This window comes from Plectropomus leopardus, chromosome 21 (assembly GCF_008729295.1).
Source record: "Plectropomus leopardus isolate mb chromosome 21, YSFRI_Pleo_2.0, whole genome shotgun sequence".
Taxonomy (NCBI): domain Eukaryota; kingdom Metazoa; phylum Chordata; class Actinopteri; order Perciformes; family Serranidae; genus Plectropomus; species Plectropomus leopardus.
The window spans coordinates 8,161,240-8,305,418 of NC_056483.1; the positions used below are offsets into that span (position 1 = coordinate 8,161,240).

At 39.8% G+C, this 144,179-nt stretch overlaps 5 protein-coding genes across 6 annotated transcripts; 3 read left to right on the forward strand and 2 right to left on the reverse strand.

Annotated features, from left to right (window-relative positions):
• Positions 1 to 916: 916 nt before the first annotated feature.
• mnx1 (motor neuron and pancreas homeobox 1) lies at positions 917 to 3,658 on the forward strand. The gene is made up of 3 exons (XM_042510697.1): positions 917 to 1,913; positions 2,759 to 2,919; positions 3,374 to 3,658. Exons 1-3 carry the CDS (start codon positions 1,433 to 1,435, stop codon positions 3,656 to 3,658), a joined length of 927 nt encoding a protein of 308 aa, XP_042366631.1. The 5' UTR covers positions 917 to 1,432.
• A 2,896-nt stretch (positions 3,659 to 6,554) lies between these two features.
• Positions 6,555 to 18,556, reverse strand: nom1 (nucleolar protein with MIF4G domain 1). Its single transcript, XM_042510667.1, has 11 exons — positions 17,406 to 18,556; positions 17,196 to 17,308; positions 15,332 to 15,527; positions 14,351 to 14,674; positions 14,100 to 14,210; positions 13,315 to 13,485; positions 11,926 to 12,047; positions 11,644 to 11,776; positions 8,835 to 8,966; positions 8,603 to 8,712; positions 6,555 to 7,267 (listed from the first exon to the last, which is right to left on the reverse strand). The coding sequence occupies exons 1-11, from the start codon at positions 18,333 to 18,335 to the stop codon at positions 7,090 to 7,092; spliced, it is 2,520 nt and encodes an 839-aa protein (XP_042366601.1). The 5' UTR covers positions 18,336 to 18,556; the 3' UTR covers positions 6,555 to 7,089.
• Positions 18,557 to 18,626: 70 nt separating this feature from the next.
• lmbr1 (limb development membrane protein 1) lies at positions 18,627 to 60,561 on the forward strand. Its single transcript, XM_042510218.1, has 17 exons — positions 18,627 to 18,856; positions 23,493 to 23,565; positions 25,514 to 25,553; positions 26,688 to 26,827; positions 27,587 to 27,690; positions 35,074 to 35,200; positions 35,617 to 35,685; positions 35,822 to 35,886; positions 36,143 to 36,215; positions 40,606 to 40,695; positions 41,762 to 41,838; positions 42,329 to 42,406; positions 48,822 to 48,895; positions 49,157 to 49,247; positions 49,849 to 49,915; positions 57,035 to 57,196; positions 57,735 to 60,561. The coding sequence occupies exons 1-17, from the start codon at positions 18,794 to 18,796 to the stop codon at positions 57,818 to 57,820; spliced, it is 1,479 nt and encodes a 492-aa protein (XP_042366152.1). The 5' UTR covers positions 18,627 to 18,793; the 3' UTR covers positions 57,821 to 60,561.
• Positions 25,219 to 72,192, reverse strand: rnf32 (ring finger protein 32). 2 transcript variants are annotated; one of them, XR_006106990.1, is made up of 9 exons: positions 72,149 to 72,192; positions 71,343 to 71,568; positions 69,290 to 69,432; positions 67,761 to 67,918; positions 66,850 to 66,958; positions 62,825 to 62,992; positions 61,768 to 62,002; positions 46,517 to 46,565; positions 25,219 to 25,276 (listed from the first exon to the last, which is right to left on the reverse strand). XR_006106990.1 is itself a non-coding variant. In XM_042510219.1 (8 exons), the coding sequence occupies exons 1-7, from the start codon at positions 72,161 to 72,163 to the stop codon at positions 61,772 to 61,774; spliced, it is 1,050 nt and encodes a 349-aa protein (XP_042366153.1). In that variant the 5' UTR covers positions 72,164 to 72,192; the 3' UTR covers positions 46,485 to 46,565; positions 61,768 to 61,771. The 2 variants fall into 2 exon arrangements, 1 of the variants encoding a protein (XP_042366153.1); XM_042510219.1 differs by lacking the exon at positions 25,219 to 25,276 and having other exon boundaries at positions 46,485 to 46,565.
• Positions 72,193 to 132,531: 60,339 nt separating this feature from the next.
• On the forward strand, positions 132,532 to 140,554 carry shha (sonic hedgehog signaling molecule a). The gene is made up of 3 exons (XM_042510603.1): positions 132,532 to 133,053; positions 136,959 to 137,220; positions 139,341 to 140,554. The coding sequence occupies exons 1-3, from the start codon at positions 132,754 to 132,756 to the stop codon at positions 140,021 to 140,023; spliced, it is 1,245 nt and encodes a 414-aa protein (XP_042366537.1). The 5' UTR covers positions 132,532 to 132,753; the 3' UTR covers positions 140,024 to 140,554.
• The last annotated feature ends 3,625 nt before the right edge of the window (positions 140,555 to 144,179 follow it).

The window sequence follows — 144,179 nt, forward strand, 5'->3', positions numbered from 1 at the left end:
TTACACATCACCTCACATGTTAGGACTGAAATTCAGTTTTACATTAGTGGATAATTCTCTTAACATGGTTAAATCTGTAATATCACTTTTTTGTTGTTATTTAAAACCTGATTTTATTTTTAATATTAAGGTTTAAGTCGAAAAAAAAATATTGCTGAACCACCTCCTATCCTCAAGTGAACCATGATATCCACCCTTTTGTTAATTCCATAAAAAATATGGACTTTCATTACAGCTAATGGAAATTTTCTGAACCTACTGCATTTTTTTTCATATCACACTGTAAAATCTGGCATGGTGATTTTAATTTTTTAAAAAATGGATACCGACTGTATTGGAAAAACTGATTAAAAATAAACAGTGTTGATTTATCGTATCTAACTGTTCAGTTTACTAAACATTTAGTTATATATACTTGATTTTTTGACGTCGTTGCAACTGAATATGACAAATTTAATTAAATCAACATTTCTTAGCTTTAGCAACATCAGTAACCCAAGTTTAATGTGCCATATATATGTATTCTGCTGGCTGCAAACCAGTCAATCACATTTGTATATTCTTAAACATGTTAACAAAACAGAATTTGTAAATTTCCTAATGTCATCAACAAAATCTTCTCATCATAACGACGTTAAGTTAGACTAACTTGGTTTACTGAAGCTGCTAAAACTGAGAAAGAACGAAGTCATTTCAATTGTCATTTTTAAGTTGCAACAACTTCACAAAATAAAGTAAATGCAGCTCAATATTGAGTAAACGTAAATAATGAGTTAACATAAACTAAAAATTATGTTTACTTTTATGTAAGATCAACTTGTCAGATTTTACAGCGCAAGAAAAAATAAAATTGCAATTTGTAATTTTATCAATTAAATGTTTTAAAATGATGGACATTCTGGAGTGCTTGTGGCTGACAATATTTAATAAAATGTTACTACACCTGCTCCTGTGACCTTGGTCAAATTGTAAACCAATCCCCCAAAAATGTGCATCACACTCCTGTAACCATAAACCGAGTCCTTATTTGGTCACTTTGGAAATTTTAACTCCACAAACCCAGTACTAGTGAATTATATAAATGTAGGCCAAAAATAACATCCAGTTATATTATTAAAAAAAAGTTGAGGTTTATGTCAAACGTCTGCGTCATTTTCCTGTAATAGCAATATTATATAAAAGCAGTAAGGCAGCCAACAGCGTGCTCCACTGTGATTAGAGCAGAGAGGCGTTGTTGGGTCGGTTGTGACGCTTGGGACGGCCCCCTGCACGCGGCTGCACCAATCGCATCCATCTGACAGGGATTAAGTGTCACACGGAGCTGCTCTCTCACACTCCGGACCACAACATAACTTTTGAGAGGTGGGAAAACGCCACAAACGACTTCTCTTCCGTTTAGCAGAAGCGACAAGGACGCGCACTGGGGGCCCCGATGGAGAAATCCAAAAACTTTCGCATTGACGCGCTTTTAGCAGTCGATACGCCCAAAGTGCAGACTTCCCCGCTCGCGCTTGTGACTTCTCTGTCCTCCTCCTCCTCAATCCCGTCTGCAGCCGCGGAGCTGACCACCAGCGCAGAGTCTTTACGCACCGAGACGCCGTCCCCGCCGAGGATTTCCAACTGCGGGTTGATTCCTAAACCGGGTTTCCTCAACAGTCCGCACAGTATGGTTGGATTACATCCGCAGAGCACCGCAGGGATCCCCGCACAGGCTCTCTACGGCCATCCCATGTACACCTACTCCGCAGCTGCCCTCACAGGCCAACACCCTGCCCTGTCCTACTCCTACCCACACGGCTCCCATCACCATCACAGTGATCCCATCAAACTGACAGCCAGCACCTTCCAGCTGGACCACTGGCTGCGCGTCTCCACGGCCGGGATGATGCTGCCCAAAATGTCTGATTTTAATTGTAAGTAACTGAATATTCAGCATTTTTTCTGCCCTTAAATGAATCATAAAATAATAACAAATACATCTTAAGTCATATATAGTGCCCCAGACTGATGTAAAACTTAACAATGGTACCCAAAAAGTCTGATTTATTATAATTTTGCGAATAAATGTGATTAATATCTTAAAAAAAAAAATTCTGGCCTAAATGACGCTGCTGCTAGGCAGCTCCTCTGCTGTGCCAACTACAGAAAGGCGTGAAATTCCAATTTTGCCTAAAATAAAAGCCAGTTTTAATATTTATGGCGCAGTTTTCCTCACATATTCTGATCGTCTGAATGAGCAGGCTGTCATAGAGTGATGGTTTTTCTGAGAGGAACTAAAATGGACAGATAATGGACAGTGGGAAAGTGGCAGAGCAGTGTGAAACCCACAGTCGACATGCTATTTGCTCACCAGATACTGCCTTTTTGTTTCTGCTCGTTTTGACAGATTTGTTCAAAATGGAGAGGCAAACAGCTTCTCTGTGGAGATATTCATGAGTGGACGACCTTGTTGCTTAAGCAGGGAGTGCAGAGATGTAGAAAATGTGATTTTATTGCATCATAACAAAGGAGTGTTGTCAATTTTGCACCAATTTTGATGTTTGCATTTGCGTTTTTATTTATTTATTTATTTATTTTGCTTTTTGTTTTCTTTATTGTCAGTCATAAGCAGGCTGTTGGTTTTCGGCATTTATCCCTATATATATATATATATATATATATATATATATATATATATATATATATATATATATTAATAAAAAACAAAAAAATCTGTTGTGGTGTATGGGATTGATGTTTTTGTTTTTTTGTTTTGCAGCTCAGGCTCAGTCCAACTTGCTTGGCAAGTGCAGAAGACCAAGAACTGCATTCACAAGTCAGCAGCTGCTGGAGTTGGAGCATCAATTCAAACTGAATAAGTACCTGTCACGACCGAAGCGCTTTGAAGTGGCCACGTCCCTCATGCTGACAGAAACTCAGGTAATATTTCTTATGGTGATGACTGGTTTTCAATATTTTAGTTTCCACAGTTTGACAGATTCGAAATGGCTTTTAAAGCATTTTGGCATGGTTTCACTTTTTAGAAAAAATTGAGAAATTATGACGAAAGCTCAGTCTTGTTTCAGATGCTTCCTGGCTTTTTAGATTATTTCTTCAGTGGCTTTAACTATATAAAAAAAAAAAAAAAAAAAAAAAAAAGGTGCATGGTTAATTGTTTTCTCATTTTTATTTCATTTTTTTATTTGATTAAGGTTATTTAAAAAATCTTAAGTAAATTAAATTACTTTTAGGTATGTTTTCAGTGTAGTTTCTTTGCAACAGCGCAAAGGTGGACTGGTGAGCTTTACGCATCTCTTACGCATAGTTACGCACAAGCAGCTTCCTCCTTTATATGCATTAAACCAATTAAACGAAATTATTTTTCGTTCCCCAGGTCAAAATCTGGTTCCAGAACAGACGCATGAAGTGGAAGAGAAGTAAGAAGGCCAAAGAGCAGGCCGCCCAGGAGGCCGAGAAGAAAGGCACCAAGGGCGGCCAGGAGAAATCTGACGGACTCGAACAGTCGGACTATAACAGCAAGACAGACTCAAAAAATGGCAGAATAAGAGACTTCAGGGACAGTGACGACGACGAGGGCGATAATTTCCTGTACAACTCGTCAGACTGCTCCTCAGACGACGAGAGGAATCACACCAGTGACATAAGTCCGCAACCTTGAAGGTGAAGGAGGGCGAAGGTGGCGATCTCCATTTATAAAGACTGTTGGGGGGGGGGTCGCTATAAAAATGCAGTTGCATGTAATCCAACCTCTAATCACCTCCATGGAATTAATGAGCATTTTTATTGTCACGAAAGGGAAAAAAACAGGTCAAGATTAGGTGATCTTGGCGTCATAATCAAGCAATAAAGCCGGAAATTTAAGTTTTATAATATGAGCATCACTCAGTACTCAGGCTGTAAACTGTGACATGTTGCATGGTTTATATGCAAAACGCTGCAAACTGGCCCACGACTGCTGGGACGGTTAGTTAAACTACATTTCAATAATATCCTATAGAACCAAACTGCAGCAAATAGTCCGCTGTCATTTGTCTTATTTTGACCGTATTTTGTTCTTTGTGATGTTCCGTAGTGTGCCATATCACGCTGAAAAAATGTTATGTTTATTTTTCTATACTGTATTTATAAAATGGTCATCCCAGTGCATGCTAAATTATTGTTTAGCGTCTATCTTGGTGCAAACAATGTGTAATAAAATGTTTTTATATAAAAAGTTGGTATTTTGGCGCAAGGATCTTTTTTTGGAAATGCAGTCCCTTGATTTACGGTTTACTCGCAGCGTCTGAGCGCGGATGCGGACAGAGGCTCGTGTTTTTCTCCTTGCTCTGACAGGTCGGGTCATGGGAATTACTGTTAATAGCGCTGTCGGATCCGTGCAAACGTGCAGTGAGAGCAAACAGCGAGTAGGCAGTCAGACGGAGGAAACATTTCACACCACACTAGCAATGGGCTCGCATTAATAAACCTTTTGAACGGCCGGTTAAGGGACAACTTGGCCGCTCAGGAACTACTTTTAGGGCTGAAATCATTTAAAACTTAATAAGTCTTAAGAATAATTTTAAAAACATTTTATCTGTTGAGGTTTTAAATTGATAAATGCCGATTAACTGTTCACTATTTAACTATTACTATAACTATTAACTATTTTGCATCCATATGGGTTTACAGTGTTGGGAAGGTTTTTTGATGTATTTGATTACAGATAGATAGTTGTTACAGTGTCATGAATAATTTAACTAATATCAATATTTTTATTATCAATATTTTTTTAAGTATGCCCAAAGAAGGCATTCCTGCATGGTGAAAAGATGCAAAGCAACAGCATAATTATAAAAGTACATAAAAATGTTTTTACCAAAAAGCAGGGGCATATTTAGAATTTAAGGGGGTTTAGTCCGGATGTCAGTGTTCAGGGGCATACCACAGGGTTTTTATTTTTAATAAACAAGCTCTATTTTGATTATTCGTAAATGCACTCTGGCACCTTTTTTGTCTTGCAAAGCTGTTTTTTTTTGCTTTTCATTTTAATTAATAATCATGATAAGAAAAATATCAGCAGCTGTTAATGAATAGAAAAGTGGAGTCAAATGCATTTATGTCAACAGTGGTAGAATGTAACTAAGTACATTAATTCAAGTAAAAGAATGAATTAAATGTTGAATTATTAGCTTAAGGGCTTTGTTCAACAAAGAAAAAAAAAAACAAAAAACAAAAGCCAATATTTAGATCCAGGGACATTTATAAAACGTTCTGGGCTGCAGCATCATACACCCAAATGCCACTGCCGAAAAAAACATTTTGATGTGACTCCATCAGAATTTTGATTAATAACAATAATCTAATTACACATTTTTCTCACTTACCATAACTGCTTTATTACATTTATTTTGTAAATTAATTACATTTAACTATACTCTTAGCCCAACACTGCACTTAACTCTTTTGTGAAGTTTTTGACTTAATTTAAAAGTTAAAGCATCGTGAGAAAGTTTTTCATTTTAAACAATAAATAATGCAACAATGAGGGAGCATAAACATAAAACATACTGCATGTAAATTAAGCTTCAGGCTCACGAAAAATAAGAGTGAAACATCAGCCTAATTTCCCTACCTACACAATGCATTTATTTATTTAGGGTGTGCTATTAACTAATGTGTTCATAATGGGATATGACCGTCTTTCAGCCTAGCCTCATTTTAATATATTTCAATTACCAATATGACTGCGCTGTAGGACCGCTTTAATACGTTCAAGCTATGCAGCGTCTAAACAGTCCACAATATGGCTCCACACTTTTCCATTGTTCCCGCAGTCATCAGCGTTAAACTGTAGAAGGGGTTGACTGATTATGTGCCATTTGTAACAGGATTACTGAGCGATCTGACGGTTATCTTTGGTTGTTTGCTTTAGCTTTAGCAGACTAAATCAAAGTTCAGCTGAGGGTCAAGCCCAAACAGAGTGCACCAGGTAAAGCTGATGGCAGTCTCTGGCTCACAGCTGCAGACAATGGCCTGTGTATGGCCTGCACAGTGAGCCTATTGATCCCACTATCTCCAGCTTCTAACTGAGAAATTCTCAAGTTTTTCTCAGTAGTCTCCATCATTTCGCAATAAAAACACAGTGATTAAAGCCCAAAGTGTTTTTGTCACACTGCATCTTAAATGCAACATGTGGCTAAAACTTTCTTTACAACAGCGGGGGACATTTTCTTCTGGTTGACCTTGGTGGCCCATACCTGACCCGAGGCCGCGCTCCAGCCTCAGATTGATACGGCCGCACCAATGGAGCTAATTAATAGGAGCAAGTATCAAATGTAACAGAATGACTCTGCTATGCTAACCACGCGGGCGGATACTGGTGTCAGCGAGCAAACAGAATAGGCTAGACTCGAGGCCCCGGGGTCATTTCATCATGGGTGTGTAAACACCGAATGAACGACACCGGCGTCCCTCTCTGTTCCCGCTGCTCTTGTTTGTGTCACACTCACAGAAGGCCAAGTGGAAATATCAACGGAAAAGGATAACAACATACAAATATTCACTAATCAGTTGCGTTTAAGGCTGAGAAAGACTTTATTAGAACACGCTTTATTTTGTGAAAGAGTGTAAATAGACTCAGCAAAGCCCAGAAGAATGGTCCCAGGTGTCTGAAGTCAACAATATTAACTCTTGCTGTACACTGCCTCCGTGAGGGCGGTCTCAGAAAAAAAAAATAAGGCACAGAGGAGGAAGAAATGAGAGCTTAAAGAAGAGAAAATGTCTTTTTTTCTATGTGGGGTCAAAGCTTTAGCCCCACCTTCTGTGATATATTGAGGCAATTATAAATTATTTTTAAGAACTTGTTACAATCCAAACACAGTGTATTTGGGAAGTGAAATCTATCAAGCTGAACCATGACGCACTGTATTAAAATATCAGAAAATCAGTAATATAAAAAAAAAAATCATGGTAAAAACTCTGTACAAAGTCTCCCCAAAATATTAATTTAATATAAAACGATATTTATTCTGTGGGGGTTTCTCAAGCGTTCTTCTGTTCTGTTGTACGTTTGTTGGGTTTCTGGTGTGTGTGCTTGTGTGTGTCTGTGCTTTACAGTTTGAGCTTGGCCTCTTTGGCCTCCATGGCTCTGGTGGCGACCTGGGCGCGCTCTGACAGCATCGCTGCTTGCTCAGCTGGTCCCTGTGACTGGGCATTCTTCAGCAGGAAGTGGCTGATGAAAAGCTTCAAGCCCTCCCGCAGCATTCCTAGCTTGGGAATTCCTGAAATCCTGGCGGACGGGAAACAATGAGGGACATTGATTTCAGACGTTCACACGGTGAGAAGCAGAGAGAGAAGTGATTTTAACAAGCAGGTAAACACTGCTGAAGGTAAAATAGACTTTTTATCTTGGATGGCAATTTTAGTCCATTCGCCATTTTGGTCCAGACTGAATTATCTCAACAACTATTGGAACGACTGCCATTAAATTTTGTGCAGATTTGTCAAATATGGTGTCTGGATTGACATCACCTTCCTTGCGCTGCGTTCTGACGCATTCTGAGTATTTTAAATGTTCGAACTTTGAGCAAATGAGTTTGCTTTCATTTAAAAACATGGCGAAAAAAGGAAATGAGCAACTTAGGAAGATCGAAAAACAGCAAGAAATTAGCTATTTGAAAATTACTTTTAAAAAAGCAAGGGAAAAACATCCAGAAACTGTATAATCATCATAATTTTATATTTTACGGTATTTCACAGAATTATTCTTATTTTTACGTATTTTTCAGGTCATTTCCTTGTTTGTTTGTTTGTTGTTCTTTCTATTTTTTTTTCTTTTCAGGTAATTTTCTTGTACTTTTCAAAATAATCTGAGGTCAGTTCTTCTTAAATTTGGTATTTCATTACCTGCACACTATTCCCACTGAAGTACACTCAAAGTTTCTCTTGGATGCATGCAGCTTATTGTCTGACACCTGGTCGCTACCTTTAATAAAGTCCTGCACGCTGTGCCCAGAAACATCCCAATCACAGCAAAATAAACACAAATACTAAAATACAGGCAGAGGGTAAAGTCTCTGCAGATAAATCCACCACCACACACTTCCAGTGGGTCATAAGTGACGACTGAAAAGGACGACTTTTGTATGTATGCATACTTTTTAATTTTTTTGTTTTTAAGGAAAATCCTGAATACCTTTAACATCACTTTCTATGGATTGTAATAATTTTATCAAAAATTAAATATTTTAGCCGTCTGCCTCATAGTCTGCAGGCACTCTCAAGCGCTGCAATGCCTTTTGGGGCAGCTGAGTATGTCCAGGAAGCTCACATCGAATTTTTTAGAAATTCTTGCTAATCTCGTAAATATATATATATATATATATATATATATATATATATAGTATATATATGGACATTTCTAGCATACACAAAATCTCCAAACTATGCAGTGGGACTGTACTACACACTCAATTTCACGTCTTACTTTATGAATAGTATTTTAACATGCGAGTTTTAAAAACAGCTTTAGAGTTTCGTTTTTTAGTGTGTATTATTTTGCATTAATGTTCATGTTAAAATCTCCAAACCTGTAAGAGCTAAGTGCATGCACAATGAAGCTCACCTTCCAAACACGCTGGCTAGGTCCTCTGCCTCCATGTCTTTTAATAGTTTGGTGAGCACCTGACGCAAGAAGCGCACAGTGGCCTTATCTAGCTCCCCAAACTCTATTACCTGCACAGAAAAACACAAAAGTGACCATGATGAATATGTTTAGATTTATTTTATTTTATAAAAATCAAATAAACAAATGCATTATAATGAAAGCTTCTAATTGTACACGATATATCACTTACCTTGAGTATGGAGAGTGAGAGGCACTTCTTCTGAAGGAAGTGGGTAACCAGCTGGACCAGGTTGTTGAAGGTGCTGCTGGGAAGGTTGGCCAGCTCCCTGAACTTGTCCCATAGGCTGAACTGGAAAGTCATCTTAGAAAATACAGGACATTGTGACAGTCTGATTTTCTATGTCTTGTCTCATGAAAGAATAAGTGCTGTCCTTTGAGATAATGAGGATTAATTTCTTAAGATTTCAGAAATAATTTACCGTCTGAAATCAAACAAACTCTGTTACAAGGTCGACACCCTTCAGAGTGGAAGCAAACTATATCTAGTGCCACATGAGATCCTAACACTTCCTAGACTCTTTTGACATATGACGAGAGTCAGAGGACAATGCGCTCCATTTCTCAGGATATCGTCATTGCCGATATTTATATGTATCTGTTTATTATTATTTATATTCTTCTACTTTTATAATATAATGAATGAATGAATGAATGAATAAATGCCTTTATTGTCCTTGCATGTCCACATACATTACTCTCATAAAAAAAAAAAAAACAAACAAAAAAAACGGTGGGTGTGTGTGTGTGTGGAGTGGGTTCTGACTGATTATACCTTTTAACCATTGTGTATAGACACAACGGATTTGCTTTGAAACACTGTGAGCCTTGTGTTTTGAAAATAATAAAAATATGTTAAAGAAAGACTGAGTCATTGCATAACTGCACCGAATGATTCCAAAACCAGTAATGGAAACGCTAAACAACAGACAGCAGCCTCTCTGCTCAGGTAAACCTCTCATCCACATCCAGCTTACATGTGAAACGCAAACATTCCCACCAGCTCTGGATGGAGCTCTTTGATGAGGACAATGGTCATCAGTCTCTGATATGGACACGCGGTCTACCTGGCAGCAAAGTAGGAAGTGCGGTCTCACCCCCATTGTTTGTCGTCACAGTTTGAGTTAAATAATATCAGGAGGTGAGAGGTGTGAAAGGCTCCCACACTCCAGAGGTGAAATACAGGTCACACGCGGGTCACACACAGTTTAAGAGACTGGGTGTTCACACACACATCCACTGCAACACATTACTGCAACTCTTCATATTTGCTCACGATGAAATGTGCAGTAATTTGATTGGAGTACAGCAAAATTTCAACCTAATCTTTCGAGTTGACATGATCCATTTTAAAATGAGGACGAGGCACAGATTGTATTGCCTTGAATGTTATCATTTAATGAATGTGCAACATTGAAATAAGCACATTTATTTCCTGTAATCTGATTATGATAATTACAGTGGAAATTACTAATATAGATAAAAAAGCTTTCACCATTATATTCCTATACAAAGTATGCTTAAAGTAGAGCTGTGACCGACTCGAAATTATTTCAGTCACATTGGATTTGGCAGTTTAATACGAATATTGGACGACTCGGTTTTTTTTTCCATATAAAGTTTAAAAGTTTGAACGGGGCTCAGTGGGATGTTCAGTGTGACAGCAGCATTTGTGTAATATAGTTAATTGCGAGGCAATTGCGTTAAGGATGGATCGTATTAACTTTAACACCTTTGCCCCTTACGGTACAGTCTCTCTCTCTCTCCCTCTGTGCCATGCCTGCATTTCTGCAGCTGCTTGTACCAACGAATTGCATGAAAGTGAAGAGCACTCACTCCCCAGCAAAATCTGGGGACCAAAATGTCCCTAAAAGTACTCTTCACAGCACGTTGAATTGCCAAAAAAAAAAAAAAATGCACCTGTGCATGCGGCATCACGGTCTACACTCTGTTTGTTTGCTCTCTTTTTACAGGAATTCTTTTATTCCTCAAGCCGTCAGCCGGTGAAACACACAGCTTAATTATTTTTAGCTGGTCATTTGCACTCCTGCACTTTTGGATCAATTTGATTTCACTGTTTTGGATTGACTGTTATTATTTAACTTCATTGTTTATTTATTCTGTTTTAATATAATCAAATGAGTTTTAGTATAATAAGATTTTGGTTTTAGTGTGTTCACCATTGTTTTTTTTTGTTTTTTTTAATTTGTCTTGTCTTTTTGTCTGTAGTACTGAACCAAGTGAATTTCCCTGTGTGGGATAATTAAGCTGATCTGCGTTTGATTCTATAGCTAATGCTGCACATTAAAATGATGATGATGGGGAATACAAAGTTTGTTTTTCTTCCAAAGCTGAGGACAAATTGCAAAAAATGAAAGCAACAAAATGTAGCTACGAAACTTTTTTTTTCAGTCTACCTTATAGTCTACATAAACCACGAGAATGAGTCATAGCTGCTTGTGAAGTGAGTAAAGTATTGCCGTTCGGGAAATTCCAGTGGAATTCAAGTGAACTGATAATGCCACGTAATGCCCCAAAAATAAAACTGCTGAACTGCATTTGGAAACAATAAACTGTCCCTTTCATTACTTCATATTTGTGTAAAAACAAAATTATCAATTATCTGCATGCGAAATAAAGAAAAAAAATCTGTTAAAATCATCCACACATGGATTAAGTAAAATACGGTTACTTGCAGACTTTACAGAAGCCCGTAGACAACAATTAAAAACGGACAGAAACTTGAATGTGTGCTGTTTTGGCATGAAAAAATGGCTCAACTGCAGGAGACACACATGCAGGCAGCAGCCCATTTACTGATATATGGTTAAAAAAAATCAAAAGAACTTTATTTTTTGCACAAAAAATAGATAATTCAAGCACTTTCAATGACCCTATCTGTAAGGCTATGCATGTGTGACAGCAGATTTAGTTTTTATTCTCAGTCGTCAGCAAGTGTGGGCTTTTATCAGCTAGAGTACCTGGAAACGGCGATCGTTGGAGCAGAATTTCTCTCCCAGCACGGCGTAATAAGCGTTGAAGCTTTTCTCCTGCAGACAGCAGTCCATCAGGACATGAACAATCTCCCTCTCCTGCTTGTCCTTCAGGCCCATCCTTCACACAGAGCAAATAACAAACATCACTCTTACAGCTGGGCTACCATGAAATAAAACGGCATTTAAAATAAGAATGTCTTCTTTCTTTCTGTCTTTGGTCAATCAGCTTAAAATAAGGATGCACGGTTGAGGTGAGTGACAACAGACCTGAGCAGTTTCTCAAAGGCATCCAGGTAATCTTCGCTGGTCATAATCACACAGAAGATGTTTCTTCTGACCTCAGTGTTCATCCTCTGTTTCCTTGCCAGCTCTAACACTTTAGCACTAAACTGAAACAAGTAAAACAATAACAGCAGTTAAGTGAGAGATTTTTAATTATACAGACTAGAGCTGGGTAGGACTGCACAACTAATCAAAATATTAGTGAAAGTGCTATATGGCCAAGTGAAAAGTCCAAATTGCAGGAACTGCAATTTTTTTGATAAAGATAAAATGTGTCACAGCATACCATTATAAATAAAGCACTGTGGTGCAACAGAGATGCACCAGCTACAAATCATATCACAGATGTAAGGAAACTTATTTGGAACAGATCCCAGCAAAAATCCCATCATCATCATTATTTTGTTTTTTTATAAGTGAAAATGAAATGCAAAAAGTACCATTCCCTCTGAAATCAACTCATACCACAGCTGAAATATCTAATATTTTTTACTCCGTGCAGCCCTACAGCTGGTTCATTTTAATGTTTTTGATGCTTGTGCAGTTAAAAAACTTGGGTTTTTGTACCAGTCCTAAAACAATACTGAATTACTTTAAAAATTATATAAAGGTTTTCCTTCAAGACAAGACAAGCTTCTCAAATATTGTCTCCACAAAGGAAACAACTGAAGAACTAAAATAAAGTTTAAATAAAACACTTTCAATTTGGCGAATTTTAATGTATGTGCACAAGGAATAAGTAAACAAGATTACAAATCTAGACTGTTTTTAATACTGTTTACATCTGGGGCACTTTTTAAAAATATTGTGGTTTGATACCAGAGTGGGAAATAAAATTAAAAGATTGCGAACATCTTCCAGTCACCGACAGATAAATGTTTAAATTCATCAGCCACTCAATAGTAAATCAAAATTTTATGTCTGAAATCTACAAGCCACTTTTATATTTTACCTGCATCTTGCCTGTGGCTGGTAATTTCCAACCCTGTTTGATACCCAGAGCTAATACTGACCAATTTGTATGTACCAATAAATAAATAAAATATGAAAAAATGTCTGTCTTGTAAAGCATTAAAATATACGGATACTGTACATAATGCAGGTGATGAAGATGACAGATGATTCATGTTAGGTGGCAAAATAATTACTTTTAAGCTTTTCGATTTAAAAGTGTTCATAAATTAAAGAAATCAAATAAAATGCTGCAGATACTATAAATATTACAACACAGACTAAATAAGACATGATCAGTTTCATGTCTCCTTGTAACGACACGGCCTAAACTTTTTACATCAAAACACGCCCAGCACCCATGTGGATCTGTACTGTTTTTCCTACTGTACACATGTGTCCTCTGTGGTTTTAGTACTCTACCTGTCCTTCAGCAGTACTCTCTTTAGAGGATGTGTTCCCTTGTTCGCTGATCATGGGCGCTCCGCTCCACGAGGAGCCGACGATCCACCAGCGGCCCACTTGCTCTGCTGCCAGCAGATTGTCCAGAGAGACCCTCAGTTTCATGTCACTGCCTCCTGCACTCCGCTGGATCTGAGAGCCACATGTACACAGAATTAACCATAACGCTACTTAGCAGGTAAACACCAGACGCAAGATTTAAGAGAAGGACACTGAAGTAGTAAACCTGAAGTGGACAACTATTACAACAGCCACACTGACGGTCATGCTGAAAGATTTTGGGTTTGTTAAGGTGGTGCTCTGGTGCCACCTGGTGGTACAAGTGGTAGCTACTATGACAGTAACTGTAACTCTTTGAAAACTGAGCAAACTGGCTTGATCTCTTTCAAAAACATGAGAAGGTAAGCAACTTCAGAAGAAACAACCCCAAAATTATCAAAAAATGGTATAAGGTACAATGAAGCAAAACAAAATAAAAAAAACAAACAACCAAAAATAAATGAGAAAATCCTGTCCTGTCCTGTAAAGGAGAATTTAAAAACAATCATTCTGTATTTTTAAATATATGATTTATAATCATATAAGAAAGTTTCTTGGATATTTTTTCCCCAAGCTTAAAAAAATCTACTAATTTCCTGCAACTTGCAGATTTGCTTTAAGATTTTTTTTTTTTTTTTTTTTTTACAAGTTAAGAATGTATATTAATTTTCACAAATGATGGGAAATAAGGATCTGATTTCACCCACCAGAGTCCTCTGTAACTTCCTCAGTCTCTCAACAGGCTCAGGATCGTAGCCCGGGATCTTCCTCATGTCATTGTTCTTCAAAGCCAGCATGGTTTCCAGCATAAAACGCACCTGCGAACATAATGTAACATGTATGTGTTGGATAAGTTTCAAAAATGTGATGAAGGCCAAATACACAGTGTATGCCAGCCATCACCAGAAGATTTATCGTAATTAGGAATGTCCAAAAAAGATAACTCTGATAGTCCTACCCTGGTCTGATCCTGGAACTTTGACCCTGCTTCGCCAGCCTTGCGTTGGCCTTCAGAGATGAGCTCCTTGAGAGCCAGAGCGTCGTCTTTCCTCAGCGCGAAGCCGACATTCCTCAGGACTAACAAAACTAGTTCAATGTCCTTCTCTGTAAAGGCTCCAACCAAAAGTTTTAGGATGTCGAAGATGAGGCCAGAGTGAACCACCTGGAAGTTGTAGAGGTGACCGACAATGGCGACCAGGTTGTCGCACTCCTTGTTCTCAGTCGAGTTCTTATAAACCTCATCAAACTTCCGCACGGCCGTCTCCAGGAAATGGGCTCCCACCTGGAAAATGATCAAAAGGGAATATAATAAAAAAGTGAGCATTGTACATCTGCCTTTTTCTTTTGTTAATGCATACTGTATACTGTTGATGCTCAATGAAAATGTGTAAAATGTAAAAATGTGAAGGAAAAAAAGGGAATATAGTATCTGTGGACGATCACATACAGTATTATCAACAAGGGTTTAATATAACAACATCAAATGGGTTTTTTTCCTTCAATGATCTCTCAAACTGTCGAAAGTCGGCTAATTTTACAAATGATCCTGTTTATGGTCATTTACAGGATGAAAAGTCAATATGGCAAATAGATAACAATCCTATTACACCGTAACAAAGGAAGCCTGGGTGTTAGATATCACTTTCACATTCATTCAAAGAGCATTAGCTTACAGTGGAGGTGTACGAACGCAGCTTATCTCTTTGGGGGAAAAGCCTATAATGAATAATTGAAGATCTGATGCCACTTCTCAGGTCAGTGGTTTCCTGTTCTCACACGCATGCAGGCTGGCAAAACCAAAATCTACTTGACTCCTGCTGTCACTCTTATCAGTGGATGAGACAGTGAACTGAGGATCTAAAAGAAAAAACCTCCAGGAAGTAAAAACCAGTTTAATTAAGTTCCATATTAAGGTGAGAATTAAAGGCGGTGTGTTTACCTCCAACCCGACAGAGTGATGGAGGACGCTGACAAGCAGGACGTGCTCCATCAGTAGTCTGTCGGGCATCAGGGCCGAGGTGACGCAGGCTGCGAGCAGCACCTCCGTTAGGGTGTCGTTCATGTCCTTCCTGCTGTGGCTCATGTACAGCTCCTCCAGCTGACCACTGATGGACGCCATGTTGGGCTCACTCAGCCTGAAGGAGTTAGAAAATGAACATTTATTGACAATAACACCAACCAGTCAGAATCCATAAAGTGTATATGTTTCATCTGTTAAAAAAAAGCTTTAATATTTGAAAGTTAACCCAGTATTTCTAAAACATGGGAAGAAGCCAATGAGACATAGCCTCAAAAAATACCAAGAAATTAGTAAAAAGTTACAATTACCTGAAAATAAGAAAAAAAGTAAAGTAAAAAAACAAAAACAAAATGACCTTAGGAAAGTGCTAAAAAATTCTACATATTTTTTTCTTTTTTTCTGATACATATTTTTTTTTAATATAATGAAGAGATAATAAATATAATTTTCTCTGGACATTTTAATTTTTTGCAGCCTGTGGGGTGTTTCTTACCAAGTAACCAGCTGTTTAATATTTTCCAGTGCTTTTGAAAGAAATCCTGTTCTTTCAGGTTTCAGAAGTTTAAATGCTGGCAAAAGGCAAAGAAAACTGATGTCGATCCAGGTGGTAAAGGGTTAAGAGCTCCTTTGATTGTGTGGCAGGATTTCAGTGTGTTAGCAGCAGTGATGCTTGTCATTACATGAACATTAGTTTGTGTCTTGCGGTCAAAAAATCTCCTCTTCAAAAATTTTGTTTGCCTCTGCACAGCAGCAATTTCACATGGTCAATGTACTCGATAAGTAAATAAAGAGAAATTGAATTGCACACAGTTTTGATAATGATTTTGATCATTATCAGTTAATGGTTTATCATGCAAAAATGCCAAACATTCACTGGCTCCAGCTTCACATATGTGAGGAGGATCTGTTTCTTTTTTTTCTTATGTCATTGTAAAATTAAAACCAGCAATTTTAGGAGGTCAACTTGGTCAAATTGTGATTTTTGATGATTTGACATATTACAGACTAATCAGTTCATTGGAAGAAAAACAATAACTTGATGAAAATAATCTACTGCTCCAGCTACAATATGTCTACATAAATCCTGATTAAAGATCTACAAACATACCACATTTTTCAGTGTAAATCAAGAGTGAATACTGTAAAGCAGAACCCAGCTGAGTATCTAAGGGCAACTTTGTCACACTCTTGGGAACTTGTGCTGGTTGTTGCTACGATGAATGAAGACTTCCAGGTTTTATAAGAAGGGACTGATGGGGCACCCTAAAACCTATTGGCTGAAATACTCATACATATAGACAGACAGATGACAAATTTAAAACAAAATCTGAATACATGAGATACATTAGCAGAGAGTTTCTTACACTTTATAGAAAGGAAAGGGAAAGGATTTTGATATTGATTTGATATGCATTGTCTCTGGCGTACAATGCAAAATTGTGCGTATCCAATAGTAAATATCCTCATAAAATCAAGTTTGTGCCACAGACTTGCTTTTATAAAATATCATAGGTTTGTTGTATGATTGTGTTCAACTTTAGCTGAAATAAGTGGCAAATATGGGTCAAATAGAGAAATCTATAAACTGGCTAAGTGACCTGGTAACATCATTTACACATCAATATCTTTTTAATGTTTGACAACATTAGGTAACATCAGCCATCACCAGTCAATCTTGAGTTTATTACATTGAGCAATGGTGCGTTTTTTTTCTTATGAACAACTTCTGGTTTTAGGAGAGGGAGAATGTGCTACAATGTCTGTGCTGCGGTGAGACAGTTACCTGTTCAATAGGCCTTTCACATTCCTTTTCAGTTTTTCAAGCTCAGCTTTGCGTTTATCATCTCCAGCGCTTCTCAGGTGAGGTGGTACATATTTACCTGCTGCAGAGATGACCTGGACATTGGATGATAAAATTTACATTTAAATCAGTTCTACAGCATACAATATGTCAAAGTTATGACAGTAATAAACGAAATATTTCTGAACTCACAGTTTCTGACTTTGAGCCTGATGTCTTTGTGTCAGGAGCTTTTTCTTCTGTTTCCCTTTGATTTTCATCGTCTGAGTCTGCTTCATCACTCTCATCCAGTTCAGCCTCCATCTCCTCCTCATCGACCATTTCTTCTTCATCATCATCATCATCATCATCCTCCTCCTCCTCCTCTTCCATCTCATTTTCGCTGTCAGATGGACACATATCGTCATCACTGCCTTCATTTGCCATCTCATCTCCAGGTTCTTCCTCATCTGACGGCGGAGACTCGTTCTCATCGAGCTTTTCAAAGTTCTCCTTGGCCATGTCCATGTCATCATCATCATCATACATCCCTGCAGCTGATGAGCCAGAGTCGAGCATACCAAGGATGTAATCAAGTCCATCAGCCACAAAGGACTGAGGCAGACTTTTCTTGTTTTTCCTCTTGTTTAATCCCAGATATCGCTCTAATTTCTTTATTTCTCTGTCCTCGTCTTCATTTGCCTCCAGAAGTGCCTTTTTTCTTGATTCCTGAAGCTTATTGATTTTCTTGCCTTTTTTAGGAGATGTTTTGGAGCTGTCTAATTTCTGTGTGGGAGCACTACTTGACTCTGCATTTGACACTTCTTTCTTTGCCTTCTTCTTTTTCTTCGTCTTCTGCTGCTGAGGTTGTTTATCAGCTGGTATTTCCGAGTTTTCACCATCATCGGGGGGTACACTGAGAGTCTTCTTACCCTCATAGTGACTTTTCATTTTGGCTTTTTTCAGTTTTCTCTTTTCTTTACGCAGCTCCTTTCTGCTTTTCTTTTTCACAAATCTCAAACCGTGGTCATCCTCGCCTTCCTCTGCGCCACTTTTGCTTTTAATAAACTCGTCCACCGCCACCATGTACTTCTGTAACACTGCGTTTCCTTTCTTCTTTTTGCTTTTCCATTTTCCCTTCATTTCTACGAGTCAATCTCAAAATACTGACGTTAGCTTCAGCCGGCTAATTGCAACTGCTAGCTTTAGCCGCTAAGATTAGCTTAGAGGCTAACAACGCCAGTAAACAAAAACACGTTTAGCAGAGGGTGAAACTTTCGCTTATTTCAAACACATAAATACCTTTTTGGACTGCACATGTGTCTCCGTGAGGACAATTTTGTTTACTGACCCACAAACACGTGACAATTTCCTTCCAGGGCACGAGTAATGAGCAACTGTCGCCCGCTGATGACGGGCTTTATTTTGGGGCGTTATTTTTTTCAGCAGCGGTTTTTCGCTCGATGTAAACTGTCTCCTCATCAGTCAGGACTGTTTTGCACAGAAGGAAGGAGGACGCCGGAGTTGTTTGGTGCCAGTTGTGCGAGCTAGCATGTAGTGATCTGTAGCCTCTCTCTTTTTCTGTATTTGCAATATGAAGAATGGAAGAAGACGATGTTACTATCAGAGAGCAGAATTTCCACAGCCAAGTCCGAGAGTACATCGTAAGTAACGGCTAGCCGAGGCTAGCAGGCTAACAACGTCCTCTGCTGCACACAAACGCTAACGGCAGCTAACGTTAGCTTCACCTGTCATTTTGACACGGCGGAATATATCATGATCGATGACAATTGATTATTTTACGATGGACCCAAAATGTCTTATTTTATGTTAACTTTGGTGCGATCTTGTTGAAATTAGAAACATAGAGTGATCGCGCTTATTAAAGTTAGCTTGTGTTAGCTGCCATAAACGAGTTGTTACAGTGGTGTAACTTAGCTGGATTTATATTGGGACAGACTTGCAATAAATTTTTTTTTTTTTACAAGTAGATCTATATCTGGGACACGGGTGAAGTGTCCCACCTCAATAATTCAGTGGTCTTTATCAGTGAGGACTGTGTTCAGGTTTAGATAGATATTTTACAAATCCTTCACAGGAAATAACATTGGTTACGGCGGTTTATTCACAGCTAACCACACACAACCACTCATAACATAAAAGCATATCTGTAATTATCCTCAGGAAAAAGAAAAATATCTTATAAATAAATACTTGATCCAAAAAAACCTCCTCGATTCTAAAAAAATAAAATATCCCATAATGATAAATACTATGTTGTGTATAAGATTTCAGTATATAAAAGTGTGGTCATTTAAAAACAGTGGTTATTTTAGGGCATTAAAAAGTCTAATGGCAGCAGGCAGGTTTGTGTTTACATTGTTTAAGTAAGAACAGTGTAATTTTCCTGTAATCTTCCTTTGCCATGAACTACTTTGTTTTTACAGTGTCTCGATATCTAGCCATAATTTAGGAGAAAAAAAACAATAATATAAGAAAGAAAGTTCAAGAGGGGTCACTGTCTCATGTGGGTTTTCTTTCTCGATTATTCCTGACAGACACTTTTGAAATATAGAAACTATCAAATGTCTCACCAACAGGCATCTTAACATCTCAGCTTTAGTTTGCACATTTTGTCCTAAGAACCTCTCTACACCTGAGTCTCAGTATCCTATATCAATGTTCTTAATGTAAGATGCGTTAATGGCACTGTAATGTCTATGGTGAGCCAGCGTATGGATTGATTTCTACTGGTTGTAGCGTGTGCTTCTTCTGCGGCTGAGGTTACTCTGGGTTAAGTTTCAAGTTGGTAAACATGACTCAGTGACAAGATGGTATGTTCTTACAAGAGCTGAAGTGTGGGAAACTGTTTTTTTCTGTAACGGGATCTTACTGTAAAGAATTATTGAAGAATGCACCGTGTTACTGTGAGAAATCAGGTTATCACAGGATAAAGTGTAACAGAAGAGTAAAACATGCCAAAGGTTGTAGTGAGGCGCTGATCACTAGAAGTAGACTCTAAAGTAGAAGAAAAAGAGTTCCTGGAATCAATTTCACTGTTTTATTCAGATGACATTTGGACCCTCAGGCCTCATTCAAGATCAACAATAATGATTGTTACTTTCAGCACAGGATAATGTGTCACTAGTTTACATGTGGTTTGGCCGGTAATTACATTTTCCATCAGCACCTCCAAACAATGATGTGCCATCATCATCAGGCTTCCACATGCTTTTGTAAACAGAGGCGGACTGTGCTGAACAAACAGTGTGGATAAATAATGTGTACTTCTTACAGACTTTCCAACATCACATTACTCTTCCATCCCACAGTCTTTTCCATTCAAATGCATGCAATTAATAAACCTTCCATAAATGCAGTTTATGGCCTGCTAATTAGGATGTCTGTAATGCATTAAAACTGCATAAATTTGTGTTTCTTTTTTTTGTGTGACTTTTAAAACCACAGCTTCAAAAATACAGACACCCCCCCAATATTTACAATTATAATGCCTGTATAATGGTATAGTACAATTTGAAGGATGACTGTAATTCTTTTCTTTCCTCTACTTTCATTTCTTTTTTCCTTATTGTTTTTGTTAAAAGAAAAAATAATATTACTTTCATATCCACATATGCTCACTTACTTACACATTTACATGTGTACACTTTAAGTTTTTACATACTCGTGTGTATCTGTCCAGAGCAGAGGAAGTTGAAACAGTAGAGGGGTCATACAAAGTCTGCTCATAGTGGGGTTATAAAATCCATTTATTCCAGATTTGATAGAATTTATTAGAGAAGATTAGCTTTTCCATTTTATATATTTACAAAATTATTTCATACTGGTCTTCCAAAATAAATGTGTTTCATGTTGAAGCATCAAGTCTGCAAAAATTTGCTTTTTTGTCCACTGGCTGAATTGCTAGTGAATGTTTAAATTTTACAGGCAGTTTAATAGATTATTATTGTTTTGTTTTTTTTGTTATGAGTGAACCAAATCTACCAGTTACTTGCATATTTCACCAGCATTTTTCGAGTGGGTGGTGCTAAGTTCTAAAGTAAATTCAGATAGCTGCTAAAAGAGTCTAATAATGCTCATAATGACATTACTACAGTGCATGAAAATACCGATCGGCTCATCTACATGCAGGAATTGCAAGGCTCCCTCAGAAGAATCTAATTACTGTCCCTCAGCTCCTGCTTGAGTTCATATTAGGGTGTGAAATACTGCTCTGAAATTGGCTGTGGATGTTTGCAAACTGCGTTGAGAAGCTTGATTTGAGTTGTGTTTTTGGAGGGGAAACTATGTGATAACTTCGCTTGTGGCTCGGACTGGTCTGCCACTTGTTATCTCTCTCCAAACTGTTGTATTGAGTCTGTGCATGTATATCAGCTCCATGCACCTGATTCTTGAGCCACTGTCACTACATTGCTTTGTAGCTTAAATATATCAGCTGTCTTTCATTTGCAAAGGGACTGTTGGGTGCTAAGAAAGACAGTTTTTGCTCTAGCTGTCATATATAACACCATATGCATCCCAGATTGACTGAGGATGTTTGTCATTTCTCTTTATGTCAGTTTGTCTGTCTGAAATGTGCACGGTCTGTCCGGTGGTGGGCTGAGTCATCTCATAATCCCAGCTCGGCTGTGACGAGTCGCTCAGTGTTGACAGGGTGCAAAGTGCTGAAGTGGGAGCTTCTAACATTAGTTGTGTCCCGGTCACTGTCACTGGAGAAGGGGGGAATGTGGAATGAGATCCTCCTGTAAGACCATCCAGCTTGTTTTGAGGCCGTGGTTACCTAATAAATCCCATGCACTGCTGATTTCTGGATTGTTCTGCATGTAGCATCGGCCTAATTAGTATTGTCAGATATTGGAAAATGATGATGTAGTGCTCGCTTTTGTTTTTTAATCAAATAAATGGGTCATGTTGAGCTATATACTGCTTAGTAGTGAATTATTGTGTAACAATGGGACAGGTATTTGTTTTTCCTTATTTTCAGACTTCAAGTGGCTTAAACCAAATGCTCAGTTATTTTTGGATAGCAAATATGCACATTTACATAGTGATCAAGTATTATTAGAACATGAGAGGAAATTGACAGATTTGGGTGAGCAAGTGTATGCACTCTGTTCTAAACTGTGCGCTGCCTGGCGTTGACATTCAAACACTCCACAAATAATCCACTATTACAGTTAAAGCTGTTAGAGCTGAAAGGATTAGTTGATTATTATAACTATTTTGCTCATCAGGCAATCGATCAGGGAAATGTTTTGAGTAACAGTGGGGGAAAATATCACAGATTTCTCCTTCATAACTGATAAAATTTTCTTTTTTTTTCTGTGGGCCCTGGAAACTTGTGATGGGCATTTCTAGCTAAAAGCACCTTGTTAGGATGTTTGTAATGTAGCAGAAAATGCATTACATACAACTTTAACGCAGAAATGTAACGGATTACCTTTTTTATCACCATGTTGGTCATGGGTAAATACTGAGGTGTCGATTTTCTCACATGATCCAGGTCTACATCTGTGTTTCTGATCAGGTTATTACGTCAAATCATCACAGGTTTGCACAGAGGAGTATTTTATAACTCAGTGTGGACACCTGAGTATTTCAATGTTACATTTTTTGATATTATGGCGATTCTTAAAAACACTATTGATCTTTAATAAATAATTTATTTGCAAGTATTTGTGGCAATGTTTCATGTTGTGTTGTGTCTCCAGAGTAACATCATATTGCTAGTGTAAACATAAAAAAACATGAGCCCAGGGCCCTAAATTAACCAAGCCAGCCTGGAAGATTTTTTTTCGTTTGGTGAGTGAACCTCAGCAGGCTATCTGCCACAATAGTGGTTAAATGTTTGTACTAAAATAGTCATGTAATTTATCAAAATAATTTTTACTCCAAATTTTGCTCTGGGCTCTTTTTATCAAACATAAAACCTTCTTATTGCAACAAAATTTACTTAAATAACACTGAACAGGCCTATGGCTAGGCAGTGTCATAAGTGCACAGCTATCTCCTAAAATAAGATTTAAAAAATTGTTATATATCGCCTTGCTTACAGTATGACAATATATTAAACTGTAAAATAACATTTGTATTGTGATGCGTATCATATTGCTTTGCCAGCTGCATATACATACCCTCATGGGACATATAGTAACAGGAAGTGGAAAACCTAACATTTAATTCTGCTGTGTTTACTGTTATTAACAGCTTGCTATTAACTGTGAGAGCTGCTTCATCTACAGTCAGTCACTGACTACGATTCTTATGTTGTCGTTTCAGATTTGCTTCCTCCTGTTTGCAGTCCTCTACATTGTGTCCTACTGCATAATAACCAGATACAAGAGGAAGAGTGGTAAGTGTTTCTGTAAAACATGGACTCACTCCCTGGGAACAGAAATCAACACGATTTTATCGTCTTAAAGCATCTGTAACACTTAAACAGCAGAAATGTGTCCATGGAGGACCCGTTTTCTCAGCAAAGACCACAGAAGTTAAGTCTGTCAGTCTGTTAAAGCTGTGTTTGCTCACACACAGAGCCATTCATTGTCTTATGACTGAAAGGAAGTCATGGCCAAGAGGGCTTTAGGTGTGTGCGTGAGACACCACACCCATGCCTGTAGAGTAATCTGCCACAGTCAGCTCCGCGTCTGTGTGAACTGTATCCGCCCTAAATATCTCTAAGGGCTGTGGCAAAATGAATACAAATTGTGACATTATAACAAATGTGACAGGACAGGTTGTGTCAGTAATACTGAAAGATATTCAAACAATGAAGACTCAAAGGATGTTCACAGGAGGATGTTTTGTTCATCTGTAACATCTCTGACACAGCGTTTCAGCTACGGCAGGCAGAACTGACTAAAAATAAAGATCTGACCCAGTTATAAAGGAGAAAACAGCCATGAAAACAAGAAGGCCCAGGCAGACATTATGAACTGTATCCCATTTTCACAGGACAAATTTAGTATGTCCAGGTCACCTAGGCTTCCCTTGTCTCATTCTGAAAGTAGACCACTTTGCACCAGAAATCCCTTCTGGAGTTTTGTACAGTAGAAATCTAGGCTGCTTTCTTCTTCACACCCTAGCCCAATCTTTTCACTTACAGTACAAAAGACCTGTGAAATATACAGCAATATTACATGCACTACTTAGCACTGTTTATTTGAGCATACTATCTAATGTCTTAATATATTCTAAAGATCATGAGAACATGCTGTACATTTCTCACATCCTGATTATTTGTTACTGTCGTGTATTTTGTTTGTTTTAAAAAATGAATGAGGTGGACTGACATAGCTGCGGAAGTTTAGTTAGTAGTATTAGTTATCAAGGAATAGGAACAAACTAGCAATAATACCATTATATCTCATTGCTTAACACAAAAGGCACTTTTTTGCACTGCATAAAATCACGTAAAGTCATTCATAACTCACAAGGCTCACAAACCAAACCGATCTCCTACAAACAAACCAGCCTCATGTGTTGAACTGAGGCTGGATTTAACCTCACTGGACGGCTTTAGATTCCGGACGAGCCCTGAATTTGTCACAAACTGACTCAGGGAATGTGACAAGCAGGAGTCCACACAGCAGGTTTACTCAGAACAAACATAATTTTTAAAACGCAGGTTAACACAAGACCAACAAAAGAGTTTGTAGATCAGTAATGAAAGGTAGGGCTAGACAATCTATCGATATTAAATCGATATAGTGATATGAGACCAGACATCATCTTAGACGTTGGATATCATAATATAATAAGTGTTGTGTTTTGAAGGCTTAATAGACTATTTTAGCTTAGTCATATAATCATTATATCCACATTACTGATGATTATTTATAAAAAAAAATCTTATTGTGTAAATACTTTGTAGAAGCACCAATAGTCAGACCTACAATATCATAATAGTATCGATATCAAGGTATTTGTTTAAAAAAATATTGTGATATTTGAGTTTTGCTTTGTCGCCCAGCCCTACCTGGAGGGCCCGGGGAAACTAGATCAGGCCGGAGATCCTCCCATGTCAGTCAACAGCCTGCGGTGAAGGCACCAAAACCTTGTTTCTGAAACGATTACAGAGGCATAGAGAGAAACAGTCAGCGTTAAGGTTCCCTTATGAAGAAAGACGTCTAAAATATTAATAATTTGCACCAACACTAGAATAATGCAGGTTGGTAAATCTGCTCCAATGGATACACATAAATAAAAAAGTAGCCAATGTTGTGTTCTTCTATGCACTTTATGAAGTATGAAATGTGCAAAACCTCTTTGTGACTGAAGTGGTTTGGTTTTCTTTGTAGATGACCATGAGGATGAAGATGCTGTCGTCAATAGAATATCGTGAGTAAAACTAATTTCATTTTATTCTTCTTCTCTGAATAATTTATTTAGGAACTGTGCCAATCACTGTTGATTGAAGTCATTCAAAAATTCCCTGGTTCCCATTTCTAAATTGGGATGAGATTCTGCTTTTCCGCATTTTATATCACAGTGAGGTGAATATTATGGAGATTTTAAGTGTTTTTGGACTGTCCCCTTTGGGCTTTTGGAATATGTGACTGGCAATTTTAACCATTTTCTCTCATTTCATAGACTAAAACATTAATTGATTCATTCGACAAAACAATCAGCACATTAATCAATGATAAATATTAATCATTAATTGCAGCCGTATTACTAATAACCACATACATTGAAAAACAATGAATTCACACACTACCAATAACACTCTGAATGTCTTTCAGATTGTGTCATTAGCCTGAACCGTGGTGGCAAGTATCACATGTCAGTGCGTTTCGAGTTGCAGGACACATCACACTGAAGGGTGCCTGTTGTAGCCACATGCGTCCTCTGTGTTTGGGTCCATCAAAACAAAATGGTACCTAAGAGTCCGGCAAAATAATGGAAAGCATTTCAGTTAATGAGTTCCTTTAGTGATGTGGGGAAGTGGGGACTTTGTGCTGCCCTGCTGAGGACAGCTGAGCAGATGGTCACTCCCCTGGGTTCAATCTGGAGACCTACAGACTCTGCATCTCTACAAAATGCAGGCTGCAGGAACACAGTCAGTGTGTGTCTTTTGTCCTAGGACAAAATATCCAGATATTGGATATCCAGATATTGAGCCCACTGGCAGTTTCATTTTCAGTCTATACATTCAATCATCTTTCTGCTCCTCAGTTTGATCCACCGCTGTTAAAGCGGCTGCTGTTGCTAAATAAGTTCATTCCTCTCTTGCTTTTGCTTGTATGTTCTTGTTGTTCTCTAAACCAAGTGACTCTTTTATAATATAACAACCAAAACAAATCGTGCAGTAAGCAAGTCATTTCCCATAACATCTAATCTGAATTTAAAAGAAAAAAAAAAAAGATAGCCATTTTGTGATTCTGCATGTTAGTTTTTATCTTAGCTAGCTCTAACGTGTTGTGTGTGTCTGTGTGTGTGTGTGTGTGTGTGTGTGTGTGATTCCATTTGCAGATTATACTTGTGCACCTTCACTCTGGCAGTGTCGGGTGGTGCCGTCTTCCTACTGCCTTTCTCAATCATTAGTAACGAGATCCTCCTCTCGTTCCCCAAAAACTATTACATTCAGTGGCTCAATGGCTCCCTCATTCACGGTCAGTAGATCTCACAGTTCATGTGTATTTTTTATTGAATTAACCCATTTTCTCTTCTTTCTGTGTTCCTTGAAAAAATCTGCTCTTCGAAGAAAGCTAATATCTCTCTAATATGTTTGGAATAACACTGACATAACACTTATTTGAATTATAATTAACTTTATTTTCATTTCATTTCATGTTTATCTGAGAGTGACAATTGCAGTGTGCTTTTAGAATTGCATGACAGTTATTGAACTGTTAATTTGCCCGTTCCTTAAAATAACAATCACAAACACATGCCTACATTAATGTCAGAATCAACAGATGTGTTGGATTAACATTTTATGCAAACTGCTCGTACCCACATGAATTTTGAATGTATTTATCTGTTTCTTCCTGTTTCCCTCTTGTTTCTGCTGTTTTACCACATATCAGATCAATTTACATTTCTATGTCACGGTCAGTCATGCAGATGCTTCACAGTCTTTGTTAACCACTAACTTTTTTTCGATGAGGCTGACGGGTGCTTCAACAGCCACCAGGGGGCATTAGAGTCCAGGACTTAGAAATGACACAAAGACACTTGCCAGACAAAACCTGTGTTTGCACTTTGCCTCACAATTACTTCATAATAATATTCAAGGGAAAGCTCCCAACATTTTTGGGAAATCTGTCTGAAAAATGTAAACATCAAAAATAGGACTGACTATTGATTTAGAGCATATAGATTTTGCATACACGTGTATGTGTACACTTTTTTATGTCTGATTTCTGCAGGCCTGTGGAACCTGGTGTCACTGTTCTCCAACCTTTGCCTCTTTGTCCTGATGCCCTTTGCCTATTTCTTTTTGGAGTCTGAGGGATTTGCGGGATCGAAAAAGGTACATCACCTTAAATGTTTATTTCATTTTTGTTTAATTTGTTTGTGTATTATGCAAGTTGCCAACTGTTATAAAAAAAAGCATTAAAAACACAAAATGACTTTTACACATTGACTGTTAAACTTAAAAATCTTGAAAATAATGATCAAAAGTAAGAATTATTTTTCATCCAGTTGTGTATTAATCATGAAACTAAAGCTGGAAAAAAATCTGAGCTTTAAATTAGAAAATGTGGAGCCCTGTTTGTTTTCTGTCTTCATTGTTTTGATGGATTTGCTTTGATATGCATACAAGAGGCGCTCTCTCTCCTAACAGCCAAAGCAGCAGCAGGTGCCTTGTCCTTGCCCTCTCCCTGACTCACGCCACTGACTGTAACTGCCACCGCAGAAAGTTCATTAACCATGAAAGTCTGAATCTGGACTTCGCCCAGCGCCACATCCTGACAAACCCTTCCAATAAGGCCATAGGCTGCAAACGCTTCAACACTGCTACATCGGCCCCACTGATTTAAAGCCTGATTCCTTGTCACCCCCTCCCCAGCCCCCTAAAATAAAACTTCAAAAGGACAGGCTAATAATCGAGTTGTAAGGCTCAGTGAACTTCCTCGTTTAATTGATTACCCCCAAAAAAAGAGGCTGGGGGCTCGTGTTCCAAACATCCATAAAGTCGCAGCAACATGACAGCACAATAGAGCCTCGCAAAATGGAGGGGGAAAGATTTACTTTTAATACACCTCTATCCTGTGTCACAGTTTGAAACCTCTCTGGTTTATGTCCCTCCTGGCAAAGGCACATAAAAATTAGTCTGTACTGTAGTGTATTGCCAGTTCTTTTCTTCCTCGGCACACTAATTTGTTTCGATTGGATTTGTCGAGCAGAGGGCAGGCCCTGATGTGTAGGAAGCAGGACGAGGGCCTCTTTCTCCTTTTTGTTCTTTTTCATTTCAGCAAGACTGTTTCTTGCTACTGATCTTCCATAAATTTGCTTAGAGGAAGCACTGTTCAATGTTGAGCTGCACTTTCAGGTATATATTGTGTGTGTGTTACGGAAGGGGTGGAGGTGACACTCCTGTTACACCTTTAAAAAAAAACGAAGCTGCCTGCAGAGTCAATCATGTGGCCGACAGCAAGAGGAATGTAAAACACAGATCCGAGTTTTTATAATGTGATATTATCCCTTTTCCCAATAACAGCATTAGAGCACAATGTCATAAGGTTTTATGTGGCATTTTAACCTCCTGGGCTAATGTTATGGCACTGCGAGGTCCCTTTTGACTGCGGAAATGAAGTGCATGATGAATTTCACCGCTAACGCTGTAAGTCAGCCTTTTCATGTGGCTGTGTTTACTTTTGACGATGTACTAAAAGACGCCACCAGAATAAAGATGGAAATGTGGATGTTTTTTCTTTTTATTTTAACTGTTCAGCTCTTTAGGGACTCTGTCACCTGAGTGATTAATAGTTTAACAAATTGTCCAAATTGTGGATGAATCGGAGCGACTTAGGGTCTTGATGTCAGATGTTATGATCTGGCTTTATTTGCTGCTGTAAAATGTCTCGGACTTTACTGCTGCGCTCTCAAATCTTTGCAGAAAAACTGCATCACTGAGGCCACGAAAGGTCGTTGTGTAGTTCAAGTTTTTTGGTTCTGATGATGTTTAAGAAAATTCTGCAGTATGGTGCATTTGTGCATTTGCATTTTGGATGTAAAGTAGTATTATAAATGAAGTACTGTGAAGTATCTGGCTGTTTTGAGTGCATTGGGAAAGATAAAAATGTCCTATTTTAAGGCTTTATAAAGCATTTGTGTCACTTTTAGTCGTCTCCACACCACCAGTAGATGGCATTGTAATGATGAGAGCCATCCCTGCCGTCCTTATTGAGATGATCAGCATGTTCTGACAGACTGAGGACATCAGCACCCGCCTTTGTTCAGACTTCTATTTATATCAAGGGGACTTAAGTTGGCTTAATAATTCTGCATGACGAGTATGATATCTGGAAGCTATATTTACTCAAAAACATTTAGATCAAGGTGAAATAAAAAGTTACAACTGACAACTTCATGCTTATTTCTACTGTAGTCTAATCTTATTTTCTTATGTTTCTTATCTGAGGCTAAAATATATATATATGTATATGTGCATATTCAATGCCACATTCTGAGTTACTAACATTGTAAATAAAGTGTGATGAAAAGTTGTTTTTTCTAGCACCAAGAAACGTCTAAATTGTGGCTTTGCAATGAATAGTCTTTTGGTCTTACCCACAGTATTGAAATGTGTTTGATCCTAAAACGAGTTGGAACGAGTCTGACCCCCCGACTGACCCAGCAAAGGGCCAACAGGTTTCATCTGGTAGTTAAAGAAACTCCTCATCAATCTCATCCTAAGCCCTAACCCGCCAATGATGAGAAGTGTGTTTATTGTGGAGGGAAAGGAGGGGAGGGAGGTGGAGGGGGGGTGGAGGAGAGAAAACGTCTCGCCGAGCAAACCCCGCGTGGTGTTACTAAGATACTCCTCTTTGTTGGATCTCCACAATGGGGCCTGGATATTTATTTCAAATCTCCTGCACATGCAGACATTTTTCCCAGGCCTTCTTTCGGGCAGGGCCAGCCGGAGAATATAAAGTGGTGTTTACATACCTTCCTTTAAGGTCACAATGTCTCCCTAAAGCTGCCTGTTACAATGTTCGTTACCATGGCAACATATTAGTTCGAGCTGGGAATTTAAAAAAGAACAAGCGAGTTGCTCAGGATTTTTTTTTATTCTCCCTCTCTTCCTCTCGTGACTCAGTTTTTCGAACCTAAGTGATAAATTCTGAAGCTTAATGGATTCTGGTCCAGACTTTTAGCTGTTTTTCCTGAATTTGAAGATATCATACTTGTTGCCTTAAGTTTAAGTAGGGCAGAGTATTATGTCAACTGGTCACTAGGTCCTAACTTTATGCTGGTAGAAAAAGCCAGGATACAGTCATTTATTCTTTGAAGACGTATCAGTCTGACACCTTTCTGTAATCAGAACAAGCTGCCGTCACTGTAGGATGTCAAATAAAACCGGGCAAACATCAGAAAGTACTGAGGCTGCTTCCTTCATTTAAACACTTCTGTTTTCTGACTCATCTTGTGAATCAGCCATCCAGCAGAGCAACACAATCCACATCCCAAAACCATGTTAACTTTGACATGTTTTTTTCTGTTTTGCACCCCCCCTCCCCCCGGTTTGAACGATACGATGTGATGCCGATCATTTTCCATGCTCCTGTGTCATTGCTGCTTTTATTAAGAAGTCTTATTAAGAGGCTTTAGAAGTTGATTGTGCAGCTTTACAGGGGAGTGTCCCTTCCTCTGCTTTCTGTCTCTGACACGGTCACTGCGCTGCGGCCGACTGGCTGAAGGATACACTAATAAGGTCCCTGGGCATCTGGCATGTCTTTAGCAAAGAGGGCAGTCCTTTTTCTGGGGAGTGAAAAAAAAAAAGGACCCTGCCCCCTCTTTCACTTGTATTCCACGCTTGGCCCTTGTTCCACACGCCCCTGACAGTGAGCAGAAAGATGGTCTGCAGGATGATCTCTGCCACCGCCTGCTGACCTGCTAAGGATTGATGGCGGCAACTAGGAAGCTCCTGCACCACCTAACTCTTCCTTTTGTCTGATTTCTTTCTCTCATCCCCCCCAACACCCAACACAGTCCTTCCAAAGTATCATCTCTCTCTCACACTTGTCCACCGCTGCACAGTCAACTTCCAGAGGTGAACTGGATTCGTCGGTCGAAGCACTACATCAAAGACGGTGGCAGATTGTGCTTTAGTTTTCCTGCAGCACAAGCTAGGCGAAAAAAGCTTGTGAACTGTTTCCAGGCCCTCTGCAGCTTTGTGTAATTGGGTGGATTTGGAGGTTGATTTACTTGGCTGGTTGTGTGTGTGTGTGTGTGTGTGTGTGTGTGTGTGTGTGTCTGTGTGTGTCTCTGTGCGTATGTGAAATCATGCATGTTTGTTTGCATATGAAGCGGTTCCTTTTCTCTCTGGCCACTACACGCATTTCTTGGAAGTCTCTCCAGTCTTGTTTCAAGCATAGCTGCAGTTAACCAGCCCCTCACTCGATGTCGGTGTGAGGATCAGGGGATGCTGAATATTTCAGAGCTGCTATATTTAGAGGTAGTTACACATTTAGAATGGCAAGAATAGAAACTTTCAGCGGGCGCTCTGAATGCCAAGGCACAGGTCTTTTTCCTCTCTTCCCTCACCAGTTGACAGTTTTATCTTTGATCAGCGATGATAGCTTAGTTGCATTTTCCTATTTTTATACTGCAGATTTTCAAAGCACACTTTCTTATCTATGTGATGAGGAACATCTTAATTTCCTCCTTGCTTGAATAGGTAAGGATAGACAATGTCATGCTATAGGATGGATCAATGAAACCAATCTGGGTTCACAGCTCAGCATCCTCTTTCTCCTGCACAGTCAGATCACGTCTGCCACAGTGGATTGTTCTTCCAGCGAGGCAGGATGATAGTAAGGGAGGTGACAAGCATTGCCTTTGCCCTAAATGATCTGAATGGGTAATGATTTGAGTCTTATAAATGATTGAGAGACCTATCTAATGGGAATACACCTTCAGCATGGCATGGCCAGCTTGTTAAGGTGGACTGGTGCGCTTGAGCGGGTGCACGTCCCGCCTACAGCTTCTGCCTGTCCTGATGCATCCTTAAGAGAGCGCGTGTGGGACGTGGCTGAAGTCCCTGAAAGCATTCCTCTCTCACCTCTCCTACCTCCGGGGAATGAGATGCGCTCAGACGTTGACTCCTCTCCTCCACCAGTCTCCCCCTGTTGTTCTCTCCCTTTATTTCTCTCTCTATTGCTCTCCTTCTCTTGCTCTCCCCCTCTTTCTTTTTTTTTTTAAATTCGGTGGTGTTGAGTGTTTTTCTAACTGCCCAGTTGCCTGATTGCAGCATCCATCTAGTGAACAAGTGACTATGTGCAAAAGAGCATGAGGCAGTCAGCAGAATTTAATGTCTATGTCAGATTTGTGGCTACATTTTTAGTGTATTGATCTGCATTAAGATGTTAATTTTATGTGCACGGCATTACTGAAAATATGCATTTATTATTCTGTTAAGATATGTTATCACAGTGATGCATCTTTTAATGCTATATATTTATTACTAACATATTGTTACATTTATTTAATGCTTACTAAAGATTCCCTTAGGCCCATTTACCCCCTCTAACGTTACCTGTCGAGTGGCTGCAGTGTCCACCTCGGCCACACTGTGGCACTCAAGACCCTGCCCACTTTCCTCCCTGTTGTGCTAGAAAATTCTGCACTCACTCACTGAGGCTTTTCCACAATCTCACGTTAGAGGAGGCGACAGGCAAGTGATTGCTCAGTAATAGCTAACGGATGTTACGGGGGATTTTCAGCACTGACAATGCAAACAGTCTGAGAAAAAGCTTAAATCCCGATATTACCATCCAACGTATGGACCGAGAGGGTCAGTGGTAATGTGTAGACATCTAATTTACCACGTGTCTGAACTCTCATTTGCTATTTGTGAGAAAGGTGCTTGTGAAAGAGGTGAGAACCTAAAAGTACAGGTCACCTCAAAATCAAAAATACATATTTTACCTTTTACCTTTTAGTGCTATTTATTAGTCTAGACATTTTTGATGTGAGTCGCCGAGTGTTGGAGATCAGCTGTAGAGATGTCTGCCTTCTCTCCAATGTAATAGAACTTGATGGCACTCAGCTTGTGGTGCTCACAGTGCCAAAAATATACATTTGAAAAACTCAACAGCGATGTCTCTTTCCAGAAATCATGACTCAGTTACTCAAGATAATCTATGGACCTTGTTGTGAGCAGTTTAATATAGGAACTGTTTTCTTCCCGCCAAACTACACCCACCAACAGTATCACTGCACAGAAGGAAGCATGCATCTACTCATGGATGAGAGGCTGCACGAGATGTAAAGTTTAATGGCGTCCGTCTCGGCTGAACTGTGACGTTATCTAGGTGAGCTAGCAGTAAATGCACACTTCTTCTGAATATGATACAGTTGGCTGTTGTAGTTTGGTAGAGAGAAAATAGCTTCTACATGAAACTGCGTACAACAAGGTCTGAAGATTATCTTGAGTAACCGGGTCATGATTTCTGGAAAGAGAAACTGCCGTTGAGTTTTTCAAATGTAGTTTTTTGTTGCTTGGAGCACCACAAGCCAAGTGCTATCTAGTTTCATTATGTTCTAGAGAAGGCAGACATCTCTACTGCCGATATCTCCAACGCTCGGCAACTCGTACTAAGACTATCTAGATTGAAAACTAGCATTACAGGTAAGAGGAAAAATATATGTATTTCTGATTTTGAGTGTACTGTCATTTTAAGAGTGAGTTAGAAGGGACTATATTTATTGGTTACATAGGAGAGAAGCCGGCTGTTGAACAGTGACTTAAATTGTAATGCAAATGCTGAATGACAGGTGACAATCATGAACTGCACTGGGAGAATTTAAAAAAACTACGCTTGTCTGATTTAATCTACTGAATTGAAACCATTTCCATTCTGTAAAGTGACTTGATTTAACAGGGGAAACTTTCAAAGAGAGACCCCCTATCTGGACTTGTTGGCAAATGCTGAACAGCAACCACACAGCCATTATGTTAGCTGGCAACAAATTGCTCATATGTCCCCAATTTAAGCCGCGCTCCAAAAGCAGTGCGCCCTTGTTATCCCGTGTCTGGTAGCCTACCTGACATGTGTATGAGAACGCCTATCTGTCTTACAGTGCTAGACAGCTCGGCTCTCCAGCAGGGGGGGAAATGGAAACTGTGTGAACAGGTAGAGGAGGACTTTATTAACCACTCAGCAGTTTGTGACCCGGAAAACCCAAATTACCCCAAAACCCTCTCGTCTGCGCGGCCCGGGACACGACCGTGGTGCTAAGGGAGCTCCTAATCGGCCCCAGATGGGAGGCCTGCTCTTGATCGCAGACAGTAGCTGACCCAGCCAGGCTTCATGCTCCTTACTGCACCCCCTGCCCCCTTACTCTTTTTAATTTCACCTCTGCCACCACCAGCCCCTGTTAGAGCCACTTTATAGACCACAATATGTGTGTATAAAAGAGCTGTTTTACACAGGAATCTGTGGGAGCGTTTATGCCATGTTTGTGTGCTGTGAGTGGAAATGATGGCGTTTAATATGAGCGAGGGAGGATGAAGAGGTCTCGTAAAATGAATCTTGTTCTGAAAAAATTGATATGACATGTACCACCTTCTAGCTCAGTGCAATAAACAACGTGATGATTTAAAATCCCTGTGTTACTGATTCCAGCTGTATTAGCCATGTCTAATTAGATTTCTTTTTTTTTCTCTCTGCACTTTTTCTGTCAGGGCATTAAGGCGCGAATTCTAGAGACCTTTGTGATGCTCTTCCTGCTGGCTCTGCTCATCCTGGGCATCGTGTGGGTCGCATCAGCGCTCATTGACAATGATGCAGCCAGTATGGAGTCGCTCTACGGTATGTTTTTTAAAGGATTAGGTGTCATTTGTGCATGTAAATCTCATGGTGTATTTAAAAAGAATTAACCTATTAAAGGTCTGGCGTGTAAGATTTAGAGATATATATTTAGGATGGCTTAGCATGAGTATCTGCAGATGGATAGAATCTGATGAGAATTCAAATATGTTATAAAAGTAGCAAGAAGTCACACAGTGGAAGTGAATAATGTATATAGAAATAAAAAATGTTGATGCATTGTAATGCATTGGTAATCCTTTTTTAATCACATTGTAGCCTTCTTAATCTTCCCTGAAAGTAAGGTATTATATTTTACCTTCAAAAATACAAATGTAAATGTGTGGTTTTACTGTGATTAATGTGCTGGAACTATTTCCTTTTACATTTTAATAAATTACTGTACTTTTTCTCTGTAGATCTTTGGGAATTTTACCTGCCATACCTCTACTCCTGCATATCACTGATGGGAGGACTGCTTTTACTCAGTAAGACATTTAATTTCTTCTTATACACACACAAAAAAAACCTAAATATTGTTGATGCTGTGTGCAACTACTGTCATTTAACAATGTGAAACTATTTCTCCTTAAACAATCACACTGTTTTGTGTCTCATGTGTAGTGTGCACTCCTGTGGGATTATCCAGGATGTTCACCATCATGGGCCAGTTACTAGTGAAGCCGACAGTAAGTGATCAACACTTGTGTTTAAATGTGAAGCTAGAAGTTTTCTGTGAAGGACTACAGAGTTGAACTTGAACGCTCAGACTTGAAGCCACTTTGCTGATCCGCTCTGAAAGATGTCTCAGTCGGCCATTTACATGTGCGACAGAGGACTACAAATACATCACCAACTCATCCTCCCATCTGCCATCTCTCCAGTCCCACTTTGGGCCTAATTATAACCCATTTCATCTCTTCCTCCTCTGCTCCCTCCCTTCAGATCCTGGAGGACCTGGATGAGCAGATTTACTGCATCCATTTGCAGGAGGAAGCCCTTCAGAGGAGATTAAACGGTATGTCTGAGGGAGACGTGTTGGCACATTATAGGGGAGAGGAGGGGTTGACTGCCCTATTGGGTGTGATGGAGCGCGCCACACTGGAATCAATTAGCATTGAAAATTCAGCCACACGCAGACCGACATTCACACACACCGGCAAAAAAATCCACACACACTCGACACTGGCCTTTCCCCTTCGCTGTCCTACTCTCATAACTTTCTGCTAAAGGGCAAAGCCGCCACATGGCAAGGACCATATTTTATGTTTAGGAAGTTTTTAAGGATCCATTTAAGACACTCCAGTGTCACTGTCACTGCTGCTGAAATGATTGCCTCATTTAATGTCAGGCCCAGAATGGTAACCTAGGTAATGGGATGGAAATGAAATCTTTTACAAGAACTTTTGGCTTGGTCCTGTGGACATTAAAGCGACTTTTCGGTGACTGAAAGGACACCAGGAGCTGTGTGCTGCTCTCTGGATTCGGGCACAAAGGGAAAGTTTAAAGAGTTAAAGGATGGGGAAGATTATTTTTTTGGCCTGCATTTCCTTTTCATGTTCGCAAATTCCTTGTTTGACGTCGAATAGTCTCAAAAAGCAGGAAGTATTTGGGCCAAGTTCCAAAACCGACTTTAATACTAACTCAAGCGCGCAACCAAGTGTACAGATGCGAGTAAATGAAGAGGATGAGCGTCCTTTCAAACCAGGGAGGTAAGGGAGATCGCTCCCTGATAACGCATGTTTTCGAATGCCACACCGCTCCAGCTCCATAGACTGCCACCAATGCGTATGGTTCCTTAGGACTCATTCCTCGCGGCCTCTCTTTGAACTAACTGGTAGAATAATTGTAATCTGTTTCTTATCATCTCCAGCACTGTTTGATCTTTACATGTCTCTGTGCGGTATAAAAAATAACTGTGGTCAACATCTTAATGCGCGCACTGATGCCAAACTGAAACTCACTTATGCCCGGTTTAAAAGGTTGGAATTGGATGCACAGGAGGACGTTGACGTGCATATTTTGACGCACACACTGTATGTACACGCACACACTCAACGCTGACGCTCACAGAGGTGAAACTGAAGGCTTAAGAGTGGTGTCCCTTTGATCTGCAGAGAGCGCTGAGCAGACGGCAGTTCAGGAACAGTTCACAGGACACACTCGAGAGGCGAGCAATGTTGTCTTCTTGCTTCACCTGTGTCCACTCTGCATCCAGCTCCTCTAACAGATTATCCTCTGACCCACTTTGTGTTTGTAGATGCGGACTGTTGAGCCACATCAGTGTTTATTTACACATCTGGCCTTTATTGTCCTTTTTCAACACGTAATCACTCATTTGTGATGACGCTGATTTTTAATCTTGAAGATCAGGTTATGGCGTGAATTGGCAGACTGAACATTTGATTTACGAGAAATCACTTTTATAGTTTACTAACATAATGTTTTACCTGTTCTTTACTGCTTTAAAATGTATTGGAGCTTAAAGGTCCAGTGTGTAGGCTTAAAGGGGATCTATCGGCAGAAAATGATTACACTTTTCATATTTATGTTTTGTTGGTGTTTAATCACCTGAAGACCTGTGTTTACGTTAGTGTCTTTAGTTGCAGGTTTTGACTGTAAGAGCTGATCAGAACTGATGCAACAAATATTTGTTTTTGGGTGCACGTTTTGTTGTTTGCTTTCCCTGTTTTAAATGTTAAAATAAGTTGCCACTGATGGTAACCAAAGGCCATGAATTGGTTGCAGATTTCTCAAAATGGTTGCCAATGGTAACCTTGTAACCGTTACTACGAAGCCCTGCCTAGTCTTCATGCTGGAAGAACTTTGTTGTGCTTCAAAGAATTCAAGTTGTAGATGTAAAGGGAGCTCCAACCCAAACAATTACTGTGTTTCTGATTTCAGTGGATTATCAGCTTATCAGATATTGTAAAAGTGCATTTATTAACCAAAGTGCACAAATTTACTGCAGCACAGGCAGTGTGGCAAACACACTTGTCCACGCTGCCCTCTCAAGACCCTGATCTGCTGATAGCAGAGCAACAGAGCGCCTGTCCAGATGCTATGCGGCACAATGACCTTGCCTGTGCCTCTGTTGTCTCAGCATGGTGTTTAGCATATGTGTGGATGACGTAATTTTTCGACTGTGGTGAAGGTTGGAGAGGATATGTTGAATTACTCTGGGCCTTCCTGGCTGCCAGAAGCCTCACTCAGCATCTCTGCCTCGCTGTAACTCAGTCTTTTACTTGATGCTGCCAGCAGAAGGAGAAGAAGGATATATTTAACCCCGGTTTAGAGTGATGTCATCGAAGATACTGCAGCTGAAATTCTCACCAGTTTCCTCTACAGCCCTAAACAAGCGAGAATATTGTTCTTTGTCTTTACTTAGATCTGCTGTTTTTCATGTCTATTAAGAACCTACTGTTCATTTGATCAATGATTTATCTGTCCTGGGTGACGGGTACAGCCATGTTTGGATATGTTATGCACTAAGGTGATAGATTAGTTCACTTGTGGCTGAGCAGATTTGGCTTCCCCGAGGCAGCGTTCATTTCGTCTCTGGAGAAAAAAAAGCTGTTGAACTGCCTGTGACATTTCCTGTTGTGTTGTGACTGCATTTGCTCGGAGGGTTCAAACTTTCCCTGCTTAGATCCTGGGACAGGTATCTGCGAGGGCACAGACAAGACTGTTAACTCTCTCTCTCCCTGTCTATCTCGCCTCTTTTGCCTACTTAAACCCAACCAGACAGGGCGTGTCATAATAACAGAGGGAAGAAAAAGGTTTGATCAAAGTGATTGGTCCTTCACTCCTGTAACAAAGATGAAAGATGGTATTTTTATTGCACGCTAGTAACGGTGTAACACTGAACTAATTGGTCTTGATCTGCCAATCACCCCAGGGGATGCAAATGGATACTCTTCCACTTTAGCTCCTAAGGGCCTCTATGCAAGAGCGTCAAGCTGGAAGGAAAACAGAGTAAAATAGATAAATTAGCCTTAAATGAGCCGGCCTTGCGGTTTTCCTGGAGAATCCCTTGCTGTCTTCTCTAGCCCACTCAACCAGTTGTGGCATGTGCTAGACAGCTCCTGACACAAGAGATTATTTTCACTTGTTTGAGATCACATTGTTATGTTCTGAGCAGGATTACTTGTTTTGATGGGATTTCTTAATAAAGATAAGCCAAATGCCATGTGCTGAGGTACGACGAACACAGTGAGAGGTTAACAACAACCTTGTCTTCTATTTTTTTCTGATTTGTTGTATTTGGTGTAGGAGAAATGCTGTCTTGCAGGTACAGTATTAATATACATCTCACGTAAAAAAAAAAAGTGGTGCTTTAGTTTGTTATCAGCTAAAACAACATTAGAAGTAAAATAATTAGCAGACTGACAAAAAAAACACTGTTTTTCAAAGTGGCAGGAACAATATTTTGACATTTTGCCTGACAGTGGTGTTGCACTGATACAGTGATAAAATTGATCTTTTAAATTATGCAAATAATTAACATTGCAAATACATATTAAACTCCTGGTAGCCTACTTGAAGAATAAAATCAAAAATGCTTTTTCTGTCTACTTGATATATATTGTTGCAATAAAAATGATTTAAGTGAGATAACCAGCCTGAAAACTCAATCTTATTAGATAAAGCATGACATATGAGTTTTCCTTTGGGGTTAATATTTGCAGTTTAAAAACAGTAATAAATTGCAATATATCGCAATATATGTTATTGCAATACTCAGCATATTGCAAACCTTTAAAATTGAAACAATACTGTATCGTGACTTAAGTATTGTGATACTATCGTATCATTTGTTTTGGATTTTTGATCGAGCGAAAAGCCAAAAATTCTCAGATGTAACAATTTCTTTTCTGTGTTTTCTTAAATTTATATAAAATGGCTTTTCTTTGACGTTTGGGGGCTGTGGGGTTTGCTCCAGTCAGTAGGCAGTGCTTTATTTAAGCTTGACTGTTTCCAACATGGCAGCTGGGTCACTTTCTCATTTTACATCTAAACAGTACAAATGAAATAAAAAAATATGTTTCTGTGGTTTGAGATAGGCAATGCAGGAACAAATCTTGATTCATATTAATCAGTGCTGCTGAGTTTGACATAATTGACAACAGCATTAAAGACTGCTGCTCTGATTGGGTGTTTTTACTCAATTTTTAACAGATTATCTCTCACATGTACTACTGTGTGAATATGGTGACAGTTTCAGCAAATATTAGAAAAATTATTTTTATTGAAGTTACCAGCTAAAGCTTTAATAATTAATCATTAATCATTAATCAAATCTGCAGATCAAAATGATCTGCAGATTTATAAAATGTTAACTGTAAGAGTAGCAAACATCTGATCATATAGAAAAATTCTTTAATTTTCAACGGTTTCTGTTTCCACAGGATCGTCCTCGGTGACTTATACTCGAGGAAGCTTTACTCACCAGCTCAACAAAGAACTTGACAATATTCGAAATCAGAGAAATAAATTGGGTAAGTATTTGTATTACTTGACAGGGCTGATATATTTTGTCTTAAGACCTTGAATTGCCATGGAAATATATGCCAAGAAGTTAGCTTTTTACATATTGCTGACAGGCAGCCGCTTTCTCCCCGTCTGCCTTAATTTCTTAATTTGGACTTGGACCAGAACTGCCTGATAATTTTCCATCCATTTTAGGATATTATAAATGAGGCCCGAGTCTTTTGGGGAGCAGGGTGGGGGGAGGAGAGCACAAAGGCACTTAGGATATTGGACAAGATGCAAACTTTATATTGTAGCAAGCCTTTTAGTGATGTCATTAATTTAGAAGGATGGTGCATATAAAGTGCACTTGGCAAACTTCTCGGGCAGGCAGGGTGGGTGCACTTTGAGAATAAGGAGGACTAACAAGGTTGGAAATAGAGAAAGAAAGTCAATATGGCAAGGACTCGAGGGCAGTCGGATACACATTGTAGGGTACTGTGGATGTCCATAATAGAAGATATAGTGCATGTGGTCTGCAGGCTGTCAGCAGTGTCTACAAACATGACTGATGAGCTGTTGAAATAAGAGGAAGATGGAAGATATAAACCTGAAATGTTTCATCTGGCTCGGAAAAATGAGGCACAGTAGTTGCCCATTGCACACACACAATCTGACCAAAATATAAATCACTGAATTAATTTTGTCGCATTTTCTTTTTATCCAGGATTTATTATTGTTTCCACTAATTAAGGCAATAATGAGTGTGGCTAATTAAAGAGGAAGAGCATCATTTTTGAAGGGTTGTGCAATGTATATTACCTGCGGGGGGGGGGGGGGGGGGGGGTTGCGATGAGAAGCGAGATTGTGTTTGCTGCACACACTCACGATATGTTTTACCAAACCGAGCTTTACAAACGCAGTAAATAAAGCCAGAGGGCTTGAGGTTTCAGTATTTGTCTTTGATGAACGTATTAATTAACCAGTGGTGGAAAGTGGTTTGTATCTCTGAATCTTGTAATTAAAGAGTTGGTTATACATTTATTTCTTAAGACTAATTACCTCACATTTTGGCTCTCTCTCATTTCCCCTCAGAGAGAAGAAAGAAAGCATCAGGTTGGGAGAAGAACTTGTTGTATCCCATAGTGATGCTGATCCTGCTCGCAGGAACGGTGAGTGCTGGGACTGACCTATCATTAAGCTCAAACTGTTTGCTCATGGCTTATACAGCCTGGCTGGTGGCCACTGAGACTAACACTCTGTACCTCAAAGCCCATCTTGTAACAGCTCTGAGTCTGGGTGTGGAAACTACTTTTGTGTAATAGCTGTTTGAGACAATGCTGAATAGCCACCTGCAACAACTGTGATTTTCTATAGATTATAGTGTGGGAATACTGTTTATGCCACCTTATACTGTTAGATGAGACAGAAAGACCATGTGAGAGACCTGGCACGTGCATCAAACAACCTCTACATTGTTCAGGTTTGAAAAGCCTAATATTGGAGCAGTTTACAATCACAATATGATTATTATGCATTACGGATCAGCGAGGCGCTCACAATTCAACTATATTATAGTGCCGGATACTTTGGGGGATTTGATGAATGTTTTTAAATATACACCATGTGTAAACAAATCTTTGTCTTCCGCTCTGTCTGCAGACAATCTCAGTTCTTATGGTGGCATTGAATATCCTCTACCTACTAGTGGATGAGACTGCCATGCCCAAGGGATCCACGGTAAGCCTACTGTCTAACCTCAATGCATCTTTACCCCCACCGACACCACAACCACACACACAGTAGCGTTATCAAAGATATCAATGCATCAGTACAGATCATTTTTGAGTAACTGAGACGGTTTCAGTATTAATTTTCTTTGGTATCTATACTATAGATAGAACTTTCTTGCCTTCTGTTCTCTCCGGAAGCGTTGACACAAACAAGCCCTTTTCACACAGACATTATGCTACAGAGCCAATACAAAGTCCCTTCTTAATGCCATCTCCGCATTTTTACACAGAACCAAGCAACGGTGGCATTATACCGCTCTAGTGTGTATTTTAAGACGGCATGCCAACACCACAAAAGCAAAAGAGGCGTGGAGTTTAACACAACAGCATCGGCCTCTAGTGTGACACATATATATGTATATATGTAATATACATTGGCAGCCCTTTCTAAACCATAACAATGGAATAACACTGCAATACCAATCTTTAAACGTCCCTGTTATATGGTGTCTGAGCTCAGCCCTGAACTTCAGTATTTTCCCAATATGCAGAGATTTTTGGTTTCTGTACTTTTTTTGTGTTAGCTGCTAAAAGCTACATGCTGCTTTTGTAAATCTCCCATCGTGGTAGCACACATAAAATAGCAAAAAAATGCCACATCCATCCTGTCCATGGTCTTGTCCCCTCGGCTGTCCCTTTTACACAGACCTGATCCGGTGCAGTTATTACCTCTGCTGGTGGCTTAACGGCTAGACAACTCTGTACCCCCATTCTGCAATAGTACCTTTTGCACAGAATGGTGAAGCGACATAACGGCGCAATAATCCTGTCTTGAATATGCAGAGTAAAAGGGGCTACACACACACACACACACACACACACACACACACACACACACACACACACACACACACACACACACACCACTGCAGGGTCCTCATAGCCCTGACACTGTCGTGCTCACAGTGCTTAGTCACTTATCTCAATCGATCTGGTTGCATTTAGGATTTTGTGGCACATTTGTCATTGCTTGCACTTTTATTGCATTTTGAATGAACACATGCACTACTATTTATGTTGGTTTTAATGACTGTTAATTTTTACACAGACATTGAGCTGTTCTCTGCTGCTAGCCAAAAAAAGAAAAGTTATTGTTGTCATGTTATAGTTATGTCATATTTATCTCTTTAAAAAAATTATAACGTATGCCCTCAGTGTCATTTTCCCCTGTGATACTGTGACAGTGGTATTGAATATCAATATTTCTCTAGGTACTGAATCAAAGTCAGAAATTCCAGTATCGTGACAACACTATCTCAAACACACACACCAACACACGCCCAGAATGTAAACTGCAGAATAGCTTGCCTATCAGACCTGCCATGTTCCTGGCGGAGACATAAATCAAATTCCGGATATGCTCAGATGCGTGTTGGAAGAAAAGGCTCGACCAGATGTTAATCAGGCTTGAACCTTGTGCCTCTGGTTTTGTTTTGGAAGCTCATTGAAAGTCATTTCACAGCAGTGTGCAGATTCAATGAGCTCGCTACCTGTCTCGAGTCCACAGCGGGTGAATAAGCTGCTTTTCCTCCCTCCTGCAAAGGCAGACAGGACCAGGTGAAGGGCTCTTACTGTGAGGCACACTAACTGAGTGTGGAATGGCTCTTAGAGATTCTCATCTCCGCCTAACATGCAATGTGTTTTAAGCACTCCTTATCTCATCTCATCTGCAGTGACAGAGCTGCGTGCGTGCGTGTGCTTGTACGTGTATGCGTTTGTGGTTGCATTCTTGTCTGAGAGGGGGCAACAAAATGTATCCTATTTCTCCCTCATTTCATTTTGCGTCTCGCGGGCAACTGACAGAGCTGCCCTCGACATTCCAATTATTTTATTGAGCAGAGATGTTTTCTTTGGCATGACGCGTTGCAGAAAATCCCCCAAATTACACTTGTCATGCAGCTTGAAGCTGTCCTCCCTGACAGTGTGGCCCCACTAAATGGTTTATGCGTTTGTTGAGCTGGATGGATGCCACACCTCTGATCTCACAGCACTACGAGGGGTGGGGGCGAAGTCTCGTCCTCCAAAACAATCGATACTGATATGATATCCATCTATCCTCCCCGTTAACCCTGCAGCTCTCGAACTCGCTGCCCTTCTAGCACAGATATGTCCTCGCAGTTACCCGCACTATGTCAGAAGGGAGATAAGAAAAGAGGAGAGAAAGTGATCTAACGAGAAAGTACAGAGGAAGGCTGGTGTGAGGTCTGGAGGAGGTACTGGCGGAGCAAAGAGACTGTGGGAAAGTCAAATGAGGCCCCGATGCGCTGATTGTTGTGGGGGAAGAGCACAATGGAAGTGCCCTGTCAATGTTTGTCTTCTCTTCCTACTAAGCATAGCCTTAGTCCTTAGCATACTGAGCAGCACCCCAACTGCCTTTACAGAGCAGAGCATGAAGGTGGAGGAGGATGATGAGGAGCTAGGAGAGAGGTAGAAAAAGAGCAAAGAGGTGAAGCAGGTGGATGGAGATCAGGAGCAGGGATGCTGTAGAAGCAACAGGGGGAAGGAGGAGGGGAACTGGAGCTGCCTCTGTCAAAGGACACTGTGTTTTACAGCTCGATGAACAAGCACTGAGAGAGACCAATAAAACAGTTACTGCAGGCCTTCGTCTTTGGTAGCCACAACACTTGACATTGTATTTTGTGAAATGGACAATTAGCTGCAACTGGACTGCAGTTTTCACCTCACTAAAGTTGCCCTTTTTAAAACGCATACAAACTTTCCCTGACAAGCTTACCCCAGCCATGACCCATCAACTTTTGTGATTGAAATGCACATTTAGACATGATAAACTATGTTAACGGATCTTAAAATCTGTCGCCATGATGCTGTTAAGCTAGCACCCACCACAACTCGTATGGAAATGTTTAATTCCATCATATGTCTCAATACTGTCAACATCACACCTTTCACTTATTATTTAAAAATAATGATAGGAAACTAATTCCTGAAATAAGGAACAATTTGACATGATGGTCTCACAGTGAGAGTGACTGTACCTCTGGGACTACTGTTGTAGCTCTCTTTGGCAATAAATGTCTGTAGCTCTACCGTTAAAAAATGGATAAATTATGTTGACATTTTTATGGCGAGGTGAAGTGTAATTAAATATGTGAAACTACTATGGCCAGAGGAAAAGATAGCAGCCACAATATGGACGGTGTCAGAGCAAACAGTATGTGCAAATGTGACTTTGGAATCTCTCCCTTTCTGATTCAGACATTAAGAAGGAAATATATACATGGATCGATTTATATGAGAAAAATCTTGGTCTGAAATTCTACCTACTTTTTAACCAAGTGATTGGTTGATGGGGGAAACAAATATCTGCATGTTATCTCTAGATTAACCATATCGGCCACAGTGCATGAAGTGCACTTCATCTAGTTTCTTAAATGTATTATAAATAAACATAAAAAAAATATTTGCAGCATATTCAATTATTTGTAAATGAATTTTTTATACTTAATAACCACAGACTCAAAACTGAGCAGCATGCACCTGTCCATGTTTATTTAATTTCCAAAAATAGAACTATACCAACTGGAAATCCCAGCACATTAACTATGAATATACAAAATTATATTAAGATAACAGTTTTATATAATTTTATAATAATAATACTATTAATAAACTGGACCCTCCGCTATTGTTCCACCCTGCACTGTTTTATTTCCAAACATTGAGCTATGCGTATGGCTGTGATCTCAAAAAATCAAAAGGGATAGGGGGGCGAGCTCAGATATCTGGAGGAAGCCCAGAGTAGAACTGCTGCTCCTTTGCGTTTAAAGGGGTCAGTTGAGGTGGTCCCCGAAATTAATAGATAAAAGAGCACTTTTTGCCTCATGAAAGTAACCCCAGCAATCGACAAGAGCATAATGACCAGGAGGTCTCGGCCCTATTAACGCGCCTTAAACAAAGCTACTGATCCGTTTGGTTCAATAAAATTTGGAATGTCTGGAAGGCGTATCAGTGCATTATTTTATCCTCTTCCTGTGTGCGAGGAGCCAGCAGTGAGTGATGGCGAGATGCTTGTGTTTTGTGTGTGTTCATGCAGTACCTTCTGTGGCAAATAGTGGCAGTCTCTTGGTCAAAGCCATGGCCCCCAACTGAAAAAACAAAGGAAAGAAAGGGTTAAAGATGATCACATGGAGACTTCAATTTAAAACAGATGGATTTCGCTGAACGGTGGCTCCCAATCTCATGTCTGAGCCCTGTCAGACCTGTGTGCTTGAAGTTAACGGCACCTCAGTATATTATATTAACTGTATTTTTATGACCACTTCTTCCTCCTGCACGTTAGATGTGTGTGATAAGCAGGGGAATTACTTAGTGTGCAAATGGATAAGGGTTAGGAAGGGTTTGGGAGTGAGAAAGGTTATGACTATGTGAAAGGAAGAGGATAAATATTGGGATATCTTTACCTTCATTTGCTATATTTAAAGTAAGAGGGCACTCGGAAAGCAAAAGTTTTCCACCAAGGCCAAATCCTGCCAGCACTCAAACGACAGTTACGGCTGATAAAAACCTGTTAGCAATGCACCGCTAGTTCAGCTCAGCCACATCCTTGATCACTTGTGACGTCCAGGGTGAGAGCTGTGTGCATATTTTGTGAGTGTTGTTTACAAAAGTGAAAAATGTTTTGTGTGTCCGCACCATGATTCGGTTCGCTCCACAATTTAACAGGTTTTTTCCCTGGCTTGTGCTACTTTTTCACCAAGTTTCATGAAAATTGGGCCAGGAGGTTTTCCGTAATTCAACACACAAATGGCACAAAAACACAATCTCCTCAGCAAAGGTAATAAATTAAGTTTAAAAAATTGCTACTGTTACTTTGGAGACACACCTGAGGTCAAATGGTCAGGTTTACGAGGCATAGTTGTGTGTATTAATGCAACACTGACAACCTCACCAGTGTACAGGTATTACGAGGTGTTAATCTCACAAGTAACAAATGCAGTGTGTCTGCTGAAGCAGCCGTAGCAGCCAGGCAGCCAGGCAGCACAGACGAACCTACCAGCCCCCCCCACACACACACACACACCACCACCACCTCCGACGAGCCCTCCCTCCCTTTGACACACACAAACACACACTCCATCACCCTTCCTGCTACTGGAATGAAAAGAAGTAAGAGTTGAAAGGAGACGTACTGTGAAAGCTAGCTGTCCTAAGCGCGCGCATATTGTGAGTGCACACACACACAATCTTAATGCATGCCCACCCTCCCTCCATTAATAAATTACATCAGATGCTGTCTGCTAATTCCCCGTGTAAGAGAGAAAGAGCACTGCACCATGGCTCTGCAGTAAGCTCCCAGGGATGACAGTTGCATAAAAAGGCATGAAACAACCTGCCAGGCTTTCCTTTTTTCTTCGGGCTCTTTTACAAAACAAATCAAGATAAGGAAATTAAAGGTGGGTAAGAAAGCAATGAAATACAATTAAAAAAATAAATAAATAAACTGAAACAGTTCTAAATATATGCTTTGCAGTTAAAATATGTATTGCAAGACTGGTAAATACTGCACTGTACATTCATGTCATGCATTGATATGACCAGCTGCTGTATTTGAAATTGCATTGCTGTACAGATAAACTGTACATTAAATATACAGAATAAAAGGAGTTCTGTAGACTTTATCACGATTGGGAATTTACTGTACAGTAATTACTATAACTGCATCTAAAAGATCTGAAATGCAGCATACAGTTTTAGGCAACAGTAAATAAGTATTTTTTTGAATGAATAACTTGAAAGCGAGCAGTCTGTGGTCACGTTTTACTTGCTGAGATAATGTATAGTACTGTAGGTGCTCCAAACAACACACTGATCCTATACAGGATCAACTCTAGTACAAAGTTCGACAAAAGCAAATATTTATGATTTGACAACACAGATGCCTGGTATGTGCAGCGTATGTAGATGTATGTCTTTTTCCTGCTCTAGTTTCAAAGGGCCTCGAGGCTTTAAGGGTTGGAGGGGTGTGTGTGGGGGGTACGCCAAGTGTTTGCTCAAGTATTTGTTTTGTTGTTTTTATGTTTTTGGCGTGCTTTCAGCCTGTACACTCTTCTTACCGTAAGCAATGTGCCGTTTTTGTTTGAACACCTGTTCACATATTGTATGATCGACAGTGATTTGAAAAGAGCCTCTTTCATCTTGTTCCATTCATTACTTAGCCAATTTGATTCTGTCTTTCTCAAGTGGGGAAATTCTTCATGCACCGCGTACTTACTTTGCAGGATTGCTGTAATTGCATGTGTGTGCAACTGCCTGCAGTTTCCTTTTTTTATGTAAGTGTTTATGTAAGATTGGTGTGTGAAGACATTAAATAACCCAGTTTTCTCTGTGTTTTTATCCTCAAGGACCGAGGCATTGGGAACACCTCTCTGTCCACATTTGGTGTGGCTCAGGCGGCGCTGGAGATCATCCTCATGTTGTATCCTTTCAGTGACCCCCCCTCCTTTGTCTGTGGCCAAAGTAGCATGCTCCATGGCCAAGAGCAACATTGTCAAGCCAGCTTTGTTTACCTAGGACATAGTTCAGCCGGACATCTTCCGGAAGACATGTTGTGCTGTTTCGTCACCTTTTATTGTAGCTGAAAAGGTGCAGACTCTGGATACTTAAAAAGACGACTCAATGAAGCTGCTTTGCTACCAGCAGAGAAGAGTTTTCGGTCCTTGATTGATTTGCTCAACAGCTACTTGATGGTGTCCTCTGTCGTTGGCTTCTACAGCCTGCGAGTGTTTCAGGGACTCACCCCCAGGAGCGATGACACAACCATGACAACGGTAAAGATGGGATGGAAGGACGGGGTGTGGGGTGAAGTGGGGGCAAGGGTGCTGAGATTGCTCCTAAGGTGCTGATGTGTTTGGGACCCCCTGTGTTTCATCTATTTCCTCTTTTCTTCCCGCCTTCCTACTGCTCACTAATGTTTTCCTCAGGGCCCCCTCAATGGCTTTAGTTGATCTGTCCAATATTTGTTTGTGGGTTGCGCAAACACTGGCAAAGTGCAAGCCCTCTTTCTTGTAAATCAGAGGGAGAGTGGGTTTTTTGGGGGGCGGGGGGGTGGAGGATGCGTGCTCTGTTTGGCCCATAGTGGCACCTATTCACTTGGTAATGAGTTTGGGAGTGGTGAGGCTTGTTAACTAGCCATGACGCTCCAGTGAAAGGGCTTGAAAGGACAACAGAGAGAACCTGGTAATGAGCAACTTCAGAGGTACTAATTGTACAATATGTGGAACCAATTTAACATCAAGTGGTGTGTGCATATGTGTGGGCATGTCATGGCTCAAAACTTGTTGGTGCAATTGTTGCTTTTTCCTCACACGTCTCATAATTGAACATTATGTTCTTGAGAGGTCTGAAGTTTGATTTTCTGTTGGTTTGTAGATCATAGGTTGCTGTGTGTCCATTCTGGTCCTGAGTTCAGCACTGCCAGTGATGTCCAGAACTCTAGGTGAGTACAGGTGTGTGTGTGTGTGTGTGTGTGTGTGTGTGTGTGTTTGCCTGCCTTTATTAGGGAGTGTGTGGGTATGCTAATGCTACAATTAACGCAAGAACTGTGTGTACAGACTAAATGTTTAAAGTGACATCTTGCTACTTTTGCAGAGAGCCAGGCTAGTGGTTTTTCTCTGTTTAAAGTCTTAATGCTAAAGTTTTGTTGCCACTGACTGTAGCTTCAGCCCCTTTTACAGTCTGTTCAAGGTGGGAATGTTGCGCCATTATTCCACCTCGCTGCTCTGTGTAAAGGTTAAAATCACAGAATGGGGGCGACAGAGTTGTCTCGCGTTTAAGGGCTTATTTATGCTCAGCGTTAGATACATATACGGACACGGATGGAACCTTCTGTCCACACTCTGCTTTAATTTTGCCACATTAATGCAAATTTCTTGAAACTCACGGATATGAATGAAATGAAACAGCACCACCGGAGGCCGTTGTAGGAGTGTTGCAAAGTTCAAGCGAGATACAACCTTAGGAGACAACGAAGACACCCTAAAAATGATGGTGGAACTAATCAGTAATATAAAAATTATCTGTCCACATGTTACGATGTATTTAATGGTATCGTAGACCACCTCCGTCTACAACGCTGCCTCCCAGTCTATAGATAAAAGGTGCATTATTACGACCTCACCTAGCTTGCTGTTGTGTGAAACTTTTGACTCTGCCCTCTAGTGCCATCTATTGGCTGTATCTATACCAATAAAGAGGAAGCATGGAAGTATAAGGGCAGTAATGTGTCAATGTTTGGAACCAAAACATCTATTTTTGCATTGCTACCTCCATTGTTATGTGTGCGCCGCACCACTGGAGGATTTAAAAATGCAAGCAGAAGTTAGCAGCTAACTCATAGAAGAAGAACAGCAAATGAAAATGTCTGCAAATTGGGGGGACAGTGAGGTCCAGGAGCTGCTTATCCTCAAAGCAGAGGACAAGATAAACCGCCACTTAACCGGCTACTGTAAATGAATGCCATTGACTTGTTTTGTCATTGTTATTGTTAAGAGTGTGCTGTTATGTTACATGCTTTAGTATTGTGATATCTGAGACACAAGAGTGGTATCACTCATCTAACTCTTGGCAAAAACAATAATCATACAGTTGATTCCCAAAATATCAAACTAAGAGAAATGTAGGTTGAACTAAATTTTCAGGGATGTCATAACATGTCCACAAACAACTGAAAAAAAAGAGTAAATGTCTCTCCCCCACCTCAGTTTTCAAATGTTGCCACCAAAAGCAGACCATTGAGGTTAGCGAGTTGAATTCTCCTACAGTTTCCCATAGTGACATTAGAAAGCAGCGTAGGGTGAAGGGGTAAAAATGACAGGAGTAGCACCATCACAATGGCACTAATAAACATGCAGAGTGCAGAGCACAGCTGTTCAAATAGCACTACTCTGTGTGTGTATTTGAATGTGTGTGAGAGAGACCAACAGAGTGGGAAAATGGGACGGAGCGAGCATACAGTGACTCATTGGGAGCTTTACAAAATATCAACAGGTTCTGCTTTGTGACGCTGAATAGATTAAAAGGAATAAATGCATGAGACAGAGTTGAAGAGAAAAGGCCTCCCAGCTAAAGAAAAGACATGTGGAGAGTTGAGTGTGACGAAGTGAGATGTTAAGAGACAAGAAAGGGTTTTGTGTGTTGATGTGAGGGGTTTTTTTTGTGCGTGTCAGTGTGGGAAACACGCACTGTATAAGAGAAAAGGGAACTGTACCACAAAACAAAAAGTATGCTTAAGTCTGTCTGCTGTTTTTAAGAATGTAGTGACAAATAGTGTCCAAATTCACCAGTTTCTACACAGGTAATGGTTGTTTGAACCTACAAATGGATCAGCTTTTTAAGTTGAGGGATGAACTTTTATTAAATAGTTTACGTGTGTTGAGCACCATGGAGCTTGATTTAAATTTGTGGGACAAACTAATGGTTATTTAACAGAAACTTGTATTATTTTAGTCTCTATGTATTACATAGTGCACTATATAGGGAATAACCAAACAAGATTTCGGACACTATGTTGGAATTTTTTTTCCCCCCGGAAATACATGACCGCATTGCATTGTGGTAGACAGGAGTTGAATGTAGTGTACATGGTATGTAGACTCAGATTTGCTGTGCATTGTGGGCATTTTATAGTGCACTATATAGTAGATGAAATTAACAGCAGAGAATTCAGAAAGCACTACAAAATGGCGAACACATTATATAGTGCACTATATTCGTGATATTCGTGTAGCCAGGATTCTCAGCTGATCACCATAGCGGACTATGTGAAACTTCCATCATCTTCAGTGCAACACTCGCTTAATCCCTACATCAGCAACCAAACAGAGTAACGTCAGCATTTTGTCAGTTTCACAGCAAGTGTAGTGTACGCGGTGCACGGCATAGTTTTGCAGGTTGCCATATTTTATGTATGGGTCGAGTGGATATAAAAAATGTGGCTGCTGTAGATGTCGCCTTGGCTGTTTAAAAAGGTCAAGTCTCGGTAGGCTGTCTCGTGTCACACAACTGACAATTCTCTCAAACCAGCTGGTGGTCTGGAGTTTTTTAACTCTAACACCTTTTAGTATCAGCTCAGCTCGCCTGTAACCTCGACCAAGGTGGTACCAAAAAAGCACCAGGTACTATGCACGACTTTGACTAATGGAAAACCAAAAAAGAGCAAGGAGTAGAACTGTGCCATTCGTGAATATGTTTTTTCTGATATCACTCTCACTCTGATGGTCTGGTACTCGTTGCTGTCGTTGGTTGGGTTGATTAGGTTTAGGTAAGAGAAGTAGGATTAGTTTTTGTAAGAAGTGTATGGTGGGTCATGCCTTGTCATCCTAGGAGAAGCAAATTTGCAGGCTGTGCCATGCAGTGGAAATGCAGTAATAGTGCCGTTTTCAGCAGCAGCAGGCAGCTGTTAAACCTACTGTACACTACCTGCGCAGTAAAACAAAAGAGAATTAGCTGGTTGTGTGTTGATACTTTAATGATATCTACCCAGAGTTTATGGATGGTCACCACAGTCAGAATCAAATATACGTCTATTCCAGTGAAAATATTTGTCGTTAAGGCAGCAGTTATATGAAGGGGGGATCTGATATGCCACAAAGGTCTTTTGCATCTTCTTTTGCTATTGCTAAAATTGCTTGTTGCACCTTTTTTTAAAGCAAATGGTCATGGACAATTACCTTGTATGTCACAATTTCTAGTTCTGTTAAAAGCCAGACGCAGGTGTGACACAAATGCCTGTAGTCTCACATATAAAGTGTTGCCCACATACAAAGAAAATAGTCTCGCCCTGATGAATCCGTCATATGCTTCTTGAATGCGTGACCTGCTGCATGCTAATGTTTCCGATGCTGCTACTGTACCCCTGACATTTCAAATGCCAAGCATCTTTTTACCCCCAATTAGATTTTCTCAAATTACCAAACCGAGATCAAAACCTTTGGCATTAGAAATGGATGTAGAGAGACCACGGTGGCAAGCTGTATCGACTGGGGTCTCCATCATCTCTCTCCCTGTCTCTTCACAGGCAATTTTGTTAAAGGTCCTTGATGCTTGCAAACTGCTTACTGCGGCTGTAAATACATCTCTCCAGACACTGAATCGATTGCCCAATCTAATTGAAGACAGAGGCTGTGAAGATGTTACAGGAGAAGTAGAATGCATAAAGACTCGTACCTCTCCGGTGCGCCACGTCTGAATCTAATTTCTGCATACAGATGACTGAGATAGAAAATTGTTGTGATGCATAAATTTAACACGGTTGCTGTAATTTCGTTGGTCAGTGTCGCATGTTAAATTTACATAAAAAAGACAGATACCATTAGTAACATTAAATATGATTGTACACATCTGGTTATTGAAAGCTTGATTATATCCGTATGTGACATTATTATTGAATCGTACAGCTGGCCTGTCCTCGTGGTAAAGGACAAGAACACCCTGGGCCAGATGCATAAACGATGTGTACGCACATAAAACCATGCATACGCCTTTTCCCGCACAGATTGGTATTTACAAAGGAGGAATGTGCAGTGAGAGTTGTGCGCACCTTAAGCATTCTTTGGATGAGCGTACACACAGTTTTAGCTGAGGTAACTGCAGGTAATGATAACAAAGACGTTAAATATAAGTTGAGAGATGGAAAACTATGTTTTAAGGTTGTTTGCAGCCTTCACTGATTTTATTATTTGTGCTGTATAGTGTTCGATAAATTTTCATGTCAGTGATTGTATGATTTTGTCATGTGAAGCATTTTGTAAAGTTAGTTTCCACAGGAGCGCTATGAATGAATCACTGATCATCCTTCTAACATTTAATAATAATGACGATCGAGGTTTCAACGCTACAATGACTTGCAGAAATGTGATGAATTAGTGGTACGGACACTACAAATATCCGCAGCTGTGCGTAATGACACCTGCTCTGGCACCACTGGAGAACCTCGCCAATGCAACACAGTTTGTGAAATTGCACTTTCTTTACTGTATTTCTCACGGACAGGTGTAATGAACGGTGTAGGGGCACATGTGTAAATGTACAAAGGGATGTTTAAGGACATTTCTATTTTTATTTATGGTCAACTGTGAGTGTGGGTTTTTTAAAAAAATCGGGCATACACACAGCTTTATGATCTGTTGAAAAGAATGCATTATCTGCTTCTGTGCCTTCACACAGTTTTGGTCGTGAATCTACACAGCGTTAAATGTATCTGGCCCCCAGACTGCCTGACCAAAATGGACAAGCAGGAAAACAATAGGGAGCTGATGGCTTTGCAGGCAGCATGCGATCAGCTGTGACAGATGGTTTGAAACTGGTTCTAGCAGTGCGGAGCTAAAAGGACATACAGGAGAAAACACTCCTTTATCTCTGTCTGAGGGTCCTGTGAGAGAGATGAAGTCCACCTGCGTACCACCTTTGCTGCTATACTTAGTCACCCATCCTTTCATATTCCACAAGGAACAGTCCTTACAATACTGCGCACCAAGACACAGCCAAGTGATGAAAATAATAATGGATTCAAATCTGTGTTTATCAAATAACATCCATAAATGTTGTAGTGTTTTGGCATATTTATCTACTGAGGCTGAAAAGTAAAAAGATACCTGAAAATATTTGGAGCCGGTTTCGATTAAGAGTAATCTCTATTCTTGGCTTGAAATGCTTAAGAAATTGTGCAACTGTTAAGCTCTGCAGAAACTTACAAGATTGTGCTTGTTTATTGTTTGAAGTAGATACGTATGTCGCTCATGCAGTGGCTGAGTCAGGCAGATGTGTGTGTACAGGTGACTGTGATTCTATGGGAGACTTGGGTGTGGTTTTCTTTGATTGTACCACCTTGTTTTGGCCAAATGAGATGACAAAAGCTTTGTGTATAGAAAAAATAGGCATAATGCATTTGGGCTGACGTATCAATAATGCATCATTACATTTAAGTGGAATTATATCTTGTGAATTCATTTGACAAAAGAATCAATTGACCGGTATAATTTTTATTTATTCATTTACTCTCAGGGAATTGATTAACACCACTGTGAATATGCAAGTGTTAGCCAAAACACTTATTTTCAACTGTTGTCCGGTGGCCTGATGTTAAATCGGTCAACAAATAAAACACACAAATTAAAAAAATGGGACTGGAGAGAGCGCAGTATAAACAGCTAAAGAGGATGAAATGCTCAATTACATCAGTGGTCACGCTTTTTAATATTTTTATCCTTTTTCATGCTGAGATTAGACCTGCCATACATGAAACAGTTTTTTGTATGTAAGCCCTTCTGTCAGATTGGGTCTTTTTACGTGTTGAAAGAGCTGCACCACTGAAGAGAGACACTTTTCACAGTGTCTTAACTGCAGACAGAACAGACATTCCTAAATTGTCCTATTTGCTGCAGCCCCGTGCTTTTTTCCTGGGAAGAATTTTGCTTATGAACACAATCTTGTCAAGAATGAACTTCCTTTGCCTTTCCCAGTTTTGTTTATTTTCTGGAAATTTCAACAGTTTGGACTTGAAGATTAAATAATTTTGCTTCTTGGTTTTTTAGGTCTTTGAATGAGATCTTAATTGTGTTTGTCATAACTCCAAACAAGACATTATGTTTTTCCCAAAAGGTCTTTTTACAGAGATCATGCTATAGCTCTCCATTGTTTTGCATTTGGAATTTACATCTGCAAGAGAACTACAGAAAAATGTCGAAAAGCTGTTGTGTGATGGGATGCTCTATCAACAGTGTAAATAACTCAGATCAAAGTTTTTATAAGCTGCTGAACCAAAAAACTGAACTTTTAAGAGGACAAAAGCAGGTACAGAAGTTAAGGATCAGCAGAGAGAATGGGGGAAACTGTGGGATCCTGACACTTACTTTACTGTCAGCAGCAAGTATTTTTGCTAAACTTTAGAGGTTAAAGCTAACTATTGCATTTCCTCTCTGTTAGATATAAGGTGCTAAAATAATCCTTTGACATGTTGATATTTAATGATTTACTGACTACAGGCATTTTGGTTGCATTTTAGCCCTCGTTGGCATATTGTGCCCCCCCCCCACGGGCGTGGTTTTCAGAGTACAACACATTCCTCTGTGTATCTAAAGGGCTACTATAAAGTCCCTTCTTTACTCCGCCTTTGTATCTTTACACAGGATCAAACAACGGTAGCATCATGTTGCTCCTGTGTAAGTTTTAGACAGCATGCCAGCATCACCAAAGCAAAAGTTGTGTGATGGGCATGATGTGTAACACAACAGCTTTCGCCACCGGTGTGACATATTCCTGTCATGCAGTGCTTTCTAAACAATAACAATGGCAATAATTATTTACTCATCTGCTTGGAGGGTAAGGAGCTCTAGGACCTGATTGTTTTCCCAATTTGCGGACATTTTCTACTCTTCTTTGAGGTAGCTGCTAGCTTGTTTGTAACAACAAGTTGTCAAAATGCAAGACAACTCTTTCCCTTTGCGATTCTACCTTTTATACAGAACAGTGAGGTGGCGTAACAAAATATACCTGCCTTCAGCAGGTGGAGTGCTGCCTAGTGCCTGCATAGTTTGACTTGTTTCTCTGTGCTTCACAGGTATCACCAGGTTCGATCTCTTGGGAGACTTTGGGCGATTTAATTGGCTGGGAAACTTTTACATTGTCCTTTCATACAACCTGCTGTTTGCGGTCGTGACAACTCTCTGTCTTGTGAGAAAATTCACCTCAGCAGTACGGGAGGAGCTTTTAAAGGCCTTAGGTAAGTTTATCTTTTTATTTTTCATGTGTCCTGGGGGTTTATAACAGCACCTTTTTAACAATAATAATTCTGAACCATGTATTATTTAATTGTCTTACAAGAAATACGCCCGCCTTTGAAGTGCTGGGTGCTCTGTCGAATATAAAGCAGTCTATTTCATAATGACACTTTGACTACTCAATTTCATCACAATTTTGTATGCACAAAGATTTGGTCTAACAACTGACAGCACCAACCTACTCTGTGGCTTTGGGGCGAGATAGTGTTTATTTCTCTCAGACAGCACAACCTGGAGTGACAAAATGGAAGAAATTGCGGCGAGATCCAATGTGCTGCGGGACTGACATGTGACAGAGGATGGGGCAAGTCTCAAAGGCTTGTGGTGACAGGCCCTGGATGTTTGATACACAGGGTGGGATAGGGTTAGAAAATGTCAGACAGAGGCACTGAAGGGAAAAAAAGCACATCAATACCTCTGTCTAAGTGAAAGTCTGAGGCTTTTTAATGAGATTTCGCTCCCTTATCTCCCCCTGCCCAGGTCTGGATAAATTGCAACTGTCAAACAGCCCCGTGGACCCTGAATCTGGGAAGCTCTCGGCCAACGGGCATCAGAAAACTCTGTGAAAGGGACGATAGATCAACACACACACACACATACACACACACACACACACCTTAGCACAGCCAAAGGGAGATTTCGACAGTACTGCCTGACTGCTGAAAGGTGAAAGGGATTGGAAGGAACTTAATAAACCCGGGCAGTGTCTGACGGATGCCGCAAATGGAGGCTGAGAGCAATTTAGCTTCGTGACATTCCATCCTCTGCGTCTCGGATGGAAGCTGGGACAGAGCCAGGGATGAGACTGAGGAGTGAAATAGACTGGCATCACTGCAGTGACCTTGATGTTGACCTCAACCGCGACTGTGACTTTAAACCACCCATCTCTTGCCCAGGGGCACCCCCCCCCCCCTCCTCAGCATCGCTACCCTGTTTCCTTCTACAGTGTCCTCGCCACTGCACTAGACAAAATCAAGCAGGTGAAACAATGTCTTTTTTTTAAGTCTTACATCTAAATAAAAGGCAAAGGGTTCTTTTCATCACTCTGCTCCTCCTCTGTACTCAGTATAGTAAATAGACCCCCGCAGTTCAGTTATTTTTTAATGTCAATGTGTCCACGGTAATCGGTGTCAGTGATAAATGGAGCATTTGCAGTTTGTGGTCTCTAATCGTTGGTCTTTGATTGATATGTGAACTGATACAGGCATGATAAGGTGTCATTTTTTATTTGTTTAAGCTCAAAATGTGAAAACAACAAAATGTGCTTTGTGAAGCATGAAAGATTCTCTATCACAGCCAGTACACAAACCTGCACAACATCAATACAATTCACATTATATGCATCGGCACTGTCATCACTGACAGATTTTAGCACTTGCGCAGTCATTTGTCTTTTTTTAAATTTGGCTTTACTCAAGTGCGCTTTAACTTTATTGATGATGTCATTAGTTTGTATGAAGTAGGGTAAGAACTTTTTTTTAGGTGCTCTAGATTAGACTTGAGCTATTCTACAAATGGGAATCTACATGAGAATTGTATCCACTTCAGTTCCAAGGAGCAGAATGCTTTAGTGGGTTTGGAGCTGATCCTGGTCTTATTTCCTAAAAAATTTTATTATGCACACGGTAAGAAAATGCATCACATTTTTGCTCATCCCAAAAATAATAAAAATAATTTTAAATTCACAGGGCACAGAAAAAATTGTTTTGTTTTTGTAAATGTTGTATTTACATGTACATATTCTATTGTGTTTCATACTTCTTTTGCATTATTTGGATGTAAATATTGGGCTCTCACTGAGCCCACTGAGGGTCTGACTCACTAAGCAATCTGTATTTTGTTGTACATTTTTTTTAAATAAACACCTAAATGCAAACCTGTGATGGTCTTCACATACAGAATGCATGAGTGAAAAATGTGCAGCCGGTAGAAAGACTTGGTGACTCAGGCCCCATTTACATGTAGTTGTATTGCTGCATAATCTTCTGAACTGTGATGTTCTTTGTCTCCAGAACCACCTTAAATGCCTTATACGACGAACGTCTCGCAGGCTTGATGTTAAGGTTGTTTCTTGTTCCGTGTTGTTTATGTACATGTACATACGTATGTGTACATGTACATTGTTTGTCTCTAGACAGTTCCACTGTGATCCCCTGTACGCCACTGAGTTTCTAGTCTAAAGCCAGCTGGATATAAACGTACACATCGCTTTTTTGCCATGAATGTTGTCACAGTAGCTCTTATCAAGTGAGAAGCTCCGTTTTGAGACTCGTTCATTACCAATAAAACTTTAGCACTTGTTACGATAGGGTTGGGTTGCTGTTTTTAGATGTCATGAGTGTTCATGGTGACTTAAGTGACATGATGACAAAAGAAAAGGAAGCAAAGTAATTTTAATTTATATATGCATCAGAAACTTTTGTTTCGTAGGACAGGGAATGTTTTACATCAAAGCTGTCTGCCATTGGTTGTTGCTATTTTACAAAGACTTGATTTTAAGGTAACTCTCAATCACCAAACTCATGCTGAAGCCATCTTCTTAAATTAAACGTTTTGTAAAAGGTGATCTCTTAACCATCCAAAGCAACACCATGTTTGTGATGTTGAAAAATGTTTCAGGTATGCAGTTTTACTCAAGTTCTTGACTGGCAGAAACATTTGGTGAATTTTTTTTTGGCACGTTGCGTGCCATTTAATTTGTTTAGTGCATGTCTACAGCTATTTTACTGACTTTAGGACCATGCTGATCATTTTGAAAAATCAACATGGCCCAAAGTGATCTGGCAACGCAAGAAAGAAGATACTGTAAACTGGCAAAAAATGGTTTTAACTGTAGGATAAATTAGTGATGTAAAAGGAAATGTACAACTTGATGTGGATTAACTACATCCAGTAAAATGGCTTGAAGTTATGCATACATTCACTCAGCAGCAGACTGGTAACACTGGGCTCTGCGTCACTTAGCAGGGAAGTGTCACTCCTCTAATCAGACATCACAATCACTCCTCGCACTAACTCTAAGGTAAGAACTTAGACGGTCATTTTCATTCAAGCAAGCTTTTCTGGTTGCCTTTACAGTGCATCTCTGTGTTGTGTGGGGGTTTCAAACGTTGAGAGTTGGCCTGTACTGTAAGTGACGCAGCTTTTTTTTCTGTACTGTCTGTATGTCAGTTGGTCTCTGCATGTAATTTTTGGTACATGTTTTGTGAATGTATTTTTTTACGATTTCTCAGTTTGCTAAATGTACATTTCGTTATTTTTTGATGTTTGTGTGTTTGCAAATAAAAGTAGAAAAATGCTTTGTGAACATCTTTTCATTAATCATTGTGATAGTGACACCCTGGACATCAATACTAACAGCATAGTTTGGCATTTTAGGAAATCGATTTTTGCCAAGAGTTAGATGAGAGGATTGAAACCACTTGTTTATTTAAGGTTTAAAGGAATACTTCACACATTTGTTGATTAACATCCAGTATTACGCTGAATTTGTGAAGAAAAATTTGTTTTTCTGGTAAGGCTCCACAGTGAATGATGAATCCAAAAATTCATTCATAAATCGATGTTAAGGTGGCTTGTGTTTAACAAGAGCTAAACTCTATCAAAACATAAAGTTCCAAACTCTTACAAAAATCATGCAGTATTAGTCTCATGCTCAGTATTTCCCGAATGCATGCATGTTTGCTAAAACCTTTTGATTCAAAACACTACCACATTTTTCTGTCCACAATGAAAAATCGACATATCACCACAATTTGGTTAACTGCCAGTAATGTCTGCTGTCTTGCATTTGACATACAGCTTCAAATCTGCTCGCTCACTGGAGCAGAAGTTACAGTGTCCGTCTTTGCTGTCCGTTTGTGGCATGGCAGCTTTCACTGATGATGAGTTACTTGTGAAGTCTAAACAATCAGAAAGTGCTGTTGGTGCGACACTGAGTGAAGCTACAGAGTCATGGCTGCAGACAGAGGGGAAGCATCAGAGCAAAGCAGCATATTTTTAATGAATTTGTCACACTTGCTCAATAAAAAAGGAAGACAAATATAGTGATGATGATGATGACCTCTAACTACGGTAGCGTCACGTGATGGTCATAATGCAGTGGTGCAGTTTTCATTACAGCCCGAGGTCCTCTATCATTTTAATTCATCAAGAATTTCCTGTTTTTTTATTCTTTGTTCACCATTGAGGCACACAAAAAAAGTTTTCAACACAGGGGTTAGTAATTGATAAAAAAAATTCTCATCTTGTGGGTGAAGTATTCCTTTAACCAGCACAAACCATAATGTAAAAAGAACTATTTTGCTTCACAGAGATCACATGCTGTAACTATTTCTCACCAACCAAATGTAGGGCACAGAACCTGCAACCTCACAGTGATAAGACTGCAAAAGGTACCTCTATTGGCTGCTGTTTGCCAAGAAATAGTTACAGCAATCAACTCCTCCCAAAACCGAAAATTTCAAATTACAATATCACATCATCTAAAATGCCATCTTGCATAAACTAGTACCTGTTTAGATGAGTTTTTTGTGGTAGACAGATCTGCACAGGGGACAAGAGGGTCTGCTCTCCGTAGAAAAGGCCTCAAAGGACTCCAGACAGCGCTGATGGAAGACGTGGGAACAGGACAGTAGCACAGTGCGTCTGCGTTGTTGATGACCGGATGTACCCGCTGCTGTCAGGAGGCTCGGGCTGCACAACGCAGTCAGGCAGATGGGGCAGTCCCAGACGTCTCTCTGGATAACCTGTTGAGTTGTAAACACAAAGTAAGGTCTCTGTCTACTTATATAATGTAATTTTTGCACAAGTAACAGTAACTTTATCCCTGCCACTCTGTCATTATAAACTCTGAATCAAATCTGCTGTCAGCCATCTGACAGGTTTGATCACACACAAGGTGATAACATTTTTATCAGTGATCCTTATAAAAACAAAGCAACACACGCACAGCTTCAGTGATTAACTGTGGACAGCTTCCTGTATTTAAGGATTGCCATGCCCGACCGTTAAACGTTTCACAACGAGCTGTACTCGGCTTTATAGAGTTTGCACCCGTGGAAAAGGTGCAAGGCATGTGTTGAAAGCACATTCACTGTTTGATACTCCATGTCAAGGCTGAGCCACTCCTGCCTTGTGCTCAACCTTTTCACACCAGATAAAGAAAAAAAAAAAAAGACATCTTCTTTGCACACACCCCGCCCCCTCTATGGAAAATGGTACTGGCTGCAATGAAAGCCAACAATGGAGCCTTATGGAACAGAAAATCTTAATGTCTTTTCAATTCCTCCACAGCAGTCAGGGCGATGAAAAGCCTGCCGTGCATTATCAGACAGACTTGAGTTTTTTGTAAATACGGAGGATTATTCGTCTACCCACTGCCATTCATTTGATAAAGTGAATGATCACCTCTGGAGAGGTGTACTTTCTATACAGCAGCTGTGATGCTGTCGTCCCCATGCAAGCGTTAACATGTCAAGGGAAAGGCAAGGCTGGGAGAAGAAGACTGGGATTAGACGTTTTTACGGGGCCTTGTTTAATGACAGAAGTGGCTCCTAGTTGTTTCTGACCTGGCTCTGTATTCGGTCCCAGTCGCTCTCCTGAGGCTCGGAGACGTGCTTTCTCTCCAGCTGCTGGAACACTCGTCTGCTTGATGACAGGGAGCGGTTGATATCACTCAGAAAAGCCTCCGTGTCGGTGTGACAGTATCGGACAAAGCTGTCATTCAACTCCTGCAACTAATTAGAAAAACCATTTTAGTGGCACAAAGGAGGCATGTTTCATTCAGATACACAATAGAGTCGTGTTTTCGGCGAAGGCTAATTGTTTGTGTGTATTGTAATGGCTGAGGCATGCTGACAGGGTGCAGTTGTTAAACAGCCAGATCAATACAGTCACGTCTCCCACTAACATGGAGAATTAATGGAAACCAGTAAAAAAAGGAATACAGTGCTGAAAAACGTGGAAACACACAAATCTCTGACACCTTGTCTGTCCTCTACACTCACATAAACATGTTCTCTCCTCTGTCTTGGACACATTGTTTGGGCAGATATTACTAATATTATTACTACCTAATATTTACTACTCTCTCTTCCATGATAATTGCTTAATGTCTGAATTACTGCCATATTTCTGGAGCTGTTTATCCAGCAGACAGGGTTCTGGATTTGGGGAGCAGTGTCTCTTACCTAGACGTAACCTAAATCTAATAGTGGTATTTTTATACAGGGTCATAGCTACCACTAATTTTATTTTTTCTGGTAATTTGGGCATTTTGACAATCTTGTGAGAGTTGGACTTGGAACCGTATTAGGTGTTTTATATAAGTATCTCTATTTATTGAAGCACCTGGCACCTCTTGCATACTCATATTGACCATTTCAAAAGACTTCTTTCTATTGTCTGTCCTCCCAGAACTCATCTGTTTTCTGCCATTTACAGCAGCTGTTGCTAGGCAACAATTAATGCCTGCATATGCATTTTATATCAAGAACATATTCAATAGTCAATGAACAGGCTATTTATATAAATAAGTTCCAACAGCAGTGTGCAACTGACCAATTAATGTAAATGTCTGCATGTAACGTAAGCATCCGCATCTTCAAACCATCTCCATGACAACTGAGCAAACTGCATCCACTGACAGTTGGTTCACTGGTTCAATGAATGTATGTGATTAAAGTTACATAAAACTATACATTTTAGTAGGGCTGCAACTGACTGATTAATATTGCCTGGGTCCAGACCTTTTAATCCACCCACACAACTGAGTTCAAGCTGAGTGAACATGGAAACGAAGTGTAACATGTTGACAATTCTGTCTAAATATCAGGCAACGATTAATCTGCTTTTTTTCAATTAATTACTTAATAAACTGTTTGGTCAAAAATGTTAAAAGATAGCGATGAACACCCATGGCAAACTTTGTCAAATTGATTATTTTGTCTGAACAACCGACCAAAACCTGAAGTTCATTCATTCATTCTTTAGATAGCAGAATTGGAAAGCCTCTGATACTGTCCAAAATGCTGGATCAGGTATCAGCAAGCTCGTAGTCTAAGCACAAATCCAATACTACATAATTATTAATAAACTTAAAAGTAGTGCACATTTGGATAAAACCGCAATTTCAACAGAAATCAGTTCTTTCTCTTTAAAATAGAAGCCTACACAGCAAGTTGCGCTGTGCAGCCACTGGTAACTACTGGTGACAAAAATACTTGATTTCTGGTAAATACGTTAACGTTAATCTAGGCTGGAAAGTCCCACCACTGAAAAGGAAACGTACAGTATGCAAGGTTGTAGATTCAGCGTTAGTAATATACAGCTCCTGATTTTTAAAATTTATATCTTTATTTAAACTTCATCAGATTGGTACTCCGTATTGGTCAATGCGCAAATTCAGGTACTGGAATTGGTATTGGAAATGGAAAAAATGGTATTGGAACATCTAAAAGCTTCACAGTTGAAAAGTTGGAACTTGGTATTGTTTGGCATTTTTGCATGAAAGATTACTTTATGAAATTAAGTGCTGATCATTTTTTGTCAATCAACTAACAGATGCAGCTCTAAACTACCTCTGGGAAAAGTAATGTAATTACTGCAACATGTTATCTGAGTAGCATTAGCCTCAGCACCAGCTTGCACACTGCACTTGTTTTCTTTGTCTATGACACACCTACACACACACACACACACACACACACACACACACACACACACACACACACACTCACATACAAAAAAACAAACCCCATACTTTAGCCTGTCATAGTGACATCAGAATTGCTTTACAGCGAGGCTTTTATCACTAATTAAACAACTGTTGACCGTTCGGATGGAGGGTTTTATGAGGCTGGCTGACTTTTCCACAGCCAGTGCAAACAGCACAGCCTCTGGTGAACTTTGCCTTGCTCTACAGGAGATGCGAACAGGAGCGGACACAGAGGGGGAAGAGGAGGCGGAGCGCAGATGCGTTATCTCACGGCAATCCATCTAGATATCGGTAGTGTCCCTCTTAATGTGTTGACTCAGGGTCGGACCTCCAAAGTGAGTAAAAATTGAAAGCTGGGCATCAGGATCAGCTGATAAGATTTCTGAAATTGACCTAATATGTGAGTTTTTTTTTTTGCTCCAGGGAACACCTGTGGCTTCATCATACAAAGATGCTTTATGGCCTCCTGCTATCACAAGAAAAAACTGAGAGAATAGGTTTCTCCGTCTCACACAGGTCCCAGCCCAGCACTAACACGCCTGTTTGAATTACAGTCAGCTAAGCAAATAAGTCTTCCCCTTGAAAATCAAGTCAATCAGACCTGTCAGCGCTGTGTTGCAGAGCTCACGGCTCTTGAAGATCATCCCCAGTGTGACAAAAGATATGAGACAACCTCATGACCACCCACAACCACTGAATCACACAACTTGAATGTAAAGCGGTTGACAGCGTCTATGACTCCATGTGGACCCGGACATGGCCTAATGTGTTGGAACAGAGTTAATTGGCGCGGTAAATGCTGTGTCTTTGTTTACGTGACACGTTAAGGCATGGTTTACAGGCGGGATGACAGAGACTGACAAGGGGATGGGTAGGACACTCCGACCCTTGCAACTTATGAGTGTGGCCCTCACACATTTGTCACTTGTGCTTAATCAGCCTCTTTGAAGTACAGGAGCACTCTGCATGATTACAACACTCCACATGGAAATAAACAGGGCCTGCTCCTAAAGACACTGGACATACAGTGCATGCCTGGGAGCCGTACCTATTTTAAAACAGGGTTATTAGATAAATTTGTATGAGAAATTACTCTGTATTTCTGAAGAAGTGATGTTTGGTTAAAATAAACAGTGACCGGTCTCGTCTTTGGTCATCCGAGGCCTCAGTTGGGGGAGGTTCACTAGGTGGCAATGTTCCCTTTTCCTGAGAGCCACCGTGAAGGCAACATAGCCTCAGCGTCAAATGACCCCATCCACTTGCTGCCACCTTTAAATAATCCCTCCATCAAGTCCAATCGTTGCATGATTTATAGCTTTGAAATGGGACTGGAGAACAAAGCCTGGCATGACAACCTGCGTCAGATATCCAAACACACTGGTCAACCTCACCTCTTCACCTTTTTCCATCCAACCCAGTAACAGGGCTACACACACACAAATACGCCAGACATATATAGATAGATGAAGGAAAACCAGAACCCCAAACATGCACAGGAGACATCAGGCTTTTGTGTTGACCCTGGAATGTCCAGACTGTTTGACTAAAACACAGAACTCTCTCCACATTAGTGGACAAACAGTGTATGATTCACAAAGCATCAAAGGAGCTTGAGAGGGTGAGAGCAGGTGAAGGTGTGTGTATGTGTGTGCGTGTTAGCAGTGGGGTCAGTGAGTCCCTGAAACCCATGTCTCAACCCTCAAGATCTGATGTTCGTCGCAGGCTTTGTTTGACCAACTAAACGGTTTAAAAATGTCAGAGTGGAACGTAGGAAAAAAACTGAGACTTGAGGAGACAGATGCAAGGTAATGTGACCTTATGTATCTCATGATCAATCTATAATGTCATGATTACTGCAGATTTGATATCCAAACTCACCTTTGCTTCGAAGAATTTCCGTCGCAGTTGTTTGTCTTTTGGGCAGATGGATTTTCTCAATTTTCTGTATCTTTTTCGAGCAGCATAGCCCCGCCAGCATGCTTGAATTCTACAAACACACATAAACATACAAAATGCATTCAAAAAGTGACTCAAAACCATTTGTCAAATGTTAGAAAAATGTGGTAAAGTATAAAGCTTTGCAGAGAGAGCACAGTATTTACTGATTGCTTTGTTTATCTTAAGTCATCAGCTTCTTGTCAGGGCCAATACATTTATTGAAAAATGAAATTACAAATTTTCTCATGTGTAAAGCCTCAATTTAGCTGCAACTGCATGTAGCCATAGATTAGCCATATCCAGTACATATAGACAAGGTTGTGTACAAACATTGTGGAGTTTGTAAAACAAAAAAAAATTTATGTGCAACTATAATATGAACAATTTGATCATGCCTCCATTATTTAAACTGAAACTTTGTTTTTTTTTTTTTGTTTTTGTTGTTTTAAACTGAACCCTATTTTCTCATGTTTTTTTGTCAAAGTGACGAGTGGAGACAACATTTGAGATGAGAGGGACCGCTGCAGCCGCAACAGTGAAACAGACTGTATCTAAGTGTGTGGAACCAAGTCTTGCTCGATGAGGAGTCTCATTCTCATATCTTGTGGACTTTTTAACATTTTAACATAACACTTGCTATGAAAATATTTTTTTTTTACAGAAGCTGAACTAATTCAAGTAATGAGTAAATTTAATGCATAAAACTTCCTTTCGTACATATTTTGGTGATGTTTTTTCTCTAGCGCTAGATGACAGTTGTTGCTTTGCAAAAGTCACTTAATGAGATTGTGTGATGAATTCTTATTTTGCCTTAATGGATTTTTTTTTCCAAATTAATTTTGAGCACGTACCTGGTGGCACACTGGTGTCTGAAGAGGCGAGCTGCATCGTGGATCACCCGTGTCTCATACTGCTCCTTTCTGCACATCGGGCAGCACTTCCTCCCAGAAAATCTTTCAAAGGCGTGCAAACATGCTCTGTGGAAAACGTGTGAACAAGACAGCAACACCTAAAAAGAAACAGTGACATAAACTACTTAGTATATGTGAAACTAAAATTGTATCATACATGCGATGAAACAAGAGGAAGCATCTAAAACAATCTTACAGTTTACAGATTTTATAGGTTGAGTGCCTATATGGGTTAAAATGTCTCCAGAGGCTGCTGCTGAACATGTATTGGTTTTCAGTTTTTTCTTAAAGTGCTTAGAAAAAGCTCTCATACTGTATACAGTCTGTGCACATGCTGTGTGTTTATGTGAGCCTTAAGCCATGCTAAATCTGTGTGTACTCATGCACGTATGTGAATGTGTGTATCTGCCTTTAAGTGTTATTTGCTGAGAGGATAGAGGGAGTCAGCAGGACCCCCAGTGGGCCGGCTGGGACCTGGACTATAGTCTCCTCTACCTGTGAGAGCGACTCTTTTATCGCCTGAAAGGAGACAGCCGCAGCTATGGGGCTTGGCACACAAACCAGTTTACTCAGATCTCTGGAGGGCAGGGGGGGGCATATTGATTTCCCATTGTTTTTGGCCTGACCAACACACTCCATCACCAGTGAAAGGGCCCCCTGCAGTGTACAATTTCCAGGAGCTCGACAAGCCATTAGACCACTGAGAAATTTCACTTCTCACAATGCTTTAAGGCTACATGCGGCAGTTTGTGGGCAGACACACAATAAAGAAACAGACCTGAAAGCAGAGGAACATGTCCTTTGTAAAATCCTGTCCTTTTAGGGAAAATGTCTTAATGGTATTAAAATAATGAGCGAATATTTCAGTCCACACAACAGAACAACTGCTGCTGTAAGCATTTTTAATTGTCATATTAATGCGTGAGTGCAACACAAGACTGTGGCACACAAACGCATTGTTACAATATGAAGGCTTGCAGGAAAATGCCAAATCAACAAAGATTCCCTCCTGTCACTTTCCCTTGTTAGCAGGCTCTAATTAACTTTTTTTTTCTTCCCTGAGTCAAACTAATATTTACACGTGCATCTATGGCAACTGTGCTTTGTGAGGCCGCCTATTCTAGTCCCGCATTCTTGAGGAGATTGGCATCTTAAAAGGGGATCGGAAAGGTGTAAAAGACTGAATGACCCTCACAGTAACACACTGATTGCTACATCATCACGTCACAGTTGAGTTCCAAGGCAGTATGGGTAAATTTGTACAGTTGTCTACACAGATTAGAACATACAGGAACTGCAGGGGGAGGTGGTGGTTGGGGGCGGCTTTGTGTGTGTGCCCATGTGTGTATACGGAAACACAGGTTTCCCTGAGGACAGACAGAACATTGGAAACATGTTAAAAAAAAAAAAAAAAAAAAAAGAAAGAAAGAAAGAAAGAAGTAACAGTAGCTACTGTGTTGGGGGAATACCTGAGGCTGAAGGCAAAACTCCTCCCTGCATACTGCACAGGGCTGAGCTGAGTCCCCCTGCTGAACAGACCTCGTCTTGACCTGAGTCCATTCGTCCTCTGTCAGTCTCCCTGCAGGCGAGGCCACCAAACCCAACTTCTGAGCTAAAAGAAACAAGAAATATACTGGTTATATACTAATAGAGTAATAGAATAAGCAACTAATACCCCTTTCCCATCAAAATTTGCGTGTGCACAAAGGTTTTTTAAACACGGGTAAAGGCACTTAAAAATAGGCAATAGACTGTTTTTGCATTGCCCAGAGAGCAGAGCTCTTTACAGTGTGATGCAGCGGACCAGCATGTGTGTGGGTTTTTTTGGTGTGCCCATTTGACGTCACAGACAGGCTGGAGAACAGGTAAACAGTGAAAGCTTAACGGTGGTTACTTTCCTTTATATATCTCTTACTTATTCAGTCTCTTTCAAGCTCAGTGCAGACTAATTTGGATCGATGTTTGTTTCCTGTACTCAGAATATGAACTCTGATATACCTGAATAGGTATAAAAATTCCTTCATCCCTCTATCAGTGGATGTTCTAAACTCAGATAATGAGGGTGTAAAATGAGGGGCAGTGTTTTAATGCACTTTATGTTGCATTTTTCTGTGCTTTGCACTTGATGTCTGTTTTTGCACTATGTGCGTATGTCAAGACAAAGTTATCCTGAATCTTGAAAACTCCACCTAAATAAGGTGACAGCTTGCTGGAGGGAGATCTCAAGGAAGCTGAAAGTTTCTGGTAAATGACCATTGCTAATACTAACTTGCTGTTGGCTACATGCTTTGTCATTTCCAGTCAATATCACAACAGAAAACATGTGTTCTGTTTAAAAAGAACAAACACAGGAAGCCAGAGAGTACTCGCCAATCTTTCAAGTGTTCGACATCTCCAGTTGAGCGCACAGCTGATACCTGGTTTGTGTACATGATGTAACAAAGTTTGAACTTTGAAATGATCAGATGATCAGGATACTTTATTCATCCCAAGGGAAATTCTGTTCGTAACAGTGCTCCGCTCAACAACAACAAACAGGTAAGAAAAACAAGACAATGCACATAGTGCACATAATGACAGAATAAAACTATATACGTAGTGCAAAGAGCAGTGCGCAAGAAATAAATAAGACTGTACAATAAGTGTCAGGTTATTATGAAATAACCTGACACTGTGCAGTGAGTGTGGAAGGATGACAGTGAATTTACAGAGATGAGTTGTACAGTTTTATTGCCACTGGGAGAAAGGACCTTCTGTGACGCTCAGTTTTTGAGGTGGGTGGTCTGAGTCTGTTGGTCCGTGTGCTCCTGAATTGTGAAATCTGGCTCGACATCAATTTTTTTTTGTGCTCCGTTCAGACACCTTTCACAACCATTTTGACATATTGAAACCAGAGCAAACTGGTTTGATTTTTTTTGATAACATGGGGGAAAAAAGCCATGAACAACTTGGCAAGAAATGTCCACAAATTTGGAGAATTTAGTGAAATGTGACAAAAAAATTATCTAAAAATAGTTTTAAAAAAAGAGTGGAGGATTACTGAAAACTATATTTTTACTTATAGTAATTTCAGAGTTAATATTATGTTAAAGTATATAGCAAAATATATAAAATAAATACACACACACCCCATGTATTTGAAAGAAATCAAACCAATTTGAATACACTGTAGACACGTTGTTAGGATGCAGTGTTAAATTCATATGAGGCCTGCATTTCTTGTAAACAGTTTTTTTTTAAGTGAGTGCAGTGAAGATACACAGCCAGGAGCTTTTTGCCTTTTTTCATGAAATCATCAAACCCTGACAAATGAGCTCAGCATGACAATTTTGATGTATTCCAAAAGTAATCCAGAGTATTTAGAAAACTTAACTAGTTTGAGTAACCTGATGGAATATGTTACAAATTATATTTTAGGGCATGTATTCAGTAATCTGTAGTGGAATAGGTTTTAAAGTAACCCTCCCAACACTGTTCATGAGCCACATAAATAAAAGTTCTCAATATGTGTGTTTTTTTTACCTAATGTTAAAGGAGGTGGAGCAGGATCAAGCACATATTCTTTGTCTTCTTGCTGATTTTGTGTCTCCAATCCCCTCTTCTCCACTCTTTTTCTGGGTGATTTTCTTTTGCATTTCAGCAAAGGGTCAGAGAATTTGACATCTGGATGAAGCAGGCTGCGTGTGATGTGGTCTTGAAAGGCAACGGAGGTGATCACCAACTTGTTGCTGGCTTTCGATGTCAAACCCTGTAAAATATGATATAAAAGTTCATCAGTGCATTTGCATAAATTGCTGCAAATAAGCAAATGTAAACTTTTCTTAGACCAGGATAAGCAATAAATACAAATAAATGCATTCATACTGTCTAGACACAATAATAGCAAAATGCAGGGATAAATCACTGCACGGCCAAATGGAAAATGCTATAATTGCCCAAGATAATTCAATATTGCAGCAAGAAGTGTGTCAAAGAAATTAGTTTTTAAAAACGACACAAAAAGCTGGCTTCTGGTTTAACTTAAGTATAGTAAATCTAACCTTATTTTATCCATAAATTAGAGGGTATGCTGCTTGTTGTCCGTGTAAACTGAACCGTGTGGAGCTCAGTTCACACAGGTGTTTGCTATCTAATTAAGATAGCAGTTGCAACACGGACAACGGGGCAACTAAAGTTCATCTTTCTAACGAAGCTGCCGTCAGTCAAACATTGTCTAAAGACTGAATGTTCAAGAAGAAGAAACCTTGGCGATATATCCGCCATCATTTTTCATTTTCATGCGTCAACAAATGTACAAACTGGGGTAAAAAAAAAGCTAAAATCCAAACCTTCCGCATTGCCATCCCATCAGCAAACTGTTGAAGTGGTTGCCAGGAAACCAATCAAGGCCCGCCTCCTCTCCGCGCGGAGAATCATCGCTGGCTCTGATTGGCTGAGCAAGAGACCTTTGGGTTCGCTGATTGGTTCATGTTTTCAGTTGAAAAATACCATAATTTTAATTGTGTGTCCTCTTTATATAATTCTTATAGACCAGGGCAACACTTTGAATCTCTCAAGTGCCCATTAAAGTCTCTGTGTTTTAAATCACGTTTTTAATGCTTGTGAATTAATTTTCACAATGCCAACAAATACATTTACTAAAGTGCTGTTCTTTAGTATATTTTTCTTTCATTTCTTTCATTACTAAATAACATTTAACGAAATTACACTGGAATGGGGTTACAAGCAGTGGTGGAATAAGTACTGATATCTTTTATTTCCCTTAAGTAAAAGTATTGGTAGGCCTACTACAGTGAGGAAACATTCTGTTACTAGTGAAAGTCCAATGATTTCTTGCCCATTTTTGGGTTGTTTCCTCCATGTTTTTAAAAGAAATCAAGCCAATTTACGCAGCTTTCACAGGGCTAAACTACCCAACAGTATAAAGACAGATTTGTAAACATTTATCCATTAGTAGTAATAATTAAACGACATTCTGCTGCATAACGAATACTTTTTGTTTCAATATGTGAGTACATTTTCCTAAAAATATGTAATTTCAATTGTTTTACTATTTCAGTATAGAATTTGAACATGTCTTCCATCACTGATAGTTTTACATTTCCAACGTTTTCTATCCCCTTCTATCACCATGCAAGGACAATTTTGCTCTTTGAAAACACAATGCTGTGTCTCAATCTCACTAATGATTATTTTATTGTCAGGGAGTTGTCAGTGAATAGTTGGAACCTGACCAAAGGAGGTTAGTCTATGTGTCTATGTGACTCACCAAGCTGTCGTCAGAGCAGGCGCTGAACAAAGCTAAGCTGCTCATACCTGTGCTGTGAGCTCAGGGATCCCTCCCAGGTCACCCTTACATGGAAAACCATACACACAAACACACAGTCCAAACCGTCTCTTTTTGTGAGGCTGATGAAAAGTTTGCTTTATTTCTCACACACGGCGCGGGGGTGTGGGACTTTTAAAATGCTTTGCAGCCTTGATTGACTTTGATGTGTTCAGTCAGAATTGGTGAAAACAGATGGCCGAGGAGAGGGCTAACGGTGAGGCCTGTCAATCCAGGGAGTCCTCTAAGAAAACAAAGTGAAGACCTGGCTCTGGGAGAGGAGGAAACCCCTGAGCTTCTCAAGAGGCTGCTGCATTCTTGAGATTAGGGCAAGAAAAACGCAGACCACTGCTGTTAATGCCCCAGACAAAGGCGTGGAACAATTTATTAGTTAAGAATTCAAGCTCAGAGCTCAATCAAAGGCCTGTCGTCCACAATGCCAGACTTTGGGCTTTGGTTTGTTGTTTTAAGTAAATAATCATGCTTAAAAGATATGGCAAAGATGGGGCTCAAGTCCCCCATAAAGCCTGCATTCTTCCAACTGTCATCAGAATGGATTTCTGTGTGCGCTTTTATTTTCAACAAGTACATTGTTTGTCTTTTTCTTTATGAATACCATTTTAAAGAGCTTTTTATTTAACTTTCTTCCCCCCGGACCTCTTTACCTGATCTGTGGTATTTTTGAAAAGACAACTCAGCTTGACGTGCAAAGAGCTGATGACTTAAGCGAAAGGTTGAAAAAAAAGAAGGAAAAAAAACTGTGCGTAGAAACTGCTTTGCAAATTTGCACCGACAACAGGTTGAAAAGGAACAGTGAGTTCTTCAGCGCTCACGCATATACTGCGCTGCTGATACAGAGCTGCCATGACTTTAAACTAACAAACGGAAGAAAATTGAGTCTTCTTTGACACCTGTAGAAAATATGACGTGAGACAAACATGACAACAATCAATACTTTAGTAAATAGAAGAGATGAGACTACATCATTGTTTGTAAGTCACAAATAAGTCCTAAGTCAAAATTCAAGTCTTAAGTCCTAAACTAGTCACAGTTGACTCTTTGCCAAATGAAATGTCAACAGAGTAAGTTATATTAAATTTACAAAAATCCCGGATGCTTTTACAATTTTTAGGTCTACCTTTTTAAATTTAGGTGACAAAAGCACATAGTTATGTTTAGAAAAAACACATGATGTAACATCACAGGACATACGTCATGTTGCATCTCTATCCATCTATCTACAAGAAATCTTTTGCCTCATGTGCTGCCAAGATGATAAATGAGGAGACTCATACCTGCTGTACAGGGTGGTGCTCCTGAGACATACCTGAGATGGTATGATCATTCTTCATGAATATTCATTTATTGTAAATTAGATCTGCTCAAATGGGTGCTGTCCTTTTTATTTCATATTTTTATGTTCTTTGAGCATGCCTTTTACGTATTTTATGGTGAAACTGAAAGAAAATTTCCACATTTGTGGACAATAAAGTTTTCATAAATTCATAATACAGAATGCTGCGCACACTAGGTTGTTATTAAAAGCAAACTGACGTTTGGTTTCACACGGGAACCAAACAGCACTCTCTCTGGTGAAAGTCTAGTTTGTTTGACCCATCCATCTCAAATCCACCCATCCTATGCCGGCAGCATCAGAAAAAGCTCATCAAAGCGATGTTAAAAGTGCCTTTATGCATCCAGTGACAAAGCATTTGTTTTGACGAGTTGGGAGTGAGAACAGTCTGAACAAAATGGATCATCTGGGGATTTAAGTGTTGACCTGCTGGGAATGAATAGCGTTAATGTTAGTTGATTCAAGAAATGGAGGGAAATTAATCTATTTGTGGCACACTTTTTAAATAACAGTCCTATCTTTGGGCTTGGGAGAAGATATCGAGTATTTTCAAGTCAAAAAGCTCAAATCCATGTGAAGTCGTGCATTTTGTCAACGCAAGTCTAAAGTCATCAAATTTGTGACTCAAGTTCAAGTCATGTGTCTCGAATCCACACCTCAATATAAATAAATAAAGCATCAACACGTGAGTGAATGCACAACACTCTCATGATACTGCGTCGGTTCAAACTCATAAAACAGGTCTGCATCCATACATCATGCACTGTGATATATTGCATTGTTGTCAAATGAGTAATTGCTGTGAGATATAGATGAGAGAGGGCAGCCCATAATGGTTAATTAACAATTATGTCAGCCAGTGAGATGACCAGGAGACCAATCACTTTGATAGGAGACAGTGGAGGGGGACAGAAATCAAATTATTTTATGACTTGACCCATAATGCTTCCTTAACATGACTTTAATCACTCCATGGTGGATAGGAGTCCCCCATGGCTATCTGATAGTGAACCAGCACGGAGAGGAGGGCGGCGAGGCTTTACTATTTGCCGTTATCTCCTGCGTCATTGCTGAGTAAGTAAGCTATAAAAGAACACAGCCATCATTACAGCCGTTTGGTTGCTTTTCAGAGAGATGGAGCTCCTAATGATTAGACATGTCCTTTGTAAATGAAATACAAATCACCCCAGGCTTTTGGTTTTACTTCATTTACTAAGTGCTACATTACCTCATACTTTGGACCTAACAATGGATTTCCTATAAATCTCCGGGTAGTTGAAATGATGAAGGGGCTCACATATCACGAAATGTGCCAGTGCTTATTAGCACTTGAGAAGTTATTGATCGGGCATTTTGATTAATATCCGCTGAGGGGCTACGGTGGCATTCAGAGGCCCGTGGAGGCCCGCTGTGAAACTGGCTGGGACTTCTCCCTCTCACTTACCTTCAGTTTGTGCTGACTGCCAGCCTGAGCTCTGGCGAGATGACAGCCACTGCAGCATCCCGATGCCAGGAATTTAAGGAGCTCACCCTCTGTTTCCCAATTCTTCACCATTATTCAAACATAAACATATTGAAAGCTGGGGAATGGCTATAGAGGGTTTACTTATTGGATGGGTCAGCACCAGGGTAGGAAAATTGTTAGATAATTAGCAATGTTGTGCAGTACGGCCCAAAAACACACTCAAATCTAATGAAATGCATTTTTCAGTTGAGATACTAATTCAGATAAAGGCCAGACACTAATTGCACAGGAGCAGTAAGTATTTGCTAAGTCGCACACCCCTTATTACTGTTGATTCACCAACTTTACATTTTTTACAGTATGTAGTTTGTAATGATAAAAATGTCAAATTTACTGCTTGAAATTTCTAGTAACTTTTTTCAACAGTGGGTCCTTGATTTCAATCAGTGGGAGACAAAAGCTGGCCTCTCATTTCTAGCCAGCGACTGTCGATTTGGTTCGCTGAAAGATTTTATCAGCAGCACCCAATGGGTATATAAAGAGAACTGGATACAACATCAGAGGCTGGGCCCATTTATTTCTGTAAAGGTTGCTCAGTAGCGCATGAAGCCAAAAGGTTTGACTTCTCAGGTCTAAAATTACTTGGATGTTCTACCATGTTGGACCCATACAGCAAGCACACTAGAGACTTTGCGGGCTAAGCGGCTATTTTCTGTCTTAACCCTCCGCTAACTTGAATGGGAATAAAATCATTTTATCATGCGGCTATTCTAGACTTCTGAAATGTTATCGCAACAAATGGATCTAATTCTGATAATGAAACGAGTCATTTTGTGGGGTTATGATGGTAAAAAAAAAATGTATCCACTTATTTACAGACTTACCACTATGTAAAATTGGCTTCAAAGCCCGGCAGTACCTAGGTGGCTAACATTAGCATCATGACGTGGTTGCAAGAGATTATCACCATGGATGTATAAAAGGTTTTCAGTGGTGCACAAAGCCAAAAAAGTTTGACTTCCAGATATAACATAACCTAGATCTTCCACATCATGGGGCCCCTAGAGTAAGAACACTAGCATTTCCTTTAATTCCATCACCAAATTTCTTTCTCTCACCCGAACAGCAGTCCATAATAACTCTTGTTTGGACTGTTGATGGACTTTAAAACTTTTACAACATAATAATTAAAATAAGGACGATTTAAGTGTTCGCACTGTGAGGTGTATGTTCCCTTAAAAAAACACAACCATCCTGATTTACAAAGGAAAAAGTATTTTTGGGCTCAGTGGCATCACATGACAGACCAAAAAACTGTCCCAGGTGGCACCAGACATTGGACTTGTGTATCGTACAGATGTTAATTTTGGTTGGTATGAAAATGGCATTTCGCAGAAGTTGGATTTTGCTTTCCATACCTTACAACTAAATGTCATTTTGCTATATCGCGATTATTTTTTCATTAGATATATGGATGATGGTGGCATTGGATGTTAACCTGAAAATAAATTTTGGTCACCTGACATCACAGCCTAAGCTAAACCAAATATCAGTGTGTACAACCCATAGTGGCCATGTGGGGCAATTCCATGTTAAAGCCAGCGTGGAAGCGTCTTTAACCTGCACTCATTCCAGTGGCCAGTGGGGGGCAACCCACTGGTTGCAAAAAGAGGTCAATTAGATTACATCTCATTTGATTTTATTGCCTCAGCATTTTCCATATGAGTTGCTAGTCTTCTTTAACGTAGAATAATGTTCATAATGTAGATGACGGTCTAACTTACAGTAAAATAGATGATAAAACAGGGCATGGCTACCTTGTGATTGACAAGACATTGCCACGGTGGTGTCCTCAGTCACATCCAACCCTCCCTCCTCCACAGCTCCACCCTCTTGTTAAAACTCCTGGCTTCAAAAAACCTATAGATGGTGATGGGCAAAATACAAAATGCATCAAAACAGTAGTCCATGAACCAATGATCAGCATCATGTTGGCTTCTTTATACAGTCTGTGACTGGCTGAAAATTATAAAAGATGTAGCAGGACTTATAGATAAATTTTCATTTGAAAAATAGCAAATAAATCTAGCTTGTACCTAAAATATAATAAGTAAATCTACCCCTGGCTAACTTGTTTTAGAACCCTGTAAAAGAAGTCCTAAATTTGCACTACTTTGTATTTCAGTGTAGATGTAGTTATTCTAAGTATGAAAAAGACAATGTTGTGCATTATTTTATTGTAACATAAACTTGTTTATGCAAAGGTTAGGAACCACTGCATAAATTAATCACAGAGTAAGAGAATTTAGGTTTGGGTTACTTTTGGCTGAACATGCAGCAAGGATTTTTACTGTAATGTCACTGCAGCGGGGACCAATAACTTCTGGCATGGTTGTGCGGCCATCTTTCTCCATAATGGACAATAATTGAGCAGAATCCATCACTATAGCCAGAAATAGACCACCATAATGGCCATAAATTGTGCCCTGTGAAGGCATGAGCACTGAAAATCCAGCCGCCCCCGCTGCGTCTGAGAGGCACTGCAACTTCTACACATTCCCTTTCATCCTTACATTTTGACTCCATGCTGATTACATACAATGCACATCCAGTCGAGGCAAATCATACCTTTTAAGCACAGAGCGCAGGCAACTGACCTTTGAGGGGTGTTACAGGCACACTCTATGGCAGCAATTCTGCTAAGTAAAAAGTGTTTGATTGACATCAAATTTGTCTGATGTCATTTCCATATCCATCAGTATTTTGTGAACACTTCTTGAATATATATTTCTAAGATCAACACATTAACAAGTATAATCCTTGTGCTGGAAACACAGAGCAGTGTGGCTGTAGAGAATTACACACACATTCATCAACCTGCCCAAAGAGGAGCTACTGTAAACGTAATTAACTTATTTCTTTTTTTTCTTCTTTTTTTTAAAGGAGCACCTGAATTAAGCAGGAGACTTCCTACCAAACTCCATAAATCAGCACCAGCTGCTATTTCATTTGACTGAACGGGTGCAAAGAGCATGAAGTTTGCCTGTGCTGTGGGGAATGTGTTTGTGGTGAGTCTCGTAAATGCCAAGTTCTTTGGGCAATAAGAATAAATATCACAACCACTCTCTAGAATTACCACATAATTGGGGACTTTCCGCGTCTGCACAGGACCCCGCTGTCTCCTCCTCCTAACCTACATGTACTACAACGGATGAGTCCATATTTAAGTGATGAGGGGTGGGAACACGGTGGGAAGAGCCATATTTAGCCCATCAACACACACAATTTGATTGCTTCAAGACAACAACAATAAAGAAAAAATGTGACACAAACAAACTTGTCAACCAGAAACTTTAAACGGTCCAGACTGTTTCATATTTACATGTTTTGGTTTTTGTTTTTTACATATTAAATACTATTGACATGAAATATGCACATCTAAAACACATCTAAACATACAGAGCTTACTGTATGTATGGCTGCTGTGGCAAACGGGATGAGTTCCTCTGCCAAAGCTCATACTCTTTATCATACACACTGTATAGTGATGGTATGTAGCATGAACCTGGAAGACACATCACAATGCTGGAACCTGATTGGTTAAAGCGAAGCAGAAGGTGGGAGGTGTTAGTGTGAATGAAGTAATTCGGGACCAAAGCCAGAAAAGGATGAAACTTATGAGAATGCAATTTTTTTTTAAATGAAGGGACAACCCTGGTATAGAAAAACACCTACTGAAAACGTGACTTTATGCCGAGTATGTAGACACAGTTCTCATTTTGGTCATAAAGGGGCATGATCCCAATATTCCCACAGTACCCCCGACAGGATTCCATAAACCCTCTCCAAGTCCACAAAACGCATGTAGACTGGATAGGCACAACCCTTCCAGCAGCCTCACAGGAGTGAAGAGCTGGTCCACTGTTCCACGATCAGGACGAAACCCACATTGTTCCTCCTGAATCTGAGGTTCGACAATTGGTTGAAGCCTCCTTTCCAGCACTGTGGAGTAACCTTAATACACCCTTTGGTACCTTTTTTTAAAAAATGGGAACCACCACCCTTATCTGCCACTCCCATAGACTGTATATAAAAATGGACAACACGACCCCCGCTGTGCCTAAGTGAGGTTAAAATATCTGAGATACAGGCGTTGCCATCTTGTGATGTCACTGAGAGCAGGATTCTGCACAACAGCGATATCTGCGTATGGGAAGTTCCCGCCAAAACACCTGTTCCACTAATCGCAAGCAGCCCCATTAAATGCGAGCACATGGATTGGCTGTCGCAGCTGTCAGTCAAGGTGGAAAATCCCAAATCCCCTTTTTTTTTTAGAATTTATTAACTCACTAACATGGAGGGGCGGGCTCTATGACCTATACTGCAGTCAGACACCAGGGGGCGATCAAGGTTGAAAAGTTAAACTTTGGGGGAACTGTCATGTTGTCCATCTTTATTTACAGTGTATGGCCACTGCACAGGCACCTTCATGTAACACTGAAAAGGCGTGTCAGCCAATGCATTAGCAACAAGTGTACTTATTTTAAGCTGAAACACTATGGGTTTTTTTCTAGACTTAACCACCTATTTTTGTTGCCTAAACCCTAACAAAGTAAACCAAAAACAAACTATGTTTTTACCTATGTTTCAGGATTATTTTTGAAAACAGACTGTATGCATTTAATAAGCAGAAAAGTGTACATTTCCTGTGAAAATTAAAGTTTATTTTGAAATGACACATTGCATGTAATGAGCAGAAATTGACATGCCATCCCCGAGTGTCCAAAACTGATTCAGAGGGGTATCTACAGCATTACACTTGATAGGGCCACTGACCAAACATCTGGCCAAACATCATTGGAAAAGAGATTTTAAATCTCAACAAGTCTTCCACCTGGTTAAATAAAAGATATATATAGTATATATTAGATAGATATATAGATATATATTGATGAGTTGGGAATGAAAATGTGTTGGGGGTGCTGATCATGCTATGTTAACAAAAACAGTTCAAGTCCAGCCTTGGACCTTTGTTTAATGTCTTTCCCCATCCTTCTCTTCCCTTCTTTTCTGTTAACTCTATGCTTTCTAATGGCTAATAAAGACATACGAACACAGAAAAAAAACTAACAAAAAGCAATGAGAAAAAAAAGATCAGTCATACATCTCATGTGTCATTTCCACTTCAGCATTCAGTATTAAGCTGTCAAATATCAGCTTTAAAACAACCCAAACAATTTGATCGTCAAAAGCAAAGCCGATCATTAAAAAAAACATCAAATCTCCGCCGCCTAAGTGACACATGTTGCTTCACTGTGCAGAGGGCAAGTCATTCACCATCGCTCGCATACTTCAAAGCGTGTTGAGATTCTGCCAAACAAGCGCAGTCTCTTGGTTTCTTGTTGTAATTTTAGTGCGCGATGAAAGGTAAAGTAGCAACACTTATTTACTTGTTACTCAATGTGCCAAAGGTGCAGCCGCAGATGTTTTTGTTTCCATTATCTGTCTTATCGAATCAATTCCTCCGATCATCTCATGAGTGTTTATTTATGGATCTCAACTTTGATGGAGACTATCAAATAATTTTAAACTAATGACATAAGCCCCATACTTTAAATAACCGACCATCTATTTCATTTTAGTCAAGATTTCCCTCCTGTAATGAGAAGCTGCACTAAATGTGAGAGTTTTTCCTGCGGCACAGAATGAATTTGTAATTTGTAAGCTTAAATTTGCTGATGTGATGTTTGATTGTCACCATGTAATTGTATTTCCCATGGTGCATTCAGGTGAGTACAGACGACTTTGAGAGACAGCTTGTAAACGGGTGGGGGATGGGAAAGTTGGATATTGGAAAAACTAAGATTTGAGTCATAGACAGAATCCTCAGAACAATCACAGACAAGAAAAACAATACCAAAATCCTTCTGAAATATCGAAAAAAAGTGTCAATCTGCATCTGTAATGTATATTTATATACTGTCCTGCAATAGATAAGCCAAAATAAGCTCTTCTCTCAGTTCTCCTATATGTTTGTGATTTATTTCTGCAAAAATTTACATAAGCTCCTCCGGTCCAGGGACCGATCCCGAAACATTCCCTCTGACCCGTGCTCGTCATGTTAAGTGCAATGCCAGGTAACATTTCTGCATGAATTGCATTGATTCACTCACATGTGAGGGGACACAACCGGAGGATCCAGTGGGAGAAGTGACAGGCTACTGGCTGTTTGCCTGCTCAGTCTTTACTGCCAAAGTAAACAGGTGAGCTTCTCATCTTTTCACACCTCTGCATGCCGCTGACAGAGAATCACATGGAACAGAGTCAAGAGGGAGCATATCAGAAAGTATGGACAATAGTTTGGCCTACTTAGGTGTTTTGATAGCCGACATTGCTTCATCAAACTATATTTAAGGTATAACTTCTATGTGATTCTGCTTGGAATATGGGAAAATAGCTCTTTTTCTTCAAAGGTAAATCTTTCTTGCAAGAAGAGAGCTGAAATGGAAGATCAAGGCGAGTAAAGTGAAGCGCTGCCTTGTTTACATTCCTACACATAGTCCCACTCAACATGTCTCATTTGAAACCACAAATCAATTTTAGCAGAGATGAAGTGGAGAAGGACTCGTGAAATTCAAACATTTCTCTGATGTATATTCCAATTCGCATGACCTTTTGATTGGGTCAATAGTGCTACGTCAGTCACGGCGAGACGGCTTTGTGTTTATTTTCCCCCCAACATTTGTCACATATTTGTGCTGAAAAACACCCAGCCGCAGCTGCCTGCTGGGAACCCAAGATGCCATACAAGCTGCACAATACCAGGCCATCAGAAACTGACAACCTTTGAACTGTCACTCCTCAAAAAGGCTAAACAAGACGTGTCAGGCTAAACAAGCTGGCGTGTAAGCAGACATTTTGAAGGTCATGCAACATGGGAACCACAGACAAATGCTTTATTAAGAAGCTCTCTGACCATACAGAGGAACTCACCTACCGTACGTGCACATACACGCACATACACACACACTCTGCAGTGTACACTCACACCTTACCCACGCAGAAGTGACTTCAAAAGGAACAAGGAGATAAAACAAAATGAATTGCAGACACATCAAGCCTCCCATGCCCTTTAAAGCTTAATTATACCTGTTGGGGTGATGAGAGACACATCACAGAACCTAGTGATTAATAAACAAACGCTGCATCCCATAAAGCGTCTGACAAGTCCCTGCTCATCGCCCCTCGCACTCACAGTCTGGGCTCAGGTGGAGTGCACATATCAAAGTGTATCAAACAGGAGTTGGTGCACTTTGTTGGCCCAACCTTGTCCCAGGCTTAACCCCCCGTCCTCCCTGTCCTCAGCACTTGGCCGTCTTTGCACTCTTTCTCCTCCACCTGTCCGTCTGATGAGAGCATCATCCAGACACGTGCTTCACAGCACCAGTCTCAGTTCTTTCATCTTTCATTGCTAGGCCTGGATCACTCGACTGGGGCTTTGTACCCGCCGACGTGGTAAGTGTCGCGTTTGCTGGGGTTTTGTAAACAGACACACCTTTTGTGAAAGATGATGTGAATGAGATGAAGTTACTAACTGCTGGAGCTGCGCTGCTGTTGCTGAAGGAAGGGGCTGACCCGAGGCTAAGGGCATATTAGATTGCCCCGTCTTGAAAGGGGTACGTGTCGAGTGAGAGCCGGCACAGTGAGCACTTATAAGAAGTTGTCAAAACTTGGGAAACACCAGCAGAGAGACTTAAGAGAGGCAGTAGAGCTGTAAAGGTGCAGGATGATTTTTCCTGCCAAACATTTAGGCAAAAACTGAGTGCTAATTACCTCTATGATTATCATCTAGGCCTTCCGGCTTGATTACAGTGGTGGAAAATGTCATGCTAAATGCAATTATGAAAAATCTTTTTCAAGATAAATTAAGAAAGTAGCTCACATCTTTAAGCACGTCATTTTTTTCAAGATCTGCACAGATGCACATACATATCCAAAGACATGACCCCCTTTGACCTCAAAACAGCAAGTACATGTAACTAAACACAGACAGAATGAGGCCGTTAGACCCAACTGTTTGTTGTTTTGTCAGACTTTTGGTATTTCTTAAGCTCCTCACCAGTCACTGTGTTATTACGCTGTTGGCGATGCATGCTTCTTGCTTTAAGCTGCTTTAGCCAAACAAATGTGATTTAGCCTAATCATTTCACTCAGACAGAAGTTGGTATTGTTTGGGGTGTTTTTCCACTTCGTTTCCACTTTGTTGCCATGCTTCAGGCACATGTGCAAAAGTTGAAGACAGGAAACAGCACAGAGAATTTCCACCTGACCAGTTATAATAATACTCAAGATAAAGACAGCGAAAACATGAACACTAACAGCTTCATGTAATGTGGGAAGCATTGCATGACGAACGCACAGAGCAAAGGTGTATGTTTCATTTCAACATTAAGGAAGACATATATGAAAGGGGAGGTTTAGGGGACGTCCACTAGAAAATTTTGAGCATCAGACACTTATTTTTATGCACCTTGCAAATTTTCTGCAGCAATTTATGGTGTACATGTCTTTAATTTTGTTAAAGTAAGGGTCCTCTGCTGTTCTTATTGTGGGCTGACAAATGCACATTCTCAATATCCAGGGGAACATGCACCACACCCCTCCCAAAATCTATGCCTATGTCACATAGCATGACCACTCTGCAGTGCTCCTCATCTCTGCAGAACATTTTAGCATCTTTCAGCTCATTGTTTTGGTTTTACTGCCCTGTTTCACTACTCAACTACAGCTACAACAGGCGGTTATGATTATTTCGGTGGGAAAAGTTCTGACTGGAAGTCAACCAGCACCAAACAACTGACAAAGTTATTATTTTATTGTTAATGTTTTCCATGTCTAACATGGTAACCATAATGTCGTTGAAAAGGCACTGAAAACTGAAATCAACTGAATTAAAAATGCATTTCATGAACCTTTTATCGCAATCGACCATTTCATATTAATGCCACACATTTGGAAAAAAACAATTAAAGCCCAAATGCTCTGTATCTTCAAAGTTGCAAATTACAGGGTTCAACTTCAACGTTTTTTTTCTTCAATTGCCCAGTTGAGCAAGTCTACTGCAAACCCAATCACTGAGCCCAGAACCACAGTCCCAAACTAAGAAAAAAGGTTGTATTTTCCATTATATGTATTTCAGAATGGTTTTAAAATCCTTCCATTGCAAGTTCAACACCAGTAAGTTAAAGCATCATGTATGATGCTCTACAATGTGTTCAGAATGCTCTGAAATCCAATTAAATAAACCATTCTCAAATGCATCAAAGACAATCCAGTAAACGATCCAACATTTCTGGTAAATTCATGTAGTTACTATTGCTAGTTCTCAGTTTGGCTCATTTTGGCTTTAGATAGGGTTAAGCAAGAAATGGAAGTAAATGAAATATTGGATGTAAATGCCGCAAAATGTAAAACCATTTGATAATATAAAGTGCAACATTGCAGTCCAAAAATACACTTTATATAATTTATTTCTAACTTTGCTGAGATATAAAGTACATTAAAGCCATTAGGTGTCACATGACAGCTGCTGTCATAACTCGTGTCTATTAGGAGAGCCTGTGTGTTGTAGTGCTGGGGACTGCTGATAGACTTGGACCAAATGAAAGGGCTGACAGAGACACTAGAAGTGCGGTATAGTATAAATGATCATGCCTTGCCATTGATTTAACTAATGATGAGTGCTCAGAGTGCAACAATAGTAATTTTGTCATAAAGCTGTCAGCAGTTAATCAATCTGTTAAGGGTTTTCCTCCTTCAATGTTAGATTTATTAATGTTCATGCAGGCTTGTCTGGGCACGCACAGGTCTGCCTACACAAAGCAAGTCTAAAAGAACTTTGATGTTCCTATTTGTCACATTATTATTTCATACTAGCTACTTACTGAATGGTATAAAATTAAAGTGACATAATTGTGCATTTTTTTCATGAGCTGACAAGACAATTTATGCTTCTTCTCTCACCTGTGTGATGACTTTTTTCTGTATCTGGGTTTGTCTGGGCTCCTCAGGCTGTGTCTCGTACAGCCAAGACTTGCAGCTGCCTAAAGGTCTTTCTAGGCCTGCTGGTACATCTGCCAACAATAGGAATTTCCCCAGTTTACACAACTCCAACACAAAGTGAGGTTATCTCGAAAGATTTAGCCTCATTGTTTCCTTTTTGGAGGGTTCATGCCACTGAAGTGACTGATGTTACCTCAGAATCTATTAACTAAAGCAGCTTGATCTCCTGTGATTAATGTAATCAACATTGCTCACAGGGCTGTTTTGTAATGCACCCGCTTTCATACTAAAAATAATACTGTAAACTTATACTACATTTACTTTTTTTAGATGTTCCCCTCGTTTCCTCTGAGAGTTTCAAAATATTTCACTTACATTGCGGTCTCGCTGTAATGCAATCACAGCACAAATCGCATCTTTCAATGCAGTCTTTACAAACAACAGAAATGATCATGTTTATAGAGTTACTATAGAGATGTGAATAATATGGCATTAAAAAAGCATTATTGGTTGCAATTCTGACATCCTACAGTCAACAAGGATATATCAAGGGTTATATGTTGGACTATTTCTTGGCTGGGAGCAGTGACTTTTTGTCACTCTGCCTGGCAACCTCACATAACCTCCCCCAGGGGGCCACCAATGTCGTTAGGCAATATTTGGTTCAATTTAGGGTGTGATGTCAGGTGACAAAAATTCAGTATCAGGACTACTAATGCTGATGTCAATCGGACATAGAATATAAACACTAGATGATGGTGATATTTTGTTGGTTTTGAGTTTTATTGTTAAGTAACCAAAATACTATTTCTTCCAAATGTCTCATGCCAACATCATCTGATATAGAATGAAGACATTTAGTCTTGAGGTATGGAGAACAAAACCCAACATTTGCAAAATGTGATAATGTTAATGTCCACACAACGTGAAACTCTGACATCAGACATTTAAAATGTCTTCGACCTGTTTTTCATGCCAACCTAAATTTGACGTATGTCAAAAGTAAGAGTCTAATGTGTTTCATATTGATGTCTAATGCTAGCTGGGCCTTTAAAAAACACAGCTTCGATTTTTGCATAGATGAAAAACAAACAAAATATATCATTTTGATTAGACTGTTTTTGAGGTGCTGGTAGGCTCAATTTCTTATCCTTTGGAACAAACAAGGCTTGCTATTTCCCTTGTTTGCAGTCTTAATGCTAAGCTAAGCTGAAAGGCGCCTGGCTGTAGCCTTATATTAAACAGACAAATATAGGAATAGCATCAATCCCCTCGTCTAGTTTATTACCATAAAGTGGTAATAATACCAAATAATACCAGATGAATCCACCAAATCACAAGGCTTGTCTACAATAACTTCTAATTTCTGCCAGTATATCCCATTAAATCCTACACACTGGACCTTTCACTCTTATGAGAAATAGGACAGGACTTTTTCTCACACAGTCATCATCCAAACCTCTCATTACACAAGGCAAAAATCATAAAATTCCACTGAAAAGTAGATTTGAATTTTAACTAATATTTATAATGATGTATGAAATTATTGTTTTCGCTGTCGGTGCTAGCTCCTGGTGCTCTCACTCTTCCACTTTGAAGTCAAATATTAAAGTGCTGTTTAATGTGGTCATGGCTTGTTCATATATTGCCTTCCGACTGTAGTCAGCTCCTCTTAAATACATAGGCAGGGCTGTAATTTTTACAAGTTAAGGCAAAATGCACTCTAAATACAGTATCATAGTTTCAAATGGCTGGGATAACCATCTCATTTTGTATATATCACCATTTGATATTCAGTCAGCCATCCTTTCTCTCATCCAGTGGCACGGTGTTATTAAAACGTATAATCATAGATTTTGTGAATGAAACGACTTGAGTCAAAATGGTAGGTATGAAGCACTTACTTAGAGTATTTTAGACCCGGCAAGCCTCCAGGTGTGAATCATTTTAAAAGCATGAATTCTTTCCTTTCTGCGATGGAATATGAATGCGGGTTTACTTTGATATGTGGCAAAAAAAACAACAGAAACAAACTGATAAACAATCTGATATGAAGCTAATGGGAAGCTTGCACTCTAATTGCAACCACCACATTATATTTTATAGTGTTAATCCCATTTTGATTGTGATATTTGTAATTATACTGTATGCTGTTGGGCACACAGCACACATTCTGTTTCTTGGCGTTTGTGTTTACTGTCTGTTTTATCGTTATTTTTATCTCTGTCACGTGTTTCTATAGATGTGTCAAAACTGTTACTTAACACAGTCTATAAATACACCTGTTTTGACATGATTTGGCTCAAAATAACCTTTTACAGTAAAAAAATGTAAGGCTTTTATGTATTTTCAGCCCGCATTTGCTAAAAATGTCTTGCAACCTGCAGCATCAAGGCTGCAAGCGCCAAATCTCTAAATTGAAGGCCCTCTTGTGCTTATTAGGTTTTGTCTGCGAGTCCCGTCGGACAAGCAGATGATGAATAGCAGGGGGAACACTGCTGGTAGCTGGGCGCAGACCACCACAAGCTCCCCTCTGTGTCTCCTCCGCCAATATGAAGCGCCGTGGTAGTGTTATGAGAACAGGATAGCTCTTGAGACGCTCGCCTTTCACTCCTGAGATGGTGCGTAAATAGAGCAGGAGCCGACAGATGGGCCTCAGCAAACTGGTCCCGTTGACCTTTCAACCCCACTGTCCATCACTCCCCTCGCCTCTATAAGAAAATGCAGTGGAATTCCAAGGAGATTATCATCCTTTATGTCCCTTGGTTTGCTAGCAGGCGGTGGATATACAGAATACACCAGGAAACGCAGAGCACATTCCCAGGATCCTTTCACTGGAGCCGCAAGAACACCGTGTTCTTCTAATGTACTCGGTTGCGTAAAAATTAAAACATGAAATCATGTAATCTAATGCAAGGTTAAGTGCTTTGGGGATGATTCTAATCTAAAGAAATACTGCTGATTTGGTGCAAATCCAACCTCTTTTGTGCTATTGTTACGTAGTGCAGCTTAGTTTTGACGCACATTCTGCTACTGTTTACCTGTTCACAGCATATGTATGGAGAGGGCGGTAATGAGAGAGTCGTCTGTCTGAGTGAGGGATTTGAACTTGTACGGTGAGACAGAAGAAAGAGGAGACTAGCAATTTGGAAAATTATCACTTGAGATTGCCTGAAGCTATACTTTTGTATATTCTTGTTCTTATTTTCAACCTGTTTCCTGGTAGAAGCAGGACCAGCCCAAGATTTTAAGGAGTTGGAAGCTACTGTTGGGAGGCTGATTCATTCATAATTTCCTCGGCATAATATTTGTTTGGCTTCAATTTATTTTGGCACACTGTACACACATGCTATACTTTTAACTAAGCATTTTATAGGTATTTTTAAAAACACATCATATCAAAAATACTCTATGACTTTGAACAGAAAGACAATGTTCCTCTTGCAGATTTGCCATTTATACAGTTTGTTTAAAGCTTGGGCTTTGTTACATGGCCTTTAAGAGGCAATTACTTTATATTACTATTGTTTTCAATGTTTTCCTATATTCTTCAAAAATACATTTTATCTGGTCTTGATTTAAAGGAACACTTCATATACAAAATGATCATTTGTAAATCATTTATTTTGAATTCCTGAAGAAAAACTTGTTTTTCTCACATGCCTCCACAGTGAACAAAGAATCCAAAAACAACATCCTTTTACAAACTCTCACACAATTTCTGCAATATAATTAAAGTCTCATTTATCCAGTGGTATGCTCAGTTCTTCCCAAACACTTGATTTTTACGATACGAGTAGCACATATAAAGTGCACCTAGGTGCCTTTGAATTCTGCTTATGCATTTCATTGAGCAGAATTCAAATGCATGCTCTATTAATAGTGTTTTAAGTTAGGTTTTAGCAAAAATGCATGTGTTTGGGACTAAGCATGCAACTGGATGAATGAGACTGGGACATGAGTTGTGTAGCTCTTTTGAAATAGTTGTTAAACATGGCTCTTTTACCTTTACTCCTCAAAAATGTTCTTTGTTTTTGGATTCTTTGTTCATTGTGGAGATGTGCAAGAAAAACACTTTTCTTCAGGAATTCAATATAGCACAGGGTGACTAGATGATTGACAGATCATTTTTTGGGTCAAGTATTCCTTTAAGTCATATTTTACTGGTTTTATGCTAAGCAACCCATCTCAACATGTTTTATATAGGGTAAAGGGCAATCAGATTTTAATTTCCAGGGAGTGAAGATGTCCAAACCTTTTCATAAAGGTTCAAGAAAGCCACGAAAGGCATGCAAAGCCATCCTGATTTAGAGGACAACTCTTCAGTCTGTTTAGCCACATGTTTGGAAGGATAGATTCATACCTCACATCATGAACATCATAAACCTACTTCCATGGACAGTCAGTCACCATGGATGACAGCCATCCCAAAGAACTCCAATACCATTATTGATTATTTTAACTGCAAAGAGATATTTTAAGGTGATTACAACCTTTTAAAAACTAAACAGAAATATGAATATTATATTGTTTTCCTCTCTTTTTAGTGCTTTTTATATATGGTTATATCTTCCTGTTTTTTGGCTGTGAAAAAAGTGGCTCTACAGTTTATGTGACTTTTACACTTGTTATTTGGCCTTTTAAGAAATCACAGAAGTTGCTTTTTTTTGGAAATATCACACACTACTACTGCTTCTGCAACTTTGCATCCAACTCAATATGACTGCTTGTGTAGCTGTTTGGTGACCTAATAGTCTTTTTTCTGAGGTGCATCAATCAGTTAGTTGACCCTCTGTATGTCAGTGAAGTAAATATTCGTGCAGCATAGTTAGATGGTTGCTGATCCTTGCAAAGAGGCATTTTTTGCATTCCTTGTTGAATTTTAATCTGCTTTGCATTTTTTTGTTCATACGAGCAGACGGAAACAATTCAGTATAAGCTGGTCAGGTCAGCATTGTGAGTTGTTTTCCTTGCCAACTGCAAAGAATTAAACTGCTGTGAAAAATGACCAATTGATGCATTCACATACACACTTTCTGACTACTTTTTTCTAAACAAAAATGAGCAGATGAACCGGAGAGACAGATGTTACAATTGTGAGTTTACTTTCCCAACATTGTAATATTTACAGGACTCATCCCTCGCTATCAATATTTTTCATGCTCCTCCTCAGCAGGAGCATTCACAATCACATAGTTTTGAAGGAAAGCACACTTACTTATATAACAATGCTGATTAACAGAACATTTCCCTTTTGTAGACAACCACAAAGAGCGACTCTTAGCGTCTCTGTGGCTGAGTCACCACACAGCTTGGGCCCCATTCATGTTTTTCCCATGTTGCAATTTACTCACTGAATTAGGCTCGGACCAAAAAAAAGTGTTTCAGTCCCAATTATCATCTGGCAAGGAGAAGAGGCGGTCTGCGGTGGGGGGTGAGATACTTAAGCCTTTTCACTAGTGCTGCCTTGTTTCCCCTGTTCCTCTCCTTGAGAGAGTAATGTGTTTCCTCACACAAAAGGAGGATCTTCAGAGATATGCCAAGAGTCTGGAGAGTGTGTTTGCTGGACCTGTGAAGAGACCTCTTTAGGAGGCTTTGAGGACAATGGAGCATGGGCACCGGCCGTGGTTTACTTTGTCCACGCCAAGCATTTCACACGCACCCAGGGCAACAGCCGGTCTGAGCAAAGGCACAACATTAGTCTGAGTTATTGAAAAGGCCTTTTTCATCTTTGTCACCCAATCAGTGCAATGATCGCTCTGAGGGAGTTATGTTTGACCAACAGTTTTTTTCTTGAGTTTCTCCACATTCTTCACCTACAAGCTACTTTTTGGTTTCCTTCCCCTTTTTTAAGTCTAACATGTATATTTTCAGCATTTATATTACCTCACATAGGTTTTGTATTTGCAATAATCTGCAGGTCACAAAGCAGGTCTGCCCACTGTGGGCTCCAAGTAAATGGTTTTTCTCTTTTCTTTTAAGGCGTTTTGATCTACAAGATCTTCCTCAGGCTTACAGATCAAATTGTTACCTTATAGAAAAGAGAAAAACAACATTTATTTGGAGCCTACAGTGTGCAGACCTCCTTTGTGACCTGCAGTGAAGTATATCTTGTCTTGCACCTGAGTATTTTTGCCTGGAAGTGCACACACTTAGTCCCTCTTCTGTTATTTAAATTGAGCTTACATGATATTGTGATGATCAGACCACCAACAGCAGGATGCCTGTAGTCTAATGTTATTGTGCAGCTAATACTGCCTCCTGTGTGATTTTGTTCCTCATTAATATTAAACAGGAATTAAGCAGAGGATGTAATGCTAAAGTGTGTTACTACGAGTGAAATAATTAACACAAACAGATATGTTTGTGTGGATATGTCACAAATGCAAATCTTATTGTGACAGAGTCAGTATGATTTTGCATGAAATAATCCTGCAACAGCATAAAGAGAGTAACCTGCATTGCAGGCACACAAACTCAATGTGTGCTTATACTACAATGCAATTAATAAAAGTATATAATTTGAACTGTTTGTACATTATTAAGCACAGTGTTTTTGCTATGTTATTTCATTTTGCATTTAACAATCATGATTTTGTGAAAATGGTTTTGGTTTGACAATCTAGATCATTCCCTCTGAATTTGAGGAACATACTAACTTTGAAGAGGACCGAAGAAACTGCCGTTTTGAATGATCTCCAGCCGAACTGGAGGAGACACCCGATACATCTTCATTATAGCTGAAGTTTCCCATCTCTCCTGTGCCTCCAGTCTCAGTCAGCTCCATTTGCCCTGTCACATTGTTCATATCTCAATGGCCAGGCTGTTGTTGCTATAGCAATATGTGCAACTGACAAGGACCCAGGTTGCAACTGATTTAAGTATATGGTACCTTGTAGCGTGTGTCTAAAACAGTCTCTGCAACATTTATGTAAGGGAGATCTAATGGACTATTGAGGTGTTTGCATGAGTACAAATACTGATTTCACACATTTATATTATACAGAAGAATGTTGAAATGGATTCCTTCCACCTATGAACAAAAAGCAATGTGTCTATTAAACTTTTCTATTATAAAATGCAAAAATAGTATTCACATTTTGTTGTTTAGACTGCTGATTTTCAGTGGGCAGTTTTTCAAATGGAGCATATACATTCAGCTGAATTTAAAATTTCAATTTAAAAAATGTAAAATGATGTAAAGACGTTTGTTTCCCTCTTAAGAGTTTTTTTTTCCGTGGCTTTGTCATGTTATCATCATTGATTAACTTGCATCTCCTGTATGTTTGGGTTGTTTTTTTAGGATCAGCCCAGTCATCAGAGGAAAACATTGGCATTGTATATATTTTGCAAACCACAAATATTGATGTTTCTAAAGTAAAGTGGTCTATGAGCCGTTATCAGGAAGTGGAGGGACGGTGGATGGTGTGCCACCAAGTACAGACCACTAATGGAGACCAACAAGAACAAAACCGATATCGTTTTAGCGAGACATTGCTGCATCCTCCAGTGGCTTTTTAGACACAAAAAAATAGTTGCTTTTTTAGCAGGACTTCACTGAATTTCCTGCCAGGACAGCACTACAAAAAGCAGTCACTGCTTTTCCAGCAGGGGATGTGCCCCCAAAACCACAAATTTTAAGCAAAGACATGATCTTTTCCAAACCATTACAAAGATTTTATGCCAAAACCCTAGCCACATGTTAACCACAGCATTGTTTAAACTTTACATTTTCAAGTTTTAATATAGCCACTACGTCATAATAATACAATGTGAAGAATCAAAGGTTTGCAAACAAGCACTATTCCAACATTTATTCTGGTGAATGAGTTGTTAGGATAACTGCAAAATTGTGGCACCCTAAGCATAATGATATTAAATATATTCTTTTTTTCTGTGTGCTTTTTGTTAAATATTGAAGTACTGAAAATAGTTATGTTCACATAATCTTAGTCAATACAAACATCATACAGTGCAAATAATGCCTGTGCCCTTAAAAGTCTGCATGAACTCTGGGACAACAACAACACACCCAGCTGTGCATCAATCACTTGAGACAACCTATAAATACTTCGTTATGAAGGAGAACCTGATAACGGTGGCAGCAGAGATCCTAAGAAAACACAGCCATACAAACCTCAGACTGTGTTGAGCATTTCAGCCGATGTTGTGTTAAATATTAATCTCACACACTTTGAGAACAGCATTCCTGTGAGATCACAGTCGAGGCAACTTGAGGAATGCAACGTTAAGACCTGAAACTGTACTTCCTGGCTGTGAGCAGAGGCATGCTGGGAAGGCCTGTGGATACCTTTTACCCTCTGTCTCTCAACAGGTGGCTCTCCCTTCCTGATCCCTAAATTACTGCTCTTCTGTGAGACCCTCCATAAGGGATGGGTTTGACAAATATGATTGCTGTGGTTGTATTCTGTCTTTGATTTAAGTCAACAAAAGCATCGTGACAGCTTGCGCTGACATTTGGACTTTGGCTTTTGAAGACCATTAAGTTCATGAGGTGAAGGTGTGACTGTATCCCATACCCAAACAAATAATAGCCTAACCGATCACATGGTACACGTCTTGAGCAAGCATGTGCAGGCAGATCTGCAGTAGTCCTTGTGAAATATCTTGATATAAGCCCCACTTGCCAGACCACATAATTAGCTTTTGACCTACATTTCTCCCCAAGCTTTTTGTGCGTAAGCTACAGGTCAGCTTCACTGGGATTGTGACGTGACGCTTCAAGGAAATCTTTATTCTCTGACCAGAACTAAAGAAGCCCAAATCATTGACAAATGTCTCGCAGTGTTTGGCAAACAAAAATGTAACCTTTTTTTCACAAGTAACAGCTGTTTATGGTTGTGTTGCCTCAAAGCGAATTGAGAGGGCGTTTGTGCATGACTCACTGCAATTGTAAATGTGAAAAGATAACTTCCTTACACTGAAAATCCTCCTTTGATGATGTGACGATGTGGGTGGACAGGTCCGTGAATGGTGCTTTACTGTATGAAGTTTGGCTGCTAATGGATTGTCTGAATCAATATGTTCCTTGTAATGCTTGAAAACGCAGTATGAAAGTGTAAAACGACATAGCATCATACATAGCATCATGCAACGTAAGACTTGATATAATGTTTCATGGTGTAGAGTAGTGCACTATAAAATGAAATAATGTGATATTTTCATCAATTTAGATTGACATCCAATGTCATGACATAATAACTACTTTAACATGCACACTTATTTCACAATTATTCAGAATATGACAATAATCCAGAATTTATCATGTAAGCAGCATATTTTGTTTGGATATTCTGAATTAGACTTTATATTGAATGTAGGGTGATTAAAACAAGTGGTATATTCCAATATTATTCAGGTTTTAGATACATAAACATAAACCAACTTGTAAGGAGAAAACACAACTTCTTTTAAACATAATAAAAGACTTGGATATCAACAGGTTTTTAGATATGCGGAGGTATTGCAACGCCGACTTTTTCAAGAAGGTAACTGAAGGAATAAAAGAGAGAGGTAGCAAAAAAATAGCCTTTTCCAACAAGTCCACCACAGGTAGGAAATCCTATAGAAATACAGGAAAACTAAAAAGCACAAGAGGCCTCAGTAGTTCCACATTTCCAAATTTTGACGAGATAAACAACATGTCAGGGCACATTAATTTGAGGATGCATGACAATATGTCAATGCAAATAAACATTTCAGAATAAGTAAAAAAAACTGAAATTTTTTTGCATGGAAACGTAATCAATTTAAAATGACATTTTTATAGCATGGCATAATGTGACAAGGCATCACATGGCACCGCATGACATGAAAAAATGATTTTTAGCATGCTTCATCTAGTCCCGCCCTACTGTGAAGTATTACACCTAACCATAACCTAACCTTTTCCGACTTAAGGATTGATGTAAAGTTATTAATTTCTTACATATGTAATACCAATCATAAAACATAATTCTTCTTGGATTAAAAAAATGTCTTCACATTTTCTGAAATGCCATCCCAAAATCTGTGAACTGTGCAAAATTTAAAGAACTTCAGCATATGATACCAAACAATTCAAAAAGCTACTGAGCAGCAACTTTTGCAAAGAACTGAGCAGGGAAAGCAGCCTGGATTATTACGTTTCTATGATAATTAAGAAATTCATGATGACACTTGACTATTTACCATAGCACAGCCTTCTTTTTGTAATAATCTATTTATGCAAGAGAACGCTGTTCGCCTGTGTAATCCCAGTCGAAATTCTTGCGGTGAAAGAGGATGCAGGCCTTACAGCAGATTAATGCCATGACGATGTGTTCCGCTGCTGATGAGAGCAGGCTAAGCAGTTTCTTTATGGACGGTGGAAATGTTTGGGTTCCCTGCACAGAGGGATGGGGGGCCACAGGGTGACATGCGTTGCAGAATTCATACTGTTCTTAATGTTCTCACCATAGAGAATAAAGGATTTGAAAAAAGAAAAGACAAAGTAATTCAGGCCTCTTTTGTATAAAATCCTCCCAAGAGCTACTCAGCCCATGATTTCATTATCAGTCCGACTTACACTAATCCTCTCAGAGTGGAGTTGGCCCTTGTTAGATGTCTATACTTGGGTATCAAAAAAACCCTGGGTGTCAATGGAGAAGAAGGATGGGAGTGTCCAATATGCCTAAAGTTTATGTGTGTGTGTGTGTGTAGTCGTGCGTGTTTGTAAATGAGCGTAGACGTGTGTGTGTGTGTAGTCGTGCATGTTTGTAAATGAGCGTAGACGTGAGTGTGTGTGTGTGTGTGTGTGTGTGTGTGTGTGTGTGTGTGTGTGTGTGTGTGTGCATGTGGGGGAATGCTGGATGTTTGAGATCATCCCCAGACGCTCAACACTGTTTTGATTTCCCACTTCATGGAGAACGTGAGAGTAATCCCCTCAGGATTCCCCCTCTAGAGGTCTTTAGCTGCCATAAGCCACCATTCAACAGGCAAAACCCAACATGGGCTTTATACAGCCTGCTGGTATTACTGGATGATTGGGGAGGGGAGAAGGCTTAATCTGCCCTGGTGGCTAACCTGTCGCTGAAAAGAAACCTGCAGGGAAGCCAGCCATGAGACTGGTGGGCTGACAAAGTATATTGTTCATCCTCTGGATACACTGAAGGAAACCTGGGAAGGATTTGTAAACTGGGGGGGATGAATTCTAAAATACTCAATTAGTTTCTTATCAATGACGCTAATAGTTTTTGAGCTTTTACTAAAGTATTTTACAAATGAAATTCAATAGCGAGATGGCAGTTATGTTGGAATTAATATAAGTTCATTCATACTACTAAAAGACAGGCAATTTGTTTGGATGCTTTAATGCTATTTTCACTGCGGATGTTGCATGTCTATGAGGCTGAACGAGCAAACCGTTATAATTCTTTTCACTTCTTTTACTTACTTTCTGTGCAAATAGTGGAGTTTTTGAAGATTGTCCATACTTTTCCAAAAGTAATGCATAACCGTTTATGTTAAAAAATATATATGAGAAAACTTTTTTCATTTTACATTTCAAAGCAGTAAGCAAAGGATTTATCTTAAGTATCTATTTATCTGTTTTAGTAAGTATATTGACATCTTTTTAAACATTGCATTGGTAAACAAACATGTCAATCAAATGTGTTTACGGAGCTGATGACTGCTAATACTGCATATCCCACTGACAATCTACACTTTGCAGCAAGCATACTTAACCCAAAAAAATTATAATTTGCATATCAACATTGAATAAGTGAAGAAAGTTTTGTTTGTCTCGCATGCCTCTATGATAAACTTGGTGAATTCTTAAAAGTAAAAACACTTCGCATACAGATAGTGCACTTTGGAAAGCATGCACATTTCAACTTGTGCATTCCAGTGAGTTGCACAGGTGCACTTCTCTAATATTGTTTATGCAGAAATGTTTTAAATAGTAAGATTTTAGCAAAAGTGCATATGCATGACTGGATGAATAATAATTTGAGTATTCTGCATGAGTTGTGCAAGTTTGTAAACAGATCTTTCAATTTAATTTTGCTGTTGTTAAACGTGGTCCCTTTACTTTAATACATTAAGAATTCTCTCAGTTTTTGGATTCTTCATTCATGTGCATTAATGCTAAAACATTACTTTTTGAAACATTATTGCATAAACAATCTCATGCATGAATGAGTAGTGCACCTCAGCAAGCATGTGTGTTTGAACTGAACTCAGTGGTATGCAGAGGTGTTACTAGTATAAGCAGTAAGTTTTGAGCAAAAATGCATGTGTTTGGGATGTTCTGAACATAAAACTGGATAGACAAGACTTGGATTATACTGTGTGAGAGTTTGTAAATAGATGTTTTTGTTATAGTATTATGGCTCTTCGTTTTGGATTCTTCGTTCATCGTGGAAGCATGCAAGAAAAACCAAGTTTTCTTCACAAATTCAGTATAATACAGGGTGAGTAACTGACACACAAATGATCATTTAGTAGGTAAAGCATTCCTTTAAATAATTTTATAAGGAAGAAGTTTAGTATTCAGATGTTTCCTGTCTAATTATAGTCACAATTTAAGACTGCATGCTTAGCTGTGGCTGAGAATCCACTCGTGAGTGCATTCAGGCACAAACAAGGGGGTACATCGCAATTAAAACACCCTGACCACGGATCCCTGGCTGACATGTTTGACTTAACATTTAATCTTTAAATTCAGTAGCAGCAGCATGTGATGCAATGAACGGCAAAATTAAAAGAAATAATATGTCATGTTGAAAATATTTTCTTAGTTATAACTGGCATTGCATGTTGACGTGTTTGCCAAATTCTCCTGCCATTCAAGTAAATCCAGATGATACACTAACTCCCTTTTAAGTGCTTGATCTGAAAGCAAGTATTGTTAAGAATAATAACATGGATGTGGGATGGATAATACTGACAAGGAATTAGGTGACCTGAATGCGATGCAGTAGCATGCCCTCCTTTCCAGCCAAAAGATTCATGTCACATTGCACATATTGGTGGATTACTGGCTAGTTTAAAGAGCTTAAGATGAGTTCCTCTGGTGTGTGATCAAGTCTGAGCAGTGTGCCTTATAATGCACCACTAAGAAGAAAAGGCCCTGTCACACTGGCTTCTCCCTCTGTCTTACTCTCAAGGTCTCTCGTCATTTGACTGTCTGAATGGCTTTGTGTGACAACCGTAGCTACGCCGCAGTGATTGCAGCCAAGCCACATGGTGTTACCATGGAAATGGCACTCAGGTTACTCCTTTTGTGCTTTGCTTTCTGGAAATCTATAGCAGCCATACCTGCAATAAATGTATTCATAGCTGCAGTTAATGTGCAATTAAGTACTTAAAGCCTGAAAATACTCCGTGCAGCATATGCTAATGATACATTCAGAGTTTAAATATTTAAGGGGTCAGTACGCCTAAATTCCAAAAAAAAAAAAAAAAAAAAAAAAAAAAATCCATGCAGATGGTTTTTAATTTGCAGAGGTTTTGAGATAACTACATTATATATTTTTGCCTGGACTTTGTGGTGCTTATAGCATTGACAAATGAGATTTAAAATAATTCATCAGCAGAATCTCCTTCCAGCAAACTGTCCCAGCTACTCTGGATAATCCCCAAAATACACTCTCAACAGTTCTCAGCAGTAAAGAACTGAATGTACTTTATTCTAGTTTGTGACCAGAAATTGTTTTCAGCAAATGAAATAGTTGCTGTAAATGTCTCATATAGAGGTACTTTAAGAATTAGAATTATTTGTTTTGCATCTGTGACCTCTGCCAGAAAAAAATTTGCATAAAACACTTAATTTTTATGCAGCAATTTATGCATTACATCTGCATGTCCTCTGTTATTCAAGATATTGTTAGAATATACAGGATTTTAGCACTGTTGATACTTAAGATACAAATACATTTTTGTTCTTTTATATTTTGCTTTAGTAAGAATGTTTTTTACTGGGATAGTTCATTACACTCATCCCTTCTGTTTGAATTTAAAAGACAGTTGGAAAAAGTTATGTAATTTTAAGTTTAAATCATGAGTTTTTACTTAATTTTATTCCTGCTTAATTCTATTTTTTGTTTGTTCATTATATTTTGTTTTTAAATATTCTACTGTCTCATTGTTTTAATTTTTTATTCTTGCAAAATTTTATGTATAGTTGCTCGTGTTATTCTTTTAATTTCAATTTTGCCATCTTTTGGCTGCTTGTTTTAATGGAAGGTGCAATATAAATAAAGTTAAGTTGGTTGTAAGATTGATTTTGGAGGACTTTAGAACAACTATATTAATGTTTGCAGGCACTCTGAAAAGATCTCTGCCGTTTGGTTTGAATATTGTATGTATTTTTTTCATCTTTCACAACCATTTAAATTGTTGTCAGGTTTATTTTCCAGAGAAAAATGATGAGCTTTGACACATGACCACCAAAAGCCGTATTAATCACTTTGCATTCCAGACAGTGTGAATATTTACTTCAGGTCTGAGCAATGCGTCACCAGGACGGCCACCACAAACCTCAACATGTCATCATGGAGGGCCTTAGAAGTCATCACTGCAATACTCAACATAATCTCGAATTGGCAAAGCTCTGTTTGAAGTTGTCTGTGGGAGAGAGCAAGCTGAGGGACAATTATCTTGTATGTCCTCAAGAGGTCTGGCATTGTGGAGGAAAGGCTGAGTAAAAGAGATCAGAGAAGGAAGGTACACACAGAAGTACATCTGAGGGCTTCGTAGATCCCAGGTATTACCAACTGTCTGAATTAACAGGATACACATACTTCACTAAACAGTCAACATGTCACGTCTTAGCAGTGTTTGGCTTCACCTATGAGCCAAAATTCTTACATGAAGCCCCATGAGCCCCTTGCTGTTTCGCAAGCTTAGATGAGGTCTTAAGCCTCAACAGAAGATGAATGCCGAGTGCTAAATTAATTTGAGGCATTTTCTTTTGTGCGCTGACAAAAGCGACCAGGTTGGTGCTGGTTTCCATAGCTGATGACAGATCATTGGGCTGCAGTGTTTGCCCAGGTGTCAGGCCTCCCCGCTGCAGACAGCAAAGGGTTTGTCCAGGTCTCCGAACTTCACATTGCTGAAGCTTCTGTGCCTTAATTGTACAAACCGTTTCATTGAATATCGCCATGAAAGAACGTCTTAAAAAATAATGAAAAAAATAGCTTTGTTGAAATGTCGAAACATGCCCTGTATTCAAGATATTTCAGGCAGCAAGAAATAGGAAGAGACTCTTTCAAAATGGTGTTTTAAACTCTGTCTTAAGAAAACTTCCGATCTTTAAACTCTCACGGACTGTCTCACATCTTGTATTGTGTGTACTTTTAAGCACACTTTCCAAGCATTAATCAACAACACTTTATAATCTTAATCTGCATTGTATAGGGCTGCAATAAGGTGTTTTAATTGCTCAGCAGCTATAAAAAAGCAATGCCCCGAGGTGTTTGGCAGATCATTTCAGTGTTTGGTGTGGTCAGGAATTTCTTGATGTATAAATACATCAGTATTTATATGGTTTGATCTGTGTGTCATTGAAGTTCGCAGTGTTTGGTTAAGGTTAAGCTTTTGGAGGCCAGTCCAAAAGTTTGTATCCCATCACTCAGGAAGCTTGTTATGTCTGCATTTGGAGGATTGGGCGGAGTGATCACTGAGCAGCTGGCAGGTACAATGCGTCTAGATCTATAAATTCCCTTTGGCTGCCATGCATGACATCCCTCACCTTTACCCAACCCCTCTCATAGAGCTGCTACAAGATGCTTTCTAATCACGGGAAAATGCTACTGCTAATCCGTCGCCTGTCACGATTTAAATTCTGACATATGCTGCATGTGCGTAACAGCGGTTTTTAATCAGCCTATAGCAGCGAATGAGTGATCATTGACAGGCTTTGAAAGCACATTGTGCTCTCCTGTAGTGGAATCACAGGTGCTCTAAATCACTCTCTTTGCCTGGTTTGAGGGAGTGTCATTTGCACTTCTCCCACAGTCGGTTTCTTCTATGATGTGCTCAGCCTTTTGAAAAACACTCACCCCGGACCCGATCATGTGCTCACATGCTGCTCCTGCAAGTTTATATTTGTCCCTCTTTTCACTTTTAGGAGTTGATATAAGAGGAAGGAAAAAAAACTGCAGAATTTCACGACAAACTTGAAAAAGAGCACAAGTTTCTCAACATTTATACAGATTATTGCACAAAAGAGTGATTCGTTTTTCCACAGGGGTGGAAGAATTAGAAGTCTCTGCCACTTAATTTGGCGGCTGAGAATTACCCTGCGAAGTTTTGTTTTTCTAAGCCTCCAACATAACAGAGTGTGCCTTGCCGTCAGCACCTTAAGCAAGTAAAAGCGCTTCCTTTATGAACTAAACCCGCCAGATATTTGCTTTGCGAAGCCCAGTGAGAAGAAAAGAGGAGCAGTGAATAACTTTTAAAACACTGTGTGTACGAGAAAGGAAAAAAAAAGCAGCAGAAGACATGAAAGAGCAGGAGAAATGAATTGAATGTTGTTTTTTTCCCCCCAACTCTATGAAAAAGAGGGCGATGGGATCTGAAGGCTTCTTTTCCAAAAGCCTTAGCCAGGTGATTCATCACAGCGCTCTGTCAAAAGAGCTTTCCACAACATGAGACGAACAATGACACTGTGATTGCAAGGACAGGAGAGCTCTTGATTGAAAGATATCAGCTATATGTTCAGCTTCCCCGAGAGAGGAGGCCAAATGTAAGAGGCGTGAGGGAGGGAGGCACGACTCACTGATGAAAATCAAAAATCTTAACCCTCTGACATGGGTGTCAAGAGAGGTAGTTCTGCGTAACGAGAGCCTCCAGATATAAATTAACCAAAATAATTTAACAGCTGCTTAACCACGAACAGAGGAGCTGCCAGGTGGATTGATTGGAGGTGTAGCAAAGGAGAGCAACTTTCAGATAGGGTTGTGCTTCTCTGTGACGGAGAGTCCTCAGCTGTGGAGCGATGCTGAACAGATGGTGGACTGCTGCCAGATCTTAAGATCGCATGAACAGCACTCAGAGGAGATACAGAACACTACAGAACAGCTCAGGAACTGCTTTTTGTAGGTTGTTTGTTGTCTTAGTCTCACTTAAATATATTGGATTTTTTCTATTTTGTTTTATTTTGCAGTTGCAGTGCACTTTAATGAACAATAACCGATTGCCACCTCCAGCCACTTGTACTACACACGCACAATTATTATTTCAATAATTCAGTTAAAATGTAAATGTGCCAAAATGAGCCATTGACGTATTTTAATCTGTGGTATCTAACCAGAATGTTAAAATTAAACTGCATGATGAGTGCAAAACGAGTTATATTTTGACACTGTAGAATGGAAGACAAAAATAATCAATAAATCACAGAATCACTATGTTTATTGTGTAATGTAGTGGAGTAGCTCACAATTTTGTCTGCATTACACCCTACTTTGCGTATTTTTTCCATCATGGACCAAAAATGAAAACCAATAATCTATCAAAATGTAACAAAACCAGCGTTCAAGTTCTCAGCCTGCAGCCCTCTGCCACACTTTATCTTTTTCCTTTAAGTGCTTCTCCACCTCCACCCCCCATGTGATAAAAGAGTAATCACCTTAGATACTATTTACACTCCGGGCCGAGGACTACCATTACCCTTCCATCAATATCAGCACTTAAAGTTCATAAAACTGCGAGGCAGACCTCCAGCCTGTAATTTTCGTAGTCCCTAATTCACGGTGAGAAGAAATAATATTACAGGGTATTCAGCTAAACAGTGATGACACTCACACGTAATTGTGAGAGGCAACAAGAACTCTCACTGGCTAAAAAAGCTGCAATACATTGACGCCTATGCTATATGAGGAAGTTTATGCGTCAGAGCAGTATAGTTATGGATTTAATTCTGTGGGAAAATATATGGTGGGTCATCACAGGCAGTTGTTCCCTTCCTGTATGTACACACTGAAGCCACTTTATTAGGGACACCTTCCTGTTCATACACACAGCTTGATCCTGCAGACAGTGAGTCAGCAGTTATTTTCTATTCTACTAAATGTGAGAATGGGCAAGACGTGTGATTTAGGCAACTTTGAACATGACATGATTGCTGATGCCAGACGCGTCAGCTCCAACAGCCGTTGGATTTTTAAGTACAGTGAGATGAATTTGAACAATTCTTGGTTCAATAAACATCCAATTAGTGGCAGACCTTTGGATTAAGCTTGCTGATGGGAACTCTGCAGACAATAGAAGCTCAGTGAAGTGCAGGGGGCCACATCAGGACACGCGACTCAACAGATTTTGATGTGAAAGGCAACAACAGGCAGGAGTTGCACTGCACAATCTTCTAAACACCTGAATATTGCTGTTGCGTGGCCGCATGCCTTCATGGCCACAAACACCATTTTTAAAGCAGATTTTGCCACTAGCTTCATGTGGTCACTTGAAGCAAAAATCACCCCAAGATGAATCCAACAAAGAAAAATCGATACATCTCAACAGCATGGATGAATTTAGCCTTTTTCTAAATTAGGCTGTTCTAAAGGCCAAATTTTGTCTTATTCATTACAACAACAGTATTTCTTAAATGTAGCTATTGGGTGCATATACTCAGTCTTTAGATTATTGAACAACATACTAAATTGCACAGCAAAATTCTCATTTGTGCAACTACAGCCCTAACATGGTAAAATTCTTATTTTACTTCACCTCACAGCTACAAGCTTCTGCTGTACAATAACAATTAAGCATGCATGTAAATAATATTGTTTTGTGTGCGCATAGGGAAAGAGAAGTCATGGTTTTGTTGCAACAAACACAAATGGAAATGTTCCTCCTGATGAGAAACTAAGCTCATATACATGTAATTTATACTATGTCACTTTAGAAATGTTGATATGATATATATGAAATGTACAAATGTAACATTTCTGTTGTTTGCAGTACAATGCAAACATTTCATTCTGGTGAGTGGGATAATTTTAAAGGGACTGCTTTTAAGTTCGTTTAGTTTTCTAAAACACAAAGATTGGAGGAACTTCTCTGTCTCTTTATCACATTTTTTTTTTAAAAAAAGGCCATTTTTTTCTGTGGAATATTTCTACAATTTTTTAATAAATTCTATAAAATGCTTGCAAACATCCACTTAAGAGTCTAATATGTTTTTAATAATGTAAAGGAGAATGTCTAATGGTGAAAAGTCTTCTAACAGACAATGTCAAGCATGGGATGGACAGATTCTGTCTTATAGGTTTGCAATATGCTGGAGTGAAAATCTTGTATGTTGCAGGCTCTAACAAATCTTGCAGGAATGCACTATCGATCCCAAATCCCAACATGTTAATTAATAACATCTCCAATTACACTGTAGACCTTTCGTGCAATATAGTGTGATAGTGTGATTTATGTAGGCCTACGGTATTTTAACTGCAGCGTAACGTTAAGCGGAGAGGAAGCTGCTTGGCCGAGAGTGTGTGACCCGAGGCGACTGGAAGGAAATGCTGTCTGCTTACTCACTGATCTGACTGATGATATCATTACTTAATTTACAGCTTGCGTCTACTGCTGAAATATTATCAGCAATTTTGAATGGACTGGAGATATAGTTTCAGTGACCAAAAATGACCCCCGATAAAACATTTAGTTCTGCTGGATTTGGCATTTTACAGAATATATAAGTGCTAATAACAAATGATACATTAGCACAAATTAGTGTGTTCATGTATAATAACTTTAAGAGATATACTGAGGGATTTGAAAATAAAATAAAGATAACATATGCAAATGTACTTTGAAAGCAGGTAATTATTGTGTTGAAAAATGAAGTAAGAAAATTGGTATTGGTTTTTAATCTTCTTGGGAACATATTTTAAACTTAATGACACTCTGTATATATTGTTACGAGCAATTTCTCCGAAGTTAAGAGTGTAATAGACTGTAATTGTACTTTGGCAGGCTCGTTAGCGGGGAGAGGTAAATATTTGCTGTCCAGGACTCCAATATCTGGGAACTCATCCTTATCTCTTGTGTAATTAAACTACATATGGCCGCGCTGGCGCTTCATTTCCTTCTCCAGCTCTGCACCAGAACAGATAAGCATGTGGGAAACGTAGGTGTACATATGAGGAGAAAAACATGTGCTACACAAACAACATGGTTTGCCAAAGCTCATCTTTGAATTGACAAAATAGTAAAGGATGAGACCAAAGGAATATTAACAAAGCTGCTTTTTGACTGTTGTTATGATACTTTCAATTTCAACATTGCGACTGTGTCCCAGAAACGAAAAAAAAACCAAAAGAAAAATATATGCCTTTTCTATTTTTTATGGAGCCACAGTGCGTTGCACAGAGCAAAATGATTTCACCTGCTGACAGGCACTGTATGTGAAATATAGACATGATATAATTATGAGGAATTTATTTCTAATAACTGAAACACAGCCATAAATCTTTGATCCATGTCATTCATATCTGGACTTTGAACTGTATTAACTTTTTTTCTGTAGGCTATAGCACCATAAAGTAGGAAATAACAACAAACACAATTAAAACAGACAAATAAAAGAACATTTAACTGTGATGCCATTGCCTACTAACTTTCATATGGTTTAAGCATGGATATCAGGGAAAAAAGACCAAATCCACAAATTCTGCAAGTCTACAAATTGCAGCAAAGTTAACAAAAAAGTGGACTATTTCATCTCATAACATACCTAACTTTAGTGCATCATGACATATTAGACACTGACTTAATCTGCAGATACTTTTCTATGGATGTCAGTTTCTTTGACAAAATGTGGCCTGCAACAGACAGTAAAGACCACGACACGCCAAGCTGACATCCGAGAACTAGAGACTGAGAAGCCAGCAAGCAGGTTTGTTCTGCGCCTGTGTGAGAGGAAACATCCTTTTATACCAGCAGACGGCGGTCATCTGTAGTAGTCATTCAAAACAGGAAACCAGAAGACTGCTATGACGCTAGTTAGCCAGTTAGCATGTTACCAACACAACCCAATATTTAAAGAACAAAGCAGATTGACTGTGCGCCAGTGAACAACAACACAACCCATAAGGAAACCTTTCTGCTAAAGAGCTCAAAGGTTTGAGAAAAACAATCCTACCTCATATATGAAGTGTTTTTCAACCTTCCTCCCTCTTTATTTTAGCTGTTTGTTTACGCCCCCGCTTCCATTTCTCACACATGTGCTTGGCTGAGCAGCCAGTCACAGTTTTTTCATTCACTGACAGGCTCCAATCAGGTTCCACTGATGCCTTAATCAATATACTGAATCGGGCAGAAGAAAGGCCGACAAGGGCCAACGATGCTTGGAGTTTGTAGCCATGCTTATTTTTGGAAAATATGTGCAGCTTCTACCAACTGGTGAAGAGGAGTGAGAAATCAGCCGTCAGTTGCCGCAATCATTAGGAGTTCTTGAGCATACAGTCATAAATGTGCACACAAAATATTAGGCTGACTGGTCCAGTAGTTTGCAAGATTGTCTGCAGACAGATACACACTCACACACCTACGAGCACACACACGACCAAATGCATGATCACTTCCAGGCTTACGCCTGCAGGAATAAAAAATACCTGCTACTGATGTAAAATATCTCATTGTGAATTTTTCCTAAGAAATCCTATCTTATTGATCTTTTTTCTATTTGTTGTCAGTTTTTTTTTAAAAAAAAACAGACTTTACCACATCATCTGAGCACCTGAGACATTTGAGCGCTGAAAGCTTTTTAAATGATTTACACATGTCATAAGTAGCATTTATCTTTGTCAGCGTCTCATTTTAAACGTGTAAGAACACGTCAAGAACATTTAATACCCTTAAGCGTGTTATGAAAATAGAGGCTGATACTCTCTTCAGACCAGTGTGAAAACAATGGCCCAACTACAACATTTCTATCCACCATATTCAGTGATTTTCCAAAGCATAACATTAATTATTGAGATGTGTTTAAGAGGAACTAATGGCACTCTTTTCCCCCGACAGATGTCGATATGGAGGATAGAGGAAAATAGATGTTGCACTATAAAACTGTCAAACAACTCTTCAGGGGATATAATTGCTCCTTCCTGCACCCTGGTCTTGTCATTCCCACCCCGAGTGTAGACACATTGAAAGCTTCCTCATTTCCCCCCAAAATCCACCAACTTACCAAACTCCTCTAGACTATCCTGAGATACTCATTTTCCCCCACAGCATCACACATGATTGAAAAGCATCTGCTAAATGATAAAAAGGCACCGTCGTTGCCAAATTAGCACCACATTCAAAAGTTCTGAAAGGCTGCTGAATATCAACAATAGAGGCTGAGCAGCAAAAGCTTAATTATCCTATGTGTGTGTGTGTGTGTGTGTGGGTGGGTGTGCGGTTGTGTACAGTATGCACGTGTGTGAGTGTGTGTGTGCGCTTTCTACCCAGGTTTGGTACCGATGATGTAATATCATATATCTGTATTTGTCTCTGGATGAGCATTACATCATTGATACCCCACACTGCCGGTGAGGCAGAGATGCTCGGGCTGCACCGACACTGGAGGCATCGCTGCAGCTGAAAAGCGTCGGCAGCCGGAAAATCTGCTCAGTCTACCAGTCTGCAAATTACACAGCAAGCCTGTCGCCTACAAATTATATTTGTACATAATCAGGAAACGTCTTAATTAATACATTTGCCAAGTCGCAAAATGTTGGTTTTGAATGTATCAGTAAAAACTTTGCTGAAACTGTGTTTCTTTTGTTTCTGTACAATATGTGCTTGTGGCAAATTAAGCATTATTAAGCATTTTAATAGTCATGTTTAGGGACTTCACTTTTAGCGCAGCATATAGCTGCCTTCACAAAATGCCATTGAATGTTACTTCTGAATTGTTTTTTGGTAACAAGGAAATTGTTTACTAAAAAAGAGATTTTTTTCCAAACTTTAACCATTGTGCTTTTGTTGCCTAAACACTAACCATGCGTGCGACTAATGATGCAAAAATACAGCACTTCCTTCACTCAATAAAACACTGTCTGTGAACATAATCCTGGCAGCGATCATGCTTTGTTATCAAAATATAAGCCTAATTGAGATGAAAGTTTTTTCTAGAAGACAGCATTTTTTTCAAAGTGAGGTTCAGGGTTCATCAGAGGCCGACAGTTTCTCTAGTCTGTTTATTTGCACTAAACAGCCAAAGTACTACAGAAGTTAGCTGTAAATCTTGCTAGCAGCGAACATAGAAACAGCATGTCTGCATGTGTTACAGCTCAGATGTTCCTTCACGTTTTTGCTTTTCTGTTTGTGATTATTCACATTTATAGCTGAGAGTGAACCTCATTTCATGTTGTACATATTACAGCAGCAGGTAAACTGTTGCTAATGCAAAGGTTTTAGCTCACTTGACAGCTCATACAAGCAGAGTCATAACTTCATCTGTCACGCTCTAATAAACTGACACCGACTGAGATGTCGTCTGCTTTTCCTCCTGACAAATTTATTACTTTTAAGTGAAGCGCTTCGTCTAGAGCGCAGCCTTTGATCAACGCTGGCACTGAGAAACGGAGTTTGAAAATGGGAGGATGTCACAATGATCATACTGTATCTCAATTTCTCTCAGTTAAGGCACAGAAAAAAACACTGAATCATATTAGTGGCTTAGGTCCTCTTGTTAGCTCAATGAACTGATAAAGCAGCAGTCAATCATGTGCAGAGATAATTAGTGCCTGTTCAGTGGAGGATCAGTTTTCTGACCAGTTTAGATTAGATTCCTGTGATAAGTATGCATGCAGCTTTAAGTATGTCCACTTCTGCTAAATTTGAGTTTTGTCTTGATTGTTTTAGCCAATAAAGTGTCAGATAAGGAGCAGAAATATGCAGATACTGACCAGTTCAGGATTGTTGGCCCATTGTGCATCATCATACGAGTACAACATCTTTTTGAGTGTTATCTTTATCAGTTATGAAATGCTCTTTTGTTTCAGTGATTTCTAATCAATCTAGGACTTCACGTGCTATGATATGCTCTATTCGTGATGCAGTGTGAATTTTGCAAATTCTGCATTATTTTCCTTTCAGAGCAACATTTGTGCACAAAGATTAAATATGCAGAGAAATAAGGATTAAAGCTGCATTCATGTCCAGTTTTACCAATGCCTTAAAGGGATATTTCACCCCAAAATCAAAAAAATATGTTTTTTCTCTTACCTGTAGTGTTATTTATACATTTAGATTGTTGGCTTGAGTTGAAGAGTGTTGGAGATATCAGCCGTAGATATGTCTGCCTTCTCTCCAAATATAATGGAATTAGATGACACTGGGCTTGTGGTGCTCACGGCGCCAAAATTACATTTGAAAAACTCCACAGCAATGTCTCTTTCCAGAAATCTGCAGACCTTGTTGTGAGCAGTTTCATGTGTGAACTACTTTCTTTCTACCAAACAACACCAGCCAACCGTATCACCACACAGAGGGAAGCGTGCATCTACTCATGGACAGGCTCATGCTTGTAACAGCAAAAGTTGCGAACATTAATGGCGTCCTTCTCAGCTGAGCTTACAAGTATGTGCACACCTCCTTTAGCATGGTGATACAGTTGGCAGGTGTTGTTTAGTACAGAGAAAATAGTTCCTACATAAAATAGCTCATAACATGGTCTGCAGATGATCTTGAATAATAGGGTCATGTTTCTGGAAAGAGAAATTACTGTTGAGTTGTTGTTTTTTTTCTTCTTTTTTGTTTTTTTTGCACTTTGAGCACCACAAGCTAAGTCCCAACTCATTCCATTTTATTGGAAAGAAGGCAGGCGTCTGATGCCTTCAAAACTCAGCAGCTCACATCAAAACAATCTAGACTGATAAATAGCTCTACAGGTGAGAGGAAAAATGGGTATTTTATCAAAGCCAGTAAATTTTACACATAATATCATACTGATAGTTTAATGACACTGTTTGTATACCACTGTACACTGCAGAATTAAAACTCGTAGAAGTTGGTGTAGAATTAAAGCAGCTTACATTACATTACCACGGTTTAATACTAAACTGAGGAGTGACAAATGTGTTTGGTTCTTTTACATATCATTAAATGTCAAGATAGAGAGAAATAGAAAAACCTTTGGGTGGCCTGTGTCAGAGAAAGTTGTTAAATTAGGTTTGGGTTTATTAAAATGTTCTCTTCAGCTTCAGAGAAGCGTTTTTAACCAAACTACAAGAAGGAACAACTTGTGCATCAGAGGTGTACGAGAGGAGAACAGGAGGGGAAAAGCAGCCTGTGACTCCACACAACGTCCTGACTCTAGTTCCTGTCTGTCACCTGCTTTAATCCACTTTTATGCATCTCGCAGGAAATGAAAAGGTGATGGACGCTCTGAAATCCCACTTTACTGCCATGACACAGACAAGACATTAAAATGACACCAATAAGTGGATTCTCAGAAGAATATTTCTCACATAAACAAAAACACACGCAGCCGCGAACTCAGACTTACTCCATTGCAAAAAGTGCTCTGTCATTTAGTTTTTCTGCAATTTATAATCCTTAATATACTTTCCTCTTTGGCAAAGGCGGAGCAATGGGTTCAACCGAGGCATTTCTGAATTATGAGCCAAGCAAAAAACGGTTTTAGAACTTGGCTTGAATTAAGTTTGCTTCGATGACCTCATTACACAATTTAAGTAATCACTGCAACTGAGCCACACACACATTAAGAATAATGCAGCCGGGGAACGTAATATTGCAAAGTATTGATCTTCCATTTTCATTATTTGGGAACTTTCCGTCTGAGCCTTTTTGACAGACTGTGGATGAAAATGGCCGTGCCCCGAGTTAATTACTCGACTCTGAAACACATCCTGTGTTCAAAGGTTGGAGCAGAGAACATAAAAAAATCAGGCATGATCATCTATGTAAAACTTCACAGTGGCCCTTCATCTTCGACAGCAGCCAGCTCTACTTAGTAAGCCACAAGAAAGTGTGGCTGACAGTGTGCAGGAGCCCTCCTGTAATTCCTACTGATACCTGTGCATTAAGCTCCCTCTCCTCCGTGGAAGAACACATCAAAAGGAGATTAAAATTAAAACTTAAAAACAAGGCAATCCAATGTATGGTTAAGTCTGCAGATGATAAGTTCTACCCGGAAATTCAGAACAAAAACTGGGACTTGAAAATTACTGTAATGGAAATGTACAAAACTGTGGTGAGCTGCAGGGTGTTTTTACCTGGCAGGTGCCATAAATGATGCAATGTGGACAACCACGAAATATCAAGTGACCGTTTTTATCACAGAGGAACATACAGAGATGATGTTTGTCTGGCGCAGTAAATTGATCACCGTGTGGATGTCACATAGCTTGTGTTATCCCCTTCTGGAGCCACAGAGAGGGTCATTGTTATATTACGAATACATGAATACAGATGTATGGCTTTCTTCAGGGTTTTTCTCAAGACCCTGAATGCATCAATGCAGACTGTAAACATGCCCGGTCCTGCGTCTGAGCTCAAACATACAGGAATTATGAAGGGCAAAGCTCAAAATGTGCTGCCACGCTGATACCCCTAGACACCATTCAACAACCACACAGCCATAATTAATACTTTATTCCCCAGCAGTTGCCTTCATGAGGAGCAGATGCAGGGAAGATGACCTGAGATTGTGAAACCACATGTGAGGAGGCAGCATGGAAGTGAGGTATCACGTTTACTTTCATAAATATGGCAATCCCCCCCAATCATCTCTCCCCCTCCCCCTCACCCGTTCTCCACCTAGCAATTAAATCCAGTTAGAGATTACTCTGAGCTGCATCCAGGTCTTCACAGGAGTCTCAGCCTCCAGCCTGGACTGATAATAACTATGGTCTGCAGCGCTTCAGCCATTCATTTGATAAAGTGCTTTTCACCTTGCAGCTTTCATTATCCGCACACCAGAAAGTGTGTGCATGCCCACGTGGAAGTTTATTTGCCTGGCTCAGAGTCAGTTGATTAAACAAGTGTCATGTCATTATTCTGTAATCAATTTTTCAATTATGATTCAGGCTCTATAATGGAAAGTGAACTCGGATCTATACCGGAGCAGTGAGGTGATTAGATGTCGCTGGGAGCTTTCCAGAGAAGAAAAAAAAAAGGGGGGAGAGACTTTTTTTTCCGAGTTAGATCGATCCTGTTGACTGAGATGGCCTTGGTTCATAACAGACCATGTCTGCTAGCAACAGCTTAGCTGGTCCACTGAGGCATCTGTCCGCACATCTTTTGGGGGATTCTTTAAAGACGGTGAGTAAAGCAGAAAGAAGGAGAAAGATGTTTATTATGATGACCCCGCTTGACACTGGGAGGCTGCTTCCTTGGTGCAAAAACATGCTACTCCAGGGTTAGACTTTCAGACAAACTGCAAGCAAAGACTTCGAAAACTATATTAATATGGCATTTATATATATATATATATATTTATATGAACTCACAAAGGAAGGTCTTCACAAGTTTCTTTTTCATTGCCCATTTCAAATGAGATTTGCCTTGAATCAAAATTCCTTCTGCTACCTTTAAACTTTACGTCATTACAGCTGTTCAAGAGCTTCTTTTTCACCGCAGTAGCTGGTTAACTTGTTTTATCATGTAAAAAGTCCTTGTAGGACAGAAGATGTGGGATTATTCAGGTTCATTACAACAGTTTTTTGATAGTTTCAGCCATCGTTTCTTCCTTTTTTTTCCATGTTAATTGTTGTGATCTGGCAACACCCCTCCCTGGATTTCACAGAAATTTCTGTTAGCTAAACTTATTTGGAAAAGAAAACGAAGGCAAATGGTAATAATTTATTGTAATACAACCGAATTATGCTTTAAATACCCTGAAAAGTTATTTTTGTGGTCAAACTTTGACACAAGACATTTTTCTATGGTTGTGGGTCTTTTGAGCTTTTGTCATAGGTTTGAGGGCGGGGCTTAGTTTGGAAAAGATGATGTCATATGAATAAACAGTGTCAGAGAAAGGCAAAAGCACTGCAACAGCCCAAAACGTTCCTATTAGGAGAAATGTGCTGCAGCATCAGGAACAATACCAAATCAGAAACACTTGAAAATCCAAAACAAATTGGCTACATAACAACAAACACGCTGCAAATACAGAAACAATACAAAGTCAAAAACACACAAACTCAGAAAACACATGCAACAGAAAAATTACCCCCCCGAGAGAGAGAGAAAGAGACCAAACAAAAGTATGTTTGTTTTTGGGAAGAAAAGTGGATTTCAGAGGCAAAATTAAAAGGTATGTATTCTTTTTTTACATTTGACCGTAGTCTTTTAAAATATTATGGAAGAGCAACAGATTTATGTAGCTCCCTCTAGAGGCTTGGAGTACTTCCATTGTGTTGACTCTGCAGCATCTTTCTTTTGCATTTATACCTGTTTTTTTTTTTATTTGCATAATTTCTGTATTTGCAGCGTTTTTTTCAGTTTTTGCATTTGAGCTTTCTACAGCACTTTTTTTTTTTAAATCCATAGCATGCTTCCGTTGTTTTTGTTTTGGACTGTCATATGTAATTTTGAATTGGCATTGTTTCTTAAGATGCAGCATGTTTCTTCTTATGGCAACGTTTTGGGCTGTTATAGGAAGTTTGCCCTTGTCAGCCACCATACAAAACCAGAGTTTCGCAGCATCTGAATGATGAAAGTTGCAAGGCTGATTTATTGTTTTGACTGTTAATGAAGTTTGATTGTTGCTCATTTAGTCATTAAGATTTTAACAAAAAAAGAAATTTAAATGTTTTAGTAGGAAACTTTTGAGTGGTTTGAATATTAAACTTAAAATCAAGATTTGAGATTTTTTTAAAGATGTTTTCAGTTTTTCCTAAACTCATAGACTACAATGCCAATATTAACATTCATATACTATTGCCTTGCAGGCTGCAAGCAGTGCCAACCTTACATATGAAAACAAATAAAGAGGGTGAATGATTTACTCCTTAGGAGGAAAGCTTCATCTGTGACTAGATGAGGACAAACCACAAAAAAAACAAGAAAATAGCTAAATAATTTCTTTCACCTATAGGCCTACTGTCATTTTTTCTGACTTAGAGATCAGGGGGTACAAAGGTGTAACCAGATGTCAGCAAATTCAAACACCTATCAGCACTCTCATTTGTCACACTATTATCCCCCCACAGACACACATTCACCTCATATGTAACATGTTCCTCCTGAGAAATATTGCTCACCGCTGGCATGAGTTAGCAAATAATTGCTAGTCAGGGGAGGAGGTAGCTTATAATATGCATTGGGAATTTTAATCTTGACTTTTAATAAGCTTTTGACCTTCTTGCGTCTGCAGCCTATAATTAGAAATTCTGGCTGGGCCAGATTGACAGAATGCTGTGTCTTAGGGGAGGTAAAACCTTGTGCGACTGCGGTCAGCAGACCTTCTAAATCATGCGGCTGCATGAGAAATGTTTAATCTAACAAATTGGTTTCTGTTTCCTCTCCTTTTTTTCATTCTTTCATGCAGTAGGTATTCTGAATATGGAGGTGATGTCATCGTCTCATCCTTTTAAGAGTGACTGTGGACCATATATTCTGAGGGGAGGCAGAGAATCAGGACCTAATGGTCTTTCCTCCTTCAGCCAAATCTAATTGTGCCCTTATCTTCTCCAAGTTTAACTGCCCCATTGAAGAGGATTGAGCTGTCTGGACTTTAACGGTTGACTCGCCTGTGTGTGTGTTTCCATATGTAAAATTATATATCAAGCTGAGCTGCAGCGCTTCTTGATATTGCTGCTATTGACAGGTAACTTGGTTTGAACCTCATCAAACAGCAGCAGTCTTCTTGCATCAGAGCTAAAACAAACTCTCTCTTCTTTTGCTTTTTGCATGTGTCAGGCAGCACTAAATTTAGCGGCTGGCGTTTATTTACTTTATGTCCTTGCTGGTGTGTCCTTGCTAAATGAAGGCGAACAAAACTGTCACCATCCAGAGGACAGCACTGCCCAGCCCCTTGGGTCTTGATGGATAACATGGGGATGTATATGCCTGCATGTGTGTGTGTGTGTGCATGAGCAGAACAAGAATATACATGTGTGCAAATAATCTATGCATGCACACACACGTGCACACACAAAAGACCTCCTTTTGCACAATTACTGTTTGCAGTAATCCACTCAGATCATAAAGTACAGGAAGCCGGGTGCATGACCAGCCATCACAACAGGCCCTGTGTGCCTCCAGTTATACAGGTATTTGCAGCCTGTGAAGGTATTCGGGCTTCCATGTGGCATAGTGGTATTTGCACCTTTGCTGTTTCAGTGTGTCAGTGTTGAGCGCTACACAGTCCTATGGATCAGTGCCTCTCTATGGATCCCCTGGAGCAGCCTCTTGTTCCTTTAACATTCCAGGTACATCCATGCCAGCTCCTTCCTGTCGCTTCCCTTGTGTGGCGCTGATTGACAAGCGTCCGCTTCTCTCAGGCGCGTAATCAATCTGCTAATTGGTGTCGGAGGGTCGGTTGTTGTTGAAGCGTCCCCCGCTCTTTCTTTGGCTAATTTATCTTTGTCACCGCCAGACTCGCAAGGTACATTAGTTGGGAAAGTTCAGTCTCTGCAGAGCCTCATCTCTCTCTCTCTCTCTCTCTCTCTCTCTCTCTCTCTCTCTCATACACACACAGTATGCTACTGTGCTTTGTTAATCTTTTTTCTTACTGCAATACATCACACAAAGGAGTGAGGGTAAATGTTAGCCTTGCACTGTTTCCATTGGTAACCACAGCTCATGGAGAAGGAGAGCAGGTCAGTCTCTCTGTGCAGGATAATTGGTGACAACAATGCGCTTTATCATAATTCCATGCAGCGAATACATCATGGATGCAGAGTAGAGTTATAATTAGTGGGGAGGCTTCTCAAAGTTGTTGAATACGGTGTGATAATGAGCAGATTTTCTTTCAAATAAATGGTAAAACTGCATACGCAGTGCCAAAGGCGTAGAAAATTTTAAGCAACAAACAATTTCCTGCATTCTGATGAATTTTTATAAATACAGGGGTGTAGTAGTGGGGGGAAAGTGGGACTGATTACCCAGGCACCAATGGATGGTGAGGCCCTAGAAAAGTGAATGAAGTTTGGTTTTGTTCGCAATTTTTCATTTCTAAGTAATTTGTGCCATTACTTAATTATGATTGGCTGAACAAATTGTTTAAGGAGCTGAACTTTGTATTGAGGAAAAAAAACTAATAAAAGCTCTCTCAACGTTTTCCCACCAACATGGTACAGGAATGGGTTCTGTTTTGGTACCATCACCTAATTTTGGGGCATTTCTGCCAAAAATAAATGGATTCAGAACTCAAAAAGTTGGTTCTCAGCTGGAACAAAAAAAACAGCAGGTTTTTCTTAACCTGAAGCACACAGTGTGATGACATCAGTGGGTGTGTCTTATCCTACAGGCAGGACAGAGAGGACAGTAAGAAATCGCTGAACTAAAACAGCGCGCAGTGGTTGGTTCAAGCTTGTTTTTTTGGTTAAAAAGCAAAAAAATTTGCAGGTAATCAGTGCAATCTGCCACTCGGTCTTGTTCACTAGATAGCAACAAGGTTCCAAAAATCCTGAATGGAACTGGTTCAAGAACCAGAGCTACTTTGGTGGAAAAGGGATGTCCCCTCTCACTCCACCCCTGCATTTGGATTTGTCTCTGAACGCAGCTACAGTCAAGGGACTGACTGCTTATGCTGTTGGAGAACCAACGCTGTCATGTCATTTCCCCAAGAAAGAGAAATCGGAGTCCCAAAAAAACAAAAGAAAGGGACGAAAAAGAAAGCAAATGGACTGTGGAAAAAAGAAAAGAAAAAAACCCACATGGATCAAGGGAGGGAAGGTGGGGGGTGGGGGGCACAAAGATTGCTTATGCAAAGGGCCCAAAATTTTTTGCTACACCCCTGGTTAAATATCTCTTATTTTGTCAAAATGAAAATCCTCTGCTACTTTAATGTTTTTATTTGAGGGGTTAGATGCACATATTTTAAATACTGAGGGGGAAGTGTCCTCTGCTTCCCCTCCAAAGTCTACACTTGTGTGCAGTGCATATATGTAGAAAAATGAACAGTGTTAAATGCATGTGATCCCAGCAGCATCTATTCTTACAGAGAGCTAACTGAGCCCTTGAAACAGCACTTCACATCTGAGTGATTTACAGGCCGTTTCTACCCAGGGTGCCAATCAAGCACTGATTAGACATCACTGGCTCGTTGATGATGGTTCATACAGCAGCAGTCATGTCCGCGGTCTTACCGAGTGCACAAGATTGATTGCAGAAGGCCGCCTTGCCCCAGATTATTCTCCACAAATGATACAAGAGTCGTGAAGTTTTCATCTTTCTGCGTTCAAAGTAGGTTCAGTGTAACAGTTGGGAAGTATAAAGAAAGGCATGTGTAGTGGTGCTGCAACTATACTGCTTGCTCCCAAACTTGTGGATTAGGCCCCCAGTGCCCCCTATTGGCCCCCAAATCATCTGTTGATCCTCTCACACACACTGATCCTCCACATTCATGAGGAAAAACAAGACTTTGCTCTGTGAAACTGTGTGAAAGAAGTGTGAAAAATGATGATCTAATGTTCTTTATAACAGGCACACTAAGAAAATGCAATGCTTCTATATATTGTTATTGTCTATTCTCTTGGTTTTTTTGCCTACAGCTTCTCTTTTCTAGTGATGATTCCACTTTCTTTCTCCCTCTTTCAGGTGCAGTGATATATAGGTGTAAAAGTGAGGTAAGGTGCTCTTATGGGAGGAAATTATGGCGAGCAGCAGGGGAGAAGTCTATATTCCAGCCCTGCCAGCTTCCTTGCTCGCTACACGACAAGAACGGCGGCTGCACACTGATCATACCCTCATTAAAGTTGTTCACTTCCTCCTTTTTCACTCTTATTCTTTTTTTCTTTGATGCACTCGCTGCTCTTTAAGTGCTTTAAGCACTGCGGCAGTCGCCTCTCTAAAAGTCTGTCTCGAAGCTGTTAACAACCACCTTTTCAACAATGACAGGACTATCAGAAGATGATTTTATGCAAACTTCCTCTGCAGATCGATCCACCTCCATTACCTCCACTTTTATTCACTTGCTACTTTTACATTAGTGCCATAAATGTCTTTTCAATGCAAAATAAGGCTCTTAACATAGCTTAGGGATCAGAACAGCGCTGACCTCCATGTTATTATTATTTACTGCTGTTGTGCGAAAGCTGTCTGACTCCAGGTTTTGTTGATTTTCAAGTTTTAATTGTAACTTTTGTGACTTTCATTACTTTTAGGACCCTGTGTACTTTTCAAGTTTAAAAAAATGCAATTATATTAGATGAATTTAAGTCATTCAGATGCAAAAACGACTTTCTTTTTCCGAGAAAAATTCATGTTTTGGAGATTGATTGAATTAAAGACTGTAAATTCTATCTACAAAGCATGCTAATTTGTTGTGTAACTGATAACTCCTGTTAAATAATTTACATGCAGAATGATCTGATAAAGGAAGATGTAATTTATGTTTTATGGCTTTTACAGCCAAAGCCTGAAGTACAAAGTACAATAAGATAAGACTGAAAATAGCCAAGATTTTAGACTAAAACATATGTCATTTTAATGATTTCAGGAGGATGTCAAGGTGCTTCATGATCCACATCACAGGGCATAAATGACCACAGATGTCCAACAGGTCATGACCAATGCCATGAGGCCAGATCTGATCTATCTGCAGCGTTGCTTCCTATATCGGCCTGCTATGCGTCACACTGCACGTTGTTTCAACCCTGACCCAGACACCCAGCCAGACAAACACACTGACAGGGAAAACACCAGTCAACAAGCTGAATGCAGCTCAGTTTTACCACCTTTTATGCAGGTCTTATAAGTGTCCTAATGGTTTTTGGATGTTCGTTGTCTTCTGACAATTCACATAAACAATATTATGACAGAAAAACAAGCAATTGTTGAGCTTTTACTGTCATTTAAACACAATTCTTAATAAGTCTCATTGCCTGTTTGGACAAGAACCCTTCTCTCTGTGTCTCTGACTTTCTGTATTTGCAGAAAAAGCATTCCGGTTAGTAAATTCAACACATTTTTGAGTGCCCAGTTCCAGTCTTTTAGGCAGCTTACTCGACAATGTAGCGAGTGGGTGAGCTTTTACACACCGTCCTGTCAGTTTTCAGGGAGCTACGCAAGCGGAGGATGTGGCGAAGTCTCACACCGGCCCCGACCTTCCCAAAAACTCTGCGGTGGAAGCCGGCCTCTGATAGTTTGGTGAGATAATATAGGGTCTAAACTGAACAAAAACACATAAAAAGAGGCAAAAAAGCTCGAAGCTACTGAAAAATATCCTATAATGTAGAATTTTCTTATGAGAAGTGGTGTGAGGTGAGGTTACTCAAGAGGATCTAAGGTGGGAAAACACCTTTTCTGCCAGAAGAAAGCATAAACATCAATTTGAGCAGCACTAAACAATAATCAATCTGTGCTACTATTAAATAATAAGAGGCTTGAGCGAGATAATCTCTGTGAGATTGGCTGAACTGCAAGGTGTAACCATCAGCCCCACTCAGAGCAAGTCCATTTCCTGTGCTTTTGATCTGCAGATAGAGCACGTCTTCACAAAGCAGAAAGATAATGTACGATATGATATTATGTTCATTATGTACACGGCACTAAAACAGCCTTCAGTACACTCCTCAAACACCTGCACAGTCTCCTCTGTGATCCCCTCACCTGTGATCTAAGCCTTTTATAAACCTCTCCACCCTGAAGTAGCACAGGAGAAAAAACTTTCAACCTCTAAACTCCTCCCCTCTGCTCCTGACGGGCCAGCCGTTCTCTCAGGCAGTAAAGATAAAGGATGAGGAGTTTCCCACCTGCAGACAGGAAGTGGGGAGAAGTTCACTCACTCCAATAGCAGCCAGACACAGGCTTCTTTCTCCTTTTAGACCTTAGACCGATTGATACAACATCCAGGCTGACTGTTGGGCTAACCTTAAAGTCTGACCTGCTCTGATAACACAAAGTAATATGATGTTTGGGACTTGTTCTGACATGCCCATGCAGCCCCTTTTTCTCCATATATCCCACCTAAAGCAATGTTCCAGTTTCTTGTTTGTGGTGTTGAAATGTATTTAGTTCTTGGGGTTTTATTTGCAGTGGCAGGATGGGATTAGTCCCGGCTTACCGAGCTGTACACAGACGCATCAAGAAAAAGAAGCAGTCGACTCTCTGGACTGTGTGAACCCTGGTGAAACATGAAAGAATGTAACCGGCTTCAATTTGTACATAAAGACTAAGAAAAATGACAATCATGTAATTATATATATTATGATATTACACACTGCTACTTGAAGCTGCAACAATTAATATGTTTTACATTAAGAATGAATCAAATGATTACATGTAATGTGAAAGGGATCACTTGTAATGACAAATACATGGGAAATTATCACTCGATTTTTTCAGCAAAAAAAGCTTAAAGCACTGTGCCCAGCAACAGAAGGCAGACAGACAATGTTCGCGATGCGAGCTCATGAACATAGAGGAGGATTTAGAAGCTGAAGGGCCAGATATTTCCCACAGGAGTTGGCGGAGACCAAAAACAGAGCTAAAAGAAGAGTCACTGCTAGCCTTATTTTTTAAAATGGCCAGTGGAGGTCGCCAATAATAATAATACGCCAATATTGTGTTTATAGCTTATCATGTTGCCATAAAATAAATAAGTGCCGGTGCAAGAAAATACAACCAAATACTTCTTTGACAAAAACGTCATTTAACAAATAAAATTGAGAAATGCTCTCTCCAAAGTTACTTCGCATACAGAAACATACTGCAAAGACACAAAACACAAGCAAATATAAAAAGTGGGGGGTCATACACAATGCAACAAAAGTTAGTTGCAACAAAAACGACAGCTGACGTCTCCTAACTTCAACAAAGCAGTCATATATACACAAACCAAGATGTTTACCTAACCTTAACAAAATATTAACTGTAACCAACAATGTCGTTTTTGAGCATTAAAAAAAGGCAAATGACATCGTCCTGCTGATAGGGGGCATCAGAGCAGAAAACTCCTCTATGTGTAGCTCTAAAGGACATGGATAAATGACATGTTTCGTTGTTTATTTTAGTGGAGTTTTTGACGCAACCCTAGACCAGGATATCTTCTTGTTTGTCTCCTTTGATCATGTTCTGTTTCTCTGACCTATGGGGGAACAGGTTTGATCCAACTCTGTATCACACTGCAAGTACACAGGCAAACTTATAATAATTAAAATATCAAAAAAATCAATTGTTTGGCGTGGTATAACTAAATGCCTCCTAGTGTCTCCCAGGTTCGTCACATAATACATATTTTTAAACTTAAAACGTGCAATGTGGTTTTTATGATGCAATAATTCTTTCTATCACTCTCTTAACTGCAACACTATGTGCAATATTTCAACACAGCAATCATCTGTGCAATTATTAAAATGTGCAATATTCCAACTCTTGAATGTAGGCTACACATTGTATATACTGATATATTCTTATTGTAATTTTTGCTTATGCCACTTTTGTTGTTCATTGTTGTAGTTTTGCACACATATTTGAATCTTTACACACTTAACACACTCAGCACATGATCCATATCATAATTTAAGTATTCACATATTAGTGCTCATTGTCTATTACTGTATTTCTTACATTATATTTTTACATACTCACATATTCAGCATACTATACGCATTTAATTTTGTAAAAATATTTACATACTGTGCTAATTGTTTACTCTTACTGTATTTCTATTTTTAGATTCATATTTTCATACACTTGTGCTTGTACTTATCTCTACTTGCAATAATTCTCTATGCTGGCATCAGAGCGACTATAACGAACCACAATTTCACCCTGGGGATCAATTAAGTATTTCTGATGCTGATTATGATCCACATCCCTGGCTAAATACAAGTCAGACGTGTGACATCAGTGTTGATCATCCAACATCTTAATCTACCAAACGAAAAGAGGTATCATAATATATTGCTATATTGCCCCATCCAAGGAGAGAGAGACAGTTACCCCTTTTATGAGGTCATTATAAGTCGTGTGGTAGGAGGTGTGAGTCTGTTTTGCAAATGGATACACCCAAAAGTGATGCCACAAGTCTGTTATGATGTCTGCATCTGTCTTCATCTATCTATCTATCTGTCCTTCTCTTGTCCATCTGTCAGTTTAATCTGTTACTAATCAGACATCAAAGGAGTTTTAATGCAGGTCAAGACCCCACATTTTCTCTCAGTGGACAGACACAGAAGCCACGTAAGACAATTAACCCCACACTGCCACGCTGGCTAAACAAATCATAAAAACAGGTATGAGAGCCAAGTGGCTGATAGTTTGGCAGCTTTTTATAAAGCTGTCATAAAGGGATTTGAAGTGTTTAAAGTCTCTCAGGGAGTTTCTGCTTGTTAAAAAAAATGAAGATGTCTTGAGGTGGATTTTGTTATTCAGGGCGTCAGTGGAGGAAGGTGTGTGAGAGGCAGGGGTCATCGCCAAGGTGCAAGTGAGAGGTGCAGTGCAGTCTGGGTGCTAATCAGACTCGTCCTCCGGAGCAGCGTTTGACATTTCCCATCAACGCTGGCTCCCGACTCACTCCCTCTCCTCACCTGGGCTCTCTCAGACACTTAGCTCTCTACCAGACTGACTTCCATACTCTGTTGACACAGGCAGGCTGCTCCGTCAGTCACTCGCCTCATTAACTCCTGTTGGCCTGTTATTCCCACTGCTACAGTCGTACATGCACGTGCCCTCTCATATGCACACTCGCATACATCCACAAAGTTTCCCACTCGGAGGCAGTCGAGTGTTTGTCAGTTTGCACATTTTGACATGTTTTGACGTTTTGCTGCTCGTGTGAATTACTACAGCTGCAGGAGTCACTTTCTGTCTGTTACACTCTGATCACATGAATTGATTTTGGAGCGTGCTGACAGGATAAGTGTGTGCCATTTCCCTCTGCTGTTTGGACTGAAGCTCAATTGATACATCACTTTTGCTTTCACATAGATAAGGAACAGTACAAAAATCATTAGTGGGGAGGAAAAAAAAGGGGAAGGTTATCTTTTTTTTTCGTTTTTTATAAGGGAAGGGTCTTCTATATTTTTGGGAAGGTCTTAAGAGATTGAACTTTATCGCTCCAGTGTGCACGACTCTTGTTATTATCCTACACAAGGACACAGGTGTAATTTCAACATTGGGGATTACTCATATAAAATTGGGGTTTAGGAGGGCTCTTTGCCAGAAAATTCTGAGCACCAAACACTTAACTTCCTGCCTTTGGGTACATTTTTATACACCTATTTGTATCTATTCTTCAGTATTTATGTTTTTATTTGTGGTGGTAAATCTACACCTATGTTCATACAGATGCTCTCTTATCCTGCATCTTAACAGAATGCAAACTACAATGAAATACTGAAGATGTAAATGTCTGACAGCTTGGTTCAAAAATAAAGAATGCATCATTTTGTTATGCTAGCCATAGGCTTGGTGATTGCTAATTCAACTTTTATTGTCACCTTGAATTCATAAAGAAAACTTTGCTTTTCTTGCATGCATCCACCTCAAACACAGAATTCTTATGAACTGAAGTATACAGGATCTGCATTTAAAAACACACTCGTCCCAACTCTCACGAAACTCGTGCAGTATAATCCAAGTCTCGTTTATCCAGTCGTATGCTTAGTGCTTCCAAAACACATACATTGTCAAAAAATGTATGATATAAAACACGTCAGTACAAACAGTCTTTTGTATGGCCGACAAGCAAATCTGGGCACAAGCAGGCGTTTGAGCTCTGTTAAAGCAGCACTCAAATGCACTCATGTGTCCAGGCTTGCTAGGGGCACGCTACTTGTTGGTGGAAGTATTTTATGTTGCAATGTGAAAATAGTGAAAATGCATGTGTTTGGGAGATGTGCGAGTTTGAAAACAGATTATTTTATAGTTTTGTTGTTGTTAAACACGGACCCTGTTTACTTCTATTCATAAAGAATGTTTGCCTCTTCTAGATTTCTGAACACTATAGACGCATAACAGAAAAACAACACAAATTCAAGGTAACATGGGGTAAGTAACTGATACACAAATTATTATTTTGCAGGGGAAGTACTCCTTTAATCAGCAAAGCCAGGCACATTTTCAAAATAACATTTGATTTGTGTAGCTGGATGTGAATAATCCACAAATTAGGTACAATCAACAGACACAATATGTACAGTATGCCAGAGGAAAACAGTTATATGGCTGTGTTTCTCATCTCTATCGTTTCTTACCCACAAAGAGTATTGATTATTATGCAGGCTGCAGTAATCAACACAAAATTAATTGCAGCTTTCACTTTGAAACGTCATTAAATATCCAGCTGACAAAAATCTTTGTCCATCCAAAGCAACAACTCATGATTAGATATGAGGGAGTGTCACTTTTGTTTAGCTTCCTTGTTCCTTCAAGGCAATAACTTTAATCAGTGACAGCAGTTTCCTGGATTAGTAAAGTTTGAATGAACGCATAGAACGGGAAGGACATAAGTTGCTGTGGAAATGATCACTATCAACTTTGATTTAACACAAAGTGTGACACCACAAATGTGCCTGTACTTCCTCTTTTTGATAAATGGGATATCTTGCAGCAAATCAACATGAAATGTGTTAAAATTAAAATGTAATGCCAGAGCACAGGAAATGACGTCTAGAGATCCGAAAAAAAAATACTTACTGTGGAAATGTGAAATATGTGAGCAATGTGTATTTAACAAGCTAACTGAACGAATAAACAGCTGAGTGTCAGATCGATGACAGACACAATGTTTTGCAGATGTCATTAAGGCAGATGAGAAAGAGCTGATTGAGGAGAGGAATGCCTGAGCAGCATGTTAGCAGATCATAACAGACTACCAGACACTCGGGTGGTTAGTGTGGTTTGCATGGGTAGTGTGGTAGCCTGCTAACGGGGTGTGATTAAGCTTTGCTGCTGTTTGTTGTGTTCCTACACCTCATTTTACTCATAAGCGAATTATAGCCTCCATTTTTGTAGCCAGGGGTGAAATGGCACAAACTTAAAGCACTCAGGGCTCATTAGAGAGATACAATCAATGTCGTTACTTTAATGAAAGCAAATGCTAAGAAGATCATGTTGAAGCAGATTGCTCATCACTAAGAAGTTTATTTGCTGATTAAGTTGCTACATCAGTCAGTTGTAGACTGTTTCACAACATTATGTCTTTGAGTCACTACAGGTATTATGATGAAAACTGTTTCCTTCTTGTTGATCAACACGTTTTTCCAAGTGGTACTTTAATTCTACCTCTATAGGGTGAGACTGTAACAATATATCGGACTAAAGTTTGCCGCTCTTTAGTGTGAATAAAATGAAACTAAAATTATAAGATAATTCAATAATCTCACCTGAAAAACACTGGTTTGTTGCTGGTTGGTTATCGTTAGGAAAAGATCTCGGTTTCGGGGAAACATTCCCCACTGGAAAAGCAGCAATGTTTGGTAAAAAAAAAAAAAAAAAAAAGCTTTATGTGCCACTATGCTGGCAGGAAATTCAACGATGTCTCTGCAAAACAACTTTCCCTGGTGGAAGAACAGCAACAAGTCACTAAAAACCACCCATGTTTAGTGCCTAAAAGCAGCTGGTAACAAGGCAAAGACTTGTTAAATCACAATCATTTTTGTTGCTTGTCTGTCTCAAACAGTGGTCATATACTACATCACTTTAGAAACGTTGATGTGAGCCGTATGAAATGAACAAATGCAATGTCCAGGTTTTCAGAAATGTTCATTGCCAACATCGTCTGACAACTGTGCAACAATATTTTTCTTGGCTGTTTTTAAGAGGCGCTTGACCAATTTTATGCATTAAGTTCAGTTTACTCGAAATGCGGAGCACTCGTTAACCTGTGACAACAATGACTTTTGGGGCTCTGAGGGAAGCTCTCTAAATTCTGACAATATAATCCTGCTAATGTCATCGAACTGTTACAAATTTGTAGCATGAAGATTGAAACAAGTGGTCATTTATATAACACAAAAAGGGAATGAAAGACGCTATAGAAGTGCAACATGGGAAGTCCACTGTTTTTGGGCTCATGTTACACACTAAAAGTTTAGATAACTCGGCGTCAACACACCATTTGACCATTCTTTCTTTCCTCTTTTTTGAATCCTCAAACTTAGTATCTCTTCAACAAAATAACATTTTAGGGTTCAGATAAAACAAATTTTCAATGATACACTCTTTACCATTTCTCCTCAGAAACTGCCAGAACAGTTACGGATGAAAGCAAACTGATATCAGCCACAAAAAAGTGTGAAAATTATACAAATCAGAAACATCAGAACACTAACACATCTTCAGTCTGACATTGCGTCCACTCTAATCCATTTCTTTCGGGGAAGGGTCATTCAATTTTACCAATCAATCACTAGCAATATATCTGCCTGGATCTAAGGCCATTTTACGTTCACACTGATGCATAGCTATGCCAACATACTTGTTTTGCTGGGGTTTTATGAGTGCAGTGAAGCGAAGTAAAATACACTATAATGTCGGGGGATATTGAGAGGACATATCGATTTAGAACTGCCTGAAGAGCAACGTTTATTTTGTCTATAGCAGTTGTCATTGTTATTATTACTCCAAGACAATATGGTGTGACCAGAAAAACGCTGTTTCATGTCACAATGCCAGAGGAATCAGTCAACTTAGTGGAGTGGATGGATTCAAAGGTCTGGACCCAGACAAGTGACTTCCTGGAGTCTCAACTGGTTGTCTGGCAACTTCAGTAAGACAACAAAATTTCAGACAGTCAGACAATCTGTTTCAAGCTGTTTCCAGTATTTATGCTAAGCTAACTAATTCTGGTTGTAATAGTAAATTAAAGAAACTTCTAGTACTTTGTAGCAGACACAACAACTTATTTAGATGTTCTTTACAGAGTCTACTAAGAAACTTTCAATTCAGTTGTGTCTGAGAGTAAACAGCCACATGCACATGTCAAAGAGCCCCTCAGCCCATCCCTTCTCCGTCACCGTTGCCTAAGACTGCGATGGTGTTGCACGGCGGCCAGCGCTGACTCACCTGGTGGAGTATCGCACACACACACCAGCCCCCCGCTCTCCACTCACTCACCTCCTTCCCCTCCCACTGAGTTCACCCTGCACTGCAGTTCAAAGTGGTTTTGCCTGTCTAGCCTTGGCGTTTAATGTTTAAGTATTGGGAGCGGCTGGAGAGTGCAAATAAAATGCCTTTACAGACTCCGGGGCACGCTGAGGGCTGTGATTCCAGATACTGTATTGTGAAATTTCCATTGTGCTTGACAGAGAGGCCTCAGGGCACCTGAATCTGTTGAATCTGATTTTTGACTCTTTACTTCTTCATAATACTTGCTGCGTGCGGCTTAGATAAACCATTTAGAGGAAGATTATTCAAACTTTATTATGCTGACAAAAGAGTACACATGTTCGCGGGATAGACGGCAACGTGTCCGTGCTATAAAGTGTTTGTCAAAAGTTCAGAACGGGATATAAGTTTGAATGAGGACCCCACCTGCAAGAGAAAACCACAATGAGTTGTGGTAAGGCTGGCTTTCTGTTGGGCTGGAAGAAAGGAAACCCTATTTGCAGCAAAGGAAAACAACACAGAAAGCCTGACACTACTTATATGTTTGTGCGTGATTATTCTGTAGTTCTAATCCGTCTAACAATGTTACAAAACATTCAGACAGGAGGAGGCTTTAAAGCAGTAATTGGGGGGACTTACACTGGTAAAACTCCACTCAACCACTTCTAGTTGCATCTCGCTCGTGCTTGATCGAGACTGTGGCACGAGAAATCAAACATGGGTGTGGATTTAGTCTGATTTGAAGCATATCTCTTAATTCCTTTGAATGTCAGGCTGAAGAGGTAGCTTTTTAAAGAAAGAGAGTAATGTAGACGTCTCAGGCTGGATAGAGGGTATGTTTGAGGACTGTGTGTTTTTGGAAGGGGGGGCACAGGTTTTGATGTGACAAAGAAGGAGCCCAAACTGATGACTCATTGGCTATTTTCACGCTTTGCGCTGGATTAGCCGTCACATGCAACAGGCTGCTTAATATGAATTGTGTAACGGCCTCAATCCCTGCAGAATTGTTTCATAAAATCAGCTCCTTTTTTGCTGTGTCACCTTCGTACACAGACCCAAGGTCAAAGTAAAAAAAAGCAAAAAACAAAAACAGTAACAGAATGGAAGATGAACATTTAGTAAATGCCTTTTTGTAATGTTTAGGTGGCTTTTACAACAGAGAGGTTTCCAGAAAGTGTGGATTATGTTGTCATCAGGTGAACACTTTGAGTTTGCGTATGCTATTTTAAGGCCTGGACACACTAAACCTAAAACATTCAAGAGCTAGTGGCAACAAAGGCCAGCTGTTGCATCGCCTGTGTCTCGGCCAAAAAGTTGCATCCAACAACACAGCAAAGACTACAGCCAATGGCGAAACCAGAACGTACATTCTGTGTCTGCTTGAGAGGAAATAATTCTCAACACCAGCAGGCAGCAGTTGTCTGTTACTGTGCACAAATTGAACTTTTGAGATCGTGTTTACAGGATGGGAAGTCGTAGTAAAAGAAATTGTGAACCTAAAGTTCACAGAAACTTTCCACTTTTGAGGTTCTGAATACCACAAAAGGGGGCATTCATATGGTCTCTTGTGATCACTGTAAAGTGATGAATACATGCTGCATTTGAATGCAGCATGTATTGAAAATGACTACTTTGAAGTTGAAGTAAAACTCTAAATTGTCCATAGCTGTGTGAATATATATCATTCTTGTCTGTGTGTTAACCCTATGATAGCCTGGTGGCCAGTCCAGTGTGTTTACATCCCAGGATGCATTCACCCTGAACAGAGGAGATCAGTCAAGAACAACAATAAGCTGCTATTACAAGTTTGTTTTCAAATGTTAAAGGGTTTTTAGACAGAATCAAGATAAGGTCTTAATCAAAAGTTGACCTGCTAGATTGACCTGAGTTATTTTGATTAATTGTCTAAATAGTCTGATGTGATTTCAACTGCCTTTAGTTGGAAACTCCACCCATCTGGCACTGGAGGTGGCCAAAACCAAACAATGAAGCATAATGTTTGCAAATGCTGTTTGCCCCAGGTCTTGATAGATGGTTGGTTTCCTCTGCAGGAGAAACTCAAGTTCAAATCCAGTCTGTCACATCAGCGCACCTTGCTCTTTAGGCTGCATTATTCATCACAATCTCTGCATTATTCATCTCACTTAGCATCACATTTTGTCACTTGGTTCGTTTACAAAGAACCCCTTAAAGTCTCTATAATCATCACAATAATAGTTATTATAATCCCATCCTTTTTTGGGTCTGAGGACTGAGGCTCCTCTGGACTCTTGCTGCCTCACCTTCTTCCTGTCACTGTTGTTTTTGAGGCATTTATGTGGCATGCGAGGTTTTTATCTCAGAGCTGTGACACCTGAATCAAGACTCTGACCTGGGGCCAGACAGCGCCTCCAGTGTCCCTCAGGGCACCACAACTGCTGTCAGCTCTGTGTTTGAACAGCACCTCTGCAGAAACTACTGCTGAAATGTGTCCAGTAAATACATCTTAATGACATTCAGCAAAAATCAAAGGGAATTCAGTGGACTGAAATCCATCATCGGTAGCAGAGTATCTTGGTCGGTGTTACACGGCAGCGTGCCAAGTGTATAAACCATCTTTTGGCCAAGACTTGATGTTCATGGTCTCAGTGAGCGGCAGGAAGTCTCACCTGCCCTGGTTGTGGTGCCACACGCCTGGCACAGACTGAACAACACCAGACTGGAGGTCAGCCAGAGTGAGGTTTAACGAGACTAAAGCCACACCAAAGGCTGGCATATCTATCCTCACTTCAGAGCACCTGTGCCACACTGTCTGTGTGATGAGAGCTGAAGTTGCCCCAAAACAGCCCCTCTTCCTGTAATTACTCCAACAGTTGGTTTGTTATCATACAAATAATTCGCCTTCCTGAAACATCTGAAATATTTGCTGTTGTCTGAGCTGATATTACTTGAATGACAATAGAGTGGTGTTTTATGTGTTAACTAAAACCAACACTAAAGTATTTCTTAATTAGCTTTAATCACAGGAATCTGGGTGTGTTGGGCTGAAAACAGGAAAGTTGGTGATTGAAATAAAACCAATCCAATGCCAGTGGAGAATTAATTAGAGAAGTGTTGGGTGTTACCATGAGTGCAAGGAGCCCCCCTCTACCACCCTTCTTCTTTAAAGGAGAGAGTAAAGAGGAAGTTACAGTTGGGCGCAAAGACATATGTCAGCCACAACTATGACCGGTATATACAGTTTGTCATTGAAGTGGACTTTGGAAGGAAGACAGTGTGTAACAGAGCTTATGGAAGATAACTGGCTTAAAACAGATGCATGCTGAATATTTAACCCGGTTCCAATAAGAGCTGGCTTTAGATGAGTTGGAGAGGCCTGGATTACACTCTCTAAAGCCTCTTCTGTATTGTACTGTAAATCTGTCCCGTTTACCACTGTCATATTTAATAGTGTAGTTCATGTTGTAAGTCAGAAGAGTGACAATATGTACTGTTATGAGATGAATATAGGTCTACATTTAAAAAAAAAAAAAATCACGAATAAATGCCTCCGACGCGTAAAAGGAGGGCGCAGCGAGGGCGCACAGTGCGCGTAATGCACTATTAGTGCAGGGTTTGTTTGTTGGTTGTTTTTTTTCTTTAAATCTTACTAAAGTTTGGTAGATTTGAGTAGTGCCAAATTAAAAGGTAGATCCCGTTACGTTTGCAGATTTTTTTAGACTTCGAGTTACCTAAATGACGCGAAACATCTCCAAAGTTATTTCCGTGCGAATATTTGTGCTGTTCAACATGGGAAATGATACATCAGAGGCCATTTCGAATACAAATCCACCAACCTAATAATTCGTACACTAAGTAAACTCTTCATTATGTTCATTCACTTATTCGGTGACGAGGTCACAGAAAAATCATCCAATTTAGGCGTGCGCAATGCACGTTCACGAGCAGTTTTATTCTCCAGGGAAATGCATTATGTGCGGAAAGTTATCCCAGACGCAGTTCAATTACCACACACACACACACACACACACACACTGAAATCACTTCACTTAACTCCACTGCTTCAGATTTGAGCCCAGCTCTGAGCAAGTGCTGCTGTCTGTCCTGCCTTCCCTGTGAAATCTTGGAAAATGGGAGGGTGAAAAAAAGACGGTTTATAATTGATGTTTTCCCATGGAGCAGCCCCTCCTCCCCGCAACACAGACTAACCCTCAGGTGGAAGAAATCTTTTAAGATTTTTTTGTGGGATAACATCAGGAGGGTTTGTCTAGGCGAGCCAATCAAATCCCTCCCCTGCTATAGATCGGTGCTATAATACAAAGCAGTAAAAGCGGTCGCCTCACACAAGCGGCTGCAGCTCGACTAGAGATCCCGTGGCTTTTAATTCCCTCACTACTTTTTTTTAACCCTCCTTCGATGTGCCCCGTTATTACCATTTGTCTGACGCGTTCATTTCCGCACCTGCCACAGTAGAGACCAGGCGAAGGCGAAGTAGAGGAGGAGACAAGGACATTGCGAGAGCCGGGAGAGGCAGACGGTAGAGATAGCAGCGGCGACTCGTTTGAGATCTTAAAGGACAAAAAAAATGCTGCTCTGGACCAGAATCGTATTGGTCGGTCTCATCTGCTTGTCCTTGGTGTCCTCTGGGATGGGATGCGGACCGGGCAGGGGCTACGGCAGGAGAAAACACCCGAAGAAGCTGACACCTCTTGCGTACAAGCAGTTCATCCCCAACGTGGCGGAGAAGACCCTCGGGGCAAGCGGCAGATACGAAGGCAAGATCACGAGAAACTCCGAGCGATTTAAAGAACTGACTCCCAATTATAACACAGACATCATATTCAAGGATGAGGAGAACACCGGTGCCGACCGGCTAATGACTCAGGTAAGGAGACAGAATAACCTTTTTTCTCCTTACTGCCCGTCTCCTAACGCACCATCACTGCGCACTGCAACAACCTCCTTGTCAGACTGATTGCGCACCTTAAGTGAAGTCTGTTTTACCCGCTGCTGAACTCTTCACACTGAGCCTTTTAACTTCACTGTAAAAGCAGATGCGCTTTATGCACCAGCAACGGGAGTTTTTCAAAGGCTGCAGGGTGGAAGCGAATGTAGAAATCCAGCTGGAGAAGTGATGTGCAGGCGGACAGTCAGGACACTCGGCCTTCATGATTGTGACAGTGTATTTAAAATATTAATGTGCCCCTCTCCTCATATCTATATTTGTATCTTTGTGAGGCTCTATTTGTTGTTTCACATGCGCACATTCATGTCACATCACATTTCGAGGAGACATTCAGTATTTGTTGCGTATTTACGCGTCTTTTAAGCGCCTTTTTCTTTATTCTGAATATAGAGAGATGGGGATGCGCACCGCTTCAAACAGCCGGGCTTATTCAGGCATGGCGTGGCTCATTCAGACATTTTCTCGAACAGGCTGCTGTAATTTAGCCTTTCGCTTGGTGTGCATCAGTGCATGAAAACAGTGACATGTCTTTGAGAGTGTTCGGAACACTATCAGGACTTCATAAATGGGTGGGTCAATTATAGGAGCAAGGCGCACAGGGGGTGATGGTGCCTCTCTTGCAAGGATGATGACATCTTTTTTTCTAATACTCCATCCTAATGTAGGCAGTTAGTTATCAAAGCTCGTTTTGTGCAGATAAGACGAGGCTCACAATACATCGCAGAGACCTTGATTTTCTTTCCAGGCTGCAGAATGCCGCGTCTCTTCAGCATGACTTTAGCACTCAGATGCTGGTGAATTATTAAAAGCGCTTGGATGATATTGGCTCAGTAATAATAAAATGCCGGTGGTGATGGTGGCGGTGCTGGTGGTGATGAAGAAGCCAAGGCGCGCGCCGGAGTCCCTGAACCCGTGCCTCGCACCATGCATGAGCACGATGAAATATTCACTGTGCGTGCGGTCTCGGCGTCCCTCGCAGCCCTCCCCACATCTCCTCTGCGATACACCTATAGCTTTTCATACACACACAGATCATGAAATTACAGGCGCGTGGGGATGTGATGGCCAAACTGGGGTTCGGGGAGCCCACGCGGATCCTCGAGGAGGTTCCAGGGTCTCCAGCACATAAAAAAGGATTTCGTGATTTTATTAATTTCTGAGAATATGGGGTAACATATGTCTGAAAGGCTTTCAATCTGAGTAAAACACCCCACCTGCTGTATAAACAGCTGTGTTTACAGATCTGTGTAAAATCATGCAAACGAGGTGGGAGTCCCTCCGATAAAACGTGACGATATCGCGCATCTGTAGCTGAATTTTTCCTATTTAGGGGCCTCAAAATAACATTTTTGGAGCTACTTTATGTGTACAAATATATAAATAGGGTCAATGGCTTCTGGTCAATCGTACGCTTTACATTTAGCATACAAGCATTAAGAGTAAACACAACAACCGGCTCCAAGTGTGACATGTACATGAAAGGGCTTTTTCGGCACCCTCACCGGGCCTGAAACGCAATTTGAACTTATGACCTTTGGTCAGCGGGCGGCCATAGTAAGTTAAAACAGGTGAGAATGTTCTGGTGGCATTATAAAGCCATCAAATTAGTATATGGACATGCAAAAGAGGAGAACTGTGGCTGTTTTGAAGGATGCCAGTGGCATAAGCATTATCACATGGGGATTTACGCTGTGCCAACGGGCTTTGCGCTGTTCCACGGCTTTACGCATGAACAGTGGGGTTTTACGCACGGAGTTTACGCATGAATATAGTGGACTTTTCTTGTTATCTTTGGAAAATAGATGTTATACTCATACATGAAAAAAGATACGTGCATGCACCCTCAGATCTGTGCAATAAATGAATTAATCCATCAATTCACTGAGGTCCAGCCAAGACTATAATATTTGATACTTGAAGGAGCGCTGCAACAAGCATCTTCACTATAAAGACGCAGCTCACTCCCAGGAAAGTTGCCAACAGAGGCGTTTAAAGACATTTACAGATAGAGTTTCCTGGAGTGACGGGGCATGGGAATAGCAGCATGAGCTAATCCACAAATTATAACTTCATGTTCAGTCGTAAAATATTATTTGTCTCAAAATAAACAGAGATTTTCTCCTGTGGGGCTGTAAGAAAACATAGTCTTTTAATTTCAATGTGTTTCCAATTAACTGTGCTTCAAGATTTTTTTCTTGACACAACTTGTAAAGCAGAATAAGATGCTCCAGTAAAAAACAAAATACTGGATTGCCTCTGTTAAATCATGTCATTCACGCTGACAAATGCTACTTTTCACGTTTAAGAAAAGCTCTAATAGTAATTTTTTTGCAGCGTAGACTCTGCTCAAAGTGCAAACGCGTCGGGAAAAAAAAGATGTGCTGGCGGGTTGTTTGCACTGACAGGTAGCTGATAAGTGTTTCCTCTAACCAAATCATTTGTGAAAAGATTAAGAGAGAGGCTGTTGAACAACTTTACCCCGAGCACAAAGCGTCGGTCTAGGGCGCCCTGCTGGGCTTCACGGTGGCTGAGCAGAATTTGGCTTGATTTGCGGCACACGACCTAATGAATTAATAAATAGGTTAAGCTTTACGGCTCTTGACTCCGACAATCCCACTCAGAATGCGGGGGGTTTTTTTTGGGGGGGGGGGGGTCGTTTTTTTTCTTAATTCAACACATTCTACAAGTGTGATATCCTCATAAAACACTCACTGATATATGTGGAAGACCCTTTTTCTTCTTTGAGTTTTGGGAACTGTGTGAACATTCTTGCTTTAGGACACACAGTAAAGAGAAAAGGACACACAGACGCTCCTCTGTGAGCCCATACCATCCCTGGATATTTCACAAGTCTGTCAGTCAGCAGCCAGTCAGCAGCCACAACACCTCGACTTAAGGAGGCATGTCACGTTTCCACGACTTTGCAGGAGAGGAATAATGAAAGTTTCCCTCCGCGGTTGCACTGAAAAGACTCTTTGTGATGTTTTATTTGACATATTGGTTGAGTGTCGAGAATAGTTGTCTTGGAGAAGGCCAAGCATCTTCATTGAGAGCGCGCAGAGGTTGGGGTGCGACGATTTATTTATAGGAGCGACTCCAGATTATTTTTAAGGCAGCCAGCTGCTCCTGAAGATCACCTTCATATCATCTGCATATCAATTATTGATTTAAAGAAAACAGACAAGTTGCAACCAACAAAAGGACTCGCTCATTTCATGGCCTAATACAAACTCATGAATTTATAATGTATGCATGTTGTGTTCGATTCAACACTTTTTGATAGAAAGGGATGCTGTTCCAAGACCAAAGACCCATATGTTATAGGCCAGTGAAGCGAATGCGGTGCCTTATCAATATTTCATCAGCAGCTTTCTTATCCGAGATGTGCCCTCTGACGCTGCTGCTCACTGAGAAATGTAAACTCAGAGATGCAGTTCAGTCCCAGTGTTTCAGCTCAGCTGGGAGGAATCAGGGGCGTCAGGTGGGGATGGAGAGGAGAGGTGTGGGCGAGGCCTCAGCGAGTTTGAATCGTGATCTAACTGACAGTTGAGATCAAGCAAACAGTATATTGGGAGGCTCTATTTCTTGGTAGAAAATGAAAAAAAATATCCACACGTGGCGCATGCGGTCTAATATTCTATGTTTCTTATCAAAAGAGGATATATTTTAGCCATTATGAGCACCTGGCTGCAGATATGGTGTCGAAATAAAGATTTTAGTGGCAAATGCTGTTCTAGATTCAGACTTTTCCACATTTTACGCTCTTGGCACAGTGTATGTGTCCAAGCTACAGGTGACTAATTGGTCCATTTCTCCCCCCGCAGAGATGTAAAGACAAGCTGAACTCTCTGGCCATCTCGGTGATGAATCAGTGGCCCGGGGTGAAGCTCCGGGTCACCGAGGGCTGGGACGAAGACGGACACCACTTCGAGGAGTCGCTCCACTACGAGGGCAGAGCCGTGGACATCACCACCTCGGACAGAGACAAGAGCAAATACGGCACTCTGTCCAGGCTGGCGGTGGAAGCCGGATTCGACTGGGTCTACTATGAATCCAAAGCTCACATCCACTGCTCCGTTAAAGCAGGTATGGCTGCGAGATGAGAGACAGTCTGTCATGCGCACTGGGCGCACTGGGATGCTGGAGAAAATAATCACCAGTGCGGATTTCCTGTCAGATTGTGATCTAAAAGAGCAGGTGCAGTCCTGAGTTATCTTTTAGGAAACTTTCCTGCAACATTTAAGTTCCTTCAGCTAATGGCGAGGGAAACTTAGATTAGATGTTTTTAAAAAATCCCGACTTTAGTGCAACATTTATAGGCTACAAGACACAGAGACAAGAGAAGAAACGCAATGAAAATGTATCAGAATATCTGTGGATCCGTTTGTATTGCAAAGCCATAAATTGCATGACCATCAACAAAGCCAAAAATTATCATTCAGTTAACGATTAATCCCAAGAAGGTGCACTCAACTCTTTGTTTCCTGGAGACTATAAATGTTGCAGCTAAGGTTATTTATTATACTGGTGAACTGCACCTTACTGATATGTTGCCTTTTTTTGTATATTGCACTCTTTGAATCTGAATTCCAACTTTATATTTCAGCTGCTGCAGAGATTTTCCTCGGGATAAAAAAACCCTCCCATCTTATCTTATCAATATTTGTCTAATTAGAATGCAGAATGCAGCATAACCATTAATTTTGACCAGATTTTTGCATTATAAAATATGTCTCTATGAATGATGTGTGGGTATCCCAGCCTGTGGCATTATGAGCATTTCCTATGCAGCTTATTTCTTGATCTTACATCGCCCCACACTGTCTCCTGGTGGGAACCACGACCATAATCTAACAAGGTTCCTCGGTGCGACCTAGACAAAGAAAGTCATTTTGTTCTCTGTATTTTTTTGCACAGCGGTGGAAGCCGAAATAAAATGCTGGAATTTGTCACGTTTTTTAGGTAATTTGGTAATATTTTGGATTTGATTTTATAATGGGAAAACGAAAATAATTAATTGTTTGAGGTTTTTATTTGGATTTTATTTGTCTCAGCGTTGAGATTCAGTTTTTAATTTCATTTTGGCAAATTTTTGGGGTGTAAAATAACCGCACAGGCCTCCACTGAGCTAAAGGACACCTATGGCGCGCAGAAACTATTTCCTCAATGATTGATGAACTGTGGCGCTTTTTTTCTGAGCCCAGACTTTATTGATAAATCCCTTACTTGTCATTCAACACACACGTTTTGAGATCACAGTATGGGCCAGGCCGACGTGTCATTAGGGGTCATGCGACTTTACCAAAAGGATTTGGCTGAACAATGTTGAATTGGTTGGGGTAAATCTGGTTTTCAGTTGTCACCTTATTTCATGCTCGGGAATCTTAAAAGAAGATTAAAAGCCCCCCAAATTCTGAGTAGGAAACCCCCTTTTTTCTGTGTGCAGGACAGTGTGATCCTGGAGACTGGTATGTGAAGAGCTCCACCAAGGCCAAAATTATTGTCATCAAGCTTGACAACAAAGCAGGGAGAGGTGGTAGAAAGAGGGGACATTGATGTTGCACAACAGAAAGCATTTAAGAGTCCGGGCCCTCATTTAAATTCAAATCTACAACTCGAGAGGCTTGGAAAAGTGGCTCCGCTGGGTAAATAGTAGTTGTGAGTCGCCTATTTGTGTGAATTGTCACATGGAGGTTTCTGCACCTGAGTAAATATGGGAAGAGTAGCTGGGAAAGGCGTAAGTGTTCTTTACTGAGAGTAGCTCGATCCACAAGCTGATTTAGAATAACAATGCCTGCTCTTTATTGGGTTTTTTAATTAAGAATAGATGAGCCAAGGCTTTCAGTTTTCTCGTCTCAGACAACGTGGGCCAAGCCAATACGCATTTGGCTCGGAGGAGCAGACAGGCATCATTATGCAAAATGCATATGGCCCACCATGATGTGTGTAGGCAGGAAAAATACAAATACAAGCAAAAAAAGGAGGTTTTGAATGGGCTTTTGAATGGATCTGTGGTTCTGAGCTGTATGGCTCAAAGTACCTGTGATTTATTATTTTTGAAAAGTGTTTAAAAAGCGTAAAATATTGCTTTAGGACATTTAATGTCTTTTTGAAATAATGTTGCAGCACCACAAAGGGTTCTGCCATCTAAGACTTGATAAACATTTTAAACTGTATTTTAACAACACAATCTTTTACTTTAACAGAAAACTCAGTGGCAGCAAAGTCAGGCGGCTGTTTCCCAGGCTCCTCCACTGTCATCCTCCAGGATGGTACCAAGAAGGCGGTCAAAGACCTCCAAACTGGCGACAGGGTCCTGGCAGCTGATGACGATGGGAACCCGATTTACACCGACTTCATCATGTTTATAGACCAAGACCGGACGACCAGGAGGCTCTTCTACGTGATCGAAACCGACTCGGGCCAGAAAATCACCCTCACAGCCGCGCACCTCCTCTTCGTCGGCCACAACACCACAGAAGAGGAGGAGCTAATGTCGGCGATCTTCGCCAGCCAGGTCCAAACCGGACAGACGGTGTTCGTGTATGACGCCGAGCGAAGTCGACTCGAGCCTGTGACCGTAAAACGGATTTACACGCAAGAGCACGAGGGCTCCTTTGCGCCGATAACCGTGCAGGGAACCGTCGTGGTGGACCAGGTCCTTGCGTCCTGTTACGCAGTGATTGAAGACCACGAGCTGGCGCACTGGGCCCTGGCACCCGTCAGGCTCGCCCACTGGGTGTCCTCGTTGCTTTTCAGTTCTCAGCCTCGAGTCAGTGCACAAAACGACGGAGTGCACTGGTACTCCAAGATCCTTTATCAATTAGGAACATGGCTCTTGGACAGCCACTCGATCCATCCACTTGGGATGTCAGTATACCCAAGTTGAAACCTCAACTCCAGGAGCAGAATGAGACTTTTAAATGTAGGACACACGAACTATTCAATAGATTAAAAAAAATAAAATAATAATAATAATTAAAAAAAAACGAACGAACAAACAGACAAGACAAAGGCCCCAGCGGAGTTGGGATATTTATTTCAGTGACTTTTCCATGTGTCCCCTTTCAAAGAATGAATGGAGCCTTAAAAAGTTTCTCTTTGAATAATTTATTCTCATGTGAACTCGCTGCTGTCACACAAATGGATTCTGAAACGGTGTGAGCAGCAAATTGTGCATAATCTATTTTTGTATATCTCAAATGCAAAAAAGAAAAAGAAAGAAAAAATGAAGAAAAAAATGAAAAAGAAAAAATATCGCAAAGAGAAAGAAGACCACGTAGAAAGGAGCTAACTTTGACAGGTTGTAATGTTCATATGTGCATATATGTGCAACTGACTGTTATATTTTGGGAAGAACAAACTTCGCGGGGTTCCATAAATTATATTTTTATACACAGAATTGTAAATTAGATTTTGACAGATCGCTACCGAATCACATTTCGTTATTTGAAATAGTGTAAGATATGAGAATATATTTTAATTTAAATACAGTAGTTGGGAAAGTATTGGAAAATCTTGTACTGCTTGGTTTATTAAGAATTTTATTATTTTGGAAACTGTTCGTTTAAGTTGTCGGAGAGGGACAGATATTCTGCCTCATGTCTGCATTCTCTGCTTTTCTTTTTGTTTTTGTTGTGTTTCTATTTTTCTGTTTTCTTCTGAGAAAAATATTAAATGCAGATTCTGACAATTCAGTAACAGTTAAAGTAGTACTGAAACAGTTTCGTTAAATAAATTAATAAGTAACTCCTGTAAATGTACTAAAATGTATTTTTCTTTTCATATTTTGTAATAGGGAAATAGTTTTATAGAAATGACCTGTGGCAGATGCAAAGTTTGGATAGTCTATATAGCCAGACCATACCAGTTAACTTTCATAACAGGGCGATGCGTCAAAAAATGTCTAGAGTTTATTATTTATATGTTTATTACAAAATGAGATAAAGAAAATCTTCAAACTTGCAGTTGTTATATGTCTTTGTCTGAGTGAACTTCACAGAAAAAGGGGAACATTTGGATGATATTTTGAGGCATTTCCAGCCAAATTAAGTACATGCTTGCATTGATATTTTCACTTTGGTCAAATTGTGTTTTTAACGAACAGATTATATGTTTTGGGTGGTTATAATTAACATAATTGTTTTACATGGTAACTGAATGAGTCTACTTGGAGAGATGGCAAATAATTTACCCTGTTTGCTACCTTTTACAAAATGGAAAAAATATTGCGCTTTGAACTACCTTTTGCATGCTTGCGAAATGTTGAGAGCCCGTGTCAAATTTAACGAGGTTTGCCCTCCGCAAATACCTCCTAACTTGCAGACAAATTAAACAGAAGTGTGTTTGTTGGCCCTGAATGTGCTCCTCGGTGTCTGCTGGTTTGGGGTCAGATTGCTCCATCAGTGACTGACAGTCCGGTCAAGAAGAAACAGTCATTGTCTAAATCGCAGCTTTTGCAAAACATTTGTCAGTCTTCACAAGTCGCTATAATCCTCCAGTATTTTAACAGGGACTCATAATGAGCGTGTAGTACTTAATAAGGTTTTAGGGATTTATTTATGTCCTGTTAGAGGGCTGCATATCTTTCTGAAATTGATTACAGCATCAGTTTCTTCCACTGAGCGTGTTTTTAACTTGTACAAGTGCGACACCATGCGGTCAAACACTGGTAGTGCTGACTGGCAATGCATGGACACACTGGGAAGTCTTCTCAAACTGGGAGTTAAAAATACTTTTCTATGAAGACTGACAGAGGCAGAAAGGAGCAGCAAGTGATATTAATGGGTTAACTATGAAATAAATTCATTTGTGTGTAGATGTATGGGCGCATCAAGCAAACTTAAGTTTCTGAAGCATCAAACTTAATAAATGCACATGTAGTAAGAACAGAAGTGCAAATTAACTCACAAAATATATTAAAATATAAATGAATAATGCCAATCTGATATTTTCCAATCAAAATCACAAAAAATGGTCATCCCTCATCGAGACTTATCAAAGGTAAAAGGGGCCACTGAACTGGATTTTCTCAACACTGTAGCAACATGAACAAGAATTCCATTTCCTTCTCCCAGGTCGCCCACATTGTGTTTTGTTGTTGATACTGTGAGGTGGAAACTTTGGGGAGGGACAAAGCGGGCCCATCTCTGCCGGCGCTGTGACCTTGGGTCCCTGACAGATACAAAAGCGTCCGCGTAGGGCAGCATTCCTCAGAGCAGGTAAACAGAGCCTCCTCTAATCCCTCTGGGGGCCCTCAGTCTGCTGGAGCTCAACAACGGCTTTTACAAATGTTGACATTTGCAAACATGAACAGTCTGGCATTCTGGAAAACAAAACTCCCCCGTTTCTAAGAGTGCTGCAAAAGGCAGCGCACCGTTCTTTCCAGCCAACTTTTACTCCTCTGTGGCAACGACCAGCAGAGAGCTCGAGACTCAGGTGGTAAGTTCTGGTCCTAAACACAACGGCAAATCTTTTCTACTTCCTCGCTCTTGACTGTCCATAAAGTGAAAATGAGAACTAAACTACTCAAGACAGACTCACTAGATACATGTAGACTTTGCAGATACACACGACAGATGGATGGACAAAATGCAAGATAAAAAACAGTAGGTGGACAGACGTCAAGATGGACACATATGCAAACATGATTATACATGTTTTACCAAAGCAAAGAGAAACAATCATGGCTACGAAATGGAGTAACAATGTACGATAATGAAAACTTCAAGTCTTCGATTTGAATCAGTATTATTTCAGAGAGTTCTCATCATGACCTTGCCTGTTGGTGCTTTCTATGAAGAAAGACTTGCTGGGTGCTCAAGTGTACATGATCTAAAATCTCTTCACACTTACAGTACTTTTTTTTTTTTTTTACTACATCTAAACACTACGATGAAAAGGTTCAACATTTTGGTCTTTTTCACGATTATGAATCAGATACTGGTGTTTAATTTCATGTGAAGACAGCATGAAACCAACAAAAACCCTTGAAGAGGTTACCAGATCAATCTGAGAGGTCGAAAGATATTAATGGGACAGAAAAGAAGGAAAATGTTATTCTACTACATAAATCCTGACTTTCTCATGATCTTTTCCGCCTGTGTACAACACTGCATAAACAGAGTTCCCACACATTTTCATGGAAAAATTTAGAAACTCTTCCCTGACTTTTCTTTTCAGGCAACAGTTACTCTGTGGCAGCGACCAGCAGAGAGCTCAAGACTTAGGTGGTAAGTTCCGGTCCTGAAAATTTACTACTCCCTCCTTCCTTACCTTCAATAAACAAAAAAAGAACTGAACTACTCAAGACAGACTCATAAGATACATGTAAACTTTGCAGATAAACTCACAACGGATGGAAAGATGGAAAGATGGATAGATTTTGTATGCATGCATGATTATACATGTTTTATCAAGACAAAGAGAAACAATCATGACTACTAGATGGAGTAACAATGTATGACAATGAAAACTCTTTGATTTGAATCTTTTAGTATAAATTCAGAGAGTTTTCATCATGAACTTTCCTGTTGGTGCTTTCTATGAAGAAAGACTTGCTAGGTGCTCAGTTGTACATGATCTAAAATCTCTTAAAGCACTTTTTTATATTACAATACAAATTTTGGTCTTTTTCACAATAATGAATCAGATACTGGTCCTCAGTTTTATGCGAAGACAGCATGAAACCAACAAAAACCCTTGAAGAGTTTGCAAGATCAGTGAGAGATAGCAAGATAATTAATGGGATAGAGAAGGAAGATATTGTTCCTACTACAAAAATCCTGACTTTCCCCTATTCTTTCCCCCTGTGTACAACACTACACAGGCAGAGTTGATGCTTTTTCATGGACCATATCTCCAAAGTCTTCCCTGACTTTTCAAACATAATTTCAGCGAGATGTCGTAAAGGAAGGAAGAAATAGACTCAGGGAGAAAATGACAAAGCAGACATGATGGTAAACACAACAATGTCACACACTGACACATATCAAAGATACGTGAAGTCGACAGTTACAGAAAATAATTTGCCGTCATGTTACATT

Excerpts from the sequence above, each read along its gene's own strand:
- mnx1 (XM_042510697.1), top strand. The coding sequence starts at position 1,433 with ATGGAGAAATCCAAAAACTTTCGCATTGACGCGCTTTTAGCAGTCGAT. Across the intron at positions 1,914-2,758 it reads CAAAATGTCTGATTTTAATT|CTCAGGCTCAGTCCAACTTG; the intron begins GTAAGTAACTGA and ends TTTGTTTTGCAG. Across the intron at positions 2,920-3,373 it reads TCATGCTGACAGAAACTCAG|GTCAAAATCTGGTTCCAGAA; the intron begins GTAATATTTCTT and ends TTCGTTCCCCAG.
- nom1 (XM_042510667.1), bottom strand. The coding sequence starts at position 18,335 with ATGAAGGGAAAATGGAAAAGCAAAAAGAAGAAAGGAAACGCAGTGTTA. Across the intron at positions 14,211-14,350 it reads AGTTCCAGGATCAGACCAGG|GTGCGTTTTATGCTGGAAAC; the intron begins GTAGGACTATCA and ends TTATGTTCGCAG. Across the intron at positions 13,486-14,099 it reads GGAAGTTACAGAGGACTCTG|ATCCAGCGGAGTGCAGGAGG; the intron begins GTGGGTGAAATC and ends TGTGGCTCTCAG.
- lmbr1 (XM_042510218.1), top strand. The coding sequence starts at position 18,794 with ATGGAAGAAGACGATGTTACTATCAGAGAGCAGAATTTCCACAGCCAA. Across the intron at positions 23,566-25,513 it reads CAGATACAAGAGGAAGAGTG|ATGACCATGAGGATGAAGAT; the intron begins GTAAGTGTTTCT and ends TTTTCTTTGTAG. Across the intron at positions 36,216-40,605 it reads CCTTCAGAGGAGATTAAACG|GATCGTCCTCGGTGACTTAT; the intron begins GTATGTCTGAGG and ends CTGTTTCCACAG.
- rnf32 (XM_042510219.1), bottom strand. Across the intron at positions 62,993-66,849 it reads GGAAATTCTTCGAAGCAAAG|TTGCAGGAGTTGAATGACAG; the intron begins GTGAGTTTGGAT and ends TTTTCTAATTAG. Across the intron at positions 62,003-62,824 it reads GGGACCGAATACAGAGCCAG|GTTATCCAGAGAGACGTCTG; the intron begins GTCAGAAACAAC and ends ACAACTCAACAG.
- shha (XM_042510603.1), top strand. The coding sequence starts at position 132,754 with ATGCTGCTCTGGACCAGAATCGTATTGGTCGGTCTCATCTGCTTGTCC. Across the intron at positions 133,054-136,958 it reads CCGACCGGCTAATGACTCAG|AGATGTAAAGACAAGCTGAA; the intron begins GTAAGGAGACAG and ends CTCCCCCCGCAG. Across the intron at positions 137,221-139,340 it reads CCACTGCTCCGTTAAAGCAG|AAAACTCAGTGGCAGCAAAG; the intron begins GTATGGCTGCGA and ends TTACTTTAACAG.